The 115,203-nt window shown below is 38.7% G+C and overlaps 3 protein-coding genes across 3 annotated transcripts; 2 read left to right on the plus strand and 1 right to left on the minus strand.

The window, feature by feature from the left end:
- Positions 1–13,921: 13,921 nt before the first annotated feature.
- Positions 13,922–22,242, plus strand: LOC116500547 (monocarboxylate transporter 2-like). Its single transcript, XM_032205629.1, has 3 exons — positions 13,922–14,123; positions 19,393–20,193; positions 22,016–22,242. The coding sequence occupies exons 1-3, from the start codon at positions 13,922–13,924 to the stop codon at positions 22,240–22,242; spliced, it is 1,230 nt and encodes a 409-aa protein (XP_032061520.1).
- Positions 22,243–26,753: 4,511 nt separating this feature from the next.
- MLANA (melan-A) lies at positions 26,754–30,920 on the plus strand. Its single transcript, XM_032205317.1, has 4 exons — positions 26,754–26,827; positions 28,416–28,512; positions 29,711–29,812; positions 30,852–30,920. The coding sequence occupies exons 1-4, from the start codon at positions 26,754–26,756 to the stop codon at positions 30,918–30,920; spliced, it is 342 nt and encodes a 113-aa protein (XP_032061208.1).
- A 10,862-nt stretch (positions 30,921–41,782) lies between these two features.
- Positions 41,783–101,327, minus strand: KIAA2026 (KIAA2026 ortholog). Its single transcript, XM_032205630.1, has 8 exons — positions 100,882–101,327; positions 98,138–98,338; positions 90,109–91,538; positions 76,459–76,535; positions 69,617–69,706; positions 53,315–53,430; positions 49,379–49,566; positions 41,783–45,970 (listed from the first exon to the last, which is right to left on the minus strand). The coding sequence occupies exons 1-8, from the start codon at positions 101,325–101,327 to the stop codon at positions 42,339–42,341; spliced, it is 6,180 nt and encodes a 2,059-aa protein (XP_032061521.1). The 3' UTR covers positions 41,783–42,338.
- Between the last annotated feature and the right edge of the window lie 13,876 nt (positions 101,328–115,203).

Below are 115,203 nucleotides of genomic sequence, written 5' to 3' on the forward strand. Positions count from 1 at the left end.
AAATCAGTCAAAGCACTACGAGCAGCACACACGGGAAGGACGGCGGCTGGGGCGCGGGGCGAGGCGCTCACGGACGCGGGCTCGGTCCCCTCAGGAGCCGGGGAGGGCGGGCGGCGCCCAGCCCCGCCGCGCTCCGGGGCGAGGAGTGGCGGGCGGAGGGGCGGCTTGTTTCAGCCATGGCCTCGTAGCCCCTCGCCCGGCTGGCCCTGAGGGGGGAGAGGTGTCCCTGGTGCTGTGCGGGGCGCTCAGGCAGCGGAGCGCGGCTGCCCGGGTGCACCCAGCGTTACGGATAAACTCAGCACTGCTGCCCGGAGGGAGCTGCCCAGCAGCAGTCGGGATACCCTTCGGGAAAAAAAAAAAAAAAAAAAAAAAAAAAAGTCTGAAGGAGTGGTGCCTTAAAATGTGATGACTATGCTCTTTGCCGTCTTCAGGTGCTTTTGTAAATTTCCAAATTCTGGTTCACTGAGTTTTCTCCTTCGCTTCATTTCAGATTCATCAAGGACAAAGTTATGGCTCACAACCCTAGGTTGTGTTACTACATTTGAGACCCAGTAACACAGTTCTGGGCCGAGAGGTTTGATTTCTCTTTTGTTCAGTTTTTCTTCCTGTTTTTTTTTTTTTTTTTTTTTTCTTTTTTTTTCCCACTTATCGATGCTACCTCTCTCTTCCCAACGAGATGGGATCAGGAAAAACGCATGCCCAAACTTGGCTCCCAGAAGATTTTACACGCGAATCAGCTCTACTCTGAAAAGTTCCAATGTAAATGTTTTCTCAAGCACGCAAGTGCATAATCAGTCCAGGGAAATGCTTGCAACACAATTATTCAAGCCTCCCTTTGAAAATGCCATCTTAGTAATCTGCATGATGACAAGATATTAATACAAAGAAAAAGATATGATGTTGAAGAAAGATGTGGCCGGGTATTCAGTGTAGATCTGCATTTCTCATTTGAAATTTTTAAGTCCTAAATCTGTTCCGAGAAATCAGACCAGGAATTAAGTATGGACTTTCATCTTGTATTTTCATCTCATGTAAAACACCATCAGTGCTAAAGCACGGGGGGCCACCAGTCCTGAAAAACTCACCTAGGCAGCTTTATGCAGGGACTGTTCCTCTCCAGGAACACCAGTTGCTGAATCTCAATTTGACTATGTTTGAACAGGCTCTGCATTCTTGATTTCAGGGGTAACGTACACTGTGAGAAAACAGCAGCTAAGCATTATTCATTTATTTTACCTCTCTATATATTTCAGGATTAGGGCTGTAAAAGAACTTCATCCTTTCCCTTTCAGTGGTCATTTTTCTTTCATTGTTTGGGCAACATCTGGGTATTGAGAACCCTCAGTCAAAAAGCAGACCAGACTACTGACATTGGTGACAGTCACACTCCCCAGATACATAACATTTTTTAATGCTCTGTCAATGCAAAATTCAGAAGTAATTTTCTCATTTAGATTGGAAAGTCTTCTGATAGTTGGATTAGTGACAGCCCTTTTATGATCTGTTCTGAGCACAGCATTTGGGAGGGCAGAGTGCAATGTGAATTAAGCTAGAAGTATAGTGCATACACGTTTTGACATGAATGAAACGTCAGAGTCAAATACATCAACAAATGTGGTGCCTTTTATTGCTCTGTTAGTCTGGAATGACTGATTTAAGGTAATTGGATCTAATTTCCAAATGATTCAGCATATATTCAGTTTGATTTTATGTCAAGAAGACTGATGCTTAACCTAGTTCTTGTAAATGACACTGCTTCATTTTCTCACCTCAAAACAGAGGGAAATCCCTTGTTCACTGGGCATGTAATATAAGCTAAAAAGGCAGATTTTTTTTTTCTGCTTATAAGCAGAAAAATTAAAAACCCAGTATCTCATCTGCAGGGACATAGGGCCTGCTTTGTTTTCTAACTTGCAAACCCAAGTTAGACAGTAGCAGGATTACATTTTTTTTTTTTTTCTGAGCAAATAAATACAAATGCAATTTTTTAGGTTAAGGCCATAATCACCTATTTAGGGAAAGAGATCAAGAACATTGTCCTCAGAAAAGCATTTAGTATTGATTAAAAATAATCAATGATGAACCATCCATCAAATAATTGGTAAATTGTTCCCATAATCAGACATCCTTCTCATTAAAGTGTGACTTATTTGTATCACTAATCTCTTAGCTTCAATTTTCCATCCATTGGATGTTTGACTGATAAATTGAAAATCCCATTGTTACAAGATTTTTGATCCACTGAATGTATTTGTACATGTGGTGGTTTTACTCAGGTGGGCAGCCGAGCTCCACCACAACCGCTCTCTCACTCCCCCTCTCCTCACAGAGGAAGGGGGAGAAAATACAACACAGAGAACTTGAGGTTTGAGATAAGAAAGGTTTAATTAAAGGGAAAGGGAATGGGAGGAAAAAAACAGAGACAAAAGAAGCAATCAGTCCGCGCGGAAGCACAGAGAGAGGAAAAATTATTCTCTACTTCCCATCAGCGAGCGGTGTTCGGCCATGTCCTGGAAAGCAGGGCCTCAGACGCACAGTGGTTGTTCAGGAGGAACAGCCCCCTTCCCCACGAGAGCCCCCCCTTTTATTGCTGAGTGTGACATCAGGTGTTATGGAATATCCCTTTGGTTGGTTTAGGTCAGCTGCCCCGGCGATGTCCCCTCCCCATCACTTGCCCACCCCCAGCCTGCTGGCTCCTGGGGGCTTGGAAGGAGTCCTGATGCTGTGCCAGCACTATGCAGCAATAGACACAACACTGGAGTGATATCAGTGCTGTTCCAGCTACGAGTGCAGAGTACAGCACTGTGTGGGCTTCTGCAGGGAAAAGGTGACTCCAGCTCAGACAGACCCAACACAGTACATCACAATGAAGTGTCCTTCTACACTTCTCTTCAATCGGTTACTTTTCCAGTTCTTTCATCCTCCTAAGTGTTGTCTGACTATTTTCATTTTTTCAGCAACTTTCCTGCATTGATGAAACAAGAGTAGAAGTGGTATTCCAGCACCTGCACCTGTGTCAAATACAAGGGAAAAATAATCGTTCTGCAGGGAGGCAGAGCCGTTTGTTTGCTTTAACATAAACACATGGTCATGGTGTCAAAGCATTGATTCTGTCCAGCTGGCTTGGGAATCTACTTCTGTCACAGCAGCATGTACCAGTCAGCCACTCAGCGTTACATGGTTTGACAGACAGGATCCCCCAGATCAGATTTGAGTGAAAATGGAGCTCAGCAGGAAGCAGGAAATCCCACAGAGAGGAGAAACTAAATCTAACATGCCGAGTTTACAAGGACTATGGTTTCAGCCCTTCCCAGTGAGAACTGTGGGTTTGGGCAAATCTTACTTCCCTGTGCTGCAGCCAGAGCTGGACCGCTGCTGATCTCACAAGGTGTCTCTGCCCACATATGACGATAGAGCTAGCTCTTCACTCCTCCACCACACCTCAGGCATTGGATCTATCCTCTTTTTGATCATACACATGTAGGTTGGAAAAGACCTTCCAGGTCATCAAGTCCAACTGCCAACCTGACCTACCAAGTCCCATCACTAAACCATGTCCCTAAGCACCATATCCACATATCTCTTAAACACCTTCAGGGATTGGGACTACACAGCTGCCTTGGACAGCCCATTCCAAAGCTTGACCTCCCTCTCTGTAAAGAAATTCTTCCTAATGTCCAGTCTAAACCTCCACTGGCACAACCTGAGACCATTTACTTTCATCCTATAACTTCTTACCTGAGAAAAGGGACTGACACCCTCTATACCACAAGCACCATTCAGGTAGCTGTAGAGAGAAATGAGGTCTCCCCTCAGCCTCTTCTTTTCCAGACTAGACAACCCCCGTTTCCTCAGCTGATCCTCACATGTCTTGTTCTTTAGACCCTTCACCAGCTTTGTTGCTCTCCTCTGCACCCACTCAAACAACTCAATGTTCCTCTTGTGAGGAGCCCCAGTTTGAACACAATATTCAAGGTGTGTTCTGACCAGTGCCACATACAAGGGGACAATCACTTCCCTGGTCCTGCTGGCCACATCATTTCTGATGCAGGCCAAGATGCCATTCCTAGCTACCTGGGCACCCTGCTGGCTCATGTTCAGCTGCCTGTGAACAAGGTTCTCTTTTGCTGGGCAACTTCCCAGCCACTCTTCCCCCTTCCTGTACCACTGCATAGGGTTGTAACCCAAGTGTAGGACCTGGCACTGAGCCCTGTTGAATGCCATGTGACTGGACTCAGCCCATCAGTCTAGGGCTGAATTCCATTTGCAACCACTTTTTGAGCCCAGCCAACCAGCCAGTTTTTCACCCAGCAAACTGTACACCTGTCCAAGCCATGAGCAGCCAGTTTCTCCAGGAGAATACCACAGGAACCAGTGTCAAATGCTTCACTAAGATCCAGGTTGACAACATCCACTGCCTTTTCCTCACCTACTGAGGCAATCACCTTATCAGAGAAGGAGATCAGGTTAGTCAGGGAAGACCTGCCCTTCATGCCCATGTTGGAAATTTCGTATCACTCAGTTGTCTTGTGTGTGCTGTGTGATGGCACTCAAGATGATCTGCTCCATAACCTTCCCTGGTATCAAGGTCAGGGAAGACAGGCCTGTAATTCCCTGGGTTGTTCCTCCTGCCCTTCTTGTAGACTGGAGTCACATTTGCTAACCTCTGGTCAGCTGGGACCTCCCCAGTTAGCCAGAACTGTTGGTAAGTTATTGAGCTCAGATGTTTTTCACTTTAAGAGATCTTCTACACAGGCACACTTCATGTCATCAAGGAAGTCTGCATTTCTTCTTCTTGGTTTTTATTGTCTCACTGTATCACACAGCTCCACATCTAGTCCATAGATGGCGTTGAGTATGACAGTGTAGTTTAAGAAGATGAGCCTGTATCCTTTGACGTTTGTACTCTCAGCTGAATCCGTGTAAAAATCTTTCCCAGACGTCATCCAGAGGCCATTCAGAGCTTATTTAACTAAACATTTCCATCTCTTTCCCAAGATACAAGGACAGTAGAAGTTTCATTAGCCCCCAAGACACCCCCAGGAACTGGGCATTTCTACAATCATCCTGTACTTTGAAGAGAATGGTAATATCCTTGTCACTCATTTCAGCAACTAGAGGTTGGAAGAACCATCCATAGCTTCTGGACTGATAGGGGACAGGCAGATTGTTGTTTGCATTAACACCACACCTAGCCTTTTTTTTTTTTTTTTGATAGACTTAAATGGTGTTTTTCCCTCTTGTGTAAAGAAACATATTTTCTGTACTCCCTCTCTCCCTTATTCTGTTATTTTGTAATGGGAGCTGTAATCATAACCAATAATTATAGAAAATAGACTGATTATTGCTTGTCAAAAACCCAAACAACCTTTCTTCAGATAGACATATCCTGCCTTCACAACCTGTTAAGGCTCTATGTCACTCTGTGAATAGGATACTCTAATTTAGGCTCAGCATTCCCTTTGTTACTGAAAGGAGGCAAGGGCTTTGGAGGAGAATGGCTGGAGGAGAGAGGGCAGGGGCAGGGAGATATTGTTAGCATGTCTGCTGTGATTTCAGGGCAGAAGGATTCTTCTTTTGCTCCCAGCCTGGAAAGGTTCAATTTTAAACTAATGATCATTTGCTAAGCTAAGCCACCTGCTCTGGGTGTCCCTGCTTGAGCAGGGGGGTTGGAAAAGATGACCTCTGGAGGTCCCTTCCAACATCAACCATTCTGTGAAACTGTGATTCTGTGAAGTTGATAATAGGAGAACCTGAACACATTCTAAATATAAGCAATTTTTTCTTCCAGTATGTATTAAGTATCTCACATTCTTGTACAGTCTGACAGCTTCTATCAAGCCCTGTTCACTCAATAGCTTGATTGCTGTCTCTGCCCTTCACCTCTCCAATAGTCTCATTGCCAGCTACCCTATCTACACAAGAAAACAAGCAGAGAAATTGCCACCTTCATCCATCAACCTAACAACATTATGCAACTGAATCACCTGCCTGGTTCTCCTTCAGTCACGTCAAGATTTATCTTGTGTTTTTTGTTTTTTTTTTTCCTTCAAGACTTCAAGCCACTCCATGATTACCTATGTTGCTTACCCAGTTTGGTTTTGCATCCCATGTAGCTGTTTTTGTCAGCAATGCCAGTCTGTTTATTTATTCCGTAATCGTCTCCTAGTCCTTTCCATGCTAACATCTCCCTACACACCGTCCTCAGACAATTCACATTCAGTCTACTCATACTGCATCAGCAATCACTTAACACAACAAACCAAAGACAAAGGCTTTTGATTCAATCATTTTGATAAACATGGTGTTTAGTTGAGAAATCATGTGGCCTTGCAATATTTTGTCTTGGCTTGCTATCTGTTTATGTAATGCTCTCATAAATATTTTGGCCAGGAAAAAAAAATAAAAATGACTGGGTGCATGGTAAGAGCTGGTAGTTAGAGTTGGAGGGATGTGTATGATCATCACCAAGGACTGCTGAATGTAGGAAACATGTTTTCATAAGCTGTCAGCCCTTCTGTGTGAGAACAGCTGACTGCTAGGAGACTTTGCCAGACTCTGTGTATCTCTGTGTATTTATAGCAAGCTGGCCTTTTGTGTTTGTCCAGTTTATTTAAATAAGAAGTACAATTTGGAGACTTGTTTACCTCATCTCTCATTTACTACCATAATAATAATAATAATAAACAAAAACAAAAACAAACAAACAAACAAAAAACGATAGAAAGGTATATCCTCTATGAAAGCAGCCCTGTTCCAACAGAGAAATTAATGAAGAAATTTTCTGATGATGAAAGGGATTAAATAGCTTTGAAATCGATGGAACTGCAACCATTTACAGCAGCAGAGCCATTAAGCCACTAATCTCACTTTCCAGATTAGAATGAAAAAGTCATTGTGAAAGGCATATATGATTAGATCATTGCCAATTTTGTTCTACAGGTCTAATAGTAAAAATCAAGACACCAGCTAGCTCCTGAATGGTTAAATAACTCTGTGACTTCATTGGGCAGAATTTAATCATAATCTCTTCTGATCATGAATCACCATTATTTCCTGAAGTACAGATGTTCCAGGCAGTTTCTCATTTCACTTCACACCAAATATTTTGTGTAGAAGTCTACCTATGAACACATTTTGTGCTTACTCAAGCACTTAAAGAGTAAACTAGTACTCAGTGAAATCTGAGCTGACAAACCAGATCTGAACAGAAGAGAATCTCATTTCCACCTGAAATAAACTGTTGTCTTCTATATATGAGTGGATACCTGAAAGCTCTCTTAGAGTATTATTACATCCTTAAATTCTAAACTAGAAAAGGTGTAAACATTATTTATACAACTGGAGTCTTTTTTTTTTTTCTTAAGGAAAAAAAAAAAAAAAAAAGAGGCTTAGATTTTATGTTGGAATTAAAAAAAAAAAAAAAAAAAAAAAGAGGAAGAATAAGCGACTGGGGAGAAGTACTGTACAAAGCTGCACATGTACTATAAACATTCCATATACTCACAGAAAATTGTGGAAGTAGTATTTTAGCCTGATCAACTGAGCAAAAATCTACTATGATAGAAATATGTAAGAGTAGTTTTGGGAAACCCAAATTACATGATTATGATTAAAGATGAAATGTATGGAGTAAGATGGAATGTAGAAAGTGAGTATTCAGTGTGCTGTCAGGTTGAACATTCTGGTTTTAAATTACAGTCATGACAGGCATCAACAATGTCCTGTAATTTCAGTGAGTAGAATATTAAAAAAAATAATAATCAGATGGGCTGACTGATGCACTATTCCTGAGATCACTATTTCATGTATAGACTTGAACCTATATGATTAAAAAATGACACAATATTGGGATAATGGGCAGTTCTTCAGGAATAAGAAACTCAAATTGGCATGTATTAAATGGCACAGCAAAAGGACAACAGGCGAAGTTATAAGTTGCAACAAGGGAAATTCAAATTAGATGCAGAGGAAAACAAAATCACGGGGGTGGTAAAACACTGGCAAGCATTTTCCAGAGAGACTACAGAATATTAACCTCTGCTATGATGAACAATATCCATTTGTTCTGCTGTTTGTTTCCATTTGGATTATAGCTCTAAGTGAGAAATACAGTCTTGTTTGTCACAGTCCTCACCACAGAATCACAGAATCATTCAGGTTGGAAAAGACCTCTCAGATCATCTAGTCCAACATCTATCATATGCATAGCCATCTGGACAACACAGATTAGCTTCACCCACCTGTAAACATACAGGTGGTTTATTTTATCACAGTGGGACTCCAGAAGGTAGTGTAAGCCTACAGAGTTAGGATGGGAAGAACATTCTTCTGTGCAAGAACCAGACCTACTCATCCAGCACATATATCACAGAATCACACAGAATCACAGAATCATCTAGGTTGGAAGAGACCTTCAAGACCACCTAGTCCAAATTCTGACCTAACACTAACAAGTCTTCCATTATATATATGTACATGTATATCTATCTATCTATATATATATATAGATATACACACACACATACACACAACCTTATATGTATATAAGGCTGTAAGAAAACCTGGCATAAAGATGTCTTCAGATCAAGGCCTCTCAGGCTCTTCAGAGAGAAGCTGTGCGGCAATATGATATATAGCTTCCTCCAACATGGGAAGGGAAGGAAGGAGAAAGGTGGTATAAGCAACATAATTCCTGACACATTACTTCGAAACTTTGCCTTAAAATTAGTCCACAATTCAGTTGGCAATCTACACCTATACCTCTGGAGTCACATACTTTTCTTTGCCTATTAAGCAGAGTTTCTAGGATCATAGATTCCCAAGCTGTGTGAATATACTAATTGTGCTACAATTCTCGTGTAATTTTCTGCTCTGGATTAAGCAGCCTCATCTCTCAGGTTTTCTTCTTGTCCACTTTTTTTCTGCCTTCTGCCTTCTGAAGGCACGGAATAAATTTCTCCAAACTGAAGAACTGCCCCGGTGGAGAGTTTTGCCCAGCTGGATCAACTCACCAATCTACCAGTGTGGTTCTCTGTGTAAAAGTCCACATGACAGCAGCAAGGCAAAGAATGGATGGTAACAACACTTCTGTCATCAGTAGACACTTAATCACACTTAACACACACACACACACAATTTTTCTTTGATATTCTTTTGATTTCCCTAGCCCTTAAAAACAGTCATAGAGAATCATCCCAATGAAAGAAAATCAGAATGTCACCGCTATATACAGAGACTTGCTTAACACATTTAACAACTAAGTCTACTTTGATAACCTACATTCTATATATTTCAAACAACTTGCATTAAAACTATCATGAAATAAAGAAATTAAATGGCAGACTGTGAAGTTTTTATTAGACACCCTAGGCTTTGTTTCTTCTGCTGGACTGAGGCAATTGTGAGGTGATACTGTTGACATACCTCTTTAACTGCACATAAGCTCTCACTCTGTTTACTTGCCCGATATGAAATTTTCAGTAGAATCATTCATTTATGAGATGCAGTTAATCCCTCATGGCTGGAAGCATGCTATAAGGACTCTCCGGCACCAACAGGAACATACTACTAAACAATATCTTGTATGAAATCTTATCATATAGAACTACCCTCTGTTTTCCAGCTTACTTATTTGTTTCTATTGTAATACCAACTAAGCAAGAGGATACAACCTAAGTTGAATATATACTCAGATTAATTGTGTTGGGTGAATGGTTATAGTAGCCCCTTTTTTTCCTCTTTCTGCTACTGAGTGCTTAGAAGCTCATCATATCCTTTCTTACAGGAAATTAACTTTTCTGTGCTGTCCGTTCCACCCAAAGTCAGATGGAAGGTTTTATCCTTGGATAAAAGCTGGAACTGCTTCAATATCTCAAAAGTCAGTCCTAAAGCTATGGAGATAGCTTTCTCTCATGCAGTACATCAGAGGATAAAAAAATATAAAACCAAATTTTTTCATCTCTGTCTTAATTATACAAAGTCAACTGACCAACCCATGCATTGTCCTGCCCCTTGACTCAGAGATTACTGGTCAAATCATAAGATAAGCACACTGGTATGTAAATAATAAGATTACAGAAAAATGACAAACCACTGCAACAGACCTCTCACCCTACTCCTTGCCACAAGGTATTATAATAACAGGTTATAGCCAGCATGAGCATAGTGCAAGGCCAAGGGTTAGGAAATACAGAAAGAGTCACCATAAACTAGCAGTGTTATCTGGGAGATAAAAGCTGTATGAAATCTAGCAGAGCAATGCAGTATTTAGGAAACTGACACCCCTGAAGAAATAAATAAATAAATAAAAGGTCATACAACAAAGAGGAATATGCCTGAATGATATGGCAAAACATTCTGACCATGCATATTGCAGGCTTGAGATCTGCATATTCAGGCTTCCTATCATTTCTGTGGCTGCTGCAGGCTATGTGATACTCAGCAGTATCCAACATCTGGCCAACAGCACAACTGGAAGAGAAAAGACAAGTTAATTTCATGTTTGAACTCACTGGCAGTAACTGCCCCAAAATACTAGGGAGTTTGAAGTTGACTGATATATCTTAAATTTTTGACTGGCTGAATAGTTGAGTTAAATAAAAACTTTGGATAGTAATCCAAGTCTAGTACCAGTACAATGTAGATACATTATAAAATTTGCCTTCCTTCTCCATTCCTTTCACCCAATCCTGATTTTGCTCTCTCTGATCTTCAGTCAGGACAGAACTTTGTTTTTCTGAGTGTAGGTGGAGCCAAATGACTTTTCTAGAGGTGGGAGGGAATCCTTATAAAATCTAACAATTTGCACATCCTGAGTGAGAGAGATTGGCTTCTTCATCTAGACTGTGCATACAAGGAACAATGAGTAAGATGACCCAGTGGTTTGCAGCACAACTCAAGAACTTACATACAACTAGAAGGTAAAGGATGAACTTCATATCCCATAAAAATCTGGGTTATCTGAATAAGGTAATTTCCTTATGCAATGCTTTATTTTTATTACTTCAGACTGTCTGTTTAGAGCATTCAGCCACTCTTTGCAATCCTGATATGATATGTCATTAAGTTGTGTTGTACATAATATTCATTAGATAAACTCTTACTAAGATTATGTTAATGAAATAAAAAAAGGATAATTTGTTAAGAGATGTTCTTAAATTTGTGTCAGAAGTGCAGTAACTAGCACAGCTCTGCTGTATTTGGAGTTGCGGCAGCAGTTTCTGTCCAGGTCTTTCCCTCTTACTCTTAAAAAAACAGTTTCTGGGGCAAGGGGAAAAGTGAAGACATTAAAAACTTACCATTTACCATTGATTAATACTTAAGAGTTCAAAGACATCCTGAATGTTTTTCTCAGATGAGTTTTTTCTCATTTATGTGCTTTTAGTCATCTCTCATTTACAAGTGAGGGAGTGAAGAAAGCAGAGCATAGTGTCAGAAACATGCCCACCAATTGCAACATTTAAGCTTTCTTCTACTCATCTCAGGCATTTCAGCAATTCCCTGCAGTATGTAGCTGCACTGCTTTTACATCTGTAAGGCTCATGGGAGATGATAACTTCATTAATTAATCAAGCAACTAAAATAGTTGTTTCATTTGGAAAGCAGCTGGAATAGTCATTTCCCTTTTCAGTTAGTCATTTCACTTTGGAGTTGTATGTAGCAATGTGATCATTAAAACAGACTGGAGAATGAATTCTTAGCTGTGACATGAAGATATATTTGTAGTCAAGAAAAAAAAAAAAAAAGTTAATTTAAGTCTTGTGAGCAGTGTGCCCTGATTTGTACTCCTCCTAGGGCAGAGTTTGCTTAATGAAGGTGAAGAGTCCTGCGTGGTGTCAGGAAGTAGATTTTATCATGCTTGTTTTAGTCAGTGTGCTGCCTGGTAAGTAGCAGGATTTCTTCTATCTGTCTTGCAGCAAAAATCAAAATCCCTTTCAGAAGCATATCCGTGCAGAGTGCAGCAATATCAGTAACATTCTTCCCACGAAGGCTTATTTAGCCTGAGCGTTGCATCTTTTTTAGCATTCTTCAGTACTTCAGAACAAATTACATCCATGGCATTGAGCCCAGGAATATAAGATATGGCTACAGCTGGATCAAGTTTCTGAATTTTCTTACAGTATCTGAGCACTGACACAAGTGCTAACATTTTCAAAATCCACGATCTTTGAAAGTATTAGCTACATTTGACAACTGAGAAAATAGAGCCACAGCAAGATCAAATAACTTGCCGGAGATCACCCACAAACTGTGAAAATGAAAACCAGGTTCCTTGGTATAGACCCCAAACACAAGGCATTCCTTCCTCTCTTCTGTCTAAGTTTTAAGATATTCAGGATGTTGTCTGAGACCTTCTGCAACTGATGAATCTGTCTGGCTATGTCTGTCATGTAAATGCATCCAGTGCCATATGTTAGCCAGAAGTTTGAGTCAGACACATGGCGGCAGGATGATTTTGCTTCTGATCCCCACAAGGGTCTGATGGCTACTTTTCCCCCTCCTTTTCTCCGTGATTTAGCCCCCCCTGAGGTCGAGTACCTCAGTGCAGCAAATCACAGAACTTGTGACTGTTGCTTCATACTGGATGGCTTCCAGGGGTACCCTTAACTTTCTCAGCTGCACACAAGGAAGATAAATATATTAAACTCATCTTTAGCTCACATTTTCACTTTTAGAACAAAGCTGCTTCCTGTGACATGTCTGTATTATTTGGTCTCTTGCATTTAGTACCATATACCCACTCAAAATTATTTATACTGTCCATGAAAAACAAGAAAAAGGTAAGAATGTCCTTCTCTCTGCCAGATCCCACATCTTCCATGCACTTCATGATGTGCACTTCCATGCACTTCAGTGTGTTACAAAATTTTAAGGAGAAATGCATTTTTTTAGTACTGCATTTAACAAGATATACTTGTACCTGTAAAGATGCCTTCACAAGTAGGCATTCTGATAAAAATGCTTTGCAGTGTTGGGAACATCCAGACTTATAAATGCTCAGGTGTTACAAAGATCACCCTGAAGTTCTTTTCTATGGTTCCTTGAAAGTTTACTCACACTGTAAATATATTGGTTTAGGCCCAAAGGGGATTTTTATGATTAGGAATAGAATAAGCATAAAGTGATACTTCCTGATTCCTCACTACTTGCAGGTTGGAGACTTCCTTGGCCAGAGACCACTTCTAAGCATTTGGTAATCCATAAGTTTTCTGCAGCACATATTAATATCTCATATGACTCATAGGTATGACTCATAGGAGCAACATAGAAATTACAATTATGCTTTATCCATATGCACACTTATGATCAGGGGCTGATGTGTACAAACAACTGCCTGGATGACTTTAAAGTTTGTAAATTTTATTGCATTGCTCAGGGAACATGAGGAAGCACAGTATCCTCTCAGGCATTAATTTTTCTCCTTTCTGGTGTAAAGTGTTTTTCTTGTAAAATGTGTGGGATAGGGCTCTTGAAGTTAACTAAAATAGTAAGGATCCTGGACCTGTCTTTGAGAACCATCTCTTTTCTGATCATTTTCCCTCCCATTTTTGTTTCTTCTTGTGTCTTTTTTTTTTTTTCTGTCCTCCATACATACGGTTTTCTTCTTCTTCTTTTCTTCTCTTTTCTTCTTCTTCTTCTTTTACTTACTTTTTTCTACTTTCTAATTTTCCTTCTGTCTCCTAGAGCATTTGTTTCCCAGATAGTATTTTCAATCAAACCACTGAAATGCATATTGCATTTTCATTAGGTAATTACTTGTATAAATTATTCCAAGAGTATTTGAATTAATTTATTTTAAGATGGGCCTTCTACTAATTTGCAGATCTGTTAAAAATCTTCACCACCACTCCTGAAAAAAGGAAACAAACAAGCACAAATAAACAACCAAAACTGAGAGAAGATTTGAGACATGGAAAAGATGCATGCCAAAGAGAGCAGTCCACCAGATGGTGGCTATGGATGGGTTGTGGTGGTGTCAGCCTTCATGGTCATGGGTCTGACTGCTGCTGTTCTCAAGACTTTTGGCCTGTTCTTTGTTGAAATCCAGGAACACTTTGATGAACTTGCAAGCACCATTTCCTGGATCACGTCAGTAACTATTGCCACCTTTCATTTAGGAGGTAGGTAAAAGTTATCTTCAAGCGTTTTGGCTTAAGGTCTTAACTACTCAAGAAACTTTGAAGAGGTTCCTTAAAAACAAAACAAAACAAAATAAAACAAAACAAAACACAAAGCAACAACAACAACAATAACAAAAGCCATATAAAACCAAAGCATGTAAAGACAATGCTACCTTACGCTGTTTAAAAAAAAAAAAAAAAGTACCCATATTAGTGAGGACTCTTTGTGTATACAAAGAAATCAGGTTACCTTAGAGAATTTATGTACCTAGACTCCTGATTCAACTTTCCTACGGGCTTTGCATCAAACTCAGTGGAGGTAATCCTAAGAACTTCAGACCCTGTTGGATCAAGCTCTTAAAACAGTTTGTGCAAATTCACTGATTTTGCAGTGACTATCACTTTTTTAAGAGCTTGATGACAAGAAGCATGACCCTGTCAGATAAGCCATCTGCTGCCAAAATGGTGACTCTCAGTCAGCCCTGCTTCCCTCCCATTTCTCCTTTTTCACTTCACAAACTTCCCCTTTCCTTCTGCATAATGCCAGTTCTGTCTCTCTTGACAAAATTGATTCCAAGTCAATGATCTGAGAGAAAGCTCATGAAGTTTAAAAATAAAAATAAAAATAAAAATAATAAAAATAAAAATAAAAATAAAAATAAAAATAAAAATAAACAGTTCACCTATGGAGAGGAAAGGGAAGACAATAATATAGAAACAGAAAAGAAAGAGAAAGTAAACTATACCAGTCAAATGCAGTCAGTGATCTACTGGGTCTGGCCAAATGCCTGTTTTTGCCAAACTAAAGGAAGAATATCAGATGTACTGCATTTGGCTCTTCACTTAGTAGTAATTTACAGTCTTTTTTTGCCATTGTAAACTGGATCATCCTTCAGCTTTATAATGAAGATTCCAAGCGTGCAGGCAGAAACTGCACAGAACTTGGGAGGCCCTCTCTACATATTCTCATATGGATATATAATTGCAACAGGTAAGCATTCTTATGTAAGAAATGTTATCATAATTTTGATTGTGAAGATGTTTCATTGCATAGATGCTGTACAATTATATACCTCCTACTCAGTCCACACCTACCAGTATTATTGGTTATCATTGCATTACTTCCAAAGATCAACTGATTTATCTTTGTGAAGTTTATTAGGAAGAACAAAACAGTAATTCAAAATCAAAGTCAAAAGATAAAGCAAAACATGGATTGACAGGATTTTGTTAGTTCCATAAACTGCTATCCTTGCTTTATTCAAAGTATTGTTTCATTCTGACAGAAATAGTTAATTGAAAAATCAATGAGAATTCTGCTTTTCCATCTATTTCATGGTCTACAGAAATAAATAAATGGGAATCTAACAATTTGGTTTACAAACTAGCCTAATCAGTGACCTAACTGTGATACTGTTTTGTGGGGGGGGGGGGGGGGGGGGGGGAGGAGGAGGGCAGATAAAAGAACTCAAAAAAAAAAAAGTGTTTTTGTTTGTTTGTTTGTTTATTTGTTTTTAAAATATATTTACATTATATGGAAATGTCTTAAGGATAGAACAGATTAAATGACATTGTTAATGTCAACCGGCAAAATTACATTTGTCTAGCAGTGTAAGGCTAGTATACTTCAAAGAAAGCTGTAGTTTTCAGTAGAAATTGTTTCTCAGTCTTCAAAATCCTTTTAAAATACATCTCTTACGGCTTGATGGCCAAACATTCTAAAACCTTTCTGTATAGCAGTTCACAATTTCTTGCATCACTCATTAATTTTCCTTCTTCTCCTGCCTTTGCTTCATTTATAGGGATCAGAAGACTTTCTGCTGAAGATCATCTGAGCCACCAGTTCTTTGAGCATCTTTCCTGGCCTGGCTTAGTCTTTCCTAACATGTTCAACTGGGAAACCTTTAGTGTCATTTGGCTCAGTATGAAGGATGATCGGTGAATTATTAATTTTTTCCCATTTGGATCTTTTCAACATCTTTTCAGAATCTCCACGTCTTTCATGAAAGGAGAGCACGTTTCTGCCTGGGGGCTTGCATCTGTAACAGGCAGTTCAATTTACCAGAGCAAGGATTTCCCCGTCACATACATAGGCCTCCTCCTGGTAGTAGCATGTATCTCCCATCACCTTTCTCTTTGGCACTGTGGTTGCTTGTAAGTTTTCTAAGCATTGCCCTTTATCCTTTCAAGCTCTGATCCCTTGCTGTCTTCTCCACTTCCAGTTCTGTGACTAGCTCCTTTCTTCTTCCTGCTATCCTGTGTTCAATTTCTGTTTCTTCTCTTTCTCTACTAAAAAAAAAATTGCTCTGTGGTAGCAGTTCTGTTCCAATTGCAGATCTCTCATCATTAAGCACTTTATGGATCTTTCTTGTTACCCTCAGCCTACTTTTCTCTTCTTTTGCTCATCATATGTGTATGATTCTCCAAATGCATACACTTCATCCTGTCTCATCCCTTCCACTACATCTTACAAACCACACCTGAATTCCAGCATCAATTGTATGCGCTTATCAAATCATTGTATTTTTGCTGTAAATGCTGATAGGACTTGTTGGGTTTGTATAGCTTCTCTCAGATAACATGCATCCTACAGCCTTTATGGTTGTTAATATCTCTCTGTCAGGTTTACTTCGCTTGTCTTAGTTACCAAAGTCTCATCTTACTTAAAAGGGGGAGCGGAAAACAGCCTGCCCCTACAACCTACCACAAAACCTTATTTGCTGACTGCCCTCTCTTCATTGTCTTACCACTTATTTCAGTGTGTAAACAAGGCCTTCATTAATTGAATTTCATTACATCCCGGAACTCCAGAGTCCAAAATATCAATAACTCTGATGAAACTTACCTGTATTCTCTAAGAAATCCTACCGAAAAACGGGTTTTGTCCCGTGTTACTTGGGTTCCATCTAGTGGCCATTATTATTTCATAAATCCGTGAACTTTATCCCCACAGAACAGAGTGCCTTTCGGTGACAGGAATGGTCTTATTAAGGTATACCATAAAGTATACCTTACAGCATACCGTATACTACATATACTATATTCTATGTAAAGTATACCATACCATAAAGTATAAAGTATACATAAAGTATACTATACAACTAGAACTTGGTGTTGGTGGAAAAACAATTAGGCAAGAACTGATCTTTGCTTAAGCAAAAAACATTCCTAACATTTCTTTGTTGGTATTTTTGTTTGTTCGTTTTTCGAAAAGTTTGTTTGTTTGCAGCACCAAGTTGTGAGATTGAGGAAAAAAACCTCAGCTCTGTACTTCATGCAACTTTTCCTCTCTGTGTTGAAGAGTTCCCACAGTCTGCTGACAGGAACTGTACCAGTCAAATACTCATTTAAGAAATGAACTGCAGAATTCCTGGAAAAATATTACCTAAAAACAAACCTCAACTTTTTGTCCTTTATAAAACTTCTCACAATTTCATGAACAGATGATTTTGCAAAGTGTAGAAGGTAAAAAGCTGATGTTCTCCAGAAACCTTTTGTGCCAGCCATATATATTGTATGTTCACAATAATACTTTTTTGTAGGTTAAGAAAGAAATTTTTATAGATTAACCTAGAGATTCTGAGGACAGGGTTTCCCTTTCTGCTAAAGGGCTACATAAATTTCTGTCATGCAGAAAAGACACATGGTTGTGTCTTTATATCCAGTAGAACCATTCCATAAAGAAAACACTGAAATGTTCTTTCCATTAAAAAACAACAACAAAAAAATCCACTTAATGATTTTTGAATAGATATGTGCGTTTTCTTTTGAATCTGTGTTGCCAGGGCTGTCATTTCCCTATGAGGGAGGATCTTGGTCAGCCCTCGTGTCCAGCAGAATACAGCAGAATTCAGGCTGTGGCATTGTCTCACACATGCACCACAGCCCCACAGAACAAAGGACTGGGTATTTGCTTCTTTGAATAAAAGCTATTTCATTTTTGAATGCTTTATTTGATTGCTCGATCATGTCAATCAGCTTAATGTTCCTAACATATTTATCTTGCTCCTGTTCTGCTGTTGATCTAGCCCCTGTTGCCAGCTCACTATGTGTAAAATACTCCCATCGGGCAGTTCTGGTCACTGGAGGACTCCTCGCTTTTTCAGGAATGGCACTGGGATTTCTTGGGCTCAACATGGTCTGGATGTATGCAACAACTGGCTTCCTACAGGGTATGACTTTATGGCTTTACAGGTTTCTTTCACTAGCAACTCAGAGCCCTTATGCTAATAGTAGAAGTTCTAAAACTTCAGTTCTATTTTGATTTTATAAATATCTGGAACCTTCAACCTTCCTTAAAAGTTGTTCTCCCCATTTTCCACTCCGGAATTTGTGCTAGAAAACTGAATGACACAGTAAAGTAATAATTAGATGCTAGTAAATTTTACCTCTTAATTATATGCCACTAGCAAATGGGAAGTGTTTTATCCTTTTAATCAGAGCTAACAGCTCTGTTAACATCTGAAGAGCCTAATGGATGCTGAAGCACAGCGACCTAGAGATCCCAAATTTTGTACTTTCTATCACATAATACTACATTTTGAACACCTTTCCTGGTTTTCAGTTGATTGAAATCCGTTGCTTCACTCCAGGTGAAAACAGGCCAGAAATTTATTTTCAACTAGGACTTTCCTGGAATAGGAAGCCACGCTGGCAGGGAATAAAATAAGCCATTCCCAGTTGCATGCTGGATGTCTGAGAAAATGTCTGGAATTTGAGTCCTTTGGCAGTCCTGAGCCTGCTAAGTAGTTTTTAGAGAGCCATTAAAATTAAATTAAATTAAAGCAGGATCAAAGTCAAGCAGTCTGGCAAAACAATGAAAAGTAGAGGTAATACACCAGCTTCCTTTGCATCCTCCTTCACCTCCTAACCCTGAACAGAACTCACCTTAATGCAAAGATCTGATCTAGGACCATCCTCAATTAGGTCAGAATGAACACTACTGGTCTATTTAGTTTCAACTCCACAGTCATATGATTTCTAATCTTGGTGCAAATTTGTCAAAACAGTGGTTTATTTTTATTTTTATTCCCCCCCCCCCACTCGTCTTTTTTTAGTTGAACATAAAACCTATTCTTACAGAACAAGTGCTATGAATACAGTCTTACACAAAGTACAGCTGAACTGATGCTCCCATGAGGAAAAAATTATTTTTATTTTCCTCCTTTTTTAACTTTGCAAATGTAAGAGTACTGACTGTTTTAATTTCCAGCTTCACAGAATACCTCAACAGTTTCGAACTGGTACTATTTGTATTGGTGTTTTTCAGGACTTGGGATTTCCTTTTCATGGACACCAGCCATTAGCATTGTTAGCCATTATTTTTCCAAGAGGAGAGCTTTGGCTAATGCTATTGCCAGTGCTGGAGAATGTGCATTTGCATTTACATTTGGGCCACTCTTCCAGTGGTTGATTGGCCAATATGGATGGAAAGGTGCCCTCTTGATCATAGGTGGCATCCAACTCAATATCTGTGTCTGTGGAGTGCTCATGCGACCCTTGACAAGCAACTGCTGCCTTGAGGCGAGCCATTCTGAAACACCACCTGTCACTGGTGCATCTAGGATGGAAAAAGAAGAAAGGTCTTCTTCCACCCACAAAACCTTCAACTGGATGCTTGTGAGGAGACCGGAGTTTGTTCTTTATGCCATGTTTGGCATATTAGCTGCTATGAGCTTTTTTGTTCCTCCGTTATTTTTAGTTCCACTTAGCTACAGCCTGGGAATAGATGAATCTTGGACTGCATCCCTGCTATCCATTTTGGCTATGGTGGACTTCGCAGGCAGACTGCTATGTGGCTGGTACGCCAATCTCCATGTTACCAAAACTATTCATTTACTGACAATGACAATTACACTGATCAGCACTTCCTTGATGCTGTTGCCGCTGGCTAACAATTACCTGTCCTTGGCAATATTCACTGGCTTCTATGGATTCTTCTTTGGCACAACAGTCGCCGTTCACATTACAGTGCTAGCAGATGTTGTGGGCATGTCAGATTTTGACAGTGCTCTAGGGCTTTTCATGCTCATTCGAAGCACTGGAGGTTTTCTGGGGCCTCCTCTTGCTGGTAAGTTGATACTTCACTAAGTACAGTTTATAAGAGTATGAGGAGTGGTAACCCAAACTGAAAAATCTGTATCTGGACCAAATTTTGCCCTCTGTTAGCTCAGGAGTATCTGGACCAAGAAGTAAATAAAACAAAGAGTCAGTTTAATTCCTCTAAAAAATATCTTGCTTCCTCTCTTCTCTGTGGTTTTAGAGATACCTCTTCAACATGAAAGCAGGGAAGAATGGCAGGGTTCATATGGTGTTCCTGCTTCCTGAATCACACTTGATGGACTCCCATTCTCTTGTTATGAAAGTGTGCCTTTGGAGCAAGCAGCAGATCCATACTTGCAGAGGAGATACTGTTGGATTTTTGGAACTTTGAGACTAATGGTGTTGCATAAATGATGGTATTGTTTGGAAGGTTTATACAGAAGGTCACATTTAACAGCTTGAAACATTAGGTTATGTGAACCCAAGGAAATATTCACAGAGATGCCTGCTGTTTTCAGACAGTATTTGAGCTAATCAATATAATAAATGGGGAGGCAGCATTAAAAAAAAAAAAAAAAAAAAAAAAAAAAAAAAAAAAGTAGAAAGAGAAAGCAGATGATGAGACAGTACAAGGCTATTGGTTGGCAGTAGGCAAGAGTCATCTTGGAAAAATGCAAGGAAAACTAGCCGTAGGCTGTAAGGACTTTATGAAGTGATATGGCAGAAAAATTACCAATGTAAAAAGTAGATCTAAGCCCTCATCCAAAGGCCGCTGAATAAAATGAGACTGCTCACAGACTACCATGACTTCTGTGGTAACAACACCACATTATAGGCTGCAAGTGGGTCAGAGTAAGTACGGTAACACTTTAATCTGCTTTTGAAGATACAGAAACAAGGAAGATTATGGAGAACTTCAGATGAAACAGTATCCAAATTATGCCAGGAAGATCTTAATAAACTACAACAGTAACAGGCCTTACAGGTACAATGCCTGGTCACAAATGCTGATTACTTGGGGATCACTGTGACCCCTTTTGCATATATGCAGCAAGCAAAAAAGAAGGTACAAAAGCAGAGGGAACCTTTAGTGCTTTAAGAGCTCTTCCCTCCTACTCTAAGAGTAAAACTCAAAAGATTTGGTTTCAGAGTTTTTCTGTCTGGCAGGACTGATGTGAGTGAGATAGGAGTGGGAGCTGCCACTGTACCCAACGAGCAGCCAGTGCTATTAGTGCATGCACTGCGACAGCACTGCTACTATTCAACTGCTTCTTCTGCATGGTGCACAATGGCTTAGGTCTTTCAGTTGGGTTAAAGCTACCTAAAAAACAGCGTCTTCTCTTTCAATAACGCCTATGACTGAAAAATGTTTAGCAGAGGTCAGTAGTAGCACTATAGGCAACCTATCAACCTGTGTCCAGCAGAGGGCATCTCCCCTCTTTCTTTAAACTACTGCTCGACACCTGAGGTCGAATGTACAGTGTGTAACGATAGCTACACCTCAGAATATAGGGCTAAGATACAAAGCTGCACGATTTGTTTATTTTTCTGCCATTGCCCATCATACCCAAAATATTGCCCATCATATTTTGGGTTGGAAAGTGTTTCAAACTGGATAACATTATGTTTTACTAGCAGCTCACATATAAAGTAAACGAGAAGTGAATTGTGTTTTATATTTTAAAATGTTATAATGGACCAATATTCTATGCACTCATGGGTTAGAAATCTGAAACACAGTTATATAGCCAGTATACTCCCTTGAAGAGAGGATATGTTCACCCTGATGAGCTAATTCACATTAGCCTGTTTTCTATCAGTCACATTACTGTCTTTTTTTTTCTTTCCAGGTCTGATTGTGGACATGGCTGGAGATTACAAAGCAGGCTTCTACATGGCAGGAGCCACTCTTGTCCTAGCAGCTGTATTTTTAGTTATTTTAGATCAATTTCAACAAAGAAGTGAAAGAGGAAGTCAAACTAATACTAAACCAGATAAGTCAACATTACCATACCCTTCTCTCCATTTCCTGAAACTGCAAAACAGAAGGTATCAAGAACATGATGTAGTGGTGTGACTACACTGGACATCTTACAACTTTTGAGGACTTGTCCGATTTTCTCCAAAGTCAATATTAGTAGGATTTTTAAAATGCTTGGGATTTCCTGAATTCCTCTTTAGTTCTACATTGCAATTATCCTAAGGCTCTTTGAGCATGTATTTGATTTATGAGAACAAAAAGAGTCTGTATCCAAATAATATCTTTTCTGTAATTTTATTTTATCTGGGGCAGAAGTAATAGAGAAGAGAGGAAGGACTGGATCACATAATAAAAATAGGAAAAAAAAAAAAAAAAGCTGAAGGAAAAACATAGCACGTTAGGGCTTTCAAGCTACACCAAATATTATAGTTGCCTTACTTATGAACTTCAGAGTGTTTATTCATTGAAATATTTTAACTGCATAGCCAAGTTTAACATCAATCACACATCTACAATAATTATTTCTCATCCCATTGAAATAATAATAATTTCAAAATTTTAATTTAATTCACAGGACATTAGCTGAACTACTAATAAACTATCAGTGAGGGCTGGATTACAGAACAAAGAGTGGGAGAGACACAACTGGCTAGGCAAAGACTTGTAGCAAGGACTTGAAATTTCTGGCAAAATATGTTTCAGTCATTTCAATTTAATAACTTAGATTTCTGTGGAAATCTAAGTCACTGCAGCTTTCTGATGCTCAAAATAACCCTTCATTTTTTTAGATTGAAAGATGAATTGTTGGAGGGAGAACGAATGGAGAGATATTTCATACAGGCCATTTCCTTTCTATTAAACTTCTGTATTTTCAATTAAAATTCTCTATTTTATTTACAATCCCTGTCTCCAATTTCTGTGTTTTGAGGCATCTTGACATCTGCCAAGGGCAGAACAGGAGGCTGGCAGCATCTGGGGCTGTGGTCACAGGGGCAGTCAGCAGATCTAGGGAGGTGATTTCTCTGCCCCCTCCTCCATCACCCCAAGCCATGAAGAGATGAGGATGTTCATCATAACTGAAAGGTCCCCTTACTCACACTTAATGTAGCACGTTTGTTGTTGATGTAGATCCAGCACTGAAATACTGAAGTGGTTCTACCGAAATTCCCAGCAAACGCAAAACTAAAGCCTTTATCAAGGTACATATGTTTCTTTGCTCTGCCTGCTACAGGAACCCTTAAATGCCAGTGAAAAATAAAGACTATCAATTAAGGGAAATAAACAAATTAATAAAAATCTCATCCTAGAAAGATGGAATCACACTGTCAGCAGAATAAAAACAACCACCATTCTTTTTAAAAGGTCAAGTATATTATTTTCAGTTATAGGGGAAGCATCATACCTATTATCAAGATTCATCAGTGTATAGGTCTGCCACAGACTGCTGGCTGTGAGAAAAAGTTTGGATTTCTTTGGTGTTTCTTGTAATTATACCTCCTCTTCCATCTTCTGCTCCTGAAATGTTAGGTATTAAAAGGTAACACCTGTGAAATCCTTGCATAAATTCCAGTGACTGTATACTCAAGGCATTAGCAACATCACCTCAGAGAAATTGGGCTTTGTAAGGAAACTAAGATCAGAACTAGAAAATGGTGTTTCACCTTCTCATCCACCCAATTTCTCAATAGCAGCATTGTGCATTTACATATCAGCTGGCACCACATACTAAGGACAAAGTTGTCCTCTCACCCCACCCCACCCCATCCCATCCCCCCACCCCCTTTATTTTACTGTTAACAAGAAATTCTTTCAGACGTAGAATATTCGATCAGTTGAAACTCTCCCCCCCCAACACTGCTTGAGGTAAGGAAGGAGCAGAAACCACTGCTTTTGGTATCACATGGATTTTCTGTGTCAGCTTTGCTTATTCTGGAACAAAGAATACTCTTCAGTCAGAACTCCCTCCCAGAAGTGAAGCTTTTCTTCAGCAAAACACATGTCTTGATAAGGAACTCTGTGACATTTTTAAAGTATTACCCAAGGGCCAGCATGTTTCTTCGGGATTTTGTTAGACTGATAGTGTACATTTACCATTTTACATAGGTATCTACAGAAAGTTTCTCTGTATCTCATTCACACTTGAAACTCTCACTAAATTAATCTGGAATGCTGTAAAAGAAACACCAAATCATTTTAGGTAAATAAGCAAATTTATGTTCCTTACTGTTTTTCGTTCTTCTTCCTCCCTTTACTCCTTCTGAAAACAACAACAACAAAAACGGTTGTTTCAGACTTTAATGGGTCTTGTGGTGTTAATCACAGAATACCCGGATGGTTGAATTTGGAAGGGACCTTTGAAGGTCACCTGCTCCAACCCCTGCTCCAGCAGGGATGCCCAGAGCTGGTTGTCCCAGGCCACCTCCAGGTGGCTTTTGAAGGTCTCCAAGGGGGAGACTCCACAACCTCTTTGGGCAACCTGTGCCAGTGCTCGGTCACTTGCACAGCACAGACGTGCTTCCCAGTGCTTAGCTGGAATCTCCTGTGCTCCAGTTTGTGACCACTGCCTCTTGTCCTGGCACTGGGCACCTCCAAAGAGAACAATCCAAACAAATATCCCATCTAAACAAGATAAGATTTTTACCTTCATTGGGAAAAAGCATAGGAACACACAAGCAGAAGAAATGATCTGGCTCTTCCCAGCTCCATGATCACTGAAAATATTGATGTTAAGGCTTTCACCTGATTTCCTAAGGAAACGGATGTTAATTTCACACCCTATTCTTACTGTTTTTTGAACTTGCCAACCAAATTTAGAGCCAGGTTCATCCATTTAAAGATAACCAAAGTCCTTCAAACTTAAGCAAAAATTTATGACAGAGAGGTCAAGTTATTGATTCACTGGGGAAAAGGGTGAACAGAACATGGACGTTCATGGTCATTGTATCTTTTGGTAGATACCAGCACTTCTGGCCCACCATAGAACACAGAAACTTTGGATTAATTAAAGACTGTTGTTTCTTGTCTGATGTTATGAACAAAATTAGTGTAACGTATGTGCATACAAAAACAGAGATGGTGATAATTCACACAAAATCCACAAAACCAGGCCCCATTAATTGTGCAGCCCATAGAAGAGAGTTTCTTCTCGTTGCAGCATTTGCTTGCCAGTCCAGAATTTAACCGTACTTGCTCTGATCTAAGACACTTCGATCATAACATAACAGCATCCATCTTTGAGTTCTGCTCCACAGAACTTTATGCTCGGTGTTACAATGGTACAAAAAGCACGGATAAAAAAAGCTTTAGTTAAACACTTGCAGAAACTCTGTTTACATCAACCCTCAGCAACAAAATCAGCCAAAAATCAAAACATGTCTTAATCTAGGAGTATGTTGCCCACTTCAGGAAGTCATTCTGCTTAGGCAGGTAATGGTGTTGAGCCATTTCTAAGAAGGCATGTAATAACATGAAGAAGTAACAGACTTCTGAGCTGCTTGTGAAGAGGGAAGGATACAGACTATGAGAAGAAAGTGAAAAGTTGTCTACTGGCCCCTTTCACGCTAATTAATGCATTCAGAAGCTGTACTGAAAGGAATTTAAACTCGTGATAGTCATAAGAGAACAGATCAAAGAAGGAAAAAAAAAGAGATCAAGTCAAATAAAGCTGTACATGCTTTTAGTCAACAGACAGAATACAAGTCTGAAGGAGGTAAGATTTGTATTTTTTTTATTCTACTCAAACTTTTCTATCTTGATTAAAAATTATGCTTCAGCAGAGGCTTAACTGACTCTTAGTGAGTTTTGAAAATATTTTGCTTCCTTGGCTAGAATTCTCTTCAGCAAGGTCACCAGTTTTTATACTCACCCCAGTAAGGTAGGAAGATGTGGAAGATACTATCAAATAGGATCTGTTGTCGTGCTGCTTAAATGACAGAAACATGATTACTTGTGGATTTTCCTTTGTAACTGTTCAGACTATTTTTAGTTGGAAGATTACTTTCTTAAAACTGAAACTTAAGATTATATTTTCCCTGCATTCCTAAATGCAGCTTGTCGGCAGGTATAAGTTAGTAACCATCTGAAATCAACAGATCTTTGACAATTTATGTTGACTGAACATCTGGCCTTTGAACATTTATAGAGAGTAATAGAAATAAAGAAACACATCCCTGAAGGCATATAATATGCATATAATATGCATATAATACTATATGCATATTTTTTTCCAAATATTTCTTCCTGTCCAGGCAAAATACCTTTTTTCTTCTCCCTATATACCTAAGAGACTTTAATTCAGAACTGTTATCAGTTGGTGCCTAGAGAGACCATGTCAAATCATAGTCTGGTGCACTCAGATGCAAGTAACTTGGTGACGGTGGAACTGTTCATAGTTACGGTTTTGAGTTTTGCCTTAAATTGGGACAGTTGCAAATACATATGGATCTATATGGACTCTATCCTGAAAATATCAGATTGTCCTATCTCTCCTAAATGATCATACTCAATGAAAAAGTTGATAATATTATGCCTTAAAGATAACAAATTATTTCTTGCACTTTAGGGCCATAGTTCTGTCCTGTGGGTTTGAACAAGACTAAAGTCTCAAAATGCCCAGAAGAAACCACCATCCAGATGGCAACTTTTTCAGAGGAAAAGGACACAGCTATCTTGCATTAGAAGAGTAAGCATAAACCAAAACCTATTTTAGCATGTAAGCTGAAAGAAAAAACTTACATTGAAAAGAAATTTACAAAATAGTATCAGAAAAAAAAAATCTCTGATGTATGTAGGTGTAGTGCATTTTGTCTGTTTTGTAGCTGTCTGTAATGTTTGTCATTGCATTACATAAAAGTGCACGCAATGGTTAAGAAAAATAAGATCTGCAGAACTCAAGAATACGGAGATTGATTATATGATCGCAAGTAATCAACTATTACAATAAAATTGCTGGGCTTATTGAGGATCACTTAGAATTACATTTCTGAGGCTGGTGCAATGTGATATTTACAGTAAGATTTACCTCCAGGTCTACATACCTCTCTTCAGAATCTCAAAAAGGCATCATCTCACCCTAAAGAATAACACCAGTGAAATGGTAAAATACCATCAAAAATCAGTAGAGACATGAATGCCATACAAATGTGTCTCTCAGTAAGTCATTTCTGGTTGAAGCTCAAGTTAAGCAGAATTAATTCAAGCTAATACTTTGTGATCTTTGGCTTACAATAAACTATGTTGCTTCTTGGGTTACTAGAGACACTATCTCCCTGGTGATGTGTTATTACTTTAGGCAAATATTTCCGATGTGCTTGGGATATCTTTATGTGGAATACTCTTCTAGTACTGGTTCGCTGGACTCCGAACTTTGTGACTTGTACCATACACACATGTATTGCAACACATTTGTTTTTATATGTTCATCCCTGGGCACAGAGAATAGACGAAGGGGAAGACACTCTTCATTCCACAACGAATGCTCTGTGCCTTAACAGACAGTACATTAGTGCAAGAGGAAGAGGTCTTTATGACAAGGAAATGTGCAATTACCTTGTCACTCTACTTTCTGATAAACAGTGGAACTATGCCTTATATTCTAAGTCCTGGTGAGCAGTGGGAAAGATTTCTCACAGCATAGTTTGCAAAGACCACCTTCCCTAGAATGACTCAGTGACATCAATACTGTGCCTAGTATGACAGGAAACAAGAACTTAAGAATTACAGAACTGTTTATGAAAAAATTAAAGTTTCTTACAAGGTTTTTGGGATTGTGTAGTGCTTTATGTACCTAAAACAAACAAACAAACAACAACAACAACAAAAGCCAACCTTCTGCTACCAGACTGTGTTGTAATGTGATGCAATTAGGATTCTCAATACTTACTGCCTGGAGAAATTTAACAATTAAACATGAGATATGTCTCTGCATGTATAGCATTTATTTTATTTCTCATTCTCTTCCAATATCAGAATGATGATTGCTAGACTTACAGGCATGGAGTTTTTTTAGAAGCACTGGTCACAGGTAGATTATTATCTTTGAAGCTATATATTCTTCATTTTTAAAATGTTTACAATCTTGGCAGAGAACAAACTCCTCAATCTACAGAGACTGGCTGAAGTTACTGATATTTTGTTTTCTGAGGCAAATCCTGCTTCATGCCTGCCTCTAACAAAGGGATACAGATATAAGCTTTTGTGCTAACCATTCTTGCTCCCAAAATAATGCATCTAGTTCTGCTGTTAATTATTTTGTTTTGCTTTCTTAACAGAGGCCTGGGTATTGGAATCTTCATTTTGGTGCTGGCCATGCTATTTATCTTTGGCTGCTGGTATTACAAGAGACGTAGTGGCTGTAAAAGTCTACGGGTAAGCACAGCAGGTTGCATATTAGCATTTTGAAAACATATTATCATTATTTGCATTACGTTAATGGAGAGAACATCAAACCTGTCATAAGACATCATTGTTTCTCGCTAACATACACATGGGTAAAACTATGCAATATGAAGCACTACCCACCCTTCAGAACTTGCAAATCAGGCAGAGGAAACAGAAGCATGGGGATGTGAAGCCAACTGCCCAGCTTTGCACAACGCACCAGTGGAAAGGCTGATCTATAGGAAGCATTATATTTAAATGCACATAAAACCATGTTTTCTGTGCTGTATACTGGCTGCTCAGTGGGTACAATGGCAGCTCTATCTTCTTCAACAGTATTTTTTTTAAATGATATTTGGTCCATCCCACAAAATTTGTAGTTGAATGTCTCAAAGCTTTATCTTTGAAGCTCTGTTCTCTCTCCTGTGAGAAAGAGGCATTTTGTAACCATGTAAGTGGCAAATATCTTTTAGTTACCCTAATATTTCTAAAAAGACTTAACCATTTTGTATTAAAAAATATAACCCTTGTCAGCAAATCAATTTCCTTGATGTTCCCAACAACTTTGTCCTATTACCTTTCCAGTGACCTATCCAATAGGCACATCCACTAGAAGAACACATAAAACTTGAACTGCCATATAAAACAGATTTCTTTCATTCCTGCACATCATGGTAAAAAGCACAATGTCTTTTTTAATTCCATCTCACTGCAGATACTTTTTGTTTTTTAAAATCTTATTTTTGCTAGGATTTTTGGAAAGGGGAAAATCGGTAAAGAACGTACAAAAACATGATGGAAAATTGAAAAAGGTTGAGTTTAAAGACAGAAATGTGTGGAAAAAAAAGGTCCCTGCAGTGGTCATGGACCTTAAAATGCAATCCCTATTTTTGATGGCAGTATAACTGGTGATGTAGGAGGCAGAGCATGTCTTGGCAGAGACAGCAGAAAGTGCTAGATAGATTGCCTCTCTTACTTGCTGCTGTTGTACCTAATCCCAGATTCTAATAAATACTGTAAAATACTGCCAAATATTAGAGGGTCACAGAATCACAGAGTCATTTAGGTTGGAAAACACCTTAAAGATCATCAAGTCCAACCATACAATACCTTGATGTAGTGTACTCCAGCTTCACATTTTCTTTTCTCTTTCACCTTCCCCGTGTTTCTTCTTGATCTGTCACAGAGCAAAAGCACTAGCATGGGCACAATACGAACCATGGTAGGTGAGGGAAGAATAGTGGACTGCAAAATGGCTCTGCAGGAGTACAGAAACTTTGATTCTGTGGTAAGTTGCAACTCGGGGCCTTATTTACTTAAAATGCAGTAAGATACGGTAAGACAATCTTGGTAAACAGTCATTCAAAGAATTCTTTCTTAGGTTGTGCTCTCTAGATTGGGTCTTCAATGACTACAATAACTGTTAAGAAGTAGTATTTTGTACAATTTTTACTGTGATTTTTTAAATTACTATTTAGATAAATACTAATAATAATTCTTCTTTTTTAAAGAGAAATCTCTTTCACCTACTTTTCCTAAGTTGTCTGACAATTTTGCAATCTATTAGCATGATGTAGCATGTGAATGTTGAAATACACTGTTATACATCTTATATATTATATATATATATTAGGAGCATCTATTATATACATAATACACATAATATACATTATATAACATATAATATATACATAATAGACGCTCCTAATAGATGTTACCCTGTGCTGACTGACAGCAAGTAGATTGTGTCTGGTACACTGCAACCTGTGGGAGCACCACTTCAAGGTTTTAGCTACCTTAATCACTATGGAAAGAAAGAATAACATTCAAAACCACATAATTTTTAAAAAGTTAAAATAACTTAATTGATAAATTTATATGTCAAATCATGGCTGTTGTTTAAACGGTTTGAGAATAGTGAAAAGGGTAATTTATAACCAATTTTAAATAAGCTTCCTAAATTGTTAACATTGCAAATAAGATAACTTACATGTGTCAAGACTCTTAAAGTCTTATGTATCAGTTTGAAATCTTAACATATAAAATATTTTCCGTATAAAATTGCTATCTTAATAAATTTAAAAATTATTTATTTGGACGAATGATACAAATGATACAAACAAAATCATTTTAATATGATGCAAACCCAGAAAACATGTTAGAAAAAAATAAACTTAGATAATATAAAGACATAATGAATTAGCTCAGCTATTTTAAGCTATAATACAACTTCTGATCTGAAAGCAAATACTTCCTTGCATATTTAATTTCTTTTTCTTGTGCCTTAATTGTTTTTTCAATCTTTCACACCAATTTTCTTACCACAGGTACCCAATGCTCCACCAGCTTATGAAAAAATTGATGCAGATCAGTTACCACCACCTTATTCACCATGATCTTAACAACAGATCTTAGACGTTGAGAACATCAGCACAATTTCTTCATGCTCCCTCTTGATTTCTTGTACAAGCTTAACATTCTTAAAGCTAAAACTGTAATAAAAATCACATGTTTTCAAAAGCAATTGCTGAAAAGTATTCCTGCATAGTTTACAGAACTAGTTCTTGAAATGCCTCAATAAAGCTGAATGTACTTTTGTTTTAAGTTCTTCATTGCCTATGGTCAGATTAATTCACTGTGCTGAACTGTGGGCATCTTGCCTCCTTCACAGATCTACCAACGGTAAATACAAATCATAGGCGAGATAGAAAGTGCTGGAAACTTTTTTTACATCTTCCCCGCTTACTCCTCAACCCCCCACCACCCCTTTAATTTAAAAAAGACATAAACAAACTATTTCCTGGAAAGTAACATACAAGAATCTGTCATAAAACAGGCAAAAATATTTGACTACATGTCCTGTTGAAAAAAAACAAATGATTTTCCCTACCAGCAGTTCTAAAAATTAACCTGCCCAAGGAGACTATATGTTACAGCAGTTTTGTGGCTCACGTCACTGGTATCTGGAAAGAAACAATTCCTTGTGAAACGTAAAATATGATCCACACATTTTAATAATTTCTGCTTACAGGCCATGTTATTTCACACCCGTCAGTGGGTATAAAGATGATCACACTGCTGTCCTGGCAAGAAAGAAGAGCAATAACAGAAAACAAAGAATTCTGATACATGTAAATTAAAGTACATTGCTTTGGCAGATATTGCTTACTTAGCCTTTAACTAAACAATTGCCAGATTATTACTTGATATTATATGCAGATCAGTAAGTTTATACCCAAGGCCTGATATCTTGCAGTAGGAGGCAGCTAAAACTGTACAATATTCATTAAAGAGGAAAGAGTTACAGAAAAAAATATACATATATTTTAACAGAACAGTTATTAAATGCAATTAGTAATTAACCCAATTCATTCTCAGTAAATAAATAGGCAAACACAAATCACTTAATACAACAAAAGAGTTTTAAACACAAGTGAGCCTATGATGATAGATAACGATAGAGAATCACAGAATCACAGAATGGTTTGGGTTGGAAGGGACCTACAGGATCACCCAGTTCCAACCCCCTGCCATGGGCAGGGACACTTTCCCCTAGACCAGGTTGCCCAAAGTCCCATCCAGCCTGGCCTTGAACACTTCCAGGGATGGGGCATCCACAGCTTCTCTGCGCAACCTTTTGCAGTGCCTCACCACCCTCTGCATGAAGAATTTCCTCCTAACCTCTAATCTAAATCTCCCCTCTTTTACTTTAAAACCTTTCCTCCTTGTCCTGTCATTTTCTGACTGAGCAAAAAGTTGCTCTACATTTCTTTTTAGGCTATCTTTAAGTAGTGAAAAGATGCAATAAAGTCACCCAGAAGCCTTCTCTTCTTCAGGCTGAACATCCCCAGCTCTCTCAGCCTCTCTTCGTTAGGAGAGGTGCTCCAGCCCTCTGATCATCTTCATGGCCCCAGTCTAACAGGTCCATATCCTTCTTGTGCTGGAGGCCCAAGACTTGGATGCAGCACTCCAGGTGAGGCCTCACAAGGGCAGAGCAGAGGGGCACAATCCCCTCCCTCCACCTGCTGGCCACCCCTCTGTTGATGCAGCCCAGGATGCAGTCGGCCTTCTGGGCTGCAAGTACTGCTGGCTCGAGTTGAGCTTTTGGTCCACCAGAACTCCCAAATCCTTCTCTCAGTGAATTCTACTCATAATAAGACATAGAGTTTTAGAATTTTTTTTTTTTTTTTTTTTTTTTTTTTTTTTTTTAATGTAGATTAGTAAATTATATCTTTGCTCAAAGGTAATAAATATCTGTAATTGCTCTAAACAGTTATACTCAATATAGACAGATTTCAAGGCTGTCTGCCAAACCATTAAAAATACCAATAAAGAACAGGTCAGAACTTAAAAGCAAGAGACTTGTAACTGCCCCAGTTGCAGGCTGCAAGAACCAGCTGTTATGTACTTTCTGTATTGCTCTGCACTTGTCCAAAGACAAGCTGAAATTTTTAAGAAGTTTGTACCCTTATAGAGAAAGAGAAATATATAGAAACATCACAACCAGCAGAAATGGAGATTGTGGTATGGAGCTTTCAAATGTCCAGGAAAGACTTTCATGTTAGACAAATTGTTGAACAATGTCAGAGTAATAACTGGTCACCAAATTTTGGATTTAGAATTCCTCTGATATGGTCATGCGCAGGGAGGTTATAAAAGTCAAAGTCAAAGATCTCCTGCTCCATGTTTTTTTTTTATCCTCTTTACAATCAGGCTGCAATCAGACCACCTGTAATACGACTGTAATTCTCAACAAGCATGGACTTTGTGCCAAGTGACAAAGGATATATACCACATACATCAGAAAGCTGTGAGAAGAAAGCACCAAGGACGTTCCCCAGGAAGCACTTGGTTTCTTAGAGTCTCACAAATCTACTGGGACAGGACGGGTATATGCAGCTGTTTCCAGGGCAATACAAGAATGTTCACCTCAGTAATCTCCACTGGCTTAATACCTGCTGCAGCTATTAACCATATTGCCTGTAGCTTTTCAGTTAAATAAAACATTGTCAACATATCTTGATTCATGTTTTTGCCTAATATTGGTAAAAAAATCCATTACTCTCTTGATACATGTCCATATATTTATGCAATGTAAGACTTCTCCATTAAGGAACATACTTTAAAAGCAAACATTTTCACTTTGTATGTAAAGGGAAAGGTTAGCGAGTTTGTCTGTGCTTTGGAGAAGCAATGTTTATTAAGTTGTACATTTCTGTTGACTGCATACTGAACTGTGCAGCAAAGCTGGAAGAATGACTTGTTCATACCGTTTCATTAAATATATTTTGTTGCCCAGTAGAACTGACAGCTGCTTCCAGCATTGTCTTTTGGCCCTACTTCTGCACTGAACTTTATGTCCAGTAAAGAAGATCAACTAGTAGCAGTGCAGAAGTTACAAAGCTGTCTACAGCTACTGTCTGCACTTGCCATACACACTAACAGTGAACATCCAGCCCCTGTGCACTTTTTGGAATTGACTCTCTGTATTCCACACCCTTACACAATCATCTGATTTGACTGTAGCACCTTTCCCCATGAAATACAAGGCTCAAAGAAGGTTTGGTTTCCAGCAAACAGAAAGAACTACTTTTCTTACAGCAAAATTGTAGTTCTTCAAGAAATTTTGTCCACATATGTGCCACTCTTGAGCCAGTGCAAAAGACATTGGAAAAGACACTGGGGCAGCTGTGTCCCCTGATGCCTTGTGTTCATGAAAATACAAAGGACAGGCAAGGCTGAATCACTCCCAAATTCTTTCATCAGAGGCAACTTCAGGTCCCTTTTTTTTTAACCAGAGAAAAAGGACACAATGCAGAATCCACTGACAACACATAATTTTAACTATTGACATCTAAGCAACAAGATACAGTTATTGCCTTCTCTTGTTGCCCTAGAAAACTCTTCCCAGGTGATAGCAATGCACTCCACTCTTTCTGTGCTCACACGGCCCAAGGACTGCATCAGTGCTTGAGCATCAGATGTGCTCTCATATTTCTAAACCATTTTAGTGGTACGGCCCCCATTATGTGTGTAGACTACATGCTTTATCTGTTCCTTCCCCAAGAAGTACACTGTATCAGTAAACAACATCAATCATGGGACCAGGAGAGATGGCCCAATACAAATACTTTAGCCATTTACTACTGATTTTGTCAGGTCTTTTCAACTCAGCTAGCTCTCATTTCTGGATGGGAGAAACAGACTGCTGTGCTGAACATTGTGTTCACTGTGGCCTCTGCTTACGCAGAAAAGCAGCCTTCCTCGTTCCTGATTTATATTTGAATTTACCTTGTCATCATCAGCTGCATTCTTGTAGCTATTTTGGAAAAGAATTCACTCACATTTGATGGAGAGTATTTTTAAATGAAAGGTCTAAGGCTTCAATACAGGTCAGTTTGCCCTTTACCATTTACCATGGCAGAGATAACTGATTTCTGTTTCTGTATACCATCACTTATGCCCCATGTAACTTTACTGACCCTCAGAATAAATGAATGAATGAATGAATGAATGAATGAATGAATGAATGAATGAATGAATGAAAGAAAGAAAGAAATCTGCTGCCTCTCCTAGACACAGAATCACAGCTTGGCTGAGGGTCGGAAGTCATCTGTTAACCTGTCCCTGTTCAAGCAGGGACACCCGCAGCAGGCTGCCCACAACCACGTGCCATCAGGTTTTAAAGATCTCCAAGCAGGGAGACTCCAAAACTCCTCTGGCCAACCTGTGCCAGTGCTCCATCACCAACACAGTAAAGAAGTGTTTCCTGGTGTTTAGACAGAACCTGCTGGTGATGCTTCCACATTGCCAATGCAGCCAAGAATACCTTCAGCTTTCTTGCAGCAAGGGCACACTGCTGGCTCATGTTCAGCTTGGTGTCCACCAGGAGTCCCATGTGGTTTTATGCCAAGCTGCTTTCCAGCTGGGTGGTCTCCAATGTGTGCTGGTGTCTGGGTTGTTCCTCCCCAGGTGCAGGACTTTGCACTTCTCCTTGTTGGGCTTCATGAGATTCTTAACCCACCTCTCCAGCCTGACAAGGTCCCTCTGGGTGGCTGCATGGCCCTCTGGTGAATCTGCCACTCCCACAATTTTTTGTGTCACTGGCGAATTTACTGAGGGTGCGCTCTACCCCATCATCTACATTACTAATGAAGATGCTAAACAAGACTGGACACAGTGTTGACCTTGCTCATACTTCAATAGCTTCTCTCTGAGGATCTTATAGTAGACTGTGTCAAAGGCCTTACTGAAGTCCAGGCTAACACTTTTCAGTGCTAGATTTTCTGTCTAGGGTTATCTACAGTAGGAGCTTTAGTCTTGTTTTTTTTTTGTTTTTTTTTTTGTTTTTTTTTTTGTCTGGTAACCCTCTTTACAAAAATTTGAACCACTTCAGAATTTTTGGTAGAACAGCAAAGTCATATAGCACGTGTGAATATTCCCTCAACTTTAATTTCCAATAGAGTAATCCTTGCAAGGATTAAAAGGATGCCTATATTGCAATATATTACTCATGTTTTTGTATCTCCAGCAATCTTTTCCTGAACATTTCTGGTGTCAGCACAGCTAAAGATGCGCTGTCTTTCTTACAGCACTGGTAATCCCCAGGATATGCAATCCATGTACTACTCTACATTTCTTGCTTTTGGCCTCACCAACAGGAAGGACAACAACAGTGTTTCACAGTCAACTCCTTTTTAAGAACTTGTGCATTTTAGCAAGCATTCATATGCCTCTCCCACCATTGCTTTAGTTAAAGAAGCAGTTTTAGCATTCTATGCCTGTGGTTTTTTTTTTTCTGCTCTGCTTCTCTGAATTACTATGCACCTTTTGCCAGTCCCCAGTTCTCTCACATAATTTTGCTGGAATTACTGCTGGAGGCTATGTACGCATACCGGGGAAAATTAACTCATTATAAATATATTTGTGGTCCTTTCCACTAAGCATTCTCTACTGGCAACTACAGTGAGAGGATCCTGGGATAAATGCACAGCCCAAACCACATCTCTCAAAAGGACCAGGCTGCTGCACCAACCATGTCGCTGGTATTCCATGTGCCAAGGTAAGAAACTCACGTTTAAGTGTGAGCTGTTCTTTGAACAAAATATTATGATTTTACATCAATTTACTAGGCCAAAGAGGGAAAGAAAACTTTCTAGAAGGAGCTTTTGCAGCTTCTTCCTACTGTGTACTTTTCTCATGACTTGTGGAAGAGATAGTGGTTCAATCTGTTGCCAGATTTGGATAGTGAAGATCTCTCCCTCTCATGAATGCATGGGTTTGGAATCCAGCTGAAGTTCAAAGTAACACCAGCTGAAGAGGTTTGTTTGTTTGTTTGTCTGAAATATCATTTTCATTTTGGGCCAATAAACACGGACATCTAAGAGAAAATCTTTAGGAAAGGCCTCTTCCGTATTTTGTCTATCAAAGATTCTTCCAAGATTACATGTACTTTGCAGCTACAGGTACAACTACTACATACGAAAACTACTACAACTACTACATATATTGAGGGCATAATATGTAACTGAGCTGCAGAATACTGGCCAGACGAGCCTCAAACTATCATAATTTTACATGTAGTATTGACTTCTTGCTGATGTGAATTCACAAGTCTGTTTTATTACATCTGTTTATTATACAGATGTAAGCAATTCCTTCTCCCCAGTAACTAAAAATGGTATTTTTATTGTACTGCATAAATTGATACCATCGTAATTCTGTTTTTTTTTATCATTATAACCAAGACATCCTATGACTTTTTCATTATACTAGTCATTAATCCTTCTGTAAAACTCTATTTTACTGCTGCAAGTGATAAAAAAAAGGGGAGTGAGGAATGATTCTGTCAACAGCAGCACATAAGGGGACAGGATCCCAATGTATATCTTGGCAGTAGGTGCTCATGGGCTACAGACAGCAAAAATATTCTGATATTATACTTGTACATTTACTAGAAGGAACCAGTATGAACAGGTAATTAGCAAAGAATCTTGTCTTCTTTCTATGATGCCAATAGTGACAAACAGAGCTCTAAAGCTTGAGGACAATCACAAAAATCAGTTACAGTGGCTCCTTTCCTGTCTTGTTTCTTGTACTTCTTCATTTCTATAAATACTACTTGTCAGTGCCACTCACATTCTTGAAAACAATTTAATTTTCCAATTCATTTTTCTTCTTTTGTAAAAAGCAAGAATAGGGAAAAACAAAGTAATAATCTAGTTGCCTAATATTTACTAGTGGATAGTAAAAATAGTGGAGAGTGGCCCAAGAGTCAGGAAGAATTCTGTACTTCACTTCCTCCATCTGCAAAAGGTGGAAAGTTATATTTATGCACATTTTAATATACTTTCTGTGTAATAAACTTCATTATATTTATTTATTATATATTATTATATATAATATATAATAATTATAATATAATATAATAATATAATAATAATATAATATATATTATTAATATTATATTAATATTAAATATATTATATATTTATTTAAAATATATTATATTTATATAACTTCATTATAATTAATTCATTACATTTCTTTTACTTAGCTTTTACATAACGTTTCCATTTAATGTGTAGCTGAGACTGAAATAAAAGATACTGTAAGAACACCAGTTTCCTGCAGTTTCTGAAACAATCATATATGAAACAAGAAAGGATTGTTTTCCAGATACCCTAGTGTGAAAAAGAAAATTGTAAGCAAATTTAGTATTTTGAGAAAGGAAGAAAGATCTTCAAGATCTTAAAGATTATTTTATGTTTCAAGGCATATATTTGAAATGGAACATAATCTGTCACATTTGTAAAAGCAGCCTCTTAACTCAAAAACTTCTACTTGGGTTCCAGTGAATAGAGTGATCACGCACCTAATATACAGACTTAATTTTGTATTTTGTGTTCAAAAACTTATGCACAAAAATTATTAGAGACGAAAAATCATCATGTTCTAAATCACTAGAGAATTTAGCTTGTTCTACATTTTCAAAGAAGCTAAAACAAATTGAAGCAGGGACTACAGAGAGAGAGAAGAGCGTCAGACTTGGATTAGTTTCAATAATTTCATTTAAACATCATGTCTCTAAAATCAGGTTTTGTAAGTGAGTGTAGTTTTATATGATAAGCTGAATGTATTTTGACAATTAAGTATATTTGGTTTACAACTGATATTTCTGTGACAAGGTCAGTACAGAACAGATTCATAGTGCTCCTGTATCTTTTGAAATATGCACTATTCTAATCCCACGTCCCTAGAATTACTGAATTGACTCTGCCTCTTTATTCTGGAAAAGAGACATCAAGAGACATGGGAAAGGACCACATAAGCTGCATGGAAAAATTAATAAAGAGTTAAGGTTTATTGTCTCCCACTAGAAATACTATCAGCATCAAATGAAATTAGCTGCTGTCATGTTCAGAAACAAACTGATTATTTACACATTATGTGGAAAACTCTTTACCGCAGGATGCTGTGGATGGTACTAGTTTACCTGTGTTTAGGCAGAATTCTAGGAAGGATTGAGAAAGTACATTGAGAGTCATTGAATAACATTCAAAAAATAAATAATACAAAACAAACAAGAAAACAACAACATCAAAAAAAAAAAAAAAAAACACATAGCCAACCAACCAAAAAAAAAAAACCATGTTTGGCTGAGGGAGATGCTGGGTCACAAATTATTGGATATTAGAAGAGTATTCAGGAAATATGTCACTAGCTGCTTGCCCTGTTATTATACTAAGTTGGACTGCTCCAAAAGACATGATAGATGGACCTTTACTTTGATCCAGCACTAACACTCTTAGTTACCGTCACTACACATTTGCTTAGGGTGGCTAGCCACCGTGTTTCAATACAGAGCAAAAGAATTTTCATAAAACAGTAGAATGATCTAGGATGGAGAAGACCTTCCAGATCATCGAGTCCAACTGCCAACCTCAGCCGTCTCACCAAGTCCCATCACTAAACCCTGTGCCACGTCCACGTCTCTTAAATACCTCCAGGGATGGCGAGTTTCTCCAGGACAATACTGCGCGAAGCAGTGTCAAACACTTCACTAAGATCCCGGTAGACAACATCCACCGCCTTTCTGCTGGTGAATTATTTACAATAGCTTGGTGACCACTTCTGCCAGCTCATTCAGTGGATGAATCCTGTCTGGTCCCACAGACTTAGGAACATTCAAAACTTGTAGGAGGTCACTTACTGTTTCCCAGTTTCATCTCACTTCTCATTTCCATCTTCCAAGTCAGGGGGCTGAGTACCCTAAGAACAATTAGCCTTGCTAATGAAGACAGAGGATCTTCCATAAATATGATGTTACAGAAGACACAAGTTGCTTCACCTAAACCATCTTTGACAAATTCTCTCTCTTCTCCATGGACTTCATGTGCAGCTGCAGATAAAAGGCTACAACAATTTTAGCCTTTGTGAGCACCTCTGCTCTTCTCTTTAAACAGCCTCCCTCATTTTAACAACAACAACAACAAAAAAAAAAAAAACACAACACTTGAAGACAAAAGAAAAATCTGTGAAAGTTGGTCCCAAGGTTCTACCAGTGAAATATAAATAAATTGTGTTGCTGGAATACAATGGTTTTAGAGCACCTCTTCTGTCCATGAAGAAACTGCCACCCTTTACCACCCTCCTCTGTTTAAAAACAGAAGTCACCTATAGCATTCAACTGTACAATATCATCATGTTTAAAAACCCTTTGTAAACTCTAGCATGCAGACACCATTTACAAAAAATAGATTACAGAATGCCTGTAATGACAAGTAGGTAAGGTGTAACACAGAGCTCTTTCTAAAATAAAAGCAAACCTTCTCACACCCCCAAAATGAGAATTTTCTGAGAATTTTGTCTTTCACAGCCCTGAGATAAGATGGAGGTTGCTGATCCACAAAAGCTAACTTTTTTTTTTTTTTTTTTTTAGTTAGTACAGAAAGGGAAAGTATGTATGGAAGGTGAAAGTTTCTCTTCTCACTGTTTTCCAACTCCAGTAAACTAGTGACCAAACTGCTTTTCAGAACAGTATGAAGGGCATCTGACACAAAGAAAGTAAGCTGCAGTTTTATTCTTCTACCCAGGATAGGATCCAAACTGTGTACAGCAAACGTAGAGGGGAAGGAGAAAACTCAAAAGGATAAGGAGCAAAAGCTGAAGCCTCATCTTTACGAAAATCAGTCTTAAGAATGCTGCTAAAGGCAGATATCTAAGCCCCACCTCCACACACCCCTTTTCGAGTCACAACAGTTTGTGACTTCTAGTTTCCTAGTTACTAAAACAAGCAAATAATCCCCCCCAACTAAATAAAATGAAAAAATCCTACATATACAAAAATATTTGGCCTCAGTCTGGCTTCCAAGCAATCAACAGAAAAAAAAACAGCACTTCTAAAATTATCATCTTCCACAAAATAAGTGCTTCATTAAAGGAACCCTTTCTTTATCCCATCCAAATCTCAAAAGTTAACAAAAAACTTCTCCATTTCCATATGCACTGCAGCAGGTACTTACGAACTCTGCTGATCTACAGAAGACAACCCAAGGGTTTTATCACAGCAAAAGCTGAACCTAAGCCAACATATTGAACATAGTCCATAAAAAGGGAAGGTTTATGCAATAGGTGAATTATGCCCAAAGCATTTACAACTCCTCCTTTAATGTGACGTTTTAACGTTGTCCTTTCATAATGATATGGACTAATGAAAAGCTAAAGAAAAAATACTCACCCAGAAAGCGACTGGTGAAAAAAATGGGTGGTTTGACTAGACTGAAGAAGACCCATAAGGGGGCTTCTTACATATAAGAAAATTAACACAAGGTTGCAAAAATGACAATGAATTTTCAAGAAATCCACGAGCTCTACATAAAACAAGGTAGTCTTGAACAGCAGTGTGATTTAGGCTGCCGTCTGTGAAACCATTTCTAGCCTTACCCGTTCATTGGAGATTTTAGGCAATTTAATCAAACATTTATCAGGAACGGATGAAGTATGGGCTATGCTTCTCTGTGCCTGGTGGATCAACAAGATGGCCATCCTTCCAACTCCCACCAAGCCATGTGAAATGCAAGCCACACAGAAGAGCAGAAGATATTAAATAATTTCACTCGACCATATTCCAAAAACTGAGATGCATCTGCATTAGGAAGATGTGACACACATATATATGTGTGTGTGTTCTGCCATAGTTTAACAGATAGACACATTTTAAACTATTGCCAACACAATGCAGTACAGCAACTTGATTTATTATATGCAGATTCTTCTGCATTGCTGCTAAACAGTACACTGGTCCAAAGTTACTAAAATACTTAAAAAACTATACATTATGTAAACAAAACATAAATAAGACAGCATAGTTCTTTGTACATACAGTTTAGTACAGATTGTTAGGAATTCGTGAATATGTACAATTCTATAACAGACTGCATTTTTTACAATGCATAAATATTTTTTACAGAAACAAATCAAAAATAAATTTGACAAATAAAAAGAAGACACATACTGTCATAAACACACTGCCAAACAGTCCATACTGTAAGATGGAACATGTGCAAAAAGCTAGATTTTTCAAAACTGTTTAATGAAATCATTGGTCATTTCTGACCTTTTTACTAAACAATTCTCTGACAAACTAAATATATTTTTTTCTTCTTATCCCCATAGGTAAACTGTAAAGAATTGTAATCTTGAGTAATTTTGAGTAATCAACTGTTTTGAACAATGTAAGAAATTATTCAACAGTTATAACTTCCAAAGTCAAGAATGCCCCGCAATTTCAAAGTGGCTCATTTGCTCTAAATTTAGGATGCAGCTTTGTCAGGTTTATCAAGGCAAGATGATTGAGATGTTGGGAAGACAGTGGTAGGATTTCTGCTTGTGGACACAACCACAGGAGGCAGTGATGAAGACACTGAAGAATCTTTTGACGCTGAAGTATTTATAGCATTCAGAATGGCTCCCTCTGGACTAACCAAGAGTTTTTTGATAGAAGTGTCCAAATGAAACACTGAAGTGTTGCTTGGTAAATGAGAATTTGGAGGATGAACAGCAGAAACTGCAGCAGATGGAGCTAGAACATTAGCAGGAGATTTTATCACCGAAGACACAGACAGTGTTGTTGTGGACAGTGGAGTACATGAACTAGCTGGAGTAGCTAATACCTGGGGCGTTGCATGAACAATGGGTAAAGCATCTGCAGACCCAAAAGAGTTCACAATTTTTGTAGAGTTTTTCAAAGGATGTTTTGATGTTTGCAAACTTAGTGAATTACTTGGTGCTAGCATGATTTTCGAGGTTATTGAATTAACAATTGGTATACCTTGAGCCTCTTGGCCATGGTTAATATTTAAAGGAGGAGTCTGTTTTGTATTGTAAGACAGAAGAAGAACATGGCTGCCAGCTCCAAGGCCTTGTGGTGGCACAACAAAACAAGTACCATTAATCATTATCTGAGTTCCGGGTGCCAAAGGCATACAGGTGTTAATGACTATTTTCTGTTGAATGCTAGGTTCATTCGGCTGACCTGCCTTGCTCGTTACAGCTGGTGAAGCCGCACACATCTGAATGGTGGAAGTATAAGCATGACTTTGTTTCTCTATACAGAGAGGCACCTGCTGGCACTGTAGTGATGACAACGTAGGAAAAGTTATGACTTTACCTGTATTTGCAGGTGCAGTGGTCAACACACTTTGAGGTTTATGAATACCTGCATTACTTGGCACAGCAGCTGAAACTCCAGGTGACTGGAACTGAAGTAGTGTGGGCAGCTGGCTTTTTGCTACTGGAGGAGGAGCTGAAACTGCCGCCAAACGAGGAATTGTATGTAACACTTTCTGCGGGGTGGCTACAGATCCAGACAAGCTGATGACTGGAAACTGCAAAGTAGGTGTTAAGTTTTGAGGAGATACCACTGGCTGAGTTGTTGAAATCAGCACAGATGAAGCAAGATGTCCTGTTTTCACAGTTGATATACCCACAGTATTTCCAATATTTGCTGTACACAGTCGATTACCCAGAATTGGCCTTATTCTTGAGGGATCATTTCCACCAATCAAGACAGTAGGCCGTGTCCCAGAAGAAGTCCCACTCGGTGTTACTGAAACAGATTCTGCACTTACATTTGCTGTTGTTACTGAAAAGGAATTTGCAGTTTTTGCTGCAACACACACAGATTCATTAACTGACACAGCACTTTGACTCACAAAACTTGAACACACAGGAACCAAACTACTACTACTTGTCACAGATAAAGCCAAGCCCATGCTCTTTTTGTCTTCTCCCTTAGAAATGGCAGAGTGCAATAGATTAACTGGTGGAGTCTGCTGTGCATTGCCTTTAGTATTTACAATGGTTTGGCCTATATTTAGTCCAATTTTCACATCTTTTACTTGAGCAATAGTTGGTGATGAATGTATTCTTATTGGTGCTCCTATTGTAGTCGGGATCAGAACCAACTGTGGTTGCTCTGTGGTCTTATCAAAGGTTTTGCTGAGGGAAGAAGGAAGGTTATGTTTCAGAGACTCTGCAACTAAATTGGTAACCGATGGGCCATTGGGAATTTGAGTATTAATGAAAACTAATTTCTGAGCACTGATACCAGTGGATGTTAGAGAAGGTATAACATTGACTCCTGATGCCCCACAGGGGGATAAAATAGGTGGATTTGTGACTAAGGTAAGTTTCTGGACTGGAGTACCACTGATTAAATCCCCATTTGTTGCTGAACTAGAACTAGACTCATATTGTATAACAGAATTTGTTTTAGTTTTAGCATCACCTTGTTGCTGCATGGAAGAATTTGGAGTTATGACGGTGCTATTTTGTCCAACACTAGTCACAATAGCAGGACTTTTTGGAGTTGCTGATGTTGAACTGCTAGCTGATGAAATGCAGGACAAAGGACACACTTGGCTGGTGTTCTCTGTTACTTGACCCAAAGTGCCCCCAACAGCAGGCTGCTGTACTGTGAATTTGATATTTTTCTCCTGGTTAAAATCAACTGGGAAAGATGGAATGTTAACAGAAGAAGCTGTTGCAGGGGTAAATCCAGAAACACATGTTTGTCCAAAATGTGGGAGACCAGATGTGGCTGTTGCTACAGATGAAAGAGTAGAAGATGGTAATGCTGTAGTTTTTGGCACCAAAAAGGCCTGAAATTGAGGTGCATATGTGAAAACTGAACTAGAAGATATACTAGTAGATGAAATCTGGTCTGGGTTTGTCTGTACTTTTACAATTCCTGTGTTTCCACCTCGTGTTGTGACCAGAATAGATTGTGATTCTCTAATACACACGGTCTTCAATTCTTGCCTAGTTTCAAAGGATTCAGTTGTCTGCTGTGAGGCAAGACAATGCAAGGCAGAAGCAGTGTTTGTGGATGTACTTAATGTTGTTGCTGATATCAAAGACTGACTAGCTGTGGAAATAGTAGGTGAAGTCAAAGACACAGGGAATGTGGTAGTTGAAACTGTAGTCTTGATTTTGTCAGTTTCCGTTTGGCAAACCTTAACTGTTGATAATAAGTTACCTGCTGAAGTTATACCAGGCAATGTTTGTGTGCTGTTCTTGGGACCAGTCCCTTGTGACAAGTTGGTGGTATTCTTGTTAAAAATTGTATTTGGTGAGTGAGTGACAGCATTTGCCGGTGCTGTTACCAGTACAGGTGTTAAAGAAACACTGACATTTGTTATTTCTGGTAAAGTTGCACAGTGCAGCTCAGAAGTCTTTTGTTGTAGTGAATTCATGTCCTTGGACACAATTTTTCCTTCTTTCTGTTGAATAAGAAAATTCTTAGGTAAAATAAGAACTTGTTGCATGACTTTTTCTCCAGTTTTAGGGTCAATCACGGGTTGCATTTGAATTTTCACAGAGCTGTTGTTAAGGTCTATTGGTACACAATGACCATTTGGCATTTTGTATACCATTTGTAAAGGAGTCTTTGAATTGGTCTGACAGGGCAATGCTGGTTTTGTCAGTGATGATTCGACAGGTGATAAAACTGGCTTTTCAGAAGTAGGTACATTTATGCCTGGTGAAGGTGACACCTGATTTGTTAAGGTCACTTTGTTCCCAATATTCTTGGCAAGCAAGGCCTGGATGGGTTTGGTCCCTTTCAGAAAGCTTGACACTGATGTTGCAGGATCTGTCAAGGAAAATGATTCTGGAGGTGACCCTTCAATTTGTTTCAGCTCAGTCAAACAACTGTCTGTCTGTAGGCTACTTTCTGAACTCTGGACCGCAGCCTCACTAGTGCTTAGTTTAGCTTTCTTCCTTGGTGAAAGCTCATTAGTGCTTTGATCCAGACAACAGTTTTGCTTGGACTGTCGTTTAACAGATTTGGGCAGTGTCTTCTGTATTTCTTTAGAAGTTGATTCTTTTTTCAGAAGTCTGCTTTTTCCTGCAGGTAAATTCATCTCTAGTAGTTTCATTTCATCTGCAAGGATATTAAAACAGAAACGGTGTTTTACAAGTTTGCAATTGGTATCTCTACACAACAATTTGATAGTGTTTAGCAAAAGGTAAAATGCTAGTTTGTAAGTGTAAGGCTATGGGGAAGGAGAATGTCTGCTCTTTTAAGGGCATCTGGTCAACGACCTTTTTCAATGCAAAAAGGGGATAACAAGAAAAGAAGGAAGCCATAAACAAGAATGTATAGGGACAGAAACCTGATCAGCATGGGGGAAACTGAGGAAAACTAAACCTGGTCAGACATCCTAATTGATGAGGGCACGTGAGAATTGATTCAGGCAAAGTTACCTAATCAGGGACCTGGCCAGTTGGGACACTAATGGAAAAAGGGGGGATCAGAAACAAAATATATGGAGGCACAGATCTAAAAAAACAGACATGGAGACAATGACAAGAAACAATATCACTGGTCCCATCAACTGATGGGCTATGCAAGAAACTACAAGTGCCACTTTCAGGAAAAAAAGGACTTCATGGACTTCGCAGCTGGTCAGACTGTAAACCAGGGGGATCATGGACAGAGAGCTGGAGTGTGGGATTCAGTAGAGCTAGACAAATTCATGAAGGGATATTTAAGGTGAGGGGCAGCTGCAAGTAACAAAGATGGGGTGGGGGTGCAAGGGTGAGCAGAAAAGGGAATAGAAGAAGCTCATCACACGTAAAACAGGGCCAGACAGAACTCTCTTCTGGCTAAGTGCTCCGTATGGTCATCACAGTCTTTTAACTTCTTATTAAATATTTTCCTAATGATCTCTCTGTGTAATCTCACACCCCATCCATGTGTGTGTCTGTGCTACAAGGAATGAGTGCTAGCTACTGGTGAGACCTGTGTTTGTGAGTGAAATCTTGGTGCCAGCACCAAACAGGGCAGTAGGTGCCCCTGACTCAGTGTCAGCTACTGGGGTGGGTGGGGGCCTGACCATCAATAGCTGGAGGGGCCTCAGCCCCCTGGATCTAGGAAGTGTTTTGCAGACTTTGTACCTGCAGTGCCAGCTACTGGGGACACTGGAGTGATAGACTGGGGGCTAACTACAGGAGTCAGACTGTGGGTGTAGGTGCTCCTGGCCTGCAGTGCCAGCTACTGTAGTGTATGTGGCAGGGTGTCTCTGCCTGGGGTGGGAATGGTGTGTGCATCCTGAAACCAGCTACTGGGGGGACTGGTGTGAACGAGGGACTCAGCACTGCCCACTGGAGAAGTAGGGGGGGTCACAGATAGTCTGCCTGCTGCCAGCCTCTGGAAAAGAGGGCCCAAGGCTCTTCACCTTCCCCAGACTGGGTGCGTGTAGGGGTGTGCACATGTAATTCACTGGCAAACTTCAGGCTGGACTAGCTGTAGGGTAGGGGAGCCTGAGGTCCCAGCTGGGGTATCAGGTGGGTGGACAGTTTGTGCTGGTACATCCAGGGGAATTTGCAAGTGTGGAGTGCCTGTGGGATGAGGGTGTTAGTGCTTTGTGTTTGCAGCAAGCACCAAGCTGGACGAGGCAGTGAGTAGGGGGGATGTGTGAAGCAAGTAAAGGAGCATGGGATCTGGGCAGGGGTACCAGGTGGACAGAGAGGGCCACCCTAGTACTGAGAAGATCTGCACATGCTTGTGAACCTAGAGAGTGTTGTGTGTGCACCTTCACCAGTGGGTTTCTATCTCTAGCAGACAAAAAGGAAAGTGGACTCAGCTGTCTGATTATGTTTTATGCCAGACTTTAACACAGGTGCTGCTGAAGGCAGCACCTTGTCTGTGGCAGCCTGCGTGACAGGCTGTGTCACTGTGTGCATGTGTGTATGTGTGTATGTGTGACAGTGTTGTGTGCATGTGCATCTCTGGGATGTGTGCTCAGCTTCGCCACTGGCTGAACCTGCTAAAGGACAGCGGTAGCTGCGCCCCTCAGCCTGATCAGAGACCCCGGGCTCCTGGGAATACTGAGCTGGGCTTCAGTGGCCTGGTAAGGACTCCTGGGCTGGGGTTGCTGAAGGAGGTGGCTCTGTTCCTAAACCTTATAAATAAGCATTTGTCATGACAACTGTGAAGAGCAGTCTCTGAAGTGATGACTGTTAGTCAGCCTTACTTAATCTTTTCTTTAAACAAGTTGTTTCCAATTTAGTTTTATATTGGTTTTACACAGTGAAGTGTTGGCAATGGGAGAGCTGCACGGCTGGCTTCACAGAGAAACGACCAGGGGCTGCCCCTGTGCCAAACACAATTGGATCCAGGTAGCTTCAAAATGGACCCACAGCAAGACACAACTAAGCCCATCAGTCAGGCTGGGGGCACCACTGGGAAAGTGTATTTAAGAAAATGTGAAAACTTTCGCATCAGAGTGTGTGAGAGAGAAGTGAGAAAACAATGTCTGAGAAACAACTGATCCTGCAGACACCAAGCTCAGAGAAGGAGGGGAAGGAGATGGTGCAGGCATGGAACTGATATTTTCCTGCAGTTCGTGGACAGGATCATGCTGGAGCAGATATCCACACTGCAGAGCATGGAGAACCATACACCACAGCAGGTGTACACAGTCTGAAAGAAGTTGCAGGCTATGAAGTGCCTACTGGCTCCTCACAGGCACCTGGAGCAGGCTCCTCACAGGTACCAGGGGCTGTGGAGAAGAACACTGATGCTGGAACAGTCTTACTCTGAAGGACTGTTGCCTGTGGACCCACACTGGAGCAGTTCTTGAAGGACTGCTGCCTACAGCAGCAACCCATGCTAGAGCTGGGGAAAGGTGTGAAGATGAAGAAGCAGCAGAGAGAAACTGCTATGAATTGACCACAACCCCCATTCCCCACCCACCTCATGCCACTCAGTGCAGGGAGGAAGTGGAGGAGTTGGGAATGGTGTAAAGTTCAGCCTGGGTAGGGAGAAAGTGGTTTAGTTTTTGTCTTTGTTTCTGACCATCCTACTTGAATTGGCAATCAATTAAATTAATTCTCCCTACATTGAGTCTGTTTTGTGTGTGACACTAATTGGTAAATGATTTCCCTGTCTTTATCTCGACCAATCTTTATCTTTTCCCATCTTATTTTCTTCTCTGTCCCGCCAAGGACAGGGAATGACAGGGCAGCTGGGTGGGTATCTGGTAGCCAGCCAAGGTCAATCCACCACAAAGTTAAATTCTGAGCAGGCACATTATGTGATCACAGAAATGATTCAGCATTAAAAATGGCAAAAGCTTGCATGAATAAGAACTCTCAGATTGGTCACATTCTGCCCCCCTCTAGCCTACACCTATCAGATGTATGTCTAAATCTATTTTAATATTAACAAAATGGTAGCTGAGGTAAAAACTATGATGCAACCTCACATAGAGAAATTCATTTCCTTAATCAACTTGATTCAGGTCATGGATCAAGTTCAGGCTATCAAATTCCATTAAATGCTTACCATTGTCTGGGTGATCTTTTCTGGGAATTTCCACATGTTCTGCAGACTCTGAAGATTTACTGCTTACTATTGCAAAAGAATCTTTGCCAGCATCAACCTCACTTTCATCATTACTCCACAATTCTCTGGTAAATTTATCATGGTCTGGATGTCTTTTAAAGTCATCGTAGTCCTTCTTCAATCTAGACCTTGAAAGTAACAAAACTAACTTTACCAAAGAATACCACTTTCTTTTAACATTCTTTTGTTTGTATTTGCTGCTACAGTAGTTGGTGTAGAACTAATTGCCTGTGTCCTTCAAAATTTTTCAGGGTAGCACTGCAAGTCTCTAAGCCCCATAAACATGAAGTAACAGTAATACTTCTTTCCTCACCAAAAAAAATGAATTGTATGCCATTAAGTCCTCTAACTATAAGCAAAAAGACTGAGTCAATTATGTCTGTCAGTGTTGAACTGCATTCATTTTCTGCTTCTTACTTCAGTTTGCACTGTGACAAACGTATCTGTATGAACTTGAATATTAGCTGTAACAAGTCTACTCCTTCCTCTGAAAACTGTGTCAACTCGAGAATTAAGTAAATTTTGTTTTTTTGAATGCATCGTGCTTCTGGCCCAGCTACGGGACCTTAACGTACCTTTCTCCTTCAAGAGGACTTTTTATTCTCTGGGCCATTAGAACAGCTGCCACTGTCATTTCCACACGTTCACACTCCACTAAGAACGTGCATGTGATGGAATTGCACAGCTGCTTTACTCACTTGAGCACTCTTCAGAAACACATCCATTTTATAGCACACTTGACACTCCTCAACTGCTGCATATTTGCATTGTCCCTTCTTCTATGCCATTGTTTAGATGAGATCGAGGGATATTTTAGCATACAAATATAGTGAACTGCATGATTCAGCTTGTGGTAACCAACAAAATATTCAGGAGTATTAATTAGCAAAAGAATAAGGTGATAGCAATTAACACCTCGTGTAGAACAGAATCTAGAATCCAGTCTGGACCTAAACTCAAGCCTTCGTCACAGTAAGAATAATACCTTAATTTTACCCATTCTTATAGGTTAAAAACATATTTTTTTGCACCAAGTGCAGCAATGACTAGCTGTCCCCAAAGGGATGGGAAGGGAGGAGCTGAACTGAGTACTGAAGATGGTAGGGCAGAAGACTCACAAGCCAGGACATCATCCCACTGCCCCTGAGTGGGAGTACAGAGCAGGCCTGGAGATGGTATCTGTTTTCAGCCAAGAGCCCAAATCAACAGGCAAGTTCCTGGTGATGAGGCAGGTCTGAGGTCGAGCTGGGAAGTCAATTCACAGCTTCAGGTCAGGATCAGACCCAGTGATGGCCACCAGGGTTAGACCCAATCCAGTCATTGTTGGGCCCAATCATGATACAGGACTGAGCTCAGCCTGTGGGTCAGCCAAGATCTGCAAGACCCATAACCAGACAGGGGCAGTGCTATAGCTGAGCTGGAAACTAACATTTGTATGGCAGAGGTTGACGGCTGCATAATGACCTGAAATTGGGGTCCTGGGCCCGCGGACATGGGATGCAGATGGAGAGCCAGGTGAGGTTCATCAGGAGCGGTAAGACCTATCTGTGTGCTCTCAGCTTTGACACTCTCACTGAGCGAAAACAACATTGAAGACTGTGTGAAGATGTAGTGCAGTGATACTTCATTAACTCTACCATTAGGATTTTGAGCTTTAAGTCTAGGTGTGGAAGAACTACAGAAGGACACTGGGGAACTACAGCAGGACACTAGGCAAACAGTACTGTATTAACATGTATTAACATTTCTGAATGGGAATTTCCTTCTTTTCTTCAGCAGAAGTTATGGCATGGTGCCAGTAAACAAATCCGATCAGTAGGTACAAGTGACTTTTCCTTTTAAACCTTGCTGCTATTCAAATACCATTCAACACTACACTCTACAATTTTGAAAGGAATAGAGTACCTCAGAAGGGGAAAATAGCATTTCAGTCATAAAGAGTACTTCTATTAATTAAAGACAACAAAAACGAAGGAAGAAAAACTCCAGACTCTTAATCCATATTGATGCCTTGCAGTGCTGAAAAGAGCACTGCCCAGCAATTGAAAACCTAGCAGGCCAACACTGTGATTCAATTAGAAGTTAACTGGCTGACATGCCCTTTGGACACTACAACTGTAGCTAGAGCTGTGATGGTGCTGCTGCTTACATTATCATAAGCAGTCTTCACTCAATTGCTTTTTCCCTTTCATGACACCTTTTTTTTTACCACTGTCGTTGGTACTACACAGCTGACTAGCAGCTGCATACTGAACTCGAGAGAGACACTGTTATAGAATCCCCCCATACATCTCTCTCTCTTTTACCCCCAGTTTGTAAAGACTGTTTTTCAGCTTGAGCTTTCCCTGGTGTACAGTGAGTCTGTCCAAGAAGTTCTGCCACAAATATGCCAAGGCTAGTATTGCTGCAGAAATTGTGGTTACAATACAGAGCTTACATATGAGAAATACAAATTCACCTCAAAAACTATCCTCTACTTGAAATGCATGCTTCTTTAGCTACCAGCACATATATGCCAGACCTCAGCTGCATGAGTAAAATCACCACCAATATGAGTAAAACCCCTCACATTAGGCCTCCCTCATACACAGTACTTCTGTGAAGACACTTTACACTATGGAGCCACTTCCATAAGCACCACAGTTAATAAAGAAAAACTAGTAATCTACAGCAGAATTTACATAAAGGATAATATAGATAAAGGATAAACCAGAGAGCCAATATACTGGAAACTGAAATTCCTTCTACCAGTATACCTGTCACTTTCCAAAATGAGTCTGAGTTGCTACAGACAGGAAGAACAGCGACAAAAATGAATAGAAACTCAAACAGAAAAGAATAGAAATGAGTAGAACTTGTACTTTGGTCTATTGTTTAAAGTGAAGTGTTCAAAAATATCCTAAATTTCCAAATAAGGAAATAAGGTTTTTCATTCATGAATGATACCCATAAAGTGACCTACTAAGGAACCACCTCTTACTGTCATTGGTGTTATATGTTTTGTTTCTTTTTCATGTCGTATATTTTATGCTTTTCAGAATTAATTCTGCACCATGTAACTATATAAGTTGCTTTCTTCACACTCAACGTATAAGCAGCAGCCTAACTTTATCTAAAATTCAACACACACTCATATTTACTCTTTCAGTGTCTATGTGGCAAAACAGACAACATGTATACATGTTGCCCTGTATACAGGGCAACACCTGTCGTCTGTAGGTCAACACCTGTAACTATAACAGAGAAGTGGCACCAATCTTCAATACCAAATGACATTATAAAATCAGTATCAGATCTCCACAGGGCTTAGAGTATGGGTGCTAGATCTCAAAGAATCTTCACTGCTGTTAACACCTTTACTTATCTGCCTCTGCTACACTGACATATAATTCTAGATGCATTCTAAATTCACAGGGCTACAACCATGTTTTAAGAATTGACTTGAATTGCTTTGTGGAGAATTCAAAAGCAACCTATTTTGGTAGCTTTAGACAGTATGCAGTCAGACTTAAAGTGTCATAAGAAGTCCTGGTCCAGTTATGTAGATACAGGTTTTCAGAATCATTTAGCCAAATAAACAGCAATAAAAATCCTAGTTGGATTGTGGTACAACTATTGAGATAGGCATACTTAAGGATTCTAGACCATTTTAGAGAAAAAAAAAATATTAGGAGTTAAACTTTACTTAGAGACACTTAGTCTGGAACATAAAATAATCCTTTCATCTAAAGCATTGACAATGCCTCCCTCCTATCTTCAAAATATATTCACTTAGTTTATTTGAGAAGCAAACTAATATTGATTAGCTTTAAAAAGATTCACTTTGTTCTGTTTCACATCCCATGCACTATTGTTAAAAAAAGAGCAGCTAATTACCTGTTCCTTTGAAATGCTTTCATAAGCTTTGGTTCCCATGGTAACAGTTCATTAAGCAGTCGTATCAACGTACCATGCAATTCCTTTACTGCTTGCTTCCGGTGGTACCATCTTCCCTGAAAACATAAACACCATTTATTTATCATTGCATTAGACTTGAATCTTGTTTTCGTGTATTAATCCTACAGTAATCATGGTACATGTTAATACAACATAGAAAGAAAACAACTGAAAGAAAATGTTAGTGAGTTTCACTCAGTCTATCTACCCCTAGCATATGTAAGATGAATGAGTATTTCCACGTTTTTATGGTACAGAGAGACAATATACTAGTTAAGAAAGTAATACTGTAAAGATGTTAGTTTTTTATAGCCAAAACTTAAAATCAAAGCAGAATCTTAAAAAAACACTAAGTTTTTAAATTCACTTATGCTGGTAACTAACAAATGTATTAGTCTATTTCATACCAAAAATGTATTTACATTTTTAGTAGGTAGAAACAAAATTCCTACAGGAAATCTTAGAATAATTTCATTTAAAGCAAATGATACAATTTATATTATTATTTGCAAAAACAATTTACTACAAATTTCAGGGAGAAAAATCACAGTTTTTGCAATATAATTTTTCAATTTATTCAAAGTTTTAGATTAAAGAATTTTTAATAGAAATGTACTGCAACTTGGTTGTTAATGGAACAGCAGGCTATGGACAACAATTTTCTAGCTCTAAAGCCTTAAGTTTTTAACTCATGTAATTAAAACTTATTTTCTTATCCAAATTGAAATATGTCATCTTATGATCTTCCATAGAGAATTGTTTGTTAAGTCTGGAAAGGCTGAATGAGGATAAAAGATAATGGGGAAAAAACAAAACAAAACAAAACAAAAAAACAATTAGAGTGTATATACACAGCACTATTTTTTTTTTCCTCATTTAAATAGGCAAAATACAATATGGGAAAAAAGCCCACACAGTGGTCACAATATGACAAAACATCTTTCTTAACGATCTTAGACACATATACATTCCTCTTAAGTATTTTTTCCAAGTAGTAGTTCTCTGGTTTATTACATAAGCAAATGAACAAGGCATATTTTGACATTAAAATTTCAATCCTGGATATGGGGAGAGCAGACTTGAGGCTGCTCAGGGAACTAGTTATTAAGGTCCCCTGGGAAACTTCTTTTGAAGGCACTGGAGTCCATCAGGGCTCGTCACTTTTTATTAGCCATCTCTTAAGAGTGCAGGAGCAGGCAATTCCAAAGTACTAGAAGTAAAGCAAGCAGGGCAGAAAGCTGGCTCAGCTAAGAGGGATCTTTTTCTAGAGCTTAGGTGGAAAAGGAAAGTGTATGGATATTGTAAGCAAAGTCAAGTGACACAGGAAAACCACAGAGACACAGAGATGCTGTTTGCCACTGTGGGGATAAATTCAGTGCAGCTAAAGTTCAGTTAGAGTTGAAGCTGGTCAGTAGTGCAGGGGACAACAAAAATGGCGTTTTTAAGTATATTAACAGCAAAAGGATGACCAGGACAATATTGGCCCATACTGGATGAGGCTAGTCACCTTACAAATAGGGATGTAGGCAAGGCAGAGACACTTAATGCCTTCTTCACCTCTTCTTTAGCACCAATGCTGAGTCCTAGGACCTGTGGAGCCCTGAGCTGGAGGACTGTGACTGCAGTAAACTCCCAACTAACTCTGAACTTCTGCAGGACTTGCTGCTCCAGCTGAATGCACTAAGTCTATGGAGCCCCATGCGATTCAACCCAGAGTACTCAAAGAGCTGGCTGATGTCATCACAAAATCTCTTTCAAACATTTGAAAGTCCTGGCAATCTGGAGAGGTCCCAGTTGACTGGAAGCTGGCAAGTGTGGTTCCAGCTTTTAAGAAGGGTAAGAAAAAAGATTCAGGTAATTACAGGCTTGTCAGTCTTAGTTCAGTGCCAGGTAAAGTTATGGAGAAGATTATTCTAGGAGTTAAACACCTGAAAAACAATGCAGTCAGTGCTCATAGCCAGCACAGGTTCAAGGGGGAAAATTCCGTTTAACTAAATTAATTTCCTTTTACAAGATCACCCACTTAATCAACCAATCGAAGCAGCAGACCTGATCTTTTTGGATTTCAGCAAAGCTTTTGATACTGTCTCTCACTGTATCCTTCTGGACAAATCGTCCAGCATACACCTAGACAATTACATAATGCAGTGTATGAAAATTGGCTGATGGGTTGGGCTCAAATGGATTACATCAAACTGATGGACAGTCACTAGTGGGGTTCTGCAGGGCTCTGTTCTGGGGCTGGTTTAATTATTATTTTTTTTTTAAAGAAATGATCTGGACACAGGACTCAAACTCATACTAAGTAAATTCCAGATGATAATAAGATAGGACCTGTTGAGAGGCCTTGCAGAGAGATCTTGACAAATTAGAGCTGGGCAATCATCAAATGTATGAAACTTAAGAGCAAGTGCCAGATTTTGCACCTGTGCTGGGGCAGTCCTTGATTATGTACAGACTGGAGGAAGAGAGGCCAGCAAAACAGCCCCAGTACGAGGGATCTAGGGGTTTTGGTCAATGGTAAAATGAATGTGAGTCAACTGGGGTGCATCAAGCACAGCACTGCTAGCTGGTCAAGGGAAGTGATTGTCAAGCTCTACTCTGTGCTGGTGAAGCTTCACCTCAAGTACAGCGTGTATTTTGGGTGCCACAATTTAAGATGGACATAAAACTATTGGAACGTCCTAAGGAGGGTTACACAGATGGTGAATGGTCTGGAGGGGAAGATGTGTGAGGAGCAGCTAAGGTCCCTTGGTTTGCTCAGCCCCGAGCAGAGCAGGCTGAGGGGAGGCCTCATGGCGGCCTGCAGCTCCCTCAGGAGGGGAGCGGAGGGGCAGGCGCTGAGCTCTGCTCTCTGGGGACAGCGACAGGACCCGAGGGGACGGCATGGAGCTGGGACAGGGGAGGGTCAGGCTGGGGGTTAGGGACAGGTTCTGCACCCAGAAGGTGGTTGGGAACTGGGACAGGCTTCCCAGGGCAGTGGGCACAGCACCGAGCCTGCTGGAGATCAAGAAGCATGTGGACAATGATCTCAGATGTATGGTTTAATTTTTAGGTAGTCCTGTTAGACTTAATGATCTTTGTGGGTCCCTTACAATTCATGACATTCTGTGATTTAGTGATATATGAACAGCTACAAAAAGAGATATGGTATGCTATAGTACTTTTGCCATTCTAAGTAATTCAGCGCATTTTACATAAATGAGGATTCATTACATCCGTTGACTTGTCAGAGATGTTAAGAAAATAAAGAGACTACAGTTCTGCAAGAAAAAGAAGCAAGACTTGGGAATCTATGTATTTGATACATATCTTCAGCTTTTGATAAACAGCTTCCTGTGGTCCAGCGCACAAATAAACCTATGGAAGAAAAGGCTGGACAAAGCTCAACTTGTCTGCTATCCGACAGTCTTTAATAATGAATTTTCTATGCACTGTGGAATAATTCCTTTCTACAAGTTTCAGCTGATCTCTACAATGCGCAGCAGGGCCAATCAGGCTGAATGCTTGTTTGAAGACCAGGTATCTTATTTATAAGTAATCATTTACATGTTACATAGCAAAATGAACAGCTACCCCTTCAAATTCTTTGATTAAAATTAAAAAATCAGAAGGTTTTAACTAGGAAATTATGCCCCATTACCACATAACAATTAGTGCTGAGCCCACAGGCAACCCAGGAAACTGCTCTAATTTTCCCCACTTGTGGCCAGTCATAATTTGCACATGTAATACACTGCAGCATAAAACCTGCCACTGAGCACTGCAACAGGAAATAGCCTTTGTGTATACTGCAGCCTACCAAAGGCAACCAATATCACCTCTTAATACTAGCAGTCAACAGAATTAATTGCTAATTTATGAGAGAATTATGTGAACAGATTTATCTTTCCAGTAAAGTATTTAAAACATTTCACAGAGTTTTAAGTGATTGATTATATACTACATAGTATCAGTGGATTATGTCAAAAGAAAAAATAAATTATATCATTACTGTCAGAATATAGAAATGCTGTACAAGATCTGATATAGCAAAGAATGGGATGTGTGAAAAAATGTATTAAAATGACTACAGAGTAAAAATCAATAAGACATGGTGAATTTTTAAGATACTCATTTATTGTTAAATAAGATTTGGTTTGTACAGGAAAACAAAACAAAACAAAACAAAACAAAAAACTTTATCTATGAGCCAGATAAATACTAGCTGAATCACTGAGTAAACTTCGAACTGATACCTGTATCATGCATTGAATAGCTGGACACAAGTAGAAGGCTTAATCAAGAATAGACCTCAGAACTTTACCACCTGCATTATCACGTAAAGGAAAGTTCTTTTTTTTTAGAGGTCACATTTCTCCTTGCTTAAAAAAAAAAAATAAGGCAAAAAATACACACAATTCTAGTGATAGTTTTTTAATGAAAATTATTGTCCTCTACTTACCATCTCTAGAAAACCCAATTTGATTCCCAATCATTTTTATGCAATTATGTAAATACATATTAACAAATGTATTAATTATTTTCCTGTATTTCAACTACTCACTTTTTTACTGGGGTTTAGTAGTTGGCAGTAAATCTGGTAGTGACAACACACAGAAATTAGAGTATCTTTTCCTCAGAAAGAATATCTTTCCCTCAGAACCAGCCATGGTGCAGAACATATAGGGACCAAAAAGTGTGGAAAAATAAATCCTTATTTTTTCAATAACTGTAGTTCAGTTCAATCAGCTATTGTTCCTTAAATTTTAAAATATAAAAAGGGAAATAAAAAATGTCTACAAGCTTGACACACATCACTACAAAATTTAGCATCATGTTTGTTATGCGATTTAATTCTCTAATATAGTGTACTGGTTTCAGCTGGGATTGAGTACATAGAGTTTCTTCATAGAAGCTGGTAGGGTGCTGTGTTTTGGATATCTGATGAAAATTGTGGTGATAAAACACTGATGTTTTAGATGTTGCAGGGCAGTGCTGACTGGAAAATGGACTTTTCAGCTTCTCGTGATGCCCTGCCAGCAAAGAGGTTGAGGAGACACAAAGAGCTGGGAAGGGACGCAGCCAGGACAGGCGACCCAAACCAACCCAAGGAATATTCTATACCATATGACATCGTGATCAGCAATAAAACTGGGGGGAGTAGCCTGAGGGCAGGGCACTGCCATTGCTCAGGGACTGGCTGAGCATCAGTTAGATGGTGGTGAGTAGCTGCGATGTACATCACTTACTTTGTGTATTCTTTTCTTTTTTTTCCTCTCCTCTTTCTTTCCTATTAAACTGCCCTAAACTCATGAGTTTTGTTTTGTTTTGTTTTTCCATGCTTCTCTCCCTCTGGTGTGCATGAGTGAATGGTTGTGTGGTGCTTAACTGCCTGCTGGGTTAAACTACAACACATAGTCTTGTGATTTTCCAATAAAAAAGCAAATCAATGATTGATGAAGCTCTGACCTAGCTCCCTACTTCAGCAATATGTAGCAGCCTACTTTCTATGCAACATAAACTTCCCTTTACAAATATTTATGTATAAATATTTATGTATAAAATGGCCACAAATTGAAGCTCAGAAGGTTTAGGATGGACTTTAGAAACTGTATTTTTATCAGAAACCAATGGCATTAGAACAGGTTGTCCAGAAAAGCTGCCGAGTTGCCATTCCTTCCTGTTTTCAAAATTCCACTCAGAAGGCCTCGGTTGACCTACTGCAGCAATAGCAGTAGTGCTGCTTCAAGGTCCATGAAATTTGAAGGTGTCTCTTCAAATGTCAGACTAGAGGATTTCTTAAGGTGAAAGATAAAGCTTCTGAATATGAACTGATGTGCTAACGGGATGAACAAATGAATAGAATGCAGCATTGTGTTGCTTTCATGGTTCTGCTCGACTTTCTTGGAGTCAGACTTGATGATTGCTGTGGGTCCCGTCCAACTCAGGATACTCTACAATTCTATGATCTCAGGGGCAAAAAATTGCTTATAAGCACAGAATAGCATGACCTTTCTACTCAGAATAATCAAAATACAGTTGCCCATGAAAATCCATGGTGAGTGGTTTAGTTGAACAACAGCGTTTATACAACTGTGTAGCTATTACAGCTCCATGGTTCAGTCCTCTCATCAATGAGGGGTACGCAGAGATGGAGATCTGGATGTACTGCCTTCCAGTGTGTATGAACTTCAACAGCACTTTATTAGTAGACATGGAATACAAATACATAAGTATTTCAACCCAAGACAATCTTTACTGGAAAAAAGGTCTTTCCTTATCAATGAAAGGCTTGCTCTTAATACATATGAAGGAGTTGTTCCCCTTCAGTTTAGTTGAGCTAATTCTCAGTTTGCTAAGCTTTTACAGCCTACACTCCAAACTGATTATTTATGCAGAAATATCCAGTGACTAACTTGGATGTGCACAGAATTACATTCTTATGTTGCTGGTAATTCACATTGCCAATAGCACTGCTTCTATACTGCTATTTGACTATATGACTGCTACTTATGGTCTTGTTTTAGGTAGTGATGAACAAAACACTTTTTTTTTGTGTGTGCAAATGCAACACATGGTATTAACAGCAAAGCAAACAAGATAAAAGGGCCTAGACTAAGGCCAAGTACAAAATGTTACCTGAAGCTGTGTTAAGCTACAACTAAATTTTAAAAATGCAAACACAACAAAAAAAAAATCAGAAATGTGTTGAATGTTTCCACATAAGCAAAGAGAGACATTCAACGCATTCTCAACTGAAAACTTACCTTTTAAAATTAGGTTTCTGACATCCAGAGCAGCCAGGGAATGCTGACTCCACTCTCCGTGATGTCCCAACATACACTATTCTGGCATATTCATCATGGAACCCCAAAGCAGACTGGAGCCAGGATATTGGTATATGGGGTAAGGACTGAACTTCATAAGGGAGTTTTTGTTTTGTTTTTTAAATAAACACACACACACACAACCACAATATTATGCAGTTTTATAAGGTTTTCTTTAGTCTTTACTTTATATCCTGGGGATATAAAATAAAGAAATTAGAAATCTTATAAAACCATGCAATATTGTTGAAAAGGGGTGGTGGTGGAGGGAGAAAACTTACCTTACCCTTAATAGGCCTGCTCCATTCTGCAGCGGGGTTCTGTGGTATGTGTGACATCACCAGTCTACCGTTTTCTAGTGATGTCACACGGAGAGGGAGTTGATGATCTGCAGCTGCTTTGGACATCAGATACCTAAAGAAAAGAGATTAATAACTTTTTCAATTCAGAGATGGAATGATATTGAATACTATTATTAACCAACTTACGGGCCGACTACTAGAATTTCAGACACTTTAGTGGAAGCTTTGACTAAATAAGAATGAATGATGAGATCACTTGTGCTATACAAACTCATCTATAATTGAATGCGCTTTCATTTTGGAAAAGCTTGGAGTTACTTTCTATAGTTGAAGTTCCTGCAAGTCAATAACTTGTATTTACCCTAGGCAACGTTATTCTGAATTTTTTATCTACCATCTGCTAACCTCTGATTTTATTAGAGGTCTGGGATGGAGTCAGGAAGAATGACTGGTAGTAAATCATAAAACAAACTCACTCATGACATCTCTTTATTGATCATCTTTTTGAGCATTTACCTGTAACTAATTAAAAGACTGGTGAACACTTTATGTCAACCCTCGAACTTTTGTCGCTTTTTTTTTTTTGTAAGATTTCTGCTTGCACTTTCATGATGTGAATCCAGCCAAATCAAGCTATATCCTGAAATGGTATCCTAAACTCTTATTAATAATTGCAAACAAATGGACTGGTAAAAACAAACAAACAAAACCACCACCCCACCACAAAAACAAACAAAACAAAGCAAAACAAAACAAAAAAGCCCACAACAACACAAGAGCACAAAAATAAGTTTCTTGCTATAGGATGTGTCTTTATCTCATGATTTAGCTCATTACTGTGAAATGACTCTCCAGACATTCAGCCATGTCCTAATTTTCTTTGGGCAAAATTACAACATGATGATCAGTGCATTGATTATCTCCCACATTTAAAACTGTAAAACACAAAAATGCAGGATAAAGTTTATCATCAGCATATTCAAAGAATCATAGACTGGCTTGGGTTGGAAGGGACCTTAAAGACCACCTAGTTCCAACCCAGCTGCCATTGGCAGAGACGCCATCCAATAGATCAGATTGGCCAAAGCTCCATCTAGCCTTGGGCCTTAAACAGCTCCAAGGGATGGAGCATCCACAACATCTCTGGGCAACCTGTTCCAGTGCCTCACCATCCCTATAGTGAAGAATTTCCTCCTAATGTCTAATCTAAATCTATCCTTTTATTTAGTTATCCTTATATTTAGTTTAAGACCATTCCTCCTTGTCCAATCATTATCTACCTGAGTAAAGAGTCCTTCTCCATCTTTTCTATAAGACCTCTTTAAGTATTTACCTTACTATCTTTGCCAAACTAACTCAGAAGACAAATTATATACCACTGAACTGTCACATTTTGCTGTTAATTATAAGAAATTCAAGATACTAATTAATTTATACTTCTGTGACTCATGAAGAAACTGGATGCATGCAGTATCTTAAGCTGTTTAAAAAAGCTGATGTTCCTTTTAACTAATTAAGTATCTCATCTGACTTTCATATAGCTGAATTTTTCATCTTTCTTAACTCTGTATATATATATATATATATTTTACTATCCTTCAACTGAACACCTTAAAATCAACTGTTTTATTTCAACTATGTGTACTGACAGGAATGCCTTGCATGCTTTTTCAAAATAATATACTAACTGACCAAAATCCAAAGCACTATGGAATGTCCTGAATACACAGCAGTATCTCTATGATGAAAACATTCCATATTAAATGTATGAATTCATATCTTTGATGCAGAACTCACACCTTCACATCTGGAATTTTAAAAGATAAATGATAGAAGTGGCTTAGGTGAAGCATCTTAGCATACATTTATTGGAGGACTAGCCTAGAAACTAGGAAAGGCATGAAAAATGATGGGATGTTAAGAGAAAACAGCTGTGAAAAAATACACCTAATACAGGGAGCAACAGAGGTACTGGAGAAGCTATGAAAAACACAAGACTGAGACAAAAATACAGAAAGCTAATGAAATAAGCATAAGCCAGGAATTGCAGAGAAGTAATTGTTGCGGGAAATCTTTCAAAATTTGAAGCCTATAATTGGCTATATTCCTTCATGGCAAGCAAATAATTAGCTGCTTGAATTTCCAAAAACTCCACATGCTCATTTTCATCCCAGGACTATAAGAAATAGCACAAACATAAATGTGAATTTCAAAAACTTATTTCAGACTCCAAATTCAATGTTTTGGAGCTATAGCAGTGTTTTTAAAGACGCAGACAAGCCAGGAAGAAGCAATAACAGACTATTCGAAAGTCAGTAAAGTACAAATCAAGTTTTTAGGACAAAGAATGGAAAAAGAGTATGTTAGATATTTTGCAGAAGAAGATGCATAGTGATACAGAACCTGAGATGAAATTAAAATATTATGTTTCAGCTGCAAGACTACAACTAGATCTATTATGTTATTCCATTAAAGATTTAGGATAAGGATCCCCTCGTCTAAAGTTTAAATCAAAAGCATACACAGATTTCTCAGACAGTATAATTATCTGTTTGCATGTATATTAGTATAAATATAAAACTTTGCAAACAAGTATAACAGAGAACTCCTTACATCCCAAATTGTCAAGCTCAGTGCATATTTCACTGAGGAGGGAGCAGAAGAATTGGGAGAAGGAAGTCCACCTCATGCTAACAAGTGAAGAAAATTTAACCCAGTACCAACAAATTTTCCACTGAACCCAAATGAGAAGACACTATATATTTTTTTCCACTTTACAATTTGTAAAGTTGGTGTATGAATCACAGAAATATTAGTAAAAGCCCTAATCTATTTTTGGTGGTTGCATATGTTTCCACCAAGCATTCTTGGGAATTGTTGTTCATTCTTATTCAAACACAGTTCCCCTACCAAACATTTTCAAACAGATGGCAATATTGCCCATTTCTTTCCTAAATACATTTCTAAAATTCTTCCTCTGTGTATTTAGTAAATTAGCCATTTTGCATTATTTCTGCTATGTATCTTTTTTTTTTTTATTTTTTTTTTTTTTAATTAATGTGTGGCAGTGAAAAAGTCAGTCTCTTCTCTTATTTTGGATACTTCCATTTCCTATGAACACATTGAACAACAACAATAAAAAGACACTGTTCCATCATACTGTCCTGGCTCAATGTGGCTCAAATGGCTTTGAACAGTCTTGTGGATCCCACAAACAAATTTATGTCAGAAGTCCTAAATACTTCTGACCTGAACTGCTAGTTCCCCCCTTCTTTTGAACTCTGAATCTTCAGGTGCACTCCTAAATAAAGATTTCTGCAGCTTATGAATTTAAGCTTGTATGAATTTAAGCTTGCAGAAAGCCTTAGTTTGTCTTCAGCACTTCTGTTATTCATCTACTTAAAAGATATATCCACCCCTAAAGATAGACAAAGATGTTTACCTGGGTTAGGAAACACAACCACCTAATTTAAACCTTCAGAAACAACATTAGAAAACAGCAAAATCCAAAACCTTTACAAAGGAGGTTTTTATCTTTCTTATTACTACGTCAAGAACACTAGAGTGTTACACACCTTTGCAAAACAGCAAAATTTTCAATCCTTTTCCTACAAACCCTGGCTAGTTGTCAACTTGGCTATCTCCTTTGACTAGCTAACTCTCCTTCCCCTCACCTTTGTCTGACTTTTCCTGTAGGGAGAGTCTGGCTTCCTACTCTGGAACATATTGCCCTTTATCATTTTAACCTTGTGTACTTAACTTCAGGAATCCTGGGCTCCAGTCTCTCTTCTCCCTCCGCAGACATCTATGCAGTTACGAATCAGACTTGCATGCAATGATTCAAATCCAATGGCACTACCAACAAATTATTGCATTTCAATAAACAAACAATCTTTGAATGTTTATGCTCTCTTTAGACGATCTAAGCTCTAACATAGACATAGGACAGTGTCTAGAGTTAACTGATCTTGTCGCAACCCAGTTGACTTTACAACAAACATGCTTACTATAAAGTCAGGTTAAGAAATAACACCTGCCTCTGCAGGCTTCTCTAAGCCCCAAATTTACTATCTGATACAAGCATCTGCAATCCTGTCACAGTTTCATACTACACAATGGCAAGAAGAGATTAAAAAATACTCAAGTTCAGCTGTACTATACAACAGTTAAATACATACAACTGACTTACAGAATAGCTTAATTAACAGTTTCATGCAAAAATGGCTTCAGATGACTAAAGAAGGTGATTATCTGAATAGCAGTAAAGAAATTTCTATTTACTCTGCAACTCTCCCTCATTTTACCTGACACAGCAGAAAACAGCAAAAAAAAAAAAAGTATTAAAAATTTCAGATTGTTAGTTGTTATCCTGCATACTGATATATATACACAAAAGGTGTTACTTTGCATTTCTTAATTAATTTACTAGTTAGAGCAAATGTCAAAGAGTTCCCATTCAAATGAACTGTCATGCTTATATATATATATACATTCTCAGCAAACGTGATGTAAAAATGGAGTAAAATTTCAAGAGAGTGATTTTTAGCCAACACTGTATTTCAGATTCTCAGTTGTCTACTGACTAGTGATGACTTTCGCTGCATCTTACCTATGATGGTATTAGCAACAAAACAGACAATTCTTATTAAAATCTAATTTTTCTTGTTGTAAGTTTTCTTTTCATATTCATTCCTTTTTTACTATTGCTTTAAAATGAAAGGACATCACTTTTCAAATGTGACATAGAAACACAGCAAAACATACTTTTTAAAAATATGTACACTATACGAGTGTACACACACACAAATACACAAAAATGAGTAACACTTTTTTTAATTAAAAAAAAAAGAAGTTCCTCACTTAAAACAAGTTCCTTACTTCCTGACTCTTCAGATATGCTAATTTGTAAAGGTGTCATTTGTTAACTGCCATTTTTTACTTGGCTTCTTTTTGGGTCCTATTAGCCTATCTCAGAATTTAGATCTTAGATTTCCTTTAAGGATATAAAATTTTCTACATAGCAAAATAAAATCAAGAACTTTAACCTTCAGATTATACTGACAATTTTAAGGCAGTCCATCAGGGGCTGGCCTACTGTAATTCCATAATTAAAAAACATAGTGCTCCATAATGACAAATACAGCGACATCAGAGAACAGTTTACAAGATAGAAATCTAAGATACTATTCTGACAATACCCAGCACTCAAAGCAATAGATGGCAGATCCAAATTACAGTTATATTTCAGCAGTACACAAGGCTGCTGAATAGTCAGGTACTACTTGAGTGCTGGCACCTTTCTGACTCACTTCCACACTGTATGCTGCATTTGACCTTCTGATGAAAACTTCAAGATATTCTCTGAGAATCATGAATAATGAGGGAGGAAAAATGAAATTTAGCACTGTGTACTTTCCTGTAAAGACAGACTAAAATAAAGACTAATATCTTCAGTAGTCACAAACAAATCTTTAAAACTACAATAACATATCACATAATTTCAGAAAATGGTGATAGATTCTTTGCCCAGACTACACGAGGTGCCTTGTGGAAAGGTTCCATTCCTTTCAAAGGTACAAAAGAGACTTCACCTAAGGAGGTGTCACCTCCTGAAGTCTCCTTTCAAGTCACAGTATGCCAACTTCCCTTTGGTTTTTCTTCTACAGCTCCTCACACAATGTTTGTGCCAGGACACATGCTTTAGGACATGCACCAAAGCCAGAAGCCATTCTATATTAGACATTCTTGATGGAGCTACCCACCATCATTTTACAAGATGGTACACAGGGATTAGATTTCCTCCACTTGATGCAAATCCATCAATTCCCTTTTATGCGTGTCCAGCTTTCTTTTTCCCATCTAAATACTCAAACAAATAACAAATCTGCCCAATATATTATTTTCTCTCCATCGTGAAATTCATAAGGTAGTGAGGAGAGGAATTATTTAGTAGCTGAACAGATAGAGAATTTTAGAGCACCTCTGTCTTAGATTGTAATATCCCTAACAACTTCAGCTGCCACAAAAGAGCACTTCTCATGACAAAAGCAGTCCCACTTTCTTTTGTTCGAGATGCTCACTCTTGTCCTTACAGCAACCCTTCAATCTGTGGCAGAAGACAAGCAGAGAGGTATCTGTGCAAACGCACTATTAAGTTGCCCTAGGAAAATGATCTGGGTTAAAACCACCTCATCAGCTGTGGAAAAGAATGTTTGGTTTATTGCAGACTCAATTCACCATGCAGCTGAACAAAGAATTTTGCTACCCTCTCTTATGGAGTGGCAGAGAAAACAGAAGCTGATGGAGTGATGGAGAATAGGAACTATTTTTTGGCAGCAGTTTTCGCTTATGTCAGTTGAAAGCATGTGTGAAAATGAAGCTTCACATCTGAACTGTGGCTAGAGTTCAAGAGGAAAGCAGTCTGGAAAGAAGTAATACTAAGACTGAATTTCTGTTCAGCATTAAAGAATTGAGGTCAAATTTCATTTTTTTTCTCTAGACAGTTACTGCAAACCGGCACTAATGAAAATCTTATCATTGTTACAAAAAACTCAACAGTAATGAAGCAGAAGTGTAATGGATAACTTCTATTCATAGCTAATTCAAATGGTATTGCAGATGTACAAAAGAGTAATGAAAATTCTTTCAAATAGGTTTATTATTTCACTGTTGTGGGAGGAATTGGTAGTAATGCCTACATTTAAAATTATCCATGTCTTTCCTTTACATAACCCTGTTTTAATTTGCTTTTAACTTGCCAAACAAAACTTATTTGAGCTAAGTATCTCTCGTGTCATTTGCTGGCTCCAGATGATGTTCTGAAAAGTGTCAGATATGAGTCCAACTATCTACAAAAATGCCAGCAAACAGTATGTTTACTCATGTTAAAGAAGTCTTATAGTTCAGCTTTTTCATTATAGACTTCAGTACTTCAAAAATTTGGAAAAGGAATTCCTTTTATATAGTCTAGAATTATTTCCTTGGAAACAAAGGACAGTTAGGACAAAGAAAAAGCTTGTACATTAAAGTCTTAATGTAAATTAGAAAAGCTATAGTTTTAATACGCATTAGTATTTACCATAAGCTTTAAAGATTTCTGTGAGAGTTTAACTCAGTAACACGTGTTAACAAATACTATAACTGGTATTACCAAGAGAGCTAGTCATGAAGAAGAAAGATTCACCATTAAAAAAAAAAAAAAGCCATCAAGACAGATACCATGAAGTAGTAAGAACACCACCATTTCCACCATCTTCAGTTCCAAACAAGAAAAGGCCATGAACAGCCTTAAAATTATCATAATTTATCATATTAAAATGAGCTTTCACATTAGGTCATATTTGCAATGTCCAATCAGTATGTTTCACTTAATATGCAAGGCACTACAGAAAACTGAAAGAAATTGAGAATGCTTCTGGAACTGCCACTGCCATTTGTGTCAGAGCTGACAGACAAAAGTCTGCCTCTCTTCTAAAGTTATCTAACTTAATTATGCATGGCATTACTGGCATCAAAAATGCAACTCTAATAACTTCCCTTGCAAAGTGAAACCACATTCTGTCTAGCCAAGTTTGCTAACTTAACATCTTTTTATTTGTATTTTTTAGAAGTATGCAATTTTTAAAACATTTCCAATGTTTTAAATCAATACTTCACTGTTTATTTATGATCATTTCTTCAGCAATTAGTCTTTATTCTTTATGTTGTATTTCTATATCACAAGTGTTTCAAGACACAGAATTATGATCAGATAGAGCTATACAAGCACAAAGAAAGATTGTCCTTACCTCATAACTTCTGACCACTGATTGAGTTGTATCTCAACTCCCCCGTACTTGAGAGTTTGTCTGGTTTTTAAGATGGTGTGATTAGAACTAAACATAGTATTCCTGCTGAAGTCATGCAACTTATTTACATAATGACATTATCAGATTTCAGTTCAAAGAGCAATTATGACATATTTAGCATTTGTCTACCCTTGAACAAGCTTTGGTATGGTTTTACTAGTACTAAAAGTCTCACCTATACTAGGATTATTGATATGCTGATGTGTACTCTAATTTTTGGCTTTTTCTTCTATTGTTGACATAGCCTTTCTGATAACCTCTTGACAATCTTATCTTAGAACCAATCTGCAATTTAGCAACTACAAAATAACTTCAAGTGAAGTCTGTCTTTCTTTGGATGTTGTGACAGCTATAATGTTAAGTGTCTGCACTGAAATTTGTCTTTCAGTGCCTCTCCTGCACCATGTCTCTCTCCTGTATTTAAAAAATTATAAAGAAAGGATGTTTCTGCATGAGACTAAGGATATTCACATAAATTATCATCCTAATTTCTAAGGTATAGAAAAAGCAACTTTTTTGTCTACTACTACTCATAGGAAAGACACAGATTTGCCTGCCAAAGGTTTAATAAAGAAAACTGCAGTGAAAAAGTCATTACTAACAAGAGTTGGCTGTACGGGGCCATTTAAATGAGCACAATTTACTCATTTAAAGCCAGCCCGCACCCTGAGGAGAATCAGTGCCTCCTAACGAAACCCCAAACACAATGGATTCTCTTTCTAATGGTTATTCTTTTAAGTTTTTCAGCTGCATAGACTCTCAGGGTACTTCAGGGAAAATTTATATCTCAATATTGTATCTAAAGCCAGATAGCATGCATTCCTGTACAACCTACTTGAATACAAAACATAAGCAAAGACAGTTTTAGTAACTTATTTGCAAAATAAAAGTTAGAAATCCTGAAAATCATCTTGACAGTCAGGGCACAAGAAGATCTGACCAGTCCTGCATCGACAGATAAGAGAACTCTGCCCAGTAAGCCTGTTGGCAAGTTTGTTCTCAAGGAACATGTTTAACAGAAATGAACTGCTCCTTCTAAGGTATTACCACTACTCACATTTTATTCTGGCAGTGAAAAGTGTAAACAAATAGTTACTGAATTTACTTATCAAAAGAACGTTGTGAACAGTGTACTACATACAGAAGAAATGAAGATTATGGTCTCCAACCTTACGATGTTTCATGCAATCACTGAAAAGGCATAAAATCTTCAATTGACAGGCCTCAGCAAATAACTGGCATAGTTTTATACTCATACAAGAGAAAACTTTTTATGTCACATACCGATTTCTTTTTAATGTCCTCCAGATCTTTGAGTTCATTCTCAATCTTTGTGATTAATTCCCTGAGTTCATCAAGATTAGTGCAAATAAGCTAAAAAACAAATGAACATAAACACTTGGTAATGTGGGACTTGGAAAATGCACAATGAAGTCAAATAAAATCTAAAAGCACATGCTATTACTTGGTGCCAACCATGTGATTTTTATTTCCTTATATTATTTAATGTAAAAAAAAAAAAAAAAAAAAAAGGACCTCTTCAAATCAAATTACTAAGAAAGTAATTCACTTCAGATATAAATTGCATCTCTGCATATGAGCTTCCATTCCAAAATGTAGGTATTTTCTCAAAACTGCAGTGAATGACACAAATTACCAAATTTATCTCAAGCGTAGCAATGAGTCAGAACAGGCTTGAGTACCAAACAATAACTTGGTGAGTTAATATGTGCTAGCTTTGGACTATGCTGTGATTATAATATTATTACACTTGTTACAACTTTGACATGAACAGAACCTTGTATGTTTATATGAAGTATTCCAGAAAGAAAACCTATATATGCCTATCAAAACTCTTTTGTTTTAGCAAAGGTACTATATCTAATGCATTGGAATTTCTTCTTGCTCCTGTTCTTAGCAAACAGCTTTTTACATTTTTCCTTTCACAATATGGATGTCATTTCCTTGAGTAAATTTTTAAAGAAACACAAATGACCTTTAAGTTTTGGCTTACTGTCACTTAGGGCAATTACAGACTTACTAACCTGGAAATGATTAAGCTATTAGATTCGTTCAGGCCACTGCATCTAAAGACTTTTCCACCCTTAGGTGGAAATGTTTTCATTACTATTGAAAACATGTTGAAGTAACTTTAAAAAAAAAATAATCAAATCCAAGTAGGGAAAAAAAAAAAAAAAAAAACACAAAAAGCCCACAAATACACTATTATAATAAAATTGCTAATATCTTTTTATGCCAAATCAGTAACTCACAACAATACATCTTTACTTCAGTTGCACATAATGTTCTAGATTTGGAGTAAATTCATATAAAAAACACTAAGTTGTTTCATTATTACAACACAGAACAGACAATTTCAGCAAAACACATTTCAGAAGCCTCTAATATCATACATACAACTATTTTCATCATATTTGTGTACATTTAAGAGCACTTTAGGGAAATGGAGCAGCTCCAACTAAAAATTTACAGTGTTCATATTTAGAAGTTCAAACTAGAGAATGAATAAGGAAATTTTCACTGTGTTGCTGTAGACAAAATGTGTAAAAATTAACTTCCAGACAGTTTCTCTCTTGATCCAGAAAAATATTATTGCTATGGGCAACTCTATGAGGTTCAATACTGCATGTCTGTTTTGCACGTAAATAAGTTCCAAGTACATAAATGTAAAAGAGAAGCCAAGTAATTGTTTTTTCTTCTCCCATCTGGCCTGCAAGCAAACTTATAATACAGCATTATTATACAAAAATGTGCAAGTTTGTCACATCAAGCCCTTGACATAACTCAAAAAAGCCATAGGTAGAGATTTCCCTTTACAGAACTACATACATTTCCCTTTACAGAACTTTACATACTCCATATGTAACTGACAATTCAGTTTTTGAATTGTATCGTTGCATTTTATTTTCTCATACCAAATGTGTTTAATTCAATGATCAAAGACAAAGCAAGAACTATGAACCAAAGAAAGATACTATCTGTTCAGCCCTGTACTTCATTTGCTAGAAGTGTATGAACTTCTCTCTAAAAGTTCATTTGTAGTAAGGCAGGAGTTTTTTAAGAAGGATGACCAGTATCATGTTAGTTGAATGCTTTCCTGGAAATACCAATTTTATCTTTACCATACAGCTTCCACATGTCATCGGACAATTCATGTTGCCAAACTTGTCACAGGTCCTAGTCCTGTTTCTCCTTTTCAGAACAGTCACTTGAGACATAAGAATCCGATTTGCAAAATTGTCAGTGTGTATCAGTCCAAATTACATCAACATAAAAAATAAAACAAAACAAAACAAAACAAAAAAAAAACTAAAATATATAAAAATTAGTTGTCTTGGGGCTGGTAGTGACACGGAAGAGTAATCAAATCTATGTCTCAGTTTGGCATCAGAACAGATGTACTTCAAGGCTAATATCTGTGTATCACTTATCCACTGATAAAACAATGAAGGTAGCACCAGTTCAGCTTACAGGATTTATTGTCAAAATGAGTTTAGTGTCTGAAACACTCCAACACTGTACTGAAAACCACTACAAAAGCATTAAAGAAGAAATCTGTATTTGTTTATGAAAAGAAGAATTTGAGATAAGATATTAAAGATATACACTGGTTGGGAAGGAGCTTTTTCTGAAAATTCTATCGTTTGGGCAACATTTTTTACATAATGAAACCAGCATGTTGAAGTAAAGATGAGAATAACAGTGCTTTAAGAGTGGACTGTATTCTGTATGGAAAACAGAAGGGGATTGAAACTACAAAGATAAGTAGTTCGAGAATTTCTCAAATTTTAGTTAGCTGGCCTAAAAAATTCTAATGCACTTACGGTCATAAAACATAAAATCATTATAAAATCATAGAATAGTTTGGGCTGGAAGGGACCTTAAAGATCACCTAGTTCCAAACCCCCTGCCACAGACAGGGACACCACCCACTAGACCAGGTTGCTCAGGGCCTCGTATAATCTGGTCTTAAACACCTCCAGGGATGGGGCACCCACAACCTCTCTGGGCAACCTGTTTCAATGCCTCACCACACTCTGAGTGAAGAATTTCCTCCTAATCTCTTATCTAAGTCTCCCCTCTTTTAGTTTAAAACCATTCCCCCTTGTCGTGTCATAATCTGACCATGCAAAGAGTCGGTCTCCATCTTTTTTGTAAGTCCCTTTCAAGTACTGAAAGGTTGCAATAAGGTCACCCTGAAGTCTTCTCTTCTGTAGGCTGAATAGCCTTATAGGCTGCCATTAGGATGTATTAAGATCAGTAAAATCATCGGGAATTTCTAAAATTGTGTTGAATAAGTAATAGCTTATTTCAGCCTTTATTTACTATCTTACTTAACAAGCTTAGCTTATGACTTCAATTATTTTGCAATATATTGCAAGAGAAAAAATAATGCTTTTCAATTATTTACATCATTATTGTTTTAGGCACAGAATTTAAAACTTTTTCTTTTGCATTACATCTACTGACTGTCAGTAAACACACAGAAAATTTTCTTTAGATCATCTTGATAGGGAATCTAGCAGCTATTTCTCATAATGAGACTCTAATATATGTTTCAGTATTCTTTGCTTATGGTTGTTAACTGCATGAACTTAGCAATTCAATTTTCTGCAAGCAATACTCCCTTTGTAAATTGGTGTATATGTTTAAACAGGTTAAGTGAAAGTGAATGCAAAAAGAAAGGTATTGATGTTACAATCTAATGTTCCTGTCACATTCTGACAGTTCACTGTCGTTTCACACACTGCTCATGAGGAACGTGTTCTAATTATCTATCATGAGAAAAAGAATCTGTAGAGAAAAAAAAACATTTCCTTCATGACTTACAGGGAGTGAAAAATTAGTCCCTATTCCCTATTACACAGTGACTTAAAGATCTGGGTTGTCAGTATTTCCATAAATGTAGAAGTCATGTACATCAGTCATGTACATGTTTACTATATACAGGCATTTTCAGATCAGGCGTGGGACTTACTACATATGGGCTGAACTTTCACAGGCAATAAGCATCCTGTTTCTCAAATGAACACAAAGGAAGCTTCAGGTAAATTTGCAAATTCAGTGTTAAACTTCCCCCTTTAGGATACAGTCTCAGATTCTGGTAATCTCTCAAACACCTTCACTGCTTTCTAGAACCCCAAGGAGGAAAAACAGGAATAAGAAATCTCTGCAGATTTTTCTAAGGCAAGACAAGCACCATTCCAACTTGGGACCCTCCAGTGATCCCTCAGAATTAATAAATGAATTTTGTCATTATAAAAAAAAATTGAATCTGTGGATCTATTCACAAATACACAGCTAGTACACTCCCCTGGATCATGGATGCTCCCTCCTTGACCCTATTTAATCAGCTGGAACTTCAGCCAAGGTTTGTAAACACGGAACACTTCTGTGTGGTTTTGTGCCTAAATTCAGGTTATCTGCATGATTTTAAGTTACTTTCCCATGAAACTGTTCTTTTCTTGCTGCAATTTCCAAGTGGAAAATATCTAGATACCTCCTTTATGAGCTCTGTATTTAACATAGACCACTGCTGATGAAAGCTGAAACTGTTACACACAGTTACAGAAAAGCCAAAGTGTTAGCCCAGTTCCCTGAAACGTGTTCCTTCTTTAGTTATGGTATACAAAGGTCTATATAGCTACCTGTGTATATAGGGATGGGAAAAGACTGGTAGAAAACACTACTGGATATAAAGGTACTTTGTAACAGGGACAGAAGTATAAAAAAAAAACACCTCAGTATCCTTCCTGTACAGGAGTATAATTATTGCCATTTCCTTAAAACATTAACAAGAAACAGTAACTATAACCTTGTAAATCAGAATTTATTTTAAAAGGAAAAGTACAACAATATTAAAAATATTAACAAAATATTAAAAACAGCATATGTTTTGTGTGCTTTTATTTGGTAAAAAGACTTTAATTGACAACTGCTTTTTTAAGAACACCCTCGAGCTAAAAACTTGGTATAAGGTCTGAAATTACATATAAGTAGGGAGTGATGTTCATTGATTTTCACTGACCTGTGCTTTCACTGTTTTGTCCATGACATTCAAACTATGAGAGAATAGAAAATCTGTGTGATATGTTTCCTCAAAAAGATGTTTAAAACTGGCATTATAAATGTTAGGATTATTAAACACATCCTAATTTTCTTTGTTGTTGTTAATAATCAATTTTAATGTACAATTTGGGTCATTTAGTCTCTGTGACTGCATACATTAAAAAAATGTAATAATATTCATTTTCTCAGATAAATGATTTATTTTTTATTTTTTAATTTTTTTTTATCAGGTAAAGGATTTACACTAAGGTGCAGGATCTATTCCTATGAAATAAAGTGGCTTTTAATATGGCTTTTATTTTTTTCTTAATTTCTTACATCTGTAGACTGCAGGCACATAAAACGGCATAGAAATTTTCAAAAAGGTTTCATTTATTTGCTTTCTTCCTTAAAAGACCTAACGTTTAGATATGAATTACAACATCTTTTATGGTTATACCCTCCCTTGCATGTTACACTGTAAAGACTGGTCATATCAAATATTTAAAAATATAGTCTCACCTTCAAGTATTCGTAATATCTTATGAAATTTGGCAATCTATGTATGTAAAGTATCAAGATACATGCTTTACACTGCTGGTGTACACTAGTTTTAGGAGTATTGCAAATATAAATGTTTTAATATTTGCAAGTGTTTGCGGCACATTATAATAGTCCTGCCTGTCGTCTTGAAAAAAGAAATTTAAATGTTTGAAAAGTTCCCTAATAAGATTAAACTGCTCACACTGACAGATCCTACTTTCACCTAAACCAGATGTAAAGCCTAGATTTGATCAAAAGAGATGGGATTATTTTGTTAAATTTTAATTAACATTTTACATAGGTAAATGTAAAAACGTTAATTTTGCATTTAAATAGATAAGGAAGGAAACATACACTTTACCTCGGTTAGACAAGAAGTTACGTTAAGTTTTAGATAATGCTTTAGGAGGACTATTTAAATGCAGTAGTTAAATAATGTAAAACCCATTTCTAACTTAACTATGTACATTCATAGCATGCAGCAAATGTGCTGAGAACAACAAAACCAACAATTTTTAGACGCTACCTACTTTTTGGAGTTCACAGGAATGATTTTAGTCACTACCACAGACACACAGATGAAAGTCAGAATACATTTAAATCAGTCCTTACTCAATACTGACCACTACTAATCAATTTTACCACCAGAAATTCTAGTAACTCCACCATTGTCATAATGGATGAAGATAATTTATTGTGAGGATTTTACAAAACAGTCGTAGCTTATTCTATTGAATAATAATTTCTATTTATTTCTAAATAAATTCTATTAGTTGTAGCTAATTCTATTGACTCAGAAAAGCACAGATGGCTTTCTGAAAAAAAAAAAAAGTTTTATAAAAGGATATTCTCAGAACCAAATGAGAACTTCAATTCAAGCAAGTATGCATACATAAATGCTGACTTAAAAATTAGGTACTTTAATACTTCTGTTACAGTACCATAAAAAACATATTATAATTACCACTCTCTGCATAGTGCTCTCTGGTCTAAAGGTCAAGTGCAGATAAGAGGTGAAAGTTACAAACAGGATGAACACATGAACATACAGATTTTTTTTCAAATCCTTCAGTAAATCAAGCTAGAATTCAATTCAAGGCTCACAATGAAACACCTCATTAAAAAAAAAAAAAAAAAAGACAAAACAAACAAACAAAACAAAAACAATGACAACACAAAAAATAACACAAGTAATTTTATCCTGGAAAATTATATCTACCTTATAAATTCCATGAATAACTACTGGTTTTCCATGTTTTGTCCTGCATCAACCTTATCTGAGATCTTAAACAATACTGTGAAACACTATGTAAGCTGCATATAATAAAAAATGCTGAAATATTTTTCTATTTAGAAAATGTGAAATGCATGTTTAAAAACATTATTAAACCTTTTAATCTGGAAAAGGGAAATTTACCTTTGATTAGGATTTCCAAGTTGTGTAAGACAGTAAAGGACTTAATATATAGGCATTCAGCTTTCAAGAATTTAAAACAAAAATTAAAATTATTTACCTGAAATTCTGGTATGGCAGACTTTGTGACACCTTTCCTCTTCTTTGTGATTGCTTTTTTAGATACCGATTTTTTTCCTTTTAAGATTAAAAGAGAAAAGCTTCATAATGCTGTTGTACTTCATTAATAAAACCAAATTACATACAGACTTTAAAGTTAAACTATAACTAACAGATGGCTGACGGTGAGTCACGTAAACATGACGAATCAGAACTAGACGCAGCAAAAGCAAACATTAAACTACAAGTATCTGTGGAGAAGTCTTTTCTCAAAAAAAAAAAGAATAAAGAAAAAGAACAAATCCATTACAATGCTCATAATATACCACTGAAAAATTAAGGCAACACTGCTAGAAATTTAATTCACAGAATAAACATTCACATCAGTGTTCTGGAACAAGCAAAATCCAGAAGTTATGCCACAAACTTAAGAAATATAGTATCTTACCTGCAAGGTATGTTCTCTGACACTGCAAAGTGAACTACGTATTAGGGTCTGGGACCTCTTTATGTTACAGTAAAAAATACCCTCGAAGCGCAAGCAATATCGGGAAATCACTAAACGGATATGCTAGTTACCAATGAAATTGGATTACTGATATGGTTACTCTGGTAGTGGCAAAGCCTAAAGGTTTCAGAAAAAACACCTTCCTAATAGGGCCCTTCCAACCTCGTTATGCTATATTACACTATATATGGATGTAACAACAAAAAATCCTGAAGACAAAGCAAGTGGTCAACTGCGTAAAGTACCAGGATTAACAACAGATTACACGCATTTCTCAAAACAAGCGGCTGCATCACCGTCTTATATAAGCTCAAGACAATGGAGATTCTTACAGTTATTTCTACATTCCTACGGCAAACTTTGACCTATTCATTTAGATTAAAACCATCACCACAAGATTTTGCCAGTACTCACATTCTGGAGTCCTAAGCATTAATTAAAAACCTAAGGAGTCATACAAACTATGCTGATTTAATTGTCAAATAGAATCATCACAGACTACTTGCTTTAACACAAATAAAGTCAGATTTGATATTCGTATTTATGAAAAATAGGCATGAATTGCATTTTTTCCTAATAGATGCTTGCCTGTCTGTGCAAAGATGTGCATACATACACACACACAATTATACATGTATAATTAAACAAAACACATTGAGAAGTTCTTCATATCTCAAGATAAAAAAATCAATCATTAACCAATATGGCGAGGAGGGGAAGAATCAAATTCTTATTTTCCACTTATTACATCGTGAGCTTTCCTGAACATTGTACCTGAATCTGAAATAAAACACTGTTAAGACAGGGCACAGGGCTGGTATCAACCCTAATTTGAAACTCCACATACTGAACATGTAACAAAATTTAAACAGCCCTCAGCTACCAAAAATAAGAGATCACAGACTTCACATTACAGGAAAAGTGATAAAAATAAAGAAACATGTTTTATTAAAACAATGACCCAAACATTTTGACAACATGAAAAAAAAAATAATTATCAGTATTTTTATTACATATTTTAAGGAATCAACTGCATTCAAAACATATTTGCTATGATTAAGTATAATGCTGTTCATTAAATGAACTAAACCTAATACAAACTTTCTTGACAAACTGACTGAAAATTAAGTCTGGACATATGGTGGTTACTTAACACCATAAAGCAATGTTATCTGGCAAGAACATGAAGAAATAAAAACACGGGGCTGCCAGACCATCTTGCTTCATCTTTAAAGAAAGAATTTCAATCCCAATATGATTAAAATTAAAATGAAAATTTTAAAATATGTTGAAAATACTGAAATAAAATAAATATTTCATATTTTCAGCTTCAGGTACTGTACGATGCAGTGTAGTTTGAAAAAAGTAATGTAGATAACAGAAATGTGTTCTCTCTTTGCCCCAGCACTCCCTTCTGGAACAGTGGAGAAATGAAGAATTAATAACCAAAATCTTAAGTAAATATTTCTTCCATTGCAGCAACACCTGAAGTACATGCAGTAGGAAAGATATGGGATAACAGACAGAACAATAAGAACAGAAAAACTGATTAGAAGCACAAGGAAGTTGAGCCCAATCTACAATGTAATCTGAATCGAGGTTTTTTAAAAAAGAAAAAAAAAAAGATTTTTAGAAAAGAAGGGGGTAAAAAAAATAAATGAAATATAGCCCAATGTATGCATTATCAAAACATGGCTAATAGAATATATGGGCCATAAGACCCACACAATTAGTTCCCTAGCTGACATCCTCTGTGAACTAATAATATACCTGTAACAGTGTAGCACTGCAGTCTCATTCCCCCTTTAACACACCAGATGTCCTATGGTGCTAGCACATACCACAAAACAAAAAAAAGGAAAATGCAACATGTATTTGCACTACTAGAGAGAATTAGCATATATATAGCAAACTAACTTTGGGAAACTCATCTTCTACCTTAATAAAACCCTTGTATGATAACATATTTAAATTCAAAAGAAGAAAAGTTATAGCAATAGTATTAAGCTCTTAAAAAAAAAAAAAAAAAAAAAGTAATCCCTGGTTTTCCTCATTCACCAAATTCTAAATGAAAATTTTGCTCCAAAATAGAACAAAACAAAACAAACTCAATAAAGGAAGGATTTAAAGAAACTTTTACTTAGCACTTCCTGGGGTAAACTCACCTGTGTCCAGTTTCCAGACTAACTTTGGTACCTACAAGTAAGTGAATTTGAATATTTTAAATGTGAATGTCTTTTAATAAAATTATGAAGAATTAGATTTCCACAGTAAACATCTATTGAGATCTTGGAGTTTAGATTCTAAAATGACAAGCAGATGTGTTAAGCAAAAACAGCAATGGCAAGGGAGGTCACCCTCCACCAGCTGCCTAGTACTGGCCCTGTCACACAGAGCATGGCCATGCAAGCACGTCAGCCCTACCTCCACAGAGCACAGTCACTAAGCTGAACCGCCACTCCCGTATGGAGAATAAGGGGTTGAACAGGCACCCTGTGAGCGACAATTTCTCAAACCACTCCCACTGAAATCTGCTAGAGCTTTCTTGCCCATAAACCTAGGTAAAGAGACTGCTTAAAAGGGTTCAAATGACTCACTTCAACAAACAAAGTAATGTTACTGAGAGCAGCTGGATGTATTTTGAACCATAGCTCACTGTACCTTTCAGAGCACACTCAATGTACACATTTAATTGCTGAAAAAAATCAGAGCCAGAAAAACACAACAAAATAATAATCAAATAAATAAAAAATAAATCCTAATAAAGAAGCTGTTATGCATCCTTTCTTCATGTTACCTGCACTGACCCAACATACCCTGCCTGTTTCCCATCTTTCAGTCTCCTGCTTTTACTAACTGTAATTTAGAAAACATTCAACAATAGTTCTACACAGAGATAAAGTAGTCACAAAATAACAGAATGGTTGAGGCTGGAAGGGACCTCTGGAGGTCATCTGGTCCAACCTCCTTGGCTCAAGCAGCGACACCAAGAGTGGGGTGCCCAGTACTGTGTCCAAGCAGTGTCCAAGCAGATTTTGAAGATCTCCAAGGAGGGAGACTACACAGCCTCTCTGGGCAGTTTGTGCCACTGAACATCCAGTCATTTCAGTACAAAAATTCTCATAGGGGAACAGAGGAACAGTGGCTCAATAAATAGATTTCTATCTTTAGAGGTCTTCAAGACATAGCTAGACAAAGTCACAGCTGACATATCTGGCATCTGTGACAGCAGTACATTAAACAAGGAATGAGACTATGTGACCTCCAGAGGTTCCTTCCAACCAACTTTTCTATGCCTGTGGCTCTTTAAAAGACTACCTTGCAGGGTATACATACATTAGTAACAAATGCAATCAGTAACTCAAGGCTGCACTGCACAGATGGAACATAAATCAGACAATGCTTTCACCCAATCTATTTGTTTACACTTCTCCCTAATCACATAAGAATGAAATGATAAAAACACTCTCTATCAAAATAAATCAAGAGTTTCCCAGACCAAAACAAGAAGACAGAAGAAGATGATCGGGCGGTCACCAGTGGGGTCCCTCAAGGCTCCATTTTAGGGCCGGTACTTTTCAATATTTTTATAAACGGTCTTGATGTAGGAATAGAAGGTATTTTGAGCAAGTTTGCTGATGACACCAAACTTGGAGGAGTTGTGGACTCAAATGAGGGTGGAAAGGCCTTGCAGAGGGATCTGGATAGGTTGGAGAGCTGGGCGATCACCAACCGCATGAAGTTCAATAAGAGCAAGTGCCGGGTCCTGCACCTGGGACGGGGAAACCCTGGCTGCACGTACAGACTGGGCAATGAGACGCTGGAGAGCAGCCTAGAAGAGAGGGATCTGGGGGTCGTGGTAGACAGCAAGTTGAATATGAGCCAGCAGTGTGCCCTGGCAGCCAGGAGGGCCAACCGTGTCCTGGGGTGCATCAAGCACGGCATCGCTAGTAGGTCAAGGGAGGTGATTGTCCCGCTCTACTCTGCGCTGGTGCGGCCTCACCTCGAGTACTGTGTGCAGTTCTGGGCACCGCAGTACAAAAAGGACATGAAACTGTTGGAGAGTGTCCAGAGGAGGGCTACGAAGATGGTGAAAGGCCTGGAGGGGAAGACGTACGAAGAACGGCTGAGGTCACTGGGCCTGTTCAGCCTGGAGAAGAGGAGGCTGAGGGGAGACCTCATCACAGTCTACAACTTCCTCGTAAGGGGGTGTCGAGAGGCAGGAGACCTTTTCTCCATTAACACCAGTGACAGGACCCGCGGGAACGGGATTAAGCTGAGGCAGGGGAAATTTAGGCTTGACATCAGGAGGGGGTTCTTCACAGAGAGGGTGGTTGCACACTGGAACAGGCTCCCCAGGGAAGTGGTCACTGCACCGAGCCTGTCTGAATTTAAGAAGAGATTGGACTGTGCACTTAGTCACATGGTCTGAACTTTTGGGTAGACCTGTGCGGTGTCAAGAGTTGGACTTGATGATCCTTAAGGGTCCCTTCCAACTCAGGATATTCTATGATCTTGAAATACTGTAGAGATCTTCTCCTTCAGTAGTTGCAACTACATAAAGGAAGTTACTGTTACACCTGCCATCTGGAGGCACTAACAATGACCTCCCATTCCAATAGTTGTAAGTTACTTTTTGTGTGCTAGAGAAATACTTACTTGGACAAGTACTCAATAAATGTTTTATAAAGATTAATAAATAGATATTAGTGTATTCTTATTCCTGTGCCTGCTACGTGGCAGTACTTGCAATGAAGATTAACACTGTACTGTATTTTTTTTTATATATATAAAGTTCAACTTCAATTTCAATTTCACCTTGAGTACTGTGTTCGGCTTTGGGTCCCTCACTACAAGAAGGACATCGAGGTGCTCAAGAGAGTCCAGAGAAGGGCGACGAAGCTGGTGAGGGGCTTGGAGAACAAGTCCTACTTTATTCCTGTATAAACTGTTATTCACCCACTACAAAGATTTAAGTGTGACACGATTACTAATTATGTCTCCACACTGATTCTTCCAACAGGTTCCATATCTCTCTTGGGTTTCCTTTCAAAGGAAAAGAGGATATGAGACATCCTACCTTGGACAGAAGTTGCAACTCTCATCTCTCTTCCCCTCCCATACCGCAGGAGGGGATCAGCTCTTTGTATTCTACTTCCAGTATGGACAGAGCTAAGCCATTTGTGAGGTTAGGGAAGAGACAACTACAGACATCTAAGGCAAGTGCCCTTCCATGTTCACTGAACAAATCAACAATGTGCAACAAATGAGTGCTCCTTTCATTCTCTACCAGAGAATAGAGGGGGGAAATAAACATCTTATTTTTCAAGCTAACTGCAACATTTTAACCTAAATTAAACTAGAATTCAGTTATCTATGGATAGAAAATAAAAACACTCTAGGAATTTGAGATAGTATTTCTCTCCAATAATGTGATACCAACCTACACTCAGGGCTGGTAGCATCACAGCACAAAAGCTGAATTGATACTTTTCCTGACTTCACCTGCTGACACGACAACTTGAACATCAAACTGAAACAAGTACACTGCCAGTATGCTTTCAATCTACAATAAGGGACAGTGCAGTGGTGTGACACTTTAGCTATCACACTATTTTTAATTTTTTTTTTAATGAAAACAAACTCCATCTTGTGGCAGGAATGCAGGAAAATACCTTTTTTTTCACCACAGAGCAAGCCTGTGCTCACCCCTAGAAGCTGGAAACTGTATTAAGCACACACAAGTAACATTAACCTGGATACCAGACAACTTGAATATGTTAACTAGGATACCTGTCCCACTGGACAAGTTATGAAGTTTGAAGGATGATGAAGGAAACCTGTACATTGAGCATCAGCATAAGCCAGTAACAGAGGTAGCTGAAAGCAATGAAGTAAATATGAAATAAATGCTGTTCTCTGAAAAGTTGATTTCAAAGTAACTGAATGTTCTAGGGAGGGCACTCACTGAAATTCTGCTCGAAACAATGTATTCCTGGTTTCATGTGTCACTCAAGTCCTTAGTTAAAGACAGTATTTAATAAAACAAACAAAAAAAGAATAAATGAACAAAAATAACTCGAAAGTGAACAATTTTTACATCACTGCTTTTAAATTTAAAATTCTAAATTAATGGTGATCATCAGAGTGAATGAAGCAGAAGAAATACAACTTCAGTGAAATACTTCTGATTTGAGCTATCATCCGTTCTAATCTCAATTCCAAAAGATAGGATGATTTCTGACTGATAGTTAAATGCTGATTGTTATTGATTTTCCTTCATCATTTCTTTCCTCATCTAGCGATCCAGTCAGCAGGGATTCATGCTTGGCCAGTTTGATAAACTTCTGCAACAAAATGCCCAGCTTCACAGATGAGGGGAGAGCAGTGGACGTTGCCGACCTGAACTTCAGGAAGGCCTTCAGGACACTGCCTCCCAAAAGGACCTCAGAGACAGGCTGCTGATTTGTGGGGTGGATGGGCAGTGAGGTGGACTGAAAACTGGCTGAATGGCCAGGCCAAGCAGGTGGTGACCAGTGGAACAAAGTCTACTTGGGGGCCAGTAACTGGTGGTAATGGTAACACCACGGGTTAATGCTGGGGGCAATACTGGTCAACATCATTATGAACAATCTGGATGATGGCTGTGCTGTACCCTCTCTCAGAACTGGGAGGAGCAGTGAACATGCCAGGGGTCATGCTGCCACCTAGAGGGACCTTGACAGCTGGAGAAATGGGCTGACAGGAAGCTCAGGAAATTCAACAAGGAGAAGTGCAAAGACCTGCACCTGGTCAGGAACAACCCCAGGCACCCAGGTGGAAAGCAGCTTGGCAGAAGAGGCCCTGGGGTTCCTGGTGGATACCCAGCTGAACAAGAGACAGCTTGCCTTTGAAGCAAATGGTTGCCAGCAGGTGGTGAGAGGTCACCCTTCCCCTCTGCTCAGCATTCGTGAACCTGCACCTGGAGCATGGGGGCCAGTGCTAGCCAGACAGCCGTGGAGAAGAGAGTCAAATTAAGGGCCACAGAAATGGAAGGACTGGAGCACCTCATCTATGAGGAAAAGCTAAGAAAACTGTGATTGTTCAGTCTACAGAAGAAAAAGGTCAGGGGAGACCTTACCAATGTATATAAATCCTTAAAGTGATAGTGAAAAAAAACATAGCCAGGCTCATTTCATTACTGTGCAGTGACAGGACAAGAGGCAGTAGGCACAAAATGAAACATAGGAGACTCTGCCTGAACATCAGTAAATTATTATTATTTTTTGAACTGTGCAGGTGACCAAGTACTTGCACAGGTTGGCTAGAGAGGTTGTGGAGTCTCTCTTCTTGTAGATCTTCAACATTCGCCTGGACAACATCCTGGACAACTTGCTCTGGGTGACTCTGCCTGACCACAGAGGTTGGAAAAGATGTCTTCCACAGGAGCATTCCAACCTGCACCATTCTGTGATTCTACAGATTTATGATTTCTGATCAAGTCATTTGTTTGACAAAGTCGTTGCTGAGAGTGAAAAAAAGTTCACATCTACAGATCTTTTACATGTATTCCTTTTAAATAGTATGCTGTTTGAACACTTCTGTTCTAAGATTTACTGGAAATCAATATTTTATTAGAAAAGAACCCTTTAGCCAGCTCTGAAAAAAATCTTAGAAATGCTCTTGACATTTGTAAATTACCTCAGCAAGAGCAATACAACTCATTTATAGTTATCATAATGTAAATCATCTTGACTTGGGAATATTTCTAAAAGTCGTGTACAACTTCATTATGAATGTTCAAGACCTTATGGCTCCTGTTTGACGATGTCAATCAGTGCTTCAAATTATAAAATGACGTCATCATAGAGTAGTAATGCAATTTTTGCAGCATATGCAGCACAGCCTGTTTCCCCAGAAGAAGATAGGTGACTTTAACATTAAACTGCAAAAATTCCTGTTTCTTCATTGCATTCTAGTTCCAACTCCACTGTTCCAAATCAAGAAAACAGCAAGTTTTCCTCTTTGCAAATTTACAAGAAGTACTATGTCTTTCAAAGGTTTAGCAAGATCTGAACATGTGTTGCTTTCTTATTGCTCTCCTAATCTTTTATCTTGACCCCAGCATCTCTCATTTCATAAAACGTAACACACAATGATCTGGAAAATGAAGCATTACTACAGACTTTTGAATCTTCCACATTGACCTTGCATATGCTTTTATATAGTTAAAACAGCACCGCAGGTCTGAACAAGTGCATTAAAAATGCTGACTTACAGAACAATGGAAGTAAACCCAATTGTACATGTTTCCAGGTTTATTAAAGTTGACAGACACTGCTGCTTAATGCATCAAGAACACTGTTACAACTTGCAAAAGAAAAGAAACCACAAATGTTTGTAGAACACCACCTTTAAAGTTTTCAACACTGTTAATGGGCTGTTCCTGATACAGAGGCAAGACACCATTACAACAAAGTTTTTTCCACTCTGAAGACAAAGGTGAAGACAAAACCCCCGAGGAGAGCATACCACATACTACAAAACTGCTTTAATTTAATTATGTTAAAATCATTCATTCACATTCAGGTAGAGCTTTATGTCATTTGTTTTTTAAGTTTTGTGTATAAAAAAATACCCATATACTTAAAAAAAAAAAAAAAAAAAAAAAAAAACACAACTCTAATGAAAGAAAAAATACAGTAAAATAAAGTTTAAACATAGATTGCTATTAACCTTTTTGAGCACAAGTATAGGGTATAGAATTTTCATTAAGGTTCTTCTAAAGGATCATGTTTGTAGAAATTACTGAAATTACAGCAGATGTGTGTTATGTTGGGGTTTTCTACACCAACTGTAATGTAAGAGACTGAAATTACACTTCAACATCTGCTTCAGGCACATCAAAGCAGCCTCTCATCCCTCCTGTTTTCTCAACCCTCTGGATATTTTGAATTTCATCCAATCCCTGTTTCAAGTACACAGTTAAAATTCTTGTGCTTTTATATTGTGCTCTGCACTGTAAGCTTTGCTGTTCCCCATGATCTACTTCAGCATAGCTGTCAAGATGCAACAAGCCTATTACTATTGACACCATCCAAATCATGTTTTACATCCTAATTCATCTAAATCCAGTAATAACTATTTTAAATGGATGTCCAACATGCTAGTTGCTTATGGAACTACCCTTGTGAGCCTGTCCTTCTATCACAGACGTTCACTTGTCAACCATTTATAACTCATCACCTTCTTGAAAGATAAGAATGTTTGCTCTTCAGATGCCTTTTCACTCCTTGTCTACATGTACAGCAAGACAAACATTGAGCTTCCCAGAAGAATGTTATTACCTTCTGGGTGTGAAGATGTGGGAAGTCAAAGTCTGACTTCAGAGATTATACATCCCCTCATATTCAGTACTACCCTGTCTGCAATACTGACTCAGAATACCGGCACAGTAATAATCACAGCCTTGAATCAAAGATACAGATTCAACAACATGATTACATCTTCCATTTCATAACATGTAAAGTACCACCATATCTGTGGCAACAGATAAAACATGGTCATGTTCTCCATTAAGTTTTGCTCACAGTAGTTATGCAAAGTTTTCAGCTAACACCTACCCAGTCAATCTATATTCATAAACGCCATGTTTTGGGTGTCCCCTTACCACTGCTACAGCAAGTCAGTAATTTGGCAATCACATTAATTGAAACATGAACTGTAATTCAAATTTGGCTGCCTTAGAAAAATCCATCCAAAAAAAAAAATGACTTGTCAAAAATTAAGGAAAGATACTCACTTTTCCATTTCTGATGATTTGTACTATGTTCCTTGAAAGTATAAGAGGCAGAAAAGAGCAATGATTGCTATGAGCATATTTAAATCAGTATTTTTGTGAATTCAGAAGAGGTTTAACCAAGTCACTTTCACTGTTCTACACTGAAAGGATATTGTCAAAGAAAAAATAAAGTTTTAGAAGAGCATTGAGGAATACTATTTAGCCTTAAAAATGACAAAACAGTAAGAAGCAATTTCTGTTGCATAGCATCATCATGAGTTCATTTCTCCAATCTAATACTCTCCTATCCAGTTCAGCCTAATACATGTAGGACTAATGGAGATTTCACAAGCATAGGAAGGTAAACTATCATATAGATCTGCAATCCTCTAAGAAAATTTTCCTCCAGCAAGGTCAGAATAACAAGGGAAATCCCCAAAAGATTAAGAGATGAAAGACAAAAGAGTACCAAATTTGCAGGACCTTTCATATCATGCTCAGGACTGCCTGTCACCTACAGATGACAAACAATGTCTTGCATTCTCCATTGGAATGGAAACAGTGATACCATGTCAGCATAATTTGGGACTATACAGTATATCAAGTCGTTAGACAGGAAAACTCAAAGTGGAAGAGAGGAATCTCCATCATTTGTCATTCAATGACACAAGAGCTCCGTGTTAAGGTAGCAAAACTCCAAGCAAGCACCATTAGAACACATGGCAGAAAGCTCTGCTCATCTCTTCCGGACTTCCTCCTGTACTAACACACTTTTCTTCCTGTTTGAAAGTGACAATGAAAGGGAGTAACTCTACACCCACAGTGTTCTCTGACAACAAAAATACATATAATTAAAACCTAAGCTCAGATGACTAACTGCATTATTTCTCAGTAGATACTGGTTTACTGTTACAGAAACTTAAAAATATACAGGAATTGTTTCCTGCATTAAGTTACCTCTGGTGACATTAAGCTCCTTATGACAAAATATGGAATTGGAAAAACAGCAGCACATAGCATCCTACTGCTGAATTTACTCTTCATTCATGAAGAAGACACATATTACAACTGAAAGAACAAATGTTTTAACTGACATAGTTTTTGTGGTGTAAAGTGCGTGAAGTGTGAATATGAAAATACTTTCTAATGAAACGCAGTGTAAAGCATAAAAATGATAATTGGATAAATCATCTCCATTACAATCCGGTATTGGACCAACTATAGATAAATCTTGGAATTAAGATACTGTGAAATCCAAGCTCTAGCTATACTGGTTAATATATGTGAGGAATAAGGAAAAGCCAGGAATTTCCATCTTTACTTTTACTATCCAGTGCACCAAACACAACATACAAAATTGAAAACTGAATGGAAGAAGGTTCTCTTTTGAGAGAGTATCAGTTAAAGACAGGAATTAGAACTGGAAGACCTGTCTATACTCAGGAATTGCTATTCAGTATATTAGAATGAGCATTACAGTTTCCACCAGCAGTGCAGGATTAAGTTTTTGATCTACTCAAGATCAAGAATTCTTTAATGTTAGAGACCGCAAATTAGAAGTTAAAATAAGAAAATATTCGGAAATTACATCATCAAATATATACCAGATATATAAACACATTTGTTCTCTGAGAACTGTTAATTATGCATTTCTTTAAAAAAAGTCATGTCAGCATTTACAGTTCATCTAACAGCACTTCAATTTTTTTTCCTTCATCCTTAATAACAAAACAACTTGTAACTATAAAAGAATTCTGCTAACATGCTATTAAGTATACCAAGTAACAAGACTGAGGAAAACAGGAACCTTTTTTGAACCTCTCTTATTTTTGTTAGTGACATAAGAAAAGCAGTTACCACAGTAAACCTCACCTCTATCAATCAACTTCAAAAGCTACTTCCAAATATGACAAATATTGCTAATGGTAGTAGTCTCTCAAACAGAGTCTATAAAAAAATAAACATTCTATTTGTTCTCAGCACTGCATAATTCATAGGAAGTAGATTTTTAAGCATGCAACATAAAATAAGACCTCCAGTGAAGAAAGTGACATGATTTAAATACTTCGTCAGAAAAAAAAAAAAAAAATGGTCGCCGTCCCTTTTTTTCCCTTCCTGAAAAGGCTCTTACTTGCAATTTGGATTGTTACTTATTTTGCTGTCTGTTTTTAAGATGAAAACAGTAATACATTTGGAGAGCTAGCAGTAACAAAATTGAATGCAAAATACATTATTTTTTGCTAAATACTACATATTTGAAAAATTATAACTCTTAAATTTATGTTTAGATGTGGCATTGACATTTTTTGGAAGGAGGAATTTATGATTTACATGGTAAAACAGTTGTTTGGGTATTCTGCACAAATACTTGACATCTAAAATATAACCTGTTTTCTTAGCTTTAAATTTCCACTCAAGCTCTAGCTAAAATGCATTGGCAACAGTTCACTGAATTCTCTTTAAAAGATACTTTATTTTTTTTTAAACACAGTTTTTTGCTTTTGTCTCATTGCTTTACAGCTAAAAAACAATATTTCACCTTCCAGTCTACACTGTCCTGAAACCAGGCCTGTTGCATCCTAAAATACAGTGTTTGAAGCAGTCTGATAAAACCTTACCCAGGTAGCTTAAGACTCAAGAGGACAGCAGATGAAGCTTACGGTGGTTCACATAACATCAAAAACACAGCATCTAACAGACAGTTTGAACTGACTCAACAACTTTGTGACCTCACTATTTTAAGATTGTTTTAAAGATAACTGAAATCTGATCTATGTATCACCCACCTAAAACACTTAACAAGATACTGTCCATATCTGTCATAGAGTATTTATGCAAATAGCATTTTAATCTCAATTGTTTGACTAAGCAGGAATATTATCAGGCCCACAGTCAATACAGTATTGTTTGGTGACCTAAGACTGCACAGCTCTAGCAGTAACAGCTTTAGAATCATGATCTCATGCTATTACTCTACATTTCTCTGGAACCTGGATAAAGTAGTAATATCAGAAAGGGGAAGAATATTGCCAAAACTGACGTGATATGCCATAGCATAGAGTAACTTCACGCTACTCTCTGAAGCTAATTCATTCAGATTCATTCTCCTAAATATGTTTTGTAATACACAAACTCTTCCAATGAGTTATGTTCTCTCTAGATAAATTATAGAAATGAATCATGGTTTAAGTACCTGATGAGCCTGTTTTATATGCTTATGTTATTGAATGGGAAGCAGTCACACTAAAATTAGTATCAGAACATCACCACACAATAATGCTGTCCCATTTCACGAAACAAAATACTGACAAATCTAAGAAGGAAAGTTCAAAACAAATCAGTAACCCCCTAATTTTTATGATGGGTAAAAAGCATCAACTTACCAGACTTGTGCTTCTTGTGTTTTGCTTTCTTTTTGATTATGAACAACTTGCTCTGGATCTCAGATTTGTAAGATTTGAATGGATGAAGATGAATTTCACGCCTTCTTTGCAAGTCATCAATTTTTTTCTGTAGATTTTCATTTAGAATATCCTTCAACTTCTTTTTTTTCTTTTTCTTCTTTTTTGCCCGCAACTTACTTAGTTTCTTATTATTTTGAAGTGAGTTCTCCAGCACTGTTTCTTTAGCAGATTTGTGGTAATCTATTTCTTGGTCATTATGAGTGCCATTGACAAGCACTTGGCAAGCTTTCAGCGTGTTCTCTTTGAATGGACTGATCTCAACTGTTACTCTGGCCATTTCAGCACACCCTTGCCCATTCTCTGCAGGTCTTCTTTCTCCTGAACTAAAGTCACCAGCCATGCCAACAATCTCTCCTGAACTAATTAAATTTCTCAAGTTCTCTTTATAACAACCAGTTTTTTTGATGTCACTGACTCCTGAGGTCTTCATTTCACAGTTAATCTTAATCTCTGTAGTGACACTAAAGCTATCTAAACATTTTTCTTTTTCTGGACAGCTAACAGTGGAATCCACACATTTCCCTGCTTCTGTCTTGGAACGAGGTAGCAGCTCTTCTCTACCACCAGAGCTGACATCCCCATTGCTTTTCCTTATGTATTCATGTTTTGCTTTCTCCACTTTAATACGTGGCACTCTTTTTACTTTGATGGGAGGGGATGGGAATTCAGGAGCCTGAAAAGGTTTTTGTTTGTAAATCCGAACATCTGCACCACAGAACTGTGGAAAATGAACATAAGCATTCTCCAAGTAGTCATAACCAAGAATTACTTCTCTGCATTCATGGATAGGCTGTCCTAGAACAGCATCTTGAACATCCTTTTGTGTTTCATACACAAAATCACAGAGACCTTTTAGCAGCCACACTTTTTGGTAGAATGGTAGTTCGTGAAATGGTTTTTCCTGTAAGGGATTAACTTCTCCAAGGACTTTAAAAAACTGGGGACACAATCCAAGTTTTTCTGCAGAGCTATTAGGATTGTCAGTCTGCCCTACAACATTATACCAGTGTTGGACTTTCTGTCTGAGTGCTGCTTCCCAAGTCCTGTAAGAAAGTGTTGGCCTGCGATGTAATGTAGATCTGCGATGAGGTGGACTTAACAAAGAAGTCATTATTTTAGATAAAAAAGCATTACACTGAGGCATCAGAAGACAACGTTCCAATTCATAGAACACTATTTCAGGTAGGTTTAAAATCTGTTGTGCTAAACAAAGGAAATGACCAATAGCTGGAATCTCCCACATTGTCTCCATCCTTGTAGGTGCTGCTTGAGCTAAAAGTGACTTTTCCCATTCTTCTATTTCTTTCTGACTAGCTTCTTCTGCTTCTTTTCTTTCTTGCTCTCTCATCCTATTAGGAGAAAGTTAACAAAAATTTAGGTATCACATGGATTAAAAGAAACTGGAAGAAAAACAGATCAGAACTACAGCATGACAAACACATTTTAAAGTTATAAAGAACACAATACATAAAATTTTCATTTAGTTTTGTATTACATAATGCACCACTGCACCAAAATGGGAAATTATAGACTCTTGTTTCTCATCACCACTAGTTTAAAAAGGGGAACACATAAGAAAAAAAATGGCAGATAGCAACAGCTTAGATGTGCTAAATTATTTATTAGTTTTTCTATTTTTAACATGTATTCCCTTTAGACCCCATGTCTCTCCTTTTTGCCAGGATTCAGTATTACCAAAAAACAGCATTTTAGTAGTCACCTACCCATATAAAAATCTCTTAAAACAAATGCCAGATAACTTACTTTCAAATTATTGCCCTGTAGCTTGTGTCATGTCACCTACCTTTTAACTCCCTTCTTCAGTATACAAATATGAACACCTAACTTAAGTGCTTCATTCAAACACAAGAATGTGAATTTCTCTCCAAGGAATAGGCTTGTTACTAGTTTGTGTGCAATGGTGGTCAAAAAGGAAACAAATATCAGGATGCATGAAGAATGTGATGGAAAATAACACTAGAAATAAAACATCATTATATTAATAAATGGTTTTCCCTCACCTGAAAAACTGTATTCAGTTCTGGTCCCCCTATCTAAAAAAGGATAGAGCAGAAATAGTGGGTATTCAGAAAAAGAGGTTATCGGTAATCAGAGTCCTGTAAAACTTCTGAAAAATCCTGGACTCTATACAAACCACTAGCAAGAGGAAACATGATAGCAATATACAAAACTAATATGAAAAGACTAATTGAGCACTTCTATTTACTTTTATTTGCAAATTCATCATGACATTCAAAAGCAACAAGTTTAAGAGGAAAAAATGCTGCGCCACTTCAGGTAGTAAGCTAAAGGTAATTAACTTACTAGAACACAGGATATGTTAATTTAGTTCCAAAGTGACAAATAGGACATCCATGTTAATTATAACAGTATCAAGGTTTACTAGTAATAGGAGGAATTCTACTTCCGTGTTTAAATGGTAAACAAACATTTTTGCCTCAAGGCATGACCAGAGCAGATAGGATTAGCACACATTGGTACCTACAGGATTATTTTTTTCAGAGCTCTTCCATAACTTCTCAGATCTTTTCCTCTAAAGCTTCTATCACTGACCACTGCTGGAAACAGTCACCTGTGCATATCACTGATGTGAACTAATAATGGAATTCATGTCCTCATTTCCAGATTGCTAACCTCCAATTACTTCTCTTCATATGTAAGTATCAAATAAATGTCATCTATCCATTTAAAGCAGCAACACTTTCCAAATTCAACCAAAGAATAATGGTATATTAAAACCTTTCTTTTGATGTAAACCTACCTGTGGTTTCTAGCATGAAGAATAAGCATGTTCTCAAAGTAATATCTAAATATGTCAATCTCAAGTAGTGTGATAAAACTAGTTTGGTCCACATTTTGGTATCATGCAAGAGAAATATGCCATGACCACAAACTATAAAAATGTGCATCCTCTGTGTGTTTAAAGTGTCATGTAACAGAAAGTTTCCACTAACAGTTTTATCTCCTATGAACAATTAAATTTCAAGTGACTTGTTACCAAAACTTGGTCAGAAATTTTTAATACCACTTACGTTCATCCCTGTTGTTAATGGACCAATCAAATGCTTAAGACGGATTCATGTAAAATTAAATTAAAATGCGAATAGGTCAGTAAATTCCCAGCTTCACTCTCCCAATACATTAGTAATCAAACCATATAACTAACAGTATCTAAAGGCAAATCCCACTTTGTAGTACTGATTTAAAAATATAATGAATGTGACCTAAAGACAGAAATCTCACTTGCCATTTTAGGTGTATAAACCAGTAAAGTCAACAATACAACTTGCATAGGTAAAGTGAGCACCTTAAAAAAAAAAAAAAAAAAAGGAAGTGAAGGGGGAGAGAGAGAAAAAAACATTTGATATTTAGCAGGATAAACATCCTTACATTGAAAAATCCTCTGGACAAACATTTGGCTTTTATGCTGACAGCAGTTGTTAAGAAACTGTTGTTTCCTACTTTTATTTACATTTATCAGGGATATGTTTGCAGACTTGCACTGTGTTTATAATAATAACACAAACTATCCTAAGGTCAGGCTGACATTTCCACATGAACAGAAAAAAAAATATTCTTGGAACACGTCTGTAGCAGTTATTTTGTAGCTCTCAAATGGATAAAAGCATAGTACCTGACCTTAAAACTCAGCAGCCATGCTCCCCAGGTAGAGGGATTACCTAAAACAGAGTCCAGATACAACTCCCCACATTTCTTACCATTTTCTACCTTAAGTCAGCGGACACATCTCAACAGCTAATTAATTCTCACCCACAACAAATTTCATTGGTATGTGAAAGGAGGCAAGATTATAGATATACTTTTTTTCCCACTTAATCCATAAGACTGCTAAGAGTTTGAATCATTTTTCATAACTCTTTTCAGTTATGAATCTGTATTATTTGTCTGACAGCTCCAAACATGGCAAGCATACTGCTTTATGCTAAAAGGTAACGCATTCAAACTTGGATGGCAAGGTACAGGAAGTTGTTTTAATTCTACAATAATTGGCTTCTCCAAACATTCTTTTAAAAAACAAACTACTAAGCTAAAAGCAAAATAGTAATATTATGCATTATTCTAAATTAAATTAACATTTAATCGTTATGAGGACACAAATATGGGAATGCTTTTGTTACTTCAATTCTACACCCCTAAAGTCTTCCATCACATTATCACATATTCAGCATATTTTCATAGAAACCAGTTCATTCCTTGCTCACAACATCCTCATAAAAGGCAAAATTGAGACTCTATAAGTACACGTAATACAAAGATTTACTAATTTAAATGATTGACCTGCAACCTAAATTCCTCAAATGTTTTAGCAAACGTGTGAAAATTAAGGACCACATTTCCAGAGGTGATAAAGACATTGAAGTGCGTCATATAATTTTCAACAATCCAAAGCCAAACAGAAACTTAATTCCCATTGAAATAAACCAGTTTACTTTCTATTATTTACTAGGGTTTTAAAACTATGCCAGTAAGAATCTGTACCTATGCTTTGGTATCTAAGTGCCCCTAAAGAGGCAGGCATTTCCAATTATATAGTAATTCCACAATTATTGTTAACAAATATGTAAGTCAGTATCTGTATTAATATGCTACTAAAGTAGCATGTAACTAAGCAGCTGAGTAGAACTTCAAAGAAATGTAACTAATAATTCAAAGAAGATATTTGATATTGTGATCATTAGAACAATTTACCAAAAAGATAGCTCATAAGTAAGATTGACAAGAAAACTAAATCAGATGTTTTTCTAATTGTACTTGGGAAAAAAAAAAAAAAAAAAAAAAAAGTGCTTTACTGCCATATAGAAACTACCAGCTATAAAACAGTGAAATGCAAAGGCATCTTCTAAGCTGGATCTACCACGATGAATAAATGTATCAACTGGGGGAGGTTATAAATAAATAATTAAATGAAAAACTGTGCAAGAAATGGATAGACAACAAGAAAGAAGGAAATTATCTACAAAGTGTACCTACATGTATATAAGAAATAACAAAAAGATTCAGAGTAGGATCTCTATAAAATTAACTACAGAAAAGAACAGAAGAATCACACTTTAGGATATTCTTCCAAAACACGCAACTGAAGCAAAGCTTGTTATAATAAAAAAACATAACCCAACAACAACAACAACAGAAACCATCATAAGATTCCGGTGCCTTATGAGAGGAAGTATCTAAAGCAAAGGATTATACTTTAATATGGACCTCAACTGACCATTTCTTTAGCCACAAGGCTGAATTCTATAGCAAGGCTCCAGCATTAGCAACCTTGCTCACCTAGGGCTAGAAGTATGTAACTCAGGCAGCTAAATATTCTAAGCTATTTAGCTAATACTATGATTATTAGCTAAAAAGTATGTATGTTGACAAGTCAGCTGCGTAGCCAGAAAGTAAGTACTTTTTTTGTATGTCAAACTGCCCAGTTTCAAACAGGGTAAACAGCAGGTGTCCCTGTCCAAACACAACCAATTTGCCAACACACAAACAAGTTACACTACCACATTACACACAATATTATGGGAAAAATTATCAGCACAGGAAGACTGGGAGGAAAGAATAGTTCAGTACATTAGAAATTAAAAACTTAACTGCTTCACCCACTTGAGTTGAGCATCACATTCTTTCACAATTATACTCAGCCATGGGATAGCGTATTTTACAGTAATACATTTGGACATTCAGTTTTTTAGGAACAGTGATAAAAGACTCAATGAAACAATCAATATTAATAATCAATAAACTGTATCTAAACAAGTAATGCTTTACTTCTAATACAGTTTACACCATAAATATTACTGTAATACATTAAAACAATTATAAATTCCTCATTAACATTTTGTGACCTGACAAACAGGTGGATAATTGTTCATTATCACACATTTTTGCTTAAGTTTTCATTGCTAATTTAGGACATGCTTTAAGTAGACGTAAACAATTTCAATTCAGGAAACTTCACCTGAGTTACAAAAAATGAAGAGAGACTGAAAAGCAAATTCAGTAAAAACCGGCACCTGCCAACAGATGAACTCTGTAGCTCTATGGAATGCTGCCGTGGATTTACCTAGAAGGAAGGCACTGAGAACTCCAGTAAGCTACCCAAGGCTGCAATCTTGCATGCTCTTTTGAATAGTACCTGTTCAGTACTAACCTTTATGTGTCAGATTTCTAAAAAATAAACGGATTAACCGTTTTTTCCTTACAACAGATATGAATATATTCAACATAATCCATTATTTTATCAGTAATCCAAAATAAGCTTAGCAAGTTGCACTACATTTTTGAAGGAAAATGGTGTCTCACCTTTGTGTTGCAAGAATGTGCATCTATATATAAAAAATACTAAGGAAAATTACGCATGTTGTCAATAGTACGTGGATATAAATGATGTACTGCTAATTTTATAGGCCTTACAATTTCCAAATCTTTTTTTCTATAAAACACCTTCACAATGTACTTGCTGAACACCTGCATTATGGTGAGCATTACAGTGAGCTGAGAAGCAACTGGTACAGAGAGGTGTAAGTAACTACAGGGTCAATCTGTCAGTAAATAAGAAAAAAAAAATGAAAAGATATCCAAAGCATGATTATTTGAGTATATCAATATAGTTCAAGTAATATCCAAACAGCTATTTACTGAAACATTGTTTTATTTACTAGTAAGTGTCATAGTCCAAAATCATAACGCATAAGGAGGCAAGCTAGTTAAGAAATTTTTCTGCTCTTGCAGAAGGTTCTGTAAGATCAGTGCCATGGAGCACCCTTCCCACAGGATCTGGGACTTCTGAGTATATTCAGATACAGTATATTCAGATGTAACCAGTGATTATTACAGTTTTGTAGGAATGTGCTTAACAAAAGTGTATGAAAGGAAAAAACTTGAATAGATAGGTTCTATAGACTGTATGGATTAACTAAAATCCTATTAGGATGTCCTCTTTCATTCCTGTGTGACCAAGTTCTGGTATCTTGAATACAAAGTTGAACACAGCTCACGGGAACTCTACCAGAGAAGTAACAACCCTAGTGGTCTTTGGTTTTTGCAAAGCATGAGGTAGATTAGAAGACAGACACTATAGTATCTAGGAAAGAAGTAGTCTCACAATCAACTCAGCCAAACTGTATGGCTTCAAATCTGTTGAAAATGATGATAGCCTGCAAAATGAGAGTGCACTGATTATATATGGGAAAAATCTCTAGAACTGAAGTGTGAAAAAGTTGGATGTATTTTGCTTCCTAAAGCAAATAGTTATCATCACACTTCACATTCAGAAACAGTTTCTCAAATTACTATTAAGGTATACATGTTTATGAACACCACAAACAACTGCCTGAATTACACACCTCTTAAATTTAAGACATTTGAAAACTGCGAAATCCCACAGAGTTTACTATGTACATACTGTAAATTTGTTACCTAACTGGCAAGGTGAAGTGCCACATTGGTGAGATAATAGGAATGGCACTTGCAAAGTTAATTTGCCTCCAGCTATCAGAGAAGGAAGCACTGACAAGCATAATTACAGTCTAGTTCTGTGATAATTTTGGTAGTTTTTTTATCTAATTTTTGCATGTAAAACAGCTGAAGAAGTACAATAAAGCATGGCAGAGCTAGCCAGAAATATTGTTGAGGATACTTTCAGTTACTATTTAAAGTATCAAAATCTGAAAATAATGGCACCCTTGAAGATTATACTACTTTAATATATTTTTTTTAACAAGGTGGTAAAGCAAAAACAAATTCCTTTATGTGTGGATGCACTGTGCTTAAGTCTGGGCTCATTCAGGAACTAAAGACAAAGAACATTACAAAGTTTAGTGATGTAAGGGAGCCTCAAGGAGCTATCTCTGTTAGAGAATTAAGATGATATGGCTATTTCAAGATGGAACAAAATAGTTTTTCCTTTTACCTTTTTTCTTCTTTTGCTCTCAGCTGTTCCTCTTGCCTTAGAACCTGAACCATCACGGACTCGAACATGCCTGCTGACAAGCCTACTAAATTGCGAGGTGTGGAACGACGTCTTGTTGAAGTGCATGGTGTTCCTTTCTCATCTTCCTGCCCATAGCATCCTCTAGATGTTACTGCTATCGATGTTTTCTCTCTTAAATGCCTACAAGAAAAATACAAGTCAACTTACAATTACAGTTTCCCTTACCAACTGTACTTCAACGCCATCGATAGATCAAACATATTTACTCAGGACTAAAACAGTTATCGTTCACTTGCCATTCATTAGAGTTGCCATTTGAAAATTCCTTTACGAAAATGTAAAACTTAAAACAAATAAAATACCAAGATGTTTTCATATCTGTTAAGGATGATGAATACCTATCTCAATTAACCAAATATTATTTGGAGATTGAATTTCCTACTTCAAGCCATAAATATTTGGAAAGAAAATACTTCCGCAAGACTTCAGATAAGAAACTAGAAGACACCTAAAAATACTGAGAAAACGTATGCATTTATTGTTGTTGTTTTGATAAACAGTTTAGTTCAACTGAAAAATTTAAAGATGTAGGCCACTGCACCATGAAGTTGGTTCTGCAATTATGTTTCATCTTATATGTTTTGAAGTACAGCAGCACAGCTATTATGAGAAGTGACACTGTCACAGTCTCTGAAAACAGGAGGGAAAAAAAATAAAATCCAGCCCCCCAAAATCAACCTCCACTCTGAGGTAATTTTCTGTGGCTTGTAATATCTGAGAATCACACAGTCAACATTACTGTAGTTAAGGAACATTGAGCGAAACACTGATCTGAAAGGAAGCAAAGATGATCATTACAAGAACTACTTCTTGTATTTCATTTTAATAATAAACTAATTCTGTTAAACAAATCTATCTGATACAAAATTTAGAAGAACTTTGAGACTTCTAGATTCCATAATCCTTTCCATTTCCTACAGATCTTAGAGACTTTTTCCAAGCTAGTACACACAGACATTAAAAAAAAAAAACACCACAAAACACTCCTTACAAATCCCTGAAATGTTAATAGAAGACTCACTATATATCAAGGTAGAACAACCTTTAGTCTAATATCTCTTGTTGATTAGAACAAAAGAATGTGCCTTTGTGAAAGAATGACAACAGCAATTTTCTTTTAGTAAATATACATATTGCTATTTGACAGCATCTCTCATAAACTGATTTACGCAATTTTTAATAAAAAGGCACTGAGCACTATCATGTCCTATCAAGTCCGGTAAGTACTCATTTCATTCAACAAAGGCTTCCACAAAACACCCTTCACTTCAACACAGCTGAGACATTGCCATCACACAACACAGAAATGAACCTGGGGTGAATCTTACAAGCTCTGCTTGATTAGCTATTTATTTTCTAGCAGTAATTCCTTTACGTGAGGATTTATTTACTTGTGTAAAATTTGATACTGCCAATTTTCTCGAGTAAAACTTCACACCCTATCAGAGGTTCAGCTCCTCCTGTCTACTCCTGAATTGTCCCAATGCTACTGTTATGCAAAACCATGGTGGCCGATACACCAGCACAGTACACGTTCACAGTGTCTTATTCAATTAAGTTCTGCACAGCATTCAAGTGTTCCCACTATAGAGGCAAGGTTCTTCTTACCAGCTGGCAGCAAGGCTCTGTGTTGCTAGCAAGTTTAAGCTTGATGGACATGGACAGCTTTACGCATTTCCTAATACCATTCCTTGTTCACTTTCACCCTCTCCCAAAAAAAACATCTCAGCTTTAACGTGCAAAACATTAAGTCACATGGAAGACTACTGGGCCTTTCACTGTAAGAAGCCACCGTATTTTTAATGCAACTAAGCTGTGCCTATGTCAAACTCAAGAGAAAACGTGGATTTCAGTTGTGACTTAAATTGGGCTTTGTACAATATGGCTTGAAAACCTTCCATGGTCAGCTGCTTTGGCTGAGAAACAAGCTCCTGCCAAGCATTTATGTTTAAGCATATTACAATTTCCATTTCGCTATGTAAGCCTGTAACTACAATATGCCAGGTGTTACCTTCTGTTTTATCATGCATATTTTCAAAATACATTCTGACACTAAATTACATATTTTAAAGGAAGCACTTCAGCTCAGCATTTTATTCTTACTCAAAGGCAGTAAGAAATTCACAGACTACAATTACTATATAAAATGTATCATCTACTTGAAACCGAGAAGGGTATTAGTTTTAAAGAGACAGTCACACAGAATTTGGGCAGCATCGCTTGCTTTTACCAGCATAAAGGAAAGAAAGGAGCATTTGACATCTTGTCCAAGCAACTGTGTCTCCATAGTCCTAAAAGGCTTCTTTCAGAAGTAAAATCTTAGTCAGGAAGTGCTAACCCCTATTTTGCATTTCAGCATGCCCATCTTTGGTGTTCCCAAAACATTTTTAATATTTGAATGGTCCCAGTAAGCACCACTCTTCTTAGCATAAGTGCTGAAAGCTTGAATGTTTCACCCTATCGGGAGCCATTCAAATGTTTTTCTGTTTGTTTGTTTTTAAATAAGCGATCCAAATAGTGCTTTTTACATAAAGGCGAACAGAAGGTTATGTTCTACTAAAAAAAAAATGGTATGGGGGGAGGGGGGCGTGAACCCATACCCTCCTGTTGTACTTCATGCAAACGGCATACACCAGAGCCGCTGTAGAGTTTTTTACACCTACCGGGACAGCAGCGCCAGTTTCTGTTCCAGCATCATCTCCAGCTTCTGGGCCTGCTTGGAGAGCCAGTGATCCACCCCGTGCAGCCGGTAACATGTCTCCAGCATCAGCCGGAAGTCCCCCACGAAGTCCGCTATCCCCGCGTACTGCCCACCGAGGAATTTCTCTTCCATCTTCAGCAGCCACATCCCCGCCGGGGGAGCGCAGTGACTGCCACCATGCCCCGGGAGGGAGCCACCCCCCCCTCCTCCTTCCTCCTTGATGGACGCCGGATCCGCCAGCGGCTTCAGGAACGGCGCTGTCAGCGGCCGGTGCTTCTCCAGCAGGAACTCGCGCAGGATGCGGTAGCCCTGCTGCAGCTCGGGGCTCAGCCTCTGCTCCCAGCCGCTGCCCGCGCCCTGCCCTCCCGCACCGGCTCCATCCTCGCCGCGGGGCCGCTCGGGGTCCATGTCTCCCGCTCCTCTCACGCACGGGGCCTGCGCGGCTGCGGCGGCTCCGGGGGGATGGTGTGAGGGCAGCTAGGGGCCGCCGGCCGGGCGGAGGGGCGGCATGGGGCTCACCCGGGCACCGAGACGCGCGGCAGGGCCCTCGCCACGCTCCCCCACGGCGGCGGCGGCGGCGGCGGCGGCGGCGGCCTCAGCCCTGCCCCCAGCCGCGGCCGGGCGGCGGCAGCAGCAGCAGCAGGAGGAGGAGGAGGAGGAGGAGGAGGGGACGGGGGGGGCCTCCCCCTGCCGGGCCCGGGCCCGGACCCGCGCACGGCCCCGCCCGGCGGCCGCTCCCTCGCCCTCAGCGGCCGCCCCCGCCCGCCCTGAGGGGGCTCCCCCGGCCCCGCCCCGCGCTGTGTGAGGGGAGGCCGGCGGTTAACGGCCCCGCGCGGCCGTTGGGCGGGGAGGGGAGGGGGGGAGGTGAGGTGGGGGGGGGGGGCTGGAGAGGGGCGAGAGAAAGGGACGCGGCGCCCCGCCTGGCGCGCATGCGCAGCCAGCTCCGCGGAGGGAGGGGGGGTGTGGGGAGAGGGTGTGTCATGGGCGCCAGGTGGGGTGGCGTCATCAAAGGGCGACCGGGGGGGCGGGTGGCGATGGCCTCAGGCAGGGGCGGCCCCGCCCCGCCCCGCCGGGTTCGCAGCCCTCCACGGCCCGCCCCCCACCCCAGCCCGTGTCCCCAGTTAACGCTGCCCGTGTCCCATTAAAGCTGTTTGGCAACCGATGTGTGCTGCGGTGTGTGAAAGCGGTGGGGTCCAAGCGCCGCAGTGCTTTGGGGGGGTGCTGCCTGGAGCAGCTTCGGGAGCAGAGGCTGCTACAAACAGCAAAGGGAAAGGTGGAAGTGCCCCAAGGGGCTGGTGGGTGTGTGGGGAGCTGGGGGTCGGCCTCTTCTGGCATATAAGCAGTGATGGGAGCACAGGGAATGGCCTCAAGGTGCGCCAGGGGAGGCTCAGGTTGGAAATGAGGAGACATTTCTGCTCAGGGAGAGCAGTCAGGCACTGGGATGGGTTGCCCAGGGAGGTGGTGGAGTCACCGTCCCTGGCGGTGTTCAAGGAGAGGTTGTACATAGTGCTTGGGGACATGGCTCAGTGGGTGGTGACATTGGTGGTAGGGGGGTGGTTGGACCTGAAGAAAGGTCTTTTCCAACCTCAATGAGTGTGTGATTCTATGATCTTTTCATATTCGCCCTTAGACACTTTCCAGTCCTACTCCACCACAGCAATGGTCATCAACTAACAGAGGAATGTTGCCTGGGCTACAGAGGGGCCTGCAGTATTGTTATTATGTATTTGTGAGAAATTTGTGCTTGGAGTTTCAAGATAACCCCCTCCAACATACATATGTGAAAAGCTTAGGGTACCTTGTTATGAGAGAAAATGACTGCACAAAAAGAAAAGATTCAAGGATGTTTACTGTGAGCAGCCCACGACACCTTTAAGACATCACTGTCTTCTCCGAATGGTAACTCTGCAGAGATCATTGCGGAAACCATGCTCAAAACACACTCTTGACAGGAATAAATCATGATATGTGACAAAGTAAAGTGGAACCATTCCTCTGTCATCATTGCCTTTTCCATTCTAAGGACACCAGGAAATTTCCCTCTGTTCACCCCTGTTTGGTCGGAGCCAGCTTTTGTAAATGCTTCAGTCAGGCTGTTTTTCTACAAGGACAGAAGCAGTAGGTGTAGCACCCAGCTCACACTGAAAAAGCTAAAGCTATCTAGCTTTATCCTCCAAAACTTCTTGAAATAAAAACTTGGAAGGAGTGAGATCAGACATCCCCAAATTCAGGAAGTGGTTGTGGAGCTGAGGCAGTGGCGTACCTCCAACATGGAGGGCAATGCAGTGACCCTGGCGAGAAGACCCTTTTTCATCAAGCAGTCAGCCATCCACAGATAGGTGAGGTGAGCACAGCCATGCACAGCACTGTGTTGGGGCCTGCATTGCACTGTGCGTATCCCATCGCCTGAGGACAAACCCAGACAGCCCATTGTGAGAACGGCTGGCAGTTCCTACTTCGTACCAGCTGCTGTGCCACCTGCATGACCTTGCCTTTGTCTAAAACTGCAACAACAAGTTCCCATGCCAGTGTCTCGTTTCACAACAGAAACCCTGTGTAGAGATGTTTTCTTGTAAGAAAATCCTGTTACAACCTGAATAACCAAATGTGGAGTAATTCTTCTGCAGACAGGGCCTGCATGGTGTGGTGTGCCCTAACTGGGGGCCCATTTGGGGCTACTCTAATCATGGTTCCCAGCTTGTGAAGTGCTGAAAGATTACTGTTCGCTATTGCTTTATAGTATTAGCTGCAATAAATACCATAATGGACCAGCATGTCCTGGTGAAAAATGGAGGGAATGCTATTTTGTGTTTACTCTGGTATCTTGGTAATAGTGCCCAGCACGTCTAGCTCCCACTCCAGGCTGCAGGTGCAGGGTCAGCATCACAAGGACAGAAGTGGTGGGGGTCTCCCGGCAAGATATATGGAGATTAAATCAACTGCAAAAAAAAAATAAAGTATGGTATTTATTAATCATGTTCCTCTTGTTAGGGTACTGTGTGACTGCACCCCCTGTTCACAAGGGCTCTGCCCTTTGTGCCTTGCTGTGTCTCAACCCCTGTGTAATTTTTTGCTATGGAGCTGCCACTCCTGCTGCTCACTGATTCTTGCATTATACCAACCTATATCCTCTTGTGATTGCCCAAAGCATGTCAGATGCACTCCAAAAGGCTTCTTTCTTCCTGACTTAATAATGCCTTCACAAAGACTAGAAGTAAAGCTAATGGAGATAAGCTTGTCTAGAGATAAAGTGAATTGGACTTGTGTCTGGTAATCAGTGATCATCTCTCCAGCTGCCAAAAACATCTCAGTGCCCAGGTGCCTATAATGATTTCTTTGAGGTGGCAGTCTGTCTTCTTAATGAAATAAGAAAGAATTGTTAGGCTAAGGAATATGCATCTTTGTGTTGGGAAGAGAGACCGTAATGAAATACAAACTCAGTATTTTCCACTTTTGTTTGGTTGGTTGGTTGGTTTTGTATTCCTACAAGTTATGAATTTTCCTTCAATGCTTATCCTCTCAAAGTATTTTGTAGGTCTCTCCTGGAAGTAAGGATGGAGACAAAATTGGGTGGTTATATTCTGTGTGTCTAAGTAAATAAGAGCAGTTTTTTCAATGTAGTTTAGCTTTCAACTTTGTAGGTTTTTTGTTGTTTTGGTTTTGGTTGGTTGGTTGTTTTTTTGTTTTGGTTTTGGATTTGAAGAAGAGCTTTTTTGCCTGGAAGCTCCTTTATACATTCTCCAACAATACCAGGTAACCTAATAAAAGTTATTGCTCCTAGCTACACATTTGGCCTTGCCTTCAGGCTGTGAGAACTTGTAGTCAGAATTTGATATTCAATTTATGAACAAATACCATGCCACAACAAATAATTTTCTCCATTTGTGGTGTGATAACATCTCAACCATAGTCAGGTATCACTTAGAAAACTGATATTTAGTCTGTGGTGGTGAGTGAAATATAAATATCAAGATTACACTCTGAGGTTAAATTGGCAGTAAAGAATGGAGGCAGATTAAGGAAGCAGAGGTCACAAATCAGGATAATACCCTTTATTGGGAACAGTGACTTCTATAAGCAAAACTATTTAAAAGAGAAATTTTTCAAAGTAAGCAATGATAGAGAGATAAAAGAGTGACAAAGCATCCAGTTCTGTGTCCAGTTCTGGGCTCCCCAGTACAAAAAAGACAGGGATCTCCTGGAAAGAGTCCAGCGGAGGGCCACAAAGATGATATGAGGCCTGGAGCATCTTCCTTATGAGGAAAGGCTGAGAGACCTGGGTCTGTTCAGCCTGGAGAGAAGAAGACTGAGAGGGGATCTCATCAATGTGTATAAATACCTGAGGTGTGGGAGACAGAGGGATTTGGCCAACATCTTTCTGGTGGTTTGCGGGGACAGGACAAGGGGTAATGGCCACAAGGTAGAGCACAGGAAGTTCTGCACCAACAAGTGAAAGAATTTCTTCACGGTGAGGGTGACAGAGCATTGGGACAGGCTGCCCAAGGAGGTTGTGGAGTCTCCTCTGGAGATATTCAAGGCCTGTCTGGACGCCTAGCTGGGCAGCCTGCTCCAAGGAACCTGCTTTGGCAGGGGGGTTGGACCCAATGATCTTTCGAGGTCCCTTCCAACCCCTTCAATTCTGTGATTCTGTGATTCTGTGAAAAGGTGTCTAAAATGAATTATAGTGGAGAACAGATTATAGTGTCTACCCATAACAACTGTAATATGTTGTTTTTGTCTTCTGTAATGAAAAACATATTTCATTCAAAAAATCGCAAAATAGATGATCGATGCACTTGAAAATCTTGCCACATGAGTGCACTGTTGCATAAAAACTGCACCCTGTGTCTACTTTAAGTTAGACTTGGAACTCCATTTCCAGCAAAAGCAAACAAAAACTGTAGACAGTATGTAACAGTGATAAAATGGAGTTGTGTTTTGCCACATCCAGTGTTAAGAATAGGGGCTATCACCCATGTAACAAACAATAACATAGTTCAGAACAAATATAGTTGAACACTTAATAACACTTAATAGCACTTATAAATTGAACACTTGAAGAGGCTGTATACTGATTTCTTTCCAAAACATCTCAATTATATATACAATTTTTGTAATATATCTTGATGTAGATTTACATAATTTTAACAATTAAAAAAATGAAAATGTGACTTTGGATGATCTGTAAGAGACAGAATGGCACACTAAATGAGCCCATCTACATTCAGGCTATCACAAAGATGGCAAGAACATTTGCAGTTGCAATGTTATCCACATTGCATGAAGTTGTTATGGAAAAGTTCAAGTATTAGGTGCCTAAAGATATACTATAAAAGGGAGAAAAGTGATATGTGCTTGGGAAGGAATAATCTTCCATACACAGTTTTCAAAGGATGGGATAATCTTGCAAAGGAACAGAGGCAACTATCAGACATGACCATATCCTCTACCTGTGGTATAACTGCTGGGTAAGGGAACCACAGCAGGTCAGGTCGGTCAAATTCAGGGATCTGAATTTAAGAGAGCATTTTAGGCAGAGTGTGAAAGGATCCACAACTGCTATTGACACACAGTGGCAATGTATATACTTGGTCTCTTTAGAAATAAAGGCACTTCCTGCAAATTACAGAATCACAGAATTTTGTGATTCTTGATCAGACTTGATGAGATGTATCTGTGGGTCCTGAGAGAACTGGCAGATGAAGTTACAAAGCCACTGTCCATCATATTTGAGAGCTCATGTCAGTCTGGTGAAGTCCCCACTGACTGGAAGAGGAAAAACATACACCCCATTTTTTAAAAAGGAAAAAAGGAGGAGCTGGAGACCAGTCAGTCTTGTGACAAACCAATTTGTGTTTTTGCAGTACAACAGGTTTTTGAAGTAGAATGTGTTTTTGTAGTAGAAAAACAACCTTCTGGATTCAAAGGTATTTGTGTAGTCATAACAAAGGGAAATGGTAAGTAGATTAGGGAACAGTAGAAGGCCTCACTGTTCCAAAGTAAGGGGGAAGACAGAAAAACAGGATGAGCAGTGCAAGAACAGTAAAATAAATAAATAAATAAATAAATCACAAGATCTCTAATCATAAGAAAAGAGTTAAAAAAAAAAAAGGAAAAAAAAAAAAAAAAAAAGGAAAAGGGAGAAATTAAAGGGTTGATCAAATAAAATTGTACATATATGTTACAGAAGAGTGTTGAGTAGGTTGTGAACTCATAGTACGCAGCCAGTGAGGAAGTGGGAGAAATCAGGTGTCGGGTAATAGCAAATATAAGGTTATGATATATAAGGTTATGATATGCTTTCCATGGGGTGCTCATATTTGTAGGACACCCACCATTGCAATCATGAATAAAATACCTTCACAAAAGACCCTGCCTGAAGAAAATTATTCTCACAGTCTTACCTCTGTACCTGGCAAGACCATGGATCAGATCCTCCTGGAACTATCCTAATGCACATAAAAAACAAGAATGTGACTGTTGCCAGCCACCATGACTTCACTAAGGGCAGATTGTGCCTGATAAATCTGGTGGCCTTCTGCAATGGGGTTACAGTATTGGTGGCTAGGGGAAGAGCAACTGACATCATCTACCTGGACTTGTGCAAAGTATTTGACACATTCCCACATTATATCCTTGTCTCAAATTTGGAGAGACATGGATTTGATGGATGGACTACTTGGTGGGTAAGGAATTGACTGCATAGTCACACTCACAGAGTTGCAGTCAATGGCTCAATGTCCAAGTGGAGATCAGCAATGAGTGGTGTTTCTCAGGTGTCAGTAGTGGGACTGGCACTATTTAACATCTTTGTTGGTGACATGGACAATGGGATCGAGTGCACCCTCAGCAGGCTTGCCGATGATGCCAAGCTGTGTTGTGCAGTTGGCACACTGGAGGGAAGGGATGCCATCCAGAGGGACCTGGACAGGCTTGAGAGGTGGGCCTGTGCGAACCTCATGAGGTTCAAGAAGGCCAAGTGCAAGGTCCTGCATCTGGGCTGGGGCAATCCCAAACATGAATACATGATGGACAGAGAATGGATTGAGAGCAGCCCTGAGGAGAAGGACCTGGGGATGTTGGTTGACAAGAAGCTCGATATGACCTGGCCATGTGTGCTCACAGCCCAGAAAACCAACTGTACGCTGGGCTCAAAAGCAGCGTGGCCAGCAGGGTGAGGAAGGTGATTCTTCCCCTCTGCTCTGCTCTTGTGAGACCCCACCAGGAGTCCTGCATTCAGCTCAGCCCCCAGCACAAAAAGGACATGGACCTATTAGAACAAGTTCAAAGAAAGGCCTTGAGGATGATCAAAGGGCTGGAGCACCTCAGCTGTGTAGACAGGCTGAGGGAGTTGGGGCTGTTCAGCCTGGAGAAGAGAAGGCTCTGGGAAGACCTTACAGTAGTCTTCCAGTACCTAAAGTAGCTTACAGGAAAGATGGGGAGGGACACTTTGTCAAGGAGTGTAGTAATAGGATAAGGGGGAATGGCTTTAAACTAAAAGAGGGAAGATTAAGATTAGATATAAGGAATAAATTCTTCACTCAGAGGGTGGTGAGGCACTGGAACAGGCTGCCCAGAGGAGCTGTGGATGCCCCATCCCTGGAAGTGTTCAAGGCCAGGCTGAATGGGGCTTTGGGCAACCTGGTCTGGTGGGAGGTGTCCCTGCCCGTGGTAGGGAATGAGATGATCCTTAAGGGTCCCTTCCAACCCAAACCTTTCTGTGATTCCATGATTGTACAATATCACTGTTCCACCATAGTCAAAGTATCATTTAGGCTGGCAGAATTAAAACGCCTGTGTAAGGACACTGGGAGACTGTGCTGCAGGTCAGAAGCTGCCTGTGTCAGGGCGTGGGATGAAGAAAGAAGGGTGGTTTCTACAGTAGCAATACAGGAACAGGTCAGGGAGAAGAGTGAAGTTTTCTATTTTTTTCTGAGTGATCCCTTGACATTCTGAATCATGATATAACACTATCTGTTTGCTTCTAGGAAAGGAGAATCTGAAAGTATCCCTCACCTTCAAGTTTATGTTATGTCAGAACACAAAAATATCCACATGCCAAAAAAAAAAAAAAACGACTTTTCATATAGCACACATCCACTGAGTGAATCATTTTCTTCTTCTCCTTCTGTAGTGGCAGTGTCACATGTAGTGACCAATTATCACAGAATCACACAGAATCACAGAATTTCTAGGTTGGAAGATGTTACTGTTACTTTAATTCTGCTTCTTCTAGTTCATACATTAAATCCAGAGGTCAAAAAATTCAATTTTCTGCAACTGATGATCCCCAGAGTGACATAAATGACAACCCACACCAAGGGTCCGTGGTGAGGTGAGTGAATTAGCACTAATAGCAGAAACAGCTAAGCTGTGTGTCCCAATAATCACGTTCTCCTTTTAATAACGTAAAATAATAGTAAATAAAAACAACACCAAACTCCAGAAAACACTCTCAAAGGTCTTTTCTCCTGAGGATCTGCCATCTGAGGTTTTCTACAGCTGTGCAAGAATTATTGAAGAACTGGCACGTGAGGAGAATAATCAATCTTTGAAATGTTCCAGACGAATACTGATTTTTAATCCTCTCACACATCACACCACCATGAGGGACCTTACATTTTAGGGATACAGTACTGCTGTCTAGTGCTAATACTATCCTCATTGCCAGTTAGTTACATAAGCTGACAGAAAACAGAGCATGTGTCCTTGCATTTTAAGCTCTAGAGACATTCTCCGTTTCTGAGTTCTCAAAGCTGTAAGCTGTTTTGCAGATAAAGTTGTGCAGCGTATTTGGCTGAAAAACTACAATTATCCTTAAAGTACGTCTTAGCAACTCAAAGCACAAGTGAATTCTGTTATGTATTGTAATGCACAAAAGATCCATTATCTCGCAAACTGATCAAGTATTTAAGTTTATTAATATGAAGTGTTGTGATTCAAACTTCCATTATGATCTCTTCTTAGAACTAAAGAAAGAATAAAACATTTGAACAAAATAATTATTTTCTTTATTGTTTTAGTGTTTGTTTGTTTGTTTGTTTGTTTGTTTTCTTGATTCCAGATTACCTTTGAAGCTTATTTCATAAGCTATCTAATTCTGGTTAGACTGCTAAACCAGGCTCCTCCTGAAAAGCAGCATGATGGAACTTGTCATCTTTATGGTAAAATATTATAATTTCATAATTTTAATATATATATTAAAATGTATTATATTAATTATGAATTTATATAAGTATATAAAATATAATATGAAAGATAAAAAATTGTTTATTTCTACATTTTATAATTCAATTACTTAGTGTCAGGTGTTCTTTCTCCATCGCAGTGTAGCAGAATTATTTCTTAAGTGTGTGATGGGCAGAACAGACATGTTGCTCTGACAATGGCTCCTGAGCAGTCAGACTAATCTCAGCTGCTTTCACGTGTGCTGATGTGTGCTGGTAAGCAGTGCCCAGTTACTCTGCTACAGCATCTTTGGTTTGTTCCAACATCCTCCTTCCCTCCCATACCTTTAACTGACAGGGATGGCTCAGTACTGTGGCTTGTAAAGGTATGTACATGTATGTGCCTTGGCATCACAGATGAAAAAATAGTTTACATTGTGCATGCTAAAAGGCAGAAGATTTTGTCTGTGTGCTGGGGGTATGTGAATATATGAGGCTGATCTTTGAAACTCTGAAGCACAAGACTGCTACTTGCTCACTGCAGTTGTTACAGGCTGGCTGTCAATTTTGATAGCAGCTAGACTAAACCTTGGGCACTAATATCCAAAACTGGAGCCTGTGAGAGACAAAACAGCAGGAACCAACATGACTTTCTGCTGAACCATCCTGGAATGGCAGAGACCTTCCTGCGGAGAAAACAAGTTGAGACCTAGGAATGGTGATGCTGAAGGGCAGCAAGTGGGTATGTCAGATGATCAAGTAAGATAGAAGCTCTAATCTTTTTTGGTTCTGAAATCAGCTTCACTGTTCAGATCCTCTGTGGGTTGTTGTTTACTATTGCACCAGGCCAGCCAGTACATACAAGCTGAATAATTAACTCCTTAGTCAGAGAGAAGACCTGTTGAGATCAGACTGCAGTTTTTCATTCAGCAATACATTTCAGACCCTCCCTCTCAGCTATTCAGCTTCTAATTTTCTCAAAATGTGAAAGAATGTGCATTTTTTTTCAGTTAAGCTTGCTCCTTCTTCCATGCTCTCACCAAAATGGGTCAAAATAATCCAGGAGGTCCAAAAGTGACTGGGGAGGTGTACTGGGTCTGGCTAGGACGGAGTTAACTTTCCCTGCAGCAGCCCATACAGTGCTGTGCTCTGCACCTGTAACTAGAACAGCACTGGTATCACTCCAGTGTTGTGTGTACTTCTGAGCAGTGCTGGCACCACATCAGAACTTCCTCCAACCCCTCCAGAGCCAGCAGGCTGGGGTGGGCAAAAGGTGAGGAAGGAACATCACCAGGGCAGCTGACCTAAACCAACCAACAGATATTCCATACCATGTGGTGTCACACTCAGCAATAAAAGGCAGAAAAAGAAAGAATAGGGGAGGGGTGGGCTCTCATTGTGAAAACGTCTGTCCTCCCAAACAACGGCTATGTGTGTTGAGGCCCTGTTTCAAAGACATGGTCAAGCATTGCTCAGTGGTGGGAAGTAGAGAGTAATTTCTTTCCTCTGCACTTCCACGTAGCCTTTGCTTGTTGTTTTTTGTTTGTTTGTTTGTTTGTTTTTCCCTTGCCCCTCTCCCTTTTTTCCCTTTAGTTAAACTATTTAATAATAATTCTTCCTTAATAATTATTCTATTTCCTTTAATGAAATCATTCTTATCTCAACCCATGAATTGTTTCTTTCCTTTTCTTCTTCCCCTCCTCTTCTGAGGAGGGGGAATGAGAGAGCAGTTTGGTGGAGTTCAGCTGCCTAGCAAGGTAGAACCACCACAGGACAGACAGCACAATTGCCTAATCCTCAGTTCTTTAGGAAATCAGGCTAACGGGAATTTATTAATAGTAATCTCCAAGACTGCACATTTTGAATCTTTCCTCTGTAACTGTGCAATATGATAAATGTAGCCACAATATTGCTTCATACACACCATTTATTTATGTTCAAGTTTTTGGAGCTATTACTTTAAATGTCTTATTGCAGAGATGAAAATTGTTTTTCATTGTCCTGGTATTATAGGAATGGCAGTCATTTCTCTCTTCCATTGCAGAAGAGCAGAGAACAGAACAACAGAGGAAAAAAAAAAAAAAAAAAAAAAAAGAGAGAGAGACCATTTTTAGTTTAGAGAGGACATTAAATGTGCACAGAAAGGTTATATTTAGATGACTAAAACATTTGCTCTGTTCACTGGCCATTTCATTCATTTTTAATCGTTATCTATAAAGACCATGTTCTACAGTGTTTGAGAAGACATATCACTTATGATATGTCTTCATCAGGACTAAAACTTCATGTGCCTAGATATGAATATCTGCTTCAATTAGGGGAAAAGAGAACTCCCAAAATGTTCACAAAATCAACAATTATACAGGATGCATTCTATGTCACTGTGTCTATCTGGTGGCTTGTATCAAACAAAAGAAGCTGTGGCAGTGCTTAGGCACCTGACACATTGAAAATCTGTATAAGATGACACTGTCCCTATTGTACCAGATTGTCAATGAAGGATTGTGGACAGAATTGGCAATGCTTGAAAGGTATCAACTAAAAGGAAGATACATATTTCTGAATAAATACAACTATTGCTGCTTGTTCTGGTGTGTTTTCTAAAAGTTGTAGGAAACAACCTGCAAAATTTGTTTAAAAGGTAATAATCTTCAGTCTCATCCAACCACATCTTGTCTGTATGTCTGTTTTGACTCTACACCTAGAGAAAAAATACAATTACTTCCAAAGAAATCCTAGAGTAGGTAAATAAATAATTAATAATTTCTGGAATATTGATATCACAGGACCACTGGATAGTTGAGGTTGAAACAGACTTCTAGAGGTCTGTAGTCCAACATCCCCATGGTGAAAGCAGGGCCAGCTTAGGGCCTTGTTCAACAGAGTTTTGAGTATCTTTAAGGATGTAGGCTCCTCAACCTCTCTAGACAGCCTGTTCCAATTATTCCAAGATGCTTTCCAGCTGAGTTGCCCCTGAGCAGTGCTGGAGTATGTGTGGGGATTTTATTGGGATCACAGAGACTTGGTGAGATGACTTCATGGCTGGAGTGTTGCAATGTATAGGCTCATTAGGAAGGACAATCTGGGGAGTTGCCCTCTATGTGAGAGAGTAGCTGGAGTACATGGAACTCTGCCTAGAGATGGATGAGGAGCTGATGGAGTGCTTAAAAGTTAGCATTAAAGAGAGGTCAGGTAAAGGTGACATCATAGTGGTTGTCTGCTACAGGCCACCTGACCAGGAAGAACAAGTGGATAAAGCCCTTTATAAATAGGAGCAGCCTTGAGTTCACAGGCCCTTGACCTCGTGATGGACTTCAGCCACCTTGATATCCGTTGGAGGGTCAACACAGCAGTGTGTAAGCAATCTAGGAATGCATTGACAATAACTTCTACCTCTGAGTGCTAGAGGAGCCAAAGAGAAGTGTTCTGACCTCGTATTCATCAACAATGAGGGGCATGTTGGGACTGTGAAGGTCAAAGGCAGCCCTGGCTGCCTCCAACATGAGATGCTGGAGTTCAGGATCCTGAGGGCAGTGAGGAGAGTGAAAAGCAAGCTCACAGCCCTGGACTTCAGGAAAACAGGATGCGGCCTCTTCAAGGACCTGTTTGGAAGACCCCCATTGGATAAGGCCCAAGAAAGTTGGTTAATGTTGAAGAATAATCTCCAAGATAAAGAGACCCATTCCAATGAAGAGGAGGTAAGGCAAAAATGCCAGGAGTCCTGCGTGGAACACAGAGACCTTGCCTAAACATCCAGGGATGAAGCTGGGAAAACTAAAACCCTAATGGAGTCAAATCCAGCCAAGGATGTCAAAGACAACAGGAAAGGTTTGCATAAGTACCTCGATGACAAAGGGAAGACTAAGGAGAATGTGGGCCCATTGCTGAATGACACAGGGAACCTGGTTACACAGGACAGGGAAAAAGCTGACATACTGTGTGCTGTCTCTGCCTCAGTCTACCAGCAAGACTGGCCTTCAGGAATCCCAGGTCCCAGAGGTGGGGCAGGAAAGGCTGGAACAAGGAATATGCATCCTTGGAGGAAGAGGATCAGGTCAGAGAATGCTTAAGTAGATATACGGAAGTCCATGGGCCCTGATGGGACACACCTGTGAGCGCTAAGGTGATTTGCTAACAGCTAGCAAATGTCACTGCAAGGCAATACTTGATTCATTTTGATTTATAGTGGCAGCTGGGAAAGGTGCCCAAAGATGAGAGGAAAACAAATGTTACTCCTAACTTTGAGAAGAGGAAAAAGGTAGACCTGGGGAATAACAGGCCTGTCAGCCTCACTTTGGTTGCTGGGCAGGTAATGAAGAAGCTAATCCTGGAAACTATTCCCAGGCACATGAAGGAGAAAAAAAAAATAAAAAAATGGGAGTAATAAGCAAGGATTCATTGACCAGGGGGGAGTCATGCCTGACCAGCTTGATAAAGTTCTGCAACAAAATGCCCAGCTTCACAGATGAGGGGAGAGCAGTGGATGTTGTCGACCTTCAGGACACTGCCTCCCAAAAGGTCCTCAGAGACAGGCTGCTGATTTGTGGGGTGGATGGGCAGTGAGGTGGACTGAAAACTGGCTGAATGGCCAGGCCAAGCAGGTGGTGACCAGTGGAACAAAGTCTACTTGGGGGCCAGTAACTGGTGGTAATGGTAACACCACGGGTTAATGCTGGGGGCAATACTGGTCAACATCATTATGAACAATCTGGATGATGGCTGTGCTGTACCCTCTCTCAGAACTGGGAGGAGCAGTGAACATGCCAGGGGTCATGCTGCCACCTAGAGGGACCTTGACAGCTGGAGAAATGGGCTGACAGGAAGCTCAGGAAATTCAACAAGGAGAAGTGCAAAGACCTGCACCTGGTCAGGAACAACCCCAGGCACCCAGGTGGAAAGCAGCTTGGCAGAAGAGGCCCTGGGGTTCCTGGTGGATACCCAGCTGAACAAGAGACAGCAAAGAGAGCTACATTAGGCAAAGTGTTGCCAGAAGGTGGAGGGAGGTGGTCCTTCATCTGTGCTTGGTGTTGGTGTGGACACACCTGGAGTACTATGGCTAGTTTTGGGTCCCCAAGTACAAGAGAGACCTAGACATACTGAAAAGAGTCTAGCAGAGG

The sequence above is a fragment of the Aythya fuligula genome, chromosome Z (genome assembly GCF_009819795.1).
Source record: "Aythya fuligula isolate bAytFul2 chromosome Z, bAytFul2.pri, whole genome shotgun sequence".
Taxonomy (NCBI): Eukaryota; Metazoa; Chordata; class Aves; order Anseriformes; family Anatidae; genus Aythya; species Aythya fuligula.

Coding starts and splice junctions, on each gene's coding strand:
- LOC116500547 (XM_032205629.1), top strand. CDS start 13,922: ATGCATGCCAAAGAGAGCAGTCCACCAGATGGTGGCTATGGATGGGTT. Junction 14,124..19,392: donor TGCCACCTTTCATTTAGGAG/GTAGGTAAAAGT, acceptor GGTGTTTTTCAG/GACTTGGGATTTCCTTTTCA. Junction 20,194..22,015: donor TCTGGGGCCTCCTCTTGCTG/GTAAGTTGATAC, acceptor TTTTCTTTCCAG/GTCTGATTGTGGACATGGCT.
- KIAA2026 (XM_032205630.1), bottom strand. CDS start 101,327: ATGGACCCCGAGCGGCCCCGCGGCGAGGATGGAGCCGGTGCGGGAGGG. Junction 53,431..69,616: donor AGGACATTAAAAAGAAATCG/GTATGTGACATA, acceptor TTATGTTTTCAG/GGAAGATGGTACCACCGGAA. Junction 45,971..49,378: donor AAAAGATCACCCAGACAATG/GTAAGCATTTAA, acceptor ATATCCTTGCAG/ATGAAATGAAACTACTAGAG.
- MLANA (XM_032205317.1), top strand. CDS start 26,754: ATGCCCAGAAGAAACCACCATCCAGATGGCAACTTTTTCAGAGGAAAA. Junction 26,828..28,415: donor AGCTATCTTGCATTAGAAGA/GTAAGCATAAAC, acceptor CTTTCTTAACAG/AGGCCTGGGTATTGGAATCT. Junction 28,513..29,710: donor GTGGCTGTAAAAGTCTACGG/GTAAGCACAGCA, acceptor GATCTGTCACAG/AGCAAAAGCACTAGCATGGG.